General features: G+C 36.6%; 2 protein-coding genes and 3 pseudogenes across 4 annotated transcripts; 2 read left to right on the forward strand and 3 right to left on the reverse strand.

The window, feature by feature from the left end:
- Positions 1–10,337: 10,337 nt before the first annotated feature.
- On the reverse strand, positions 10,338–11,751 carry LOC101282078 (heterogeneous nuclear ribonucleoprotein A1-like; annotated as a pseudogene).
- A 63-nt stretch (positions 11,752–11,814) lies between these two features.
- Positions 11,815–71,397, forward strand: NAALAD2 (N-acetylated alpha-linked acidic dipeptidase 2). 2 transcript variants are annotated; one of them, XM_004271883.3, is made up of 20 exons: positions 11,825–12,087; positions 12,769–12,880; positions 23,575–23,761; positions 24,868–24,969; positions 25,669–25,794; positions 27,892–28,078; positions 32,254–32,347; positions 33,487–33,585; positions 38,532–38,617; positions 38,892–39,011; positions 39,117–39,199; positions 41,416–41,479; positions 42,442–42,509; positions 45,524–45,615; positions 47,673–47,763; positions 49,331–49,595; positions 51,312–51,393; positions 52,596–52,688; positions 59,675–60,821; positions 70,073–71,397. In XM_004271883.3, exons 1-19 carry the CDS (start codon positions 12,006–12,008, stop codon positions 59,862–59,864), a joined length of 2,223 nt encoding a protein of 740 aa, XP_004271931.3. In that variant the 5' UTR covers positions 11,825–12,005; the 3' UTR covers positions 59,865–60,821; positions 70,073–71,397. The 2 variants fall into 2 exon arrangements, with proteins under 2 accessions (XP_033287808.1, XP_004271931.3); XM_033431917.2 differs by lacking the exon at positions 70,073–71,397 and having other exon boundaries at positions 11,815–12,083; positions 59,675–60,759.
- LOC117202153 (mitochondrial import receptor subunit TOM6 homolog) lies at positions 36,711–37,450 on the reverse strand (annotated as a pseudogene).
- Positions 59,512–102,809, reverse strand: CHORDC1 (cysteine and histidine rich domain containing 1). 2 transcript variants are annotated; one of them, XR_004484346.2, is made up of 13 exons: positions 102,485–102,809; positions 99,030–99,079; positions 96,177–96,233; positions 93,407–93,564; positions 91,303–91,406; positions 90,110–90,168; positions 85,791–85,861; positions 84,463–84,568; positions 82,650–82,769; positions 81,834–81,896; positions 81,399–81,545; positions 78,408–78,465; positions 59,512–59,782 (listed from the first exon to the last, which is right to left on the reverse strand). XR_004484346.2 is itself a non-coding variant. In XM_033431920.2 (12 exons), exons 1-11 carry the CDS (start codon positions 102,546–102,548, stop codon positions 81,399–81,401), a joined length of 999 nt encoding a protein of 332 aa, XP_033287811.1. In that variant the 5' UTR covers positions 102,549–102,809; the 3' UTR covers positions 59,512–59,782. The 2 variants fall into 2 exon arrangements, 1 of the variants encoding a protein (XP_033287811.1); XM_033431920.2 differs by lacking the exon at positions 78,408–78,465.
- Positions 102,810–116,544: 13,735 nt separating this feature from the next.
- Positions 116,545–118,528, forward strand: LOC101287557 (disks large homolog 3-like; annotated as a pseudogene).
- The last annotated feature ends 25,651 nt before the right edge of the window (positions 118,529–144,179 follow it).

Genomic DNA, 144,179 nt, shown 5'->3' on the forward strand with positions numbered 1-144,179 from the left:
AGAACGGATAAGTGACCTGGAAGATAAAATAGTGGAAATAACTAATGCAGAGCAGAATAAAGAAAAAAGAATGGAAAGAACTGAGGACAGTCTCAGAGACCTCTGGGACAACATTAAACGCACCAACATTCGAATTACAGGAGTTCCAGAAGAAGAAGAGAAAAAGAAAGGGACTGAGAAAATATTTGAAGAGATTATAGTTGAAAACTTCCCTAATATGGGAAAGGAAATAGTTAATCAAGTCCAGGAAGCACAGAGAGTCCCATACAGGATAAATCCAAGGAGAAATACGCCAAGACACATATTAATCAAACTGTCAAAAATTAAATACAAAGAAAACATATTAAAAGCAGCAAGGGAAAAACAACAAATAACACACAAGGGAATCCCCATAAGGTTAACAGCTGATCTTTCAGCAGAAACTCTGCAAGCCAGAAGGGAGTGGCAGGACATATTGAAAGTGTTGAAGGAGAAAAACCTGTAACCAAGATTACTCTACCCAGCAAGGATCTCATTCAGATTTGATGGAGAAATTAAAAGCTTTACAGACAAGCAAAAGCTGAGAGAGTTCAGCACCACCAAACCAGCACTACAACAACTGCTAAAGGAACTTCTCTAGGCAAGAAACACAAAAGAAGGAAAAGACCTACAATAACGAACCCCAAACAATTAAGAAAATGGGAATGGGAACACACATATCGATAATTACCTTAAATGTAAATGGACTAAATGCTCCCACCAAAAGACACAGATTGGCTGAATGGATACAAAAACAAGGCCCATATATTTGCTGTCTACAAGAGACCCACTTCAGACCTAGAGACACATACAGACTGAAAGTAAGGGGATGGAAAAAGGTATTTCATGCAAATGGAAACCAAAAGAAAGCTGGAGTAGCAATTCTCATATCAGACAAAATAGACTTTAAAGTAAAGATTATTAGAAGAGACAAAGAAGGACACTACATAATGATCAACAGATTGATCCAAGAAGAAGATATAACAATTGTAAATATTTATGTACCCAACATAGGAGCACCTCAATACATAAGGCAAATACTAACAGCCATAAAAGGGGAAATCGACAGTAACACATTCATAGTAGGGGACTTTAACACCCCACTTTCACCAATGGACAGATCATCCAAAATGAAAATAAATAAGGAAACACAAGCTTTAAATGATACATTAAACAAGATGGACTTAATTGATATTTATAGGACATTCCATCCAAAAACAACAGAATACACATTTTTCTCAAGTGCTCATGGAACATTCTCCAGGATAGATCATATCTTGGGTCACAAATCAAGCCTTGGTAAATTTAAGAAAATTGAAATCATATCAAGTATCTTTTCTGACCACAATGCTATGAGACTAGATATCAATTACAGGAAAAGATCTGTAAAATAATACAAATACATGGAGGCTAAACAATACACTACTTAATAACGAAGTGATCACTGAAGAAATCAAAGAGGAAATCAAAAAATACCTAGAAACAAATGACAATGGAGACACGACGACTCAAAATCTATGGGATGCAGCAAAAGCAGTTCTAAGAGGGAAGTTTATAGCAATACAATCCTACCTTAAGAAACAGGAAACATCTCGAATAAACAACCTAACCTTGCACCTAAAGCAATTAGAGAAAGAAAAACAAAAAAACCCCAAAGTTAGCAGAAGGAAAGAAATCATAAAGATCAGATCAGAAATAAATGAAAAAGAAATGAAGGAAACGATAGCAAAGATAAATAAAACTAAAAGCTGGTTCTTTGAAAGGATAAACAAAATTGATAAACCATTAGCCAGACTCATCAAGAAAAAAAGGGAGAAGACTGAAATCAATAGAATTAGAAATGAAAAAGGAGAAGTAACAACTGACACTGCAGAAATACAAAAGATCATGAGAGATTACTACAAGCAACTCTATGCCAATAAAATGGACAACCTGGAAGAAATGGACAAATTGTTAGAAAGGAACAACCTGCCAAGACTGAATCAGGAAGAAATAGAATATATGAACAGACCAATCACAAGCACTGAAATTGAAACTGTGATTAAAAATCTTCCAACAAGCAAAAGCCGAGGACCAGATGGCTTCACCGAATTCTATCAAACATTTAGAGAAGAGCTATCACCTATCCTTCTCAAACTCTTCCAAAATATAGCAGAGGGAGGAACACTCCCCAACTCATTCTACGAGGCCACCATCACCCTGATACCAAAACCAGACAAGGATGTCACAAAGAAAGAAAACTACAGGCCAATATCACTGATGAACATAGATGCAAAAATCCTCAACAAAATACTAGCAAACAGAATCCAACAGCACATTAAACGGATCATACACCATGATCAAGTGGGGTTTATTCCAGGAATGCAAGGATTCTTCAATATATGCAAATCAATCAACGTGATACACCATATTAACAAATTGAAGGAGAAAAACCATATGATCATCTCAATAGATGCAGAGAAAGCTTTTGACAAAATTCAACACCCATTTATGATAAAAACCCTGCAGAAAGTAGGCATAGAGGGAACTTTCCTCAACATAATAAAGGCCATATATGACAAACACACAGCCAACATCGTCCTCAATGGTGAAAAATTGAAAGCATTTCCACTAAGATCAGGAACAAGACAAGGTTGCCCACTCTCACCACTCTTATTCAACATAGTTTTGGAAGTTTTAGCCACAGCAATCAGAGAAGAAAAGGAAATAAAAGGAATCCAAATCAGAAAAGAAGAAGTAAAGCTGTCACTCTTTGCAGATGACATGATACTATACATAGAGAATCCTAAAGATGCTACCAGAAAACTACTAGAGCTAATCAATGAATTTGGTAAAGTAGCAGGATAAAAAATTAATGCACAGAAATCTCTGGCATTCCTATACACTATAGATGAAAAATCTGAAAGTGAAATCAAGAAAACACTCCCATTTACCACTGCAACAAAAAGAATAAAATATCAAGGAATAAACCTACCTAAGGAGACAAAAGACCTGTATGCAGAAAATTATAAGACACTGATGAAAGAAATTAAAGATGATACAAATAGATGGAGAGATATACCATGTTCTTGGATTGGAAGAATCAACATTGTGAAAATGACTCTACTACCCAAAGCAATCTACAGATTCAATGCAATCCTGATCAAACTACCACTGGCATTTTTCACAGAAATAGAACAAAAAATTTAACAATTTGTATGGAAACACAAAAGACCCCGAATAGCCAAAGCAATCTTGAGAATGAAAAACGGAGCTGGAGGAATCAGGCTTCCTGACTTCAGACTATACTACAAAGCTACAGTAATCAAGACAGTATGGTACTGGCACAAAAACAGAAATATAGATCAATGGAACAGGATAGAAAGCCCAGAGATAAACCCACGCACATATGGTCACCTTATCTTTGATAAAGGAGGCAGGAATGTACAGTGGAGAAAGGACAGCCTCTTCAATAAGTGGTGCTGGGAAAACTGGACAGGTACATGTAAAAGTATGAGATTAGATCACTCCCTAACACCATACACAAAAATAAGCTGAAAATGCATTAAAGACCTAAATGTAAGGCCAGAAACTATCAAACTCTTAGAGGAAAACAGGCAGGACACTCTATGACATAAATCACAGCAAGGTCCTTTTTGACCCACCTCCTAGAGAAATGGAAATAAAAACAAAAGTAAACAAATGGGACCTAATGAAACTTAAAAGCTTTTGCGCAGCAATGGAAACCATAAAGAAGACCAAAAGACAACCCTCAGAATGGGAGAAAATATTTGCAAATGAAGCAACTGACAAAGGATTAATCTCCAAAATTTATAAGCAGCTCATGCAGCTTAATAACAAAAAAACAAACAACCCAATCCAAAAATGGGCAGAAGACCTAAATTGACATTTCTCCAAAGAAGATATACAGAGTGCCAACAAACACATGAAAGAATGCTCAACATCCCTAATCATTAGAGAAATGCAACTCAAAACTACAATGAGATATCATCTCACACCAGTCAGAATGGCCATCATCTAAAAATCTAGAAACAATAAATGCTGGAGAGGGTGTGGAGAAAAGGGAACCCTCTTGCTCTGTTGGTGGGAATGTAAATTGATACAGCCACTGTGGAGAACAGTATGGAGGTTCCTTAAAAAACTACAAATAGAACTACCATATGACCTAGCAATCCCACTACTGGGCATATACCCTGAGAAAACCATAATTCAAAAAGAGTCATGTACCAAAATGTTCATTGCAGCTCTATTTACAATAGCCCAGAGATGGAAACAACCTAAGTGTCCATCATCGGATGAATGGATAAAGAAGATGTGGCACATATATACAATGGAATATTACTCAGCCATAAAAAGAAACGAAATTGAGCTATTTGTAATGAGGTGGATAGACCTAGAGTCTGTCATACAGAGTGAAGTAAGTTAGAAAGAGAGAGACAAATACCGTATGCTAACACATATATATGGAATTTAAGAAAAAAAAATGTCATGAAAAACCTAGGGGTGAAACAGGAATAAAGACACAGACTTACTAGAGAATGGACTTGAGGCTATGGGGAGGGGGAAGGGTAAACGGTGACAATGCGAGAGAGAGGCATGGACATATATACACTACCAAACGTAAGGTAGATAGCTAGTGGGAAGCAGCCGCATAGCACAGGGAGATCAGCTCTGTGCTTCGTGACCGCCTGGAGGGGTGGGATAGGGAGGGTGGGAGGGAGGGAGACGCAAGAGGGAAGAGATATGGGAACATATGTATATATATAACTGATTCATTTTGTTGTGAAGCTGAAACTAACATACCATTGTAAAGCAATTACACTCCAATAAAGATGTTAAAATGAAAAAAATAAAAAATAAATAAATAAAATAATATGAATTATATTGCTATTATTACGAGTTATACTGCCCTTGATCACTCTAGCTGGTCAAGAAGAGGTACCAGTCTCAGCTCACTGAAGGAAAAACATGAAATAATTTTAGCTTTTCCAACAACTGCCTCCAATTATAAAATTGTTGAAAACTGCTTTTTTGTTATTTTGTCTTGTTAGCAAGCCTTGGACAATACTGTAGAAGGCCAGGAATGCCCTTAGCCACTGGCCATTTACCAATGCCTTCATCTGTAGGCATATGGACGTACTACACTAGCACTTGGAGAGCACAGTACCACAGGCCTCCCTTGGGGATTGATTGCCTGCTTCTTTGTGATGCTGGTGATCTCTGCTGATGTGGTTGTTTCCTGGTCTCTATGCACTTGGTCTGCATGTGTTTCCTTAGTGTTGTCTTCCCTTGAAGGGAGGCAAGCTTCAAAAGCTAGATCGAGTAGGTTTAGCTGCCACTCTAAGGAGACTGAATTTTGTTTTTAAGTTTAATGAGAAAGATTTGAAGGATTTTAATAATAACATGATCTGATTGACTCCATAGAGTTTTCTTCCTAAAGTAACAACAGGAGCAACAGTGGAGGAAGAGCCCCGCTAGGGGTCTGTTGCAGAAGTCTAGATGAGAGATGACTGTGGCTAGGATTAGATGAATACTGGTGGAGCAGCTGGATTCATCATATATTTTGATTGCAGAGCCAATAGAACTTACTGGTGGATTAGATGCAAGATGTGAAAGAAAAGGAAGAGTGAAGGGCCAGAGGTGCACCAAAAATCTACAAGACAGCTGTTAAACCATTGCAGAAGGTGGGAGAATATCTTGGTGCTCAACTGGGGACGATGATGTGAATAAGAAGCAGATGATATAATCAGAGGGTAGTAACTTCAAAAGAGAACACCCAGTGATTTATGAAGTCAGAGCAAAGGTCCATCCTTCCTTTCTGACCCCATAAGTCCCTATGTGAATCATTCCTACTTCCCCATGAAGTGGATTTTTCTCTGGTTTTAGGACAAGGGGTATCATCAAGTAGAAACAGGTGTCAGGTAAGATGGAATAGAGAAAGTGCTGTCAGAAGGAAGATCAAAAATCTGGAGAGATTTATTCATAATCTAATGATAGGGAAGTACACAGGGACTGAGGATGTAAATGAGGATAGAGGATGAGAGTGTTGGAAGAAAAAGCATGAGTGGTCCCCTGATCCTAGCACTATTATGTACAAGCTATCATGGAAAATAGGCTGAAGTTACATGTTAATTATAAGGGATGAGAAATACTGGATAGGAAAACATGGTTTAAAGGCCAAATAAATATAACTTACCAGCGCCAAGGTACCACCTGGAATGTTAGCATCATGGTACACACACCCTGTATTGATAGGAGGACATGGGTGGCAGCCCTCTCTCTGTTTTACACTTTAACTTGGTGGATCTTTTCTAATTTCTACATTTACTGTTGAGTAGAGTAATTGTGACATCAGGAGGAAATCATCCAATCATGGTTTTCTGCTTTTCTTTTAGAATTTCTTCTCACTTACTTTTATTAGTCTTTTACACTTTTCACACTATACTCCTGTCTCACTTCTCACCTGCTTTATGTGTTATGGTTTATTGTACAATATACTAACATTCTCACATCTTAAGTTTGAAACTAATTTGGGGCAGTTTTTGGACCCAGGATTTTAGAAATACTCAATTGGAATGTATTTTTTGTCATGAATCTCAGCCATCATGACGTTAACTTTTCACTTTTTTGGGAAGAGAATGTTGCTATCTTGATGACCAGATCATCCTATCACCTTGTGACATCATTAATGGCATCATGTCTATATCTGTACAGTGAGCATCTAGGCGATCCCTCTTTTATGAAAGATAATGCAACATCTTCAGGGAAAATGTGAAATTTGACACTAGATATTATTTCTTCTCTATTAAATCTTAATTATTGGTATGTTTATTAAGAAACTTACATATACTGCTTTATTAGTACACAAGTCACACTTTGTTTTCTAACCTTGCTGTGACCCATTTGATAGAATTTGGACTTTGAAGTTACAAGATTGCCTCTTCTAGGATGTGAGAGGAGAAGGGAAAAAAGGATTATATAAGAACAATTTAACTTCATGAATGGAGAAGATAGTGAGATCCTGTCATGTTAGAGACTCTGAACACTGAGCAGATCAAATGTGTTAAATACTTTTACTGAGAGATTGATTTTCCAATACTAAAAGTTTCCTATACAGTTTTTAGCTTTGCAATAAAGACTGAAAGGGGTTGGCATAAATCAAACAATGTTGCTTTGTTAAGTGTGCTTTGTAAGATGCAAATATCTTCTAAGATGCTAATAATTAGAAACTGTGATAGCAGCATTCTTTTATATGCTTAATTAAGAAGATGAAATAATGACTCTGTGTCTATATTTCTACAAAGGTGAAAGGCTTGCTGAACCAGCTAACTGGACTATTTACAATGGATTGCCAAGATCAAGATTGCAGATGCCACCTATTAAGGCAGCGACAACCTTCACATTTAAGGTAATACTGCTCCTTCTTAGAACTTCTTACATTTAATTACCTATTCAATATTTGCCTTCTCATTGTTGTAGGCTTCCTAAAGGCAAGGACCATATCTTCAGAATTTTTCACAATGTCTGGAATGCCATAGCCTCATTGAATGAACGAATAATCTAATTTTAATTTGGGAATATTGATCAAGTTGGGAACTGTGCTAATTAATACACTGATCTCTTCTATTAGTCAACATATAATTAGCTATAAAAATTGAGATAGGAGTAGGAAAAAACAAATTTCACAAATAACTTAGTCATTTTTTTTTTAACATGTATAGATGGGAGAGACCCAGAAGAATTGAGTAATTCCCCCAAATGGCCAAAACCCTCACCTTAAATACCATCTTTAGCGAAAGACAAAAGGGGGAAGTAGTTTGGGACTTCAAAGGGGAGGAAAGTAATTCACATGGAGATAGAAAGCAGATGTGTAGTAAAAAAAAAAAAGTTTGCTGAGCCAGGCAGAGACAATGGGACACAGAGAGGAATTTTAACAGATTTTTCCAGGTTCCTTCCAGTGTACCACACTTATTCATCCTATAGTTATCTACTTGATATCTCCCTTCCTGCAACAGGTCCTCTTAACTACATTCTTTTAGGCAGTTAGGAGGAAGATCAAAGTTTATTCCTGAGTCTTTGGGGCCTTGATTGTTTTCATCTAGAAATAGTACCCATGCCAAAGAGACGTTTTGAGGTGGCAAATTTTGCTCTACTACAGTCCTGCCTTTGAAACTTCTTTTAAGAGATTTCACAGTCCAGAAGTTGGGTTGATAGATTGCTTTATCTCACTGAGCCAGTTTCTTAGTTCTGACAATAGGTCAGATCAGTTACTCATTTCAGGAGGCAGTGATGCAAGTGGGCTCGCAAAGTTAGCCCTATAGGGTGTAAGCAATCAGGTATTTAATAAGATGCGTTTCTACGGAGACAAAAGAAAAACAAATGTTAATGGTTGGAGCAAATTTTAAACCCAGTGTCTGAGTCCTGAGAGTTGCCAGTGGAGAAGATTTCTAGATCTTAAGGTTGAAGCATGTTTTGTAGTTTGAAATGTCTCTGATGATGTCATCAGGTGTTCAGGTAAACTTTCTGAGTGGCTTACAAAGTGACAGGCACAGAGATTGTCTAAACATGGGCTATTGTGGTGATCTCTCTTAAGTTTATATCAAGTTGTCAGCTTTAGTTCTAAATGATTCCAAGTCAAAAGGGGGAGAAAAATTGGAAACATTAGTGTGAACAGTTGTTGCCAAATATTTGAGGAGACTAGAAGAATTCAGAACCCAGTCCAGTTTTTAGGTGGAAGAACAAAACTTCAAAGATGATTGATAGGGCTTCCCTGGTGGCGCAGTGGTTGAGAGTCCGCCTGCCGATGCAGGGGACACGGGTTCGTGCCCCGGTCCGGGAAGATCCCACATGCCGCAGAGTGGCTGGGCCTGTGAGCCATGGCTGCTGAGCCTGCGCATCCAGAGCCTGTGCTCCGCAACGGGAGAGGCCACAACAGTGAGAGGCCCGCGTACCGCAAAAAAAAAAAAAAAAAAAAGATGATTGATAGAACACAAATCTAATATTCATAACTGTGTATTAGAGTTTTTGCTGAAACGCAATTTTTTCTCTTTAAAATCACTCTCATTTCTACCAACGAAAGCCAAATTAAAACTAATTTGTTTGCAAAATAAGTTTAGTTTCATTAAAATTGGCCGATTATTTACTTAAGTCTAGCAAGAATAGCAACTGAGCACATAGGCTCTTTTTTTCGCCACACAGCACAGCATGCAGGATCTTATTTCCCCAACCAGGGATCAAACCTGTGCCCCCTGCAGTGGAAGCATGGAATCTTAACCACTGGACCACCAGGGAAGTCTCAGACTGAATTTTTAATAGCTCTCAAGGCCAGCAAGCCAGGCCAAGTATTTGCCATCACACTTGCATGTAATACTTATAGATTTGGGTGAATTTCTCTCTTCTTGAGGTTCCCAAAATATCCTGAGGTTCTTGCATCTGCCAGGAAGCGACCATTCTTACTCACCTGGTAAGGCTGCTAGGAACACTGTAAGTAAGCAAGGTACCAGGCTGGTTTTCTAAGGGGCTTTATAGCTTCATAAAGTCAATCTTAGTTCCTTAAAGCTGTCTGGTCATTTCTGATTCAATGCATATTCTCAAATATTGCCTTCCAGTCAAAGCCTTGTTAATGTAAACAGTGTTTCCAATTGTGCCCTGTTACAAGGAGAGCAGATTATTAATGACTTTATGTAAATACAAAGGTATTATACAAAAGTATGATTTACCAAATTGCCGTGTGTCATTACACAAGAGGAAAGGTTTCCTCATATCTGAAAATGAAAGATTAAAAAACCAGTAATATTTCAAACAAAAAGTCATAAAAATTATAATAACATTCATCAGTTCATTCAGTCATTAATGTAATTGATTCTTGTTGATCTTGATCTGCTGTTAGCAGTTTTAGGAAGCCATCAGTTTTTCAATTAGAGTTCTGTAATTTGTTACCCAGTTCAGTAGTATGATCTGACAGTTATCAGAAACCTATATTTCTTCTACAAAATTTCTGAAGGAAAAACCATCAAATACATTTATCAACAATTGCAGTGCAAGAAAAAGAAATTAGACCCTTCTGGCAACTTTTTAGGAGCAAAGAAAAGTGCCTTATCTAAGATTATCAGGGCCTCAGACAATGCAGTGAAGATTGGGGGTATAACGGTTATTGAAAAAAGTTCGTGTGCCTGATACACAGTGAGGCCAAATAAACCGAAATTACAATTAGTCACAAATACAGTCCTCAAGTTTTTTTGCCCATACACATGAGCATTGTCTAAAACGTGTCTTCTTTGTAGCAGGTAGGCCCTGCCACCACTGTGCTTGGCTGAGCTCACAAATCTGTTGTAACCTGTAGCTTCCCTGTCACTTCTCTGGCTCCCCTCTCCTGCTAAGCTTTGTTTCCTGGCAGTAATCAAAACCTTCGGCCACTGCCATAGCTACTGCTGCTGCTGGAACCACCAAAGCCACCTTGGTTTCGGGGTTTGGCAAAGTATTGACCTCCACCACCACAGGGGCCAGAACTTCTGCCTCCAAAGTTTCCTCCTTTCATGGGTCCAAAATTTGAAGATTGATTGTTGTGACTGCCAAAATCATTGTAGCTTCCACCACCTCCAAAATTGCTTCCATCATTACCAAATCCGTTATAGCCATCCCCACTGCCACCATATCCACCACCACCACGGCTGCCACCAAAGCCACCTCGACCACTGAAGTTTCCTCCATGACCAAAGCTGTCATTCCCACCAAAACCCCCTCCACGACCACCACCAAAGTTTCCAGAACCACTTCGACCTCTTTGGCTGGATGAGGCACTAGCCATCTTTTGCTTAGATAGGGCTTTCCTTACTTCACAGTTGTGGCCATTCACAGTGTCTGAATGACAGTCTTGTCTACAGAGTCATGGTCATCAAAGGTTACGAAAGCAAAGCCTCTCTTTTTGCCACTGCCTCGATCAGTCATGATTTCAGTCACTTCAATTTTCCCATACTGTTCAACATAATCTCTTAGGTGATGTTCTTCAGTGTCTTCTTTAATGCCACCAACAGAAATCTTTTTCACAGTTAAGTGAGCACCAGGTCTTTGAGAATCTTCTCTTGAGACGGCCCTCTTTGGTTCCACAACTCTTCCATCCACCTTGTGTGGCCTTGCATTCATGGCCGCATCCACCTCCTCCACAGTGGCATATGTGACAAACCCGAAGCCCCTGGAGCGCTTGGTGTTTTGATCCCTCATTACCACACAATCTGTGAGCGCTCCCCGCTGCTCGCAATGGCTCCTCAGACTCTCATCGGTTGTTTCAAAGCTCAAACCTCCGCTGAAGAGCTTCCAAAGCTGTTCGGGCTCTTTGGGTGACTCTGACTTAGACATGACGGCAGTGGAGGTGGGGGGAGACGTCAACGATGCTTACTCGGAGGCGTCCACGAGCAGAAAGGAGTAATCTACCGAACGTATCTCCCGTCAGTTTTGAGGTTGTATGTGGTTAAGAAACTAATGTGTTATCACAGAGCAGCCAGGACCAGAAATGCTGCCCAAGTGTGACCAGTTATAAATTAGTCAGAATCTGGCAGCAGGGCAATAAACAGGGAAGAAAAAGCTGCAGTCAAATGCATCTGGCAGCTCCTGGAATGAGGCTGGTAAGTAGAGTTCTTCAAGGAACAAGCAGGGACATTTTCAGTAGTCTCCCCGAACGCAGACTTTGTCCAGGATCAACAGAATGGGCGTTGCCTGCCAGCAAAAAGAATGTGTCCTCCTCCTGCAGGGCTTCCTCTCTCCCCTCGAGGCCCCCTGGAGATCGCAGGAGCCAGGAGTTTGGGGCCAGTTTCCATTCGCCTCTGGACCCACCAGGAGAGCAGAGGCAGGGCTTTGAGGAAGGTCAGCGGAGGCCACGGTCTGCCGCAACCTGGGCGTTCCCCGCGTTCCCGGGCGCGCTCTCTCTGTTCGCCCTCATTCCCGAGGCTCGCTCCGGTAGCCGGCACCTCCTGCTCAGTCCCGAGGAAGCCATGGCCAAGTCCAGGGGTCGTCTACACCTCTGGGTGTGCTTGGCTGCAGCGCTGGCATCTTTCCTGGGTGGATTTATGGTGGGTAAGTGTACCGACCCCTTCCCCGGATCCCTCCAGCCTCCCCGGAGGAAAGCGGTAGAGCCTGGGGCTGAAGAGCTGGGCTGCGCGCTGGGCGCCGGGCCGGCTGAGCTCCTTGAATTTCAGCCCAACCGGAAACTGAGTGGAATGCATTTCGGCCTTCCTAATAAAGTGTGCCAGAAATTCAAATTCATTAAATGCTCGCTGAGTTCAGGGTACTGTTAAGGGCTGTTAAGACAATTTAGAGTTGTCACTATCCGCAGGGGTCAAAAAGATGATTTCATTTCCAAGACCATTAATGAGTCAAAACTTTCAACTGCCCTTCTGTCATCATTTATTACATAAATATTTGTCGAATGCTCCCTGTGTGTCAGGCACTGTGCTATGAACTTAACCCCTATGGGAGAACAAGAAAGGTAAAGACCCGTGCCTTGATGCATAACTCATGGGAAAATGAAAAGAATAGCCCTCACCTAAAACTCGTTTAACCAACTCAAAGTTACACATCAGAATTTGAAGGTTTTCTGCATTTGGTATGAATTTTTTTGTAAAGCTCACCATGATCTGTTTCTTAGGTAAGGGCTTTTTTTTTTTCCTTCTTCCCCTTTGGCTTCTAGTTCTTATAAAAGTCAAAAGCAATTTCTTGTGTATGTAGTATGCTTATGTGTATGTATTCTCCTCCCAGGCTGGCTTAGTAAGCCTCTCAAAGAAACAGCCACTTCAGGGGACACTCACCAAAATCTAAGGTGGAAACTGGTGTCTGAGATGAAAGCTGAAAATATTAAATCATTTCTTCGGTAAGTTTGTTTCATATACTTGATCTTAAAAATAGTGTTTAAAATATTGCAGAGTGAGAACTGTATGCAAACTGATTTTATTCATGTGGGCAACCTTTGTGTGAAATTATATGATATCACATTAATGTGATACCACATCATGGTAGTTTAAATGTTCCTTTATTCCACTCTTGGAGTCAAATCTACTTGAATGTTGAAGGAGCCTTTCTTCCCCAACTTCATCTGCAGAAAAAGTATCTGGTTACTTTATTAAGAGATGTTTCAGCTTCATGTACTTTGGACTGCATGTACTTTGGACTGCAGCTCAATGTTATTCTTTGTTCTCCGTGCCTGGGTTTAATCAGGAATTTTATTTAAATGTCATATTCTGCCAGGAAGAGGAAGATGGTTGTAAACTCTGATTTAGAGGAAAGGAGATTAAAGTTTCAGATTCTGTCCACTACAAATTAAACCTTTATCCCGTGTTGCAAATTTAAGTAACACAAATAGGACAAAGTGAAAGCAAAAGGATCAGTGCAAACCCACCAGTCTCTTGGCAAGAGGAAGAGTGACATTCATCCAGGGGAGTGATTATGAATTCCTTGAAGGCAGTTATGACATTTATTTCTATATTCCGACTCTTTCAAAGGAGTATCACTAAAAAAAATTTATTGAATCATAATTTACGTAAAATAAACTGCATCCATATAACGCCTATGATTTGAGAGTATTGACAGATGCACAATATACTCAGCAAACCACCTCCTCAATTAAGATACAGAAAATTTACATCATGCCTTTGCAGTTTATTCCTCCCTTCAACTCCCTTCCTTTGGACTCCTTTATATTTTCTAGAACTTTATATAAATAGAATCATACAGTATGTGCTGTTTTGTGTCTTTCACTCAGCATAATGAATGATTTTGGAATTCATCCAGGTTGTTGCATGTATCTGTAGTTTATTGCTTTTTATTGCTGAGTAGTATTCTATTGAATGGAGAGACTCCAACATGTAGTTGATGGATCTGGGGTTGTTTTTAGTTTTTCATTATTGTGCACAAAGTTGCTATGAGCATATGTTTACATATGATTTCATTTCTTTTTGAATGGCTGTGTTGGATGATAAGCACGTGTTTAACTTTTTGAGAAAATGGCAAACAGGTTTCAAAAGTGGTTGTACCATTTTACATTCCTAACTAGTATTGTCAGTTGTTTTCATTTTAACCATTTTAGTGGGTGTGTACTAGTATCTCATTGTGGTTTTAATTTGCGTTTTCTTTTTTTTTTTAACACCTTTATTAGAGTATAATTGCTTTACAATGGTGTGTTAGTTTCTGCTGTATAACAAAGTGAATCAGCTATACATATACATATATCCCCATATCTCCTCCCTCTTGCGTCTCCCTCCCAACATCCCTATCCCACCCCTCTTCTCATGCACTTATTGGACATTTGTATATCTTGTTTTATAGGGTCTCTGTTCACTTTTTAAAAATTTTTAAATTGTTTTGATTTATTATTGAGTATAGGAGTTCTTTCTTTATACATTCTTTTGTCAGACATTTTTGTGAATATTTTCTTCTGTTCTATGGTTGGCTTTTTTTCTTTTCCTAGTGGAGTTTTTGAAGGGCAGAGATATTTAATTTCGATAAACTCCAGTTGAACAATTTTTGTCTTATGTTTCATACTCTGTGTCCTATCTAGGCCTATGAGAAGTTGTGAAGATTTTCTTATATTATTTTTTTTTAGACGTTTTGTAATTTTAGTTTGCACATTTAGGTCAATGATCCACTTCAAGTTAATTTTTGTGTGTGGTATGATGTAAGAGTTGATGATTTTTTAAATACAATTATTTAATTATTCCTGCAAGATTTGTTTAAAAACTTTTCTTTCCCTGTTGAATTGCCTTGGTACTTGGTCCAAAATCACTTGACCATAAATCCATGGCCTGCTTTTTTGATTTTATATTTTCTTCTATTGATCTATTAATCTATATATCTCAGTACCACACTATCTGGTTTAGTCTAGCTTAATAGTAAGTCTGAAAATCAGGTAGAGTTAATCCTACAAATTTTTCTTTTTAAAAATTGCTTTGACTGTTTTAAGTCATTTGCATATCCAAATAAATTTTAGAATCAACTTCTCAATTCCTACCAAAAAAAAAAGCCTGCTGGAACTTTGATTAAAATTGCATTGAATCTGTAGATAAATTTGGAAGAGTCAGTCTCTTCATTCATCATAGGGATGTACTACAGTTTAACTTTTCACCCACTGAGGGACATTTGTTTTGCTTCCACTTGTTGGCTATTATGAATAAAGCTGCCATTAACATCCATGTACAGCTTTTATGTAATCATAGGTTTTCATTTTTCTGGGATAAGTACCCCCGAGTGAAAATTGCTTGTTTGTAGGAAAAGTACACTTTTAGTTGTTGAAGAATCTGCCAAACTATAGTATGGCTATATCATTTTATATTTTTCATTGGAATTATTACTCTTTTTAATTTTACCCATTCTGACAGGTACATAGAGATACCTTATTATGGTTTTAATTTGCATTCCCTAGTACCTAATGATATTGAACATCTTTTCCTGTGCTTATTCACCATCTGTATACCATCTGCAGTGAAATGTCTGTTCATGCCTTTGACCTATTCACTATTTGGATACTTTTTTTTTTCTACTGAGCTTTGAGGTTTCTTTATATTTTCTATATACAAGTTTTTTGTTGGCTTTGTGGTGTACAGATATTTTTCCTAGTCTGTTATTTGTCTTTTCACACCTTAACTGGGTTGTTTGCACATCAGAAGTGTTTAATTTTAATAAGGTCTAATTTATCAATTTTTCATTCTATAGATCACGCTCTTGGGTTCATGTCTAAGAACTTTTTGTCTAGCCCTAGATCCCTTTTCTCCTCTTTTTACCCCCAAATTTTATAGTTTACATTTTACAATATATTTTGTGATTCATTTTAGAGTTAATTTTTGTATAAGGTGTAATGCTTGGTTGAGGGTCATTCTTTTTTTACCTGTAGATGTCCAGTTGCTCTAGCCCCATTTGTTGAAAGGCTATCCATTGCTTTTGCTCCTTTGTCAGTAATCATTTGGGCATATCTGTGTGAGTCTCTTTGAGTTCTCTGATGCTCTGCTGATCTATGTGTCTACTCCCTGCCAGTACCATGTTGTCTTGATTACTGAAGTTATGTAGTAAGCCTTAACAATGCATAGGATGATTCATCCCACTTTATTTTTCTATATCATTTGCCTATTCATATAAAATATAGAATAAATATATCTATATCTAGAAAAATCCTTGATGAGATTTTGATAAGAATTGCTTTAATCTTACAGAGCAATTTAGGGGCACTTCGCAGTTTTACTGTGTCTCGACTTTCCATCCATGATAATGGTAAGTCTCTACAATTATTTAGGTCTTCCTTTAACAACATTTTGCAATTTCCAGGATGCAGATCTTGTATATGTATTGTTACCTTTATATTGAAGTATTTCATTTTCTTTGCAGCAGATGTAAAATCATATTGTGTTTAATTTCAGTTTTCACATTTTTGTTGCTAGTATATAGAAATACTGTTGATTTTGCATTCTGTGGCTTGTCTAAACTCATGTGTTAGTTCTAGGAGTTTTTGTAGATTCATTAGGATTTACTTTCTATGTAGAAAATCAGGCCGTCTTCAAATAGGGACCATTTTATTTCTCTGTTTTCAAACTGTATGCCATATATATATATATATATATATATATATATATATATATATAGTCCTTATTGTGCTGATTGTAGTTCCAGTACTGCACTGAATAAAAGTGATGAGAGCAAACATTCTTTCCCTATGTCTGATCTTAGTGGGAAAGCATTCAGAGTTTCCCCATTAAGTGTGATGTTATATGTAGATTTTTTGTAGATATTCTTTACTGACTTAAGGAAATGTCCCTCTATTCCAAGATTGCTAAGAGGTTTGTTGTTTTTTTTAAAATCATGAATGGATATTAAATATTGTGTCAACTGGAAAAGAGAAAAAAGCACAACATGAGAGAGCTGTGAGTTCACTGTTATTTGGGGACTTACAGAAGACTATACCCAGGAGACATTCTCTCAGATAGCTCTGCAGAACTTCTCCCAAGAGGTGGAGGTGGGGATGGGTGGAGGTCCAGGTCCATATATATATGATTTTAGTGAAGGGGGTGCATGCAGTCAAGCGCACATCTTGGTACGCGGTTGCTACTAGTAACAAGAAGGTTGCTGCTAGTCACAAGGAGCAGATACCTCCGTTAATAATTTTAGTGCTTTTCTATGTATGAGAAGATACAAGAAATTGGGTAAATAAAATTTTCTCCTGAAAATATCTAACTATCTGAAGGCCTGTTCTGCCAGTTTTTCCCAGAGCATAGGGTATCTCATTCCTTATCTCCACCCTGAATTCCTTTCAGAGTGTGTTGGAGATCAGCAAATGCAGTGGCTGAGCTAATCCTTGTAGAGCCAGATGCCCAGTGACACACTTTAGCTGGAAGTTGTAAAATGGTTTTGCTCCCAAAATCTTGGCTCCCTGTACATCAATGCTGAGATGAGATACAGAGGCAGAGTTTTGGAGGAAAAAGAAAGGGTGGCTTTATTATTTGCCAGGCCAAGAGGGGAACACAGCAGTCTAGCACCTCAGGAACTGTGTCCCTCTCCCTGGGGAATAGGGAGAGGTCTTATAGTCAGGGCTCCTGGTCAGTGGTATGTGATAAGGATCAAGGCAGTAACAGTCCTGCATTCTTCTTTCTTCTGCAGAGTTTCAAAAGGGTGGGGTTGCTGACAAGATTAGGGTGTGTGCAGGGCCTCAGGTGGTTTCCTGGCTGCTCCTCCTTTGATTTGCAACTGTTGGAAGGTCGTGGAGGCTGGAGTCTTGCCTACAAGAAATGGTGGACAAAAAGGCCTCCGTGCCTGGAAGCCCGTAGGGCCCCGCTCAGTTTCAGTTTTTCTGCAACAATTTATATGATCATATAGCTTTTCTTGTTTTCTGCTTTAGCGGATTACTATGGTGATTCCTTTATTTCTTCACTGACTTTTTGGGGGGATCAAATTCTGTCAAGAATAGTGTTACAGTCTCCTCCAGGAATGTGAAATTGTCTATTTCCCCCATTAATTCTGTTAATTTTTGCATTATGTATTATGAAACTCATTTATTAGGCATATACACATTAATATTATGTCTTCAAGACAGAACTAACCTTTTATCTTTGTGAAATGTTCTTTATCTTTGGTAATAATCTCTATATTTAAGCATATTTTATTTGGTGTAAATTAAGCCACATTTGCATGATATTGTATTCTTCCATCCAGTTACTTTTAAAATGTACCTTCTATAGAGAGCATGTGATCGCCACTTGCTATTTTATTAATTTTGGAATCTGTGCCTTTTAATTTGAACATTTAGTCTGGTAACATATAATGTAACTTGATATGGTTAAACTTAGGCCAACCCCTTTACTGTTCTCTGTTTGCTCCCTTTATTTCTGTTCCTTTACTTCTCATTTTCTGCTTTTTTTTTTTTTTTTTTTGGTAGTGGGGAGAGTATGTGAAATTTTATTTCATTTCAATTTATCTTTTGGCTATACCTCTTTGCACTGATTCTTTTTTCTTTTCTAGTAGTTACTCTAGAGATTACATTATACTTGTCTAACATTTCACTATATTTTTAAAGTTACTACTATACAATTTAACATGAAATGCAGAAAACTCACATTTCTATATGTCCATTTACCATCTTTCTATCATCCTTTATATGATAGTTGTTGAAATTATCATATACACATACAATGTAAACCTAACAAAACAATGTTATAATTTTTTTCTTTGAACAGTTATACCTATTGAAAGGCAATTAAGAGTTAAATATCTGAGAAATGTAAAATATTATTTTTTATTGTTTCCAGTATCTTTATTTGTTTCTGAAAATTTAGGTTATCCTGTAGTATATCTATTTAGTCTGAGTAACTTTCTTAAGCATTTCCTGTAATGTCGGGTCTGGTGTTGACAAATTCTCTTAGTTTTCCTTTGTCTGTAAAACATTTATTTCATCTTAATTCTTGAAGAAAATTTTTCTTGGATATAGAATTCTGAGATCACCTTGTTTTTTCTCCTTTCAGAGCTTTAAATATTTTTTTTTTACTGTCATCTGGCTGGTAGTGGCATCCGGTGAGCAGGCCACGGTTATTTAAGTTATAGAACATATATCATTTTTGTCTTTAATTTTCAGCAGTTTAATATGTGCCTAGGCATAGTTTTCTTCAAATGTATTCTATTTAAGTCTCTCTGAGCTTTTTTTTTTTTTGCGGTACGCGGGTCCCTCACTGTTGTGGTCTCTCCCGTTGCGGAGCACAGGCTCCGGACGCGCAGGCTCAGTGGCCATGGCTCACGGGTCCAGCCGCTCCGCGGCATGTGGGATCTTCCTGGACCGGGGCACGAACCCGCGTCCCCTGCATCTGCAGGTGGACTCTCAATCACTGTGCCACCACGGAAGCCCCTCTCTGAGCTTTTATTCTTTTATTTTTGGCCACACCACATGGCATGCAGGATCTTAGTTCCCCAACCAGGGATTGAACCCATGCCCCCTGCAGTGGAGGCATGGAGTCTTAACCACTGGACCACAAGGGAAATCCTCTCTGAGCTTTTTGACTTTGTAAACTTTTGTCTTTCACTACTTTAGGAACGCTACTTTTTGTTCTTTCTTTCTTTTTTTTTTTTGAAATATTTATTTATTTTTTTGTTTCTTTGTTTATATATTTGGCTGCTCTGTGTCTCAGTTGCGGCATGCAGGATCTTTTATTTGCAGCATGCGGACTTCTTAGTTGCACACACGAACTCCCAGTTGCTGCATGCATGTGAGATCTAGTTTCCCAACCAGGGATCGAACCTGGGCCCCCCCCACTGGGAGTGTGGAGTCCTACCCACTGGACTACCAGGGAAGTCCCCTGTTCATTATTTCTTGAAAATTTTCTGCAGCATTCTTTCTCTTCTCTCCTTTTGAGACTCCAGTTAAACCCTAGAATCAAATGAACAAGATGAAGTTCACATGGTGTAGTATTTCCTCCCCATCTGTCCTGTGATTTGAGGTGATCACAAAGTTCGATCTTACTTTTGATGGATGAACTGAAGTAAGCTGAAGTAGAGGAATGAAAACAGCTATACTCTTTCTTAGAAATTTGAGCTGATTTATGACTGAGGCACACAGGTATCAGGAAAGCTTAATCAAAATGTCTGTTCTGAGGTGCTTGTTTGGAGATATAGGAAAAGAATCTATAGGCGGTAGGGTGGATGTCATTTGAAGAAAGACTCATTCTATATTTCTCATGCAATACATGAAAATAGCCAATTGTCTCATCAAGTAAGACAGAATGCTTATATTTAAAAATGTGGGGAATTCCCTGGTGGTCCAGTGGTTAGGACTCAGTGCTTTCACTGCCGTGGCCCGGGTTCAATCCCTGGTCAGGGAACTAAGAGCCTGCAAGCTGCTCAGAGTGGCCAAAAAAATAAATAAAATAAAACAAAATAAAAATGTGTAAAAGACCAGGTAAAATGTAAACACTGTTGAACTGCAGCATATCATAAAGTGTCCAGAAGAAATTACCTAGAAAATTATCAATACATGAGGTGCCAGAAGCAAAACTTGGTGATGCTCTTGACCAAACATTAAAATTTATGTCTTTATTTTCTCTCTCCTTTGCTTTAATGTATAATATAGCATAAGGTGATAAGTTATGTATGAATAGTTTGCATGATGTCATCTTGTTAGAGTTGGCTTTTCTTTTCTTTACATCCAACTGAAGACAGAAGTTGCATACCAAGAATGATGACAAGAATCGAGGTAGAGTGAAATGCGTTGAATTAGGAACCCAAGACTTTAGTGAGTGAAGAGGAAGTGATCCACATTTTTGACAGCACCTAGAAGGCATAGTAGGTGGTGACTTTTGGTATGAGTTTTAAAAGAGTTGTTATTTTTGAGAGAAGATAAAGGAAAAATATTTGAAAGAGCCCATGGAGAGTAAGCAGGACTCCTCCTCAATGATCATCTGGGCCTGAGGTATGTGGAAGCATGAGCAGGGTCCCCTGAAGAAACCAGTTAAGGCAAAGAAGTCAAGTAAACATTCAGGAACGGGCAGAGGAAATAGAATTGATTGATTATAGAATAGAGATTTATGACCAGTGAAAGAGTCTCCCAGGGAAAGGAAGGTTTCAAGATTGGTTTAAAGGGATTAATGTAGTGGGAAAAAGTTGATTTTCTCCCCAGCCACTTCCTTTTTGACAGAGCCTCAACTGCTCACGTTCGCACTCCTTAAGGGGGACCTGTGTTCAGTGAGGGTTACCTTCCATCCAGCCCAAGAATCTGGTCTATAATCCAATCATTATAACTTCCTTCTGACAAGGGTTAGTTGGAGAAGGGGTATATGACCCTATTATCCCTGATGAAATGGGAGAAAAGTTTAGCTGAGATCCTCTACAAAAATTTTCCTTTGTTGAAAGAAACACAAAAGAGGAAATAGCTTTTCTTGTTTGTACTTGCTTCTCCTGAATGTTGCAGCATGAATATATGATGCCTGGAGCTGCAGTGTCCCACTTGGGACCATAAAGAGAAATTCAGTAAAGTTATTCCCTGTTGCTTTTTGTTTTTTGCACTTCTGTCTTTCATTTCAGTGGGTTGCCTAAAAGATGGGAGGCAAAACTTCATGGTTAATCCTCCATCTTAAATGAAGGAAATATACTTATTTTTTTGCTAATTGTAAGAATATTATTTGCTCACTATAGAAAATAAAACAATAATGAATTATATGAAGTAGAATTTTATTTTTAAAATAAATTTATTTATTTATTTGTTTTTATTTTTGGCTGTGTTGGGTCTTCGTTGCTGAGCGTGGGCTTTCTCTAGTTGTGGCGAGCGGGGGCTACTCTCTTCGTTGCGGTGTGCGGTCTTCTCATTGTTGTGGCTTCTCTTGTTGCAGAGCACGGGCTCTAGGCCCGCGGGCTTCAGTAGTTGTGGCATGTGGGCTCAGTAGTTGTGGCACGTGGGCTCAGTAGTTGTGGCTTGTGGGCTGTAGAGCACCGGATCAGTAGTTGTGGCACACGGGCTTAGTTGCTCCGTGGCATGTGGGATCTTCCTGGGCCAGGGATCAAACCCATGTCCCCTGCATTGGCAGGTGGATTCTTAACCACTGCACCACCAGGGAAGCCCTGAAGTAGAATTTTAAATATCCCTAGCCTCAGTGGTTTTACTATGCATGTAAAATAACTTCTGTCTACAAACACATTAATACTTTTTTACAAATATTGTACAATATTAAATATCAGTAACTTGCAGCTTTGACTTAATGATATAGAAGTGGAAAGCTTCACAGAGGAGAATATGCTTGAAGAGTCCTAATGGATGATTAATAGCTTACAGGTGGGGAAGGTGAATGACTAGCAGTGGTGATACAGGGAGATTCATGTAAATAGGATGATATTTATGTCTGAGAGAAGATCTTGTGCAAAGGCTAACAATGGTGGTCATTTTAGGAGACCAATTAACATATTAAATGATATAGAGTGAAGAAGTGATAAAGGTGAGTGGTGGGAAATGAAGCTGGAAAGGTGAAACAGTGGATTATTTGAAAAAGGGCGCAAATGCCATGCCTAGTGTGAACTTTATAATGTAGAAGATAGAAGGGTTTTAAAAGCAGTTGATCAAAATGATCAGATGAATGATTTAAAAATAACACAATTTCTCAAGGTCAGACAACTGCAACTTTCAGATGCCAGCCCTGGCATTTAATACTTAGGAAATTATGGACAAGGTATTTAACTACTCTCTGTTTCCTTATTTGCAAAACGGGGACAATGGCAGAAGGGTGGTGAGGATTGAATGAGAAAGCCCAGGTGAAATACCTGTTCCAGTTCCTGGCATATAGTAAGTTTTCAATAAGTACTGTTTTTTCTTTACTGTCTGTCTTTTTTGGTTGTACTATGGTTGATTAAAAAAACAATCTATGAAAGTATCATTACCCTACTTATGGAGGGAGAGGGTTTGGGAAACTTTTAAAATATTATTTACCTCAAGCCAAGTGAATTTCATTCAGAACTATGTCTGTGAAGTCATTTAACTGTTCCAAATCATTTAGACTCAGAACCTAGAGAACATTGCTCAAATTCAGTTCAACAAACCTGTATTGTGTAATTCCTGGGTAACAGGCCAGTGTTGAGCATTAGGGAATATACAAATAAAAATGCATGGACTCTAGCTTCAATGAGATAAATAGACAACTGCATACAATAGCATGAAAACAGCAGTAGAAGTGTATGTTAACAAGACTGCCCAACTGGTCTCTGGCAAACATTATGATCTGTTTTTCAGAATGTCCTCATTTCCTGTTAAGCAGCAAGAAGTTAGCACCACTGATGTAGACGCATGCCATCCTTCCAGCATGTTTTCTCATACCTGAACCTCTGCTGATTGAATGTGTTCACCATGGGATGTGTTCTTTTCTGTGGGAACATAGTGTGAAAACTGCAGTTACACACAAATATTTAAAAACTGGCATATCTAGAAAGCTCTAGCTGGGTTTTTTATATCCCTGTTATAGAAATGATAACTTAATGCCTAAAATATGAGTTATGCATCTAGAATAGTTCTTAGGTACATTTTCTGAATATAGTCTTTAACTCCTCCTTTTATTTTCATTTTAGTTCTTTTACAGAGCTACCTCATCTGGCAGGAACAGAACAAAATTTGCTGCTGGCCAAGAAAATCCAAACCCAGTGGAAGAAATCTGGACTTGATTCAGCCAAGTTGGTTCATTATGATGTTCTCCTGTCTTACCCTAATGAGACAAATGCCAACTACATATCAATCACGGATGAACATGGAAATGAGGTGATTGTTTTACAATATTGTGTGACTTTCAGGTGTATAGCAAAGTGATTTAGTTTTTTTTTAATATATATATATTTTTAGATTATTTTCCATTATAGGTTATTATAAGATATTGAATATTGTTCCCTGTGTTATACAGTAAATCTTTGTTGCTTATCTACTTTATATATAGTGTGTATCTGTTAATCCCATACTCCTATTTTATCCCTCCCCCTCTTCCCTCTTTGGTAATCATAAGTTTATTTTCTATGTCTGTGAGTCTTTCTCTTTTGTATATAGATTCACTTATATTATTTTTTAGATTCCACATATAGGTGATATCATATATTTGTCTTCCTCTTTCTGACTTACTTCACTTAGCATGATAATCTCTAGGTCTACCCATGTTGCTGCAAATGGCAATTTCATTCTTTTTTTATGGCTGAGTAATATTCCATTGTATATATAAACCACATCTTATTAAAACAACCATCTGTTGATGGGCACTTGGGTTGTTTCCATGTCTTGGCTATTGTAAATAGTGAACATTTGGGTGTATATACCTTTTTGAATTAGATTTTTTGTCTTTTTTGGATATATGCCCAGGAGTAGGATTGCTGAATCATATGGTAGCTTTATTTTTAGTTTTTTAAGGAACCTCCATACTGTTCTCCATAGTGGCTGTACCAACTTACATTCCCACTAACAGTGTAGGGGGGTTCCCTTTTCTCCACACCTTTTCCAGCATTTGTTTTTTTAAAATTTCTTTGAAGTATAGTTGATTTACAATGCTATGCCAATCTCTGCTTTACAGCAAAGTGACTCAGTTATACACATAAAGACATTCTTTTTTTTATATTCTTTTCCATTATGGTTTTTTCAAGCATATGTTTTTTGTAGACTTCTTGATGATAGCCATTCTTACCACTGTGAGGTGATACCTCATCGTGGTTTCCATTTACATTTCTCTGATGGTTAGCAATGTTGAGCATCTTTTCCTGTGTCTGTTTGACATCTGTATGTCTTCTTTGGAGAAGTGTCTATTTAGGTCTTTTGCCCACAAAATGCATTATTCCTTAATAGCAATCTGAAATAATTCTAACTTCATGTGTTTCAATTCTTGCTAGATTTTCAATACATCATACCACGAGCCACCACCAGATGGATATGAGGATGTTAAAAATATTGTACCACCCTATAATGCCTTTTCACCGCAGGGCACACCAGAGGTAAAATAAAAGACATTTTTTATTCAACTGTTTAAATCTTTTTTAAAGAAACCTATGTAGAGGACTAAAACCACGATTAGGTGGATCATACACGCTAATTCATACTTTGAGGTTTGATGCTATATACAGCCTTCCTAAAAATAATTTTTAAAAAAGAAAAAGAAAAAACTAAAGAAAATAAATACATGAAAATTGGACCCTGATAAGCAGATGCCGCTCTTTGAAATAATTAAGAAACTGCTGAACATGTCTTTAATTCAGTAATGACAGTAGATGGTTTTCAAGCTTTTTTCCTTTGTTCATAGTCTGACTTTGTTATAGATTTATAGATCTGAATTTATAAATCATACCACAGAAATTCTTAAATTAATACCATGGTTGGAAATCAAACACAGTTAGGATTTTAAAAATTACTTTTATTTATCCTATTTCCCATGGCTCAGGATATGCTAATAATTTCCTCAAGACAGAGCACACTGTCTAAAATGTTTTACATATTGTCTTTTTTTTTTTTAAACTTTCAGGATACTGAAATATTTTTAAAGACTTCTACAGAATTAGCATGGATCTGTTTATTAAGCCCAAGGCAGGAAAGATAACTTTTGATGATGCAGTATTACGGAGCAAACTTATTCTTTGGTTTTCTTTTTAATTATAGCAGTATTATGTATTTTTTGTTTTATTTTTGTTTTCCTACAGGGGGAGCTTGTATATGTGAACTACGCTCGTACTGAAGACTTTTTCAAACTAGAAAGAGAGATGAATATCAACTGCACTGGAAAAATTGTTATTGCAAGATATGGGAAAATCTTCAGAGGAAATAAAGTATTGTGTTATTTGCTTTTCTAGAGGGAAAAAGACAGGATATAACCTGTGAATATAAATGATCAGCTTGCATTATGGTTTCCAAAATTGCTATATATATATACACACACACACATATATATATATATGTAAATTTGCTATTTTCGTGGTTGCACAGAAAATCCTGGTTTATTTTTGAGGTTTTTTTCTTTGTTTTTTTGCTACCTCACATATCTAGAAAGGGAAATTATTCTTAATAGTTTTATTACCAAAGCAATGTTATTTTTTATTTAATTGAAGAAATTCTGTATAACCTAAAAAATGAAAATCTCCCATGTATTACTCAATTTCATTGCCCAGACATAATCAATCTTAACAGGTCTTTCCAGGCCTATGAAATATGAATATATTATATGAATATAAGTATTCTCCATATACTCATATTGCATAAATTTTTTTTTACAAAGAGGGCATTAGATACTATATATTGTATAACTTTATTTTTTCTCTCAATAATAACTCAAGGGTATTCTTCCATGTCAACACACTGAGAGTTGTATAATAAAGTGGTTAAGAGTAAGCTAGATCTATACAACCTGGGTTCTGATCTGGTCTGGGCGCCCTATTCTCTAGATCTTTTCCTGTGAGCAAGTTAGTTAACCTCTCTGTGCCAGTGTTTCCTCATATATGAAATAGGAATGCTAATAATAACACTAATCTCTTAGAATCCACACTAGGATTAATCGACTTTAGGTTTGACAGCGCTTAGGATGGTTACCGGTACTTAGTAATTTCTCGGTAACTGCTTATCAAGTAAATACCTCATTACTTTAGATGGCTATGTAGTATTTCACAGAATTGATAAGCAGTTTATTTAACCATTGCTCTGTTGACAGATCCTTGGCTTGTCTTAAATTTGTTACTATTAAAATAATTATATTGTTGGCATCTTTGTCCATATGTACTTGAACATTCGTGTGAAGATTTTTGTAATGTAGATTCATTCCTAGAAGTTGAATGACTAAATCATAATGCACAGTTGACTCTTGAACAACACAGATTTGAACTGCATGGGTCCACATATACGTGGATATTTTTCAATAATAAGTAGTACAATACTACATGGTTGGATGTTAGTTAAACCCGCGGATGCAGAGGAATGGCGGATACAGAGGACCAACTATAAGTTATTCTTGGATTAACCCTGCATTGTTCAAGGGTCAATTGTATATTATTTCAAAAGTTTGATGGGCATCATTGAGTTGTGCCAGATTTTACTCTTTCTAATATTATAAAAGAGTGCTTTCTGAATACTGGAAAGTGTTTAAGTTGACTGATAGTTATCTATCATTCGCTATAATACTTCTGGTAATAAAGAATTCAGTATCTTACAGGAGAGATTTTCCTATTTGTGGTCAGTTTGAATTGTTAGAAAAAATGTTTACAAAACACTATGGGCAATGTTTCACACACTATGTTCTGTGTAGAATTTTATGTTTTATGTTATGTTATTTATTTTTTAACCACACGGCGTGGCGTGTGGTATCTTAGCTCCCCAACCAGGGATTGACCCCGGGCCCTCTGCGGTGAGACTGCAGAGTGTTAACAGTGGACCGCCAGGGACTTCACCTGTGTAGAATTTTAAATTAGTTTAGTTCCACAAATATTTACATCATGCTTACTCTATGATGTACTAAATGTTGGAGGGTAGATAGTTAAAAATGAGTAAGACAGGGTCCCATTCTCAAAAACAGCCTCAATGTAGTAGGGGAGAAAGATGTTTAAAACGTATTTTATAATGCTTTAATCCATCTTGTAATATAATTATATACAAAATATAGAAGACGTACCAAGAAGGGAGACATTAATTTTGCAGTTTTAGTGATAATAGGAATGCTTCACAGAAAAGGCAATAACTTGTTTGGAGTTATGTTGAATAATGAGAGTTGTTAAGTCTACCAAGACAGAAATTGTATTCAAGGCAAAGAGAACTGAATGTGTAACAGTGTGATGATAAAAGTGTGTAAATTTCCTTATGTCATTAAATTGATTTGTTCTTAGATTTGTAAATCAGTCATTTTCCATTTCTACATTATGGATTGCACATTGCTCCTGTAGGTTAAAAATGCCATGTTAGCAAGAGCCAAAGGAATCATCTTGTACTCAGATCCAGCTGACTACTCTGCCCCTGGGGTACAGCCATACCCAAAAGGATGGAACCTTCCTGGAACTGCAGCCCAGAGAGGGAATGTGTTAAATTTGAATGGTGCTGGTGACCCGCTCACTCCAGGCTATCCAGCTAAAGGTAATAGATAAGCCTGTTATGGTCCACTCATTTTTGCAAAAATATTACTTGCCCTTATAGAAGGCATAAAAGCAAGCAAGCATCTATAGAATAACATTAAAACTGTGTGCAATTATATCTTGGATTGCTATTGCTAGGAATTCAAAAGCATTTCCCTTTTATTTCAGTTTTAAATTTTCATGAAGTGAGGACATGGAGAGGGGAAGGGGTCAGTTCAATTCTCTCTCTACCTTTCGTAGAGGTTCAGAAACACAGATTCTTATGTCCAAAGTAATATTACTCTTACCAAACCAGAACTTAGGGTTTCTGAATTGTCTAACGATTTTATTCTTCTGTAGATCATGTATTTCTATTTTTAAAAATACCAATGGGTTTTTTGTGTTATTTAATATGTGAAATGTGAAAAGTTTTGACATCTGCATAACCATATCCACAATCAAGATAATGAACATATCCATTACCCAAAAAAGTTTCCTCTCATCTTTTTGTACAGCCTTCCTCTCAACCCTACCCCCTCCCTGCCAATCCCTAGGAAATCATTGATTTTCTTTCTGTCAGTATAGTTATTTTGAGATTCATTTATGTTGATGTCTGTGTCAGTATTTCATTTCTTTTTTTTTTTTGATGAATGGTATTCCATTGAATGGATACTCTACAGTTTGTTTATTCATTTACTTTTTGTTGGAAATTTGGATTGCTTTAAGTTTTGGAGATATTACACATAAAGCTATGAACAGTTGTATGCAAGTCTTCATATGTACATATGTTTTTATTTCTCTTGAGTAAATACATAGAAATGGCACGGCTGGATAATATGATAGATGATTTTCAAATTGTTTTCCAAATTGGTTGTACCATTTTATATTGCAGCAGCAGTGTATGAGTGTTCCAGCTGCTACACCGTCGTCAACACTTAGTATGGTCAATCTTGTTAACTTTACGTTCTAATAGATATGTACATCCTCCAAGTTACAATTCTTTTTCAAAGTTTTGGTAGCTATTCTAGGTCCTTCCCATGTGAATTTTAGAACCAACTTATCAATTTCTACCAAAACGTCTCCTGGGAGGTTGATTTGAGATTGAATTAAACCTATAGATCAGTTTGAGCAGAATTGACATTTTAAAAATATTGAATCTTCTGATCCATGAATATGGCACAACTCTCCATTTACTTAGGTATTCTTTACTTTCTCTCAGCATGTTTGTAGTTTCACTGTACAGACCATGCATGTCTATTTTCGCATTTACCCATAAAAATTTCCAAGTTTTATGCTGTTTTAAATTACATTTTAAATTTCAATTTCCAGTTGGTCATTGCTAGTAACTAGAAATGTTATTTTATTTTTAATTTAATAAATAAATAAATAAATTTATTTATTTATCGCTGTGTTGGGTCTTCGTTTCTGTGCGAGGGCTTTCTCTAGTTGTGGCAAGCGGGGGCCACTCTTCATGGCGGTGCGTGGGCCTCTCACTACCACGGCCTCTCTTGTTGCGGAGCACAGGCTCCAGACGCGCAGGCTCAGTAGTTGTGGCTCACGGGGCTAGTTGCTCCGTGGCATGTGGGATCCTCCCAGACCAGGGCTCGAACCCGTGTCCCCTGCATTGGCAGGCAGATTCTCAACCACTGTGCCACCAGGGAAGCCCTATTTTATTTTTAGCAGAAATATATTGATCTTGTATTATGAAAACTTGTTAAACTAATTCATCCTACTAGGTTTTTGTGGATTCTATCAGAGTTTTTGCATAGATGATCATGTCATCAGCAAATAAAGACAGTTTTATTTCTTTGTTTCTAATCTGGGTGCCTTTTATTTTCTTTTCTTATCGTAGCGTCTGGTACCTCTACAACATTGCTGAAAAAAGTTGTTAGAGCAGATATCCTTGCCATGTTCCTGCCCCAAAGACTGTCCTAGTCTTTCTCTGTTAAGTATAATAGTAGCTGTATATTTTTTATAGATTCTTTTTATCAGATTGAGGAAGTTCACTTCTAAAGTGCTACGAGTTTTATCTTAGCACATTTATCTCATTTCACTAGCAGTATGTATTGGATTTTGTCAAATGCTTTTTAAAATTTTTTAATTTTTGGCTGCGTTGGGTCTTCGGTGCTATGCGTGGACTTTCTCTAGTTGTGGCGAGCTGGGGTTACTCTTCCTCGTGGTGTGCGGGCTTCTCATTGCAGTGGCTTCTCTTGTTGCAGAGCATGGGCTGTAGGCATGCAGGCTTCAGTAGTTGTGGCTCGCAGGCTCTAGAGCACAAGATCAGTAGTTGTGGCACACGGACTTAGTTGCTCCACGGCATGTGGGATCTTCCCGGGCCAGGGCTTGAACCCACGTCCCCTGCATTGGCAGGTGGGTTCTCAACCACTGTGCCACCAGGGAAGCCCCTTGTCAAATGCTTTTACTGCATCTATTGAAGTGATCTTAAGTTGTTCATATTTATGTTTTTTTCAATTATACAGATTGATTTTTTTTTTTTTTTTTTTTGGCCATGCTGCACAGCTTGCAGGATGTTCCGCAACCAGGTATTGAACCTGGGCCATGGCAGTGAAAGCCCAGAATCCTAATCACTAAGCTACCAGGGGACTCCCCAGATTGATTTTTGAATGTTAAACCACAACATCCTGGGACAGACTCTACTTGGTCACAATGTATTATTCTTTTCATAATGTTGGTATATTATTGGATTTTTGCTAAAATTTTATTAAGAATCTGTCTTTAGTAATAAGGGATATTGTTTATCCCTTACTGCTATCAATTTATTTTCTTGTAATATCTCTGTCTCATCTTGGTAACAGTAACGTTGGCTTCATGGAATGAGTTAAGAACTATTTCATCTTCTTCATTTTTCTGCAAGTGTTTATATAGAATGGGTTTGATTTTTGTCTGTGAATGTTTGTAGAATCCTTCAGTGAATCCATATGGGCCTGGTGTTTTTTTCGCAGGAATGTTTTTAACTACAAATTCAATTTCTTTAATAGATATATGGCTGTTTAGGTTATCTATTTGTTCTTGAGTGAGATTTGGTAGTTTGTGTTGTTTAAGAATTTTGTCCATTTCATCTAAGTTGTCAAATTTATGGATTTAGAGTTGTTCATAATACATTCTCTCTCTTTCTCTTTTTCTCTCTTTTTCTGCAGGTACTGGAGTGCTATTCTTGTCTTTATTCCTGATATTAGCAATTTATATCTTTTTTCTTCTTTTCCTGATTTGTCTTGCTAGAAATTTATCAATTTTATTAATCCTCTCAGAGAACCAGCTTTGGATTTCATTGATAATCTCCATCATTTTTCTGTTTCCTATTTCTTAGATTTCTGCTCTGATGTTTAGTATATCCTTTCTCCTGCTTATTTTTGCTTTATTTGCTCTTCTTTTTTACTTTCTTAAGTGGAATCTGATGTCACTTGTTTGAAACCTCCCTTTTTTCTTCTTCTTTTTAAAAAATATTTATTTATTTATTTATTTGGCTGCTCTGGGTCTTAGTTGCGGCATGCAGGATCTTCGTTGTGGCATATGGGATCTAGTTCCCTGACAGGGATCAAACCTGGGCCCACTGCATTGGGAGCTCGGAGTCTTAACTACTGAACTACCAGGGAAGTCCTAAAACCTCCCTTTTTTCTAAGATAGTGGTAATAATGCTCTAGAGAACTCTATTTTGGCTGAAAGCCAAAGTCCCAATTAGGTTTTAAGCCTGACAATACTTTTCATCTTCCTTTAAGGAGAATATTGTTACTGTTTGAGTAAGAACCTTATCACTTATTCACAATATCTCATAAATTCCCTTTAATTTTTTTTTTTACAATTCTTTCTAGTTTCAGAATCTGGGATGCATTTTCCAGGTATCTGGTTAACTGAAGCTTCTTTAAGAAGGATTTGAGATATCCTTGAGGAAATAAAATATTCTTGTAAAATTCAAGAGAATTGCGTGAAATGTCAAAGCAAGTGGGGAGTCTGTAATCCCTATAACTGATTTTATATTAAAGTGTAAATGATTTAATTTCTTACTTTCAAATTAAATAGACCATATTAGATAAAACAATAATTGACTTTTGGGGAACTTTAAATTTTGAATATCATTTCAAACATATAGCTAATTTGCAATAGTAATAAAAGAAATTCCTTTATACCCCTTGCTCAGATTCTTCAATCGTTTTTCTCTTATGCAATTGATTTTTGCAGAGTACACTTTCAGACTTGATGTTGAAGAAGGAGTGGGAATCCCTCAAATCCCTGTACATCCCATTGGATATAATGATGCAGAAATATTATTACGGTATAATTTTCTAGTTGGATTTGAGAATAAGATATTTTACACTCGTATGCCCATTTTCTCCTCTAAAACGAATATGTTTTGTATCAGAATGGCTCCTGAAATTGGAAAAACAGACCACATCTTCTTTTTTTTCCATAAGAGAAGAGCAGTCAGTTTAATGACTAAGAATTAATAAGAATACATTACTTTGTTTGCAACAAATGAAAGTCTCAAAAGCAAAACTATGTCCAAAGATAAAAATACTGATTTGAGATTTTTCAAGCAGTTAGATTTTCTTAGATCTTCATTCGATATTTGTATGTGACCTGTATTTTAAAAATGTGGTAATGTCTACCACTTACCAGATGTGTGAACTTATACCAGTTACTCAGTCTTTTTCTGACTCAGTTTCCTTCTCTGTAAAATGAAGACAGAAATAGTTTCTCCCTGACAGAGTTATTATGAGAAGTAGATGAGATCATGTATATAAAGTATCTATAATATGATATTCAATTAATGTTTGTTATTATTGTATTGTATAACTGTGTTGCTTTTCAAATCACCTAACTTCTATTTTTGTTTAATGTATGTACCAATACAATTTGGTAATTGCTTTGTGAGTGGCTACTATATAATCAGCAGCTTTTCTAGAAATTTCTTCTCTTTAACACAGTCATGAATTTCACATGTTCAGGATTTCTTGGACCTAATGCTTCCCTATGTAAATAAAGTCAAAAGTAGAAAGGCTGATGCTTCCCATTTCCCCTCACTATCTTGGTTGGTTTTTTTCTCCTTAGCTCTTTTTGTTTTCTTGCCCATGCTGTGGGGCTTGCAGGATCTTAGTTCCCCGACCTGGGACTGAACCCAGGCCCAGGCAGTGAAAGTGCCGAGTCCTAACCACTGGACCGCCAGGGAATTCCTCTCCTTGGCTCTTATCAGTAATATATTAAACATTTTCCTCGTTTATCTCAGTTATGGCTCTCTCACTAGAATGTAAGCTCCACAAGGCAAGGAAATTTTACAGTACCTGGCACTTAGTAAATCCTCAGTATATACTTGTTAAATGAATGAGTGAAATATCTCATCACCACACTTTATGATGTCTTCTAAGAAATGGTGATGCTCAGCATTTATCTGTCATTTTTGTGTTCTCCTGACAGCTATTTGGGAGGAACTGCTCCACCAGATGAGAGCTGGAAGGGAAGTCTTAAGGTGAATTATAATATCGGGCCTGGCTTCATAGGACATGATTCTTTCAGGTAATTTTATGTTACTTTAGTATCCTAGAAAAGGTTTATATGTTTAATGGAAAAATGTCAAGATAAATATTCTGCCAGGTATATTTTGCTTATCTTCTTTTTCTCATTTTTTCATAATGAATAATTATTTTATATTGCTTAAGAATTACTTATGGAATGATGTATTACATTCTTCTTCCAACAGTGATATCACAGCATTTGTTTTGTAAATCTCAAAAATTACATTTGAGTTATAGGTTTAACATTTTAACTTCCCTCTTCACCTAACCTTTTTAAGTTTTTCAGATAACTGTCAAAATGCTATGCATGTGAAGCACTAGGTTAACTTGAGGGAAGGAGTAAAAGAGAAGAGAGAAAGGAGCCAACCTTTGTTGATCACTTCCTGTGTGGGTGGGTTAGATGAGTTAAAATGGGTAAGCAAGTAACTACTGTAAGGCTCAATACACTTAGCATTTTGGGTATTATTGTTATTAACCCATGAGAGCACTTCGAGGAGTGATCACAGAATATGTGTTCATTGAGCTTAATTCTACAGAAAAAATAAGTTTTCCACTGTATCAAGATAGGCAGGAAATGCCAGAGGCAGAGAACAGCTTATACAGAGTTGCAGAACATCATGACATGATCAGAACTTTACGTACTTTGATTTGCTTGAAATGTAGAGAGGAAGGGAAACTTAACACTGATAAATCAGAGAAAATATAGCTGTTTTTATTAAGCTAAAATGATTAAATCAGTCTTGTTTGCTAACAATTTACTTTAACAATGTGAAATTGTATTCTTAGAATGTTTTTTAATTTCTGAACTTTTAAAGTATTAGAAGTTCAATTTTATTTTATGGGGATTTTAGAAATATTTTTATATAAGTGCTTATTTATCTCTATCTCTCAATTAGAATGGAGTTCTTTCAATATAAAAGACTTTATTGTCTAATTATTAATACTGTCTAGAGGCACACAATGAAAGATATAGGCCTTTCTGATTTATAAACAGAAACATACAGACAGAGAAATCAATAAACATATAGCTTCAGTCACAGTTCAAGAGTAAACTCAGAAAGAGAACATTTACTTGGTCAAGATATCAAAAAACTGTTCACCTTCACCATGGGCACAAAATCCTATTTGATTTTAACTCAAAATGGGCAGATACACAAATTTTTTTAAAAAATTGCTAAAAACAGGACTATGTATGTAATTTCTCACCCAAAAGAGATGTTGATAATCTGTGGATCCATTTACAGAGATTGCCAAATGACAAGGCATGAAACCTTAAATTCTTAAACATTGCTACCACAAATAGGGAATAATTTACCTACTGTAAGCAAACTAGAAACATAAACAAAACACAGAATCAGTAGAAAAAAATTAAGTTAGAGATACAGAGTTTCAGCAAAGTTAAAATTCTACTGCTGCTTGGGATTTACATCTGAGAGCCAAAAGAAGACATGTCTGGTTTTAAGCTGCCCATTCTTGGTTCTTCAAGCAGAGTCCATGTACGTCTCAGTGGGACTTCAAAAACGATAAAGGATTTTTTTTTAAGTAAAACCATAATTCTCATACAAATATAAACTGAACATGTGTAAAAATTTTATTTAATGCATTAATTAATAAGGAGACCAGAAAGGAGTTAAAACTGGTTCGAAGGAGAATTCAAAGATGGTACAAAAAACGAGCTCCTTAGGAATGCTGAAATGAGTGCGCTTAATAGCTGAAAAACTGATTTCTTCCACATTGGGGGAAGTAAGTCAATTGAACGTTCACTAGAGAAATTGTGCATTTCAGTGGGCATGAATTATTTGTATTACTACATTACTACAAGTTAAGTTCTGTCACTACAGAGTTGTAAAATAGTCTAGTCAAAGATAATGATAGGCAGAGGTAACTCTGATGGTTGAGCTAAGGTTGTTCTCAGTTTTTCCATACAGGAGTATATTCATTCAATTCACAATTATTTACTGAGCATTTACTATACCCCTGGTACCATTCTGGGTACTGGGGATTCAGCAGTGAACAAAACAGGCAAAAATCCCTGCCCTGTGGAGCCTACATTCTGAAGTTTAGTTTATTTGGAACATGATGAGTTTGAGGTGATAACAGGACAAACAAATACAGTTGACCCTCAAACAACACAGGGGTTAGGGGCACCAGCCCCCCGCCTGTCAAAAATCTGCGTATTACTTTACAGTTAGCCCTCCATATCTGAGGTTTCACATCTGTGTATTCAAACAGCTGCGGATCATGTAGTATTGTAGTGCATATTTAGTGAAAAAAATCCACGTGTAAGGGCACTTATGCAGTTAAAACCCATGCTGTTCAAGGGTCAACTGTAGATAATTCTTTTTTTTTCCTTTGTGCATAATCTCTATTTCAAATATTTGTTAAAATACCATTAGATTAGATCAAGAACAAAGACAAGAGCAAAGACCATACTCTTCAGAAACTTAGGAACTATGTACAGAACTTTAAGGAATAGAGGACAACACTTTAGCTGAAACCTGCCTGCTGACCAGAGAAGGGTGTTCTGAATAGACTCAGCAAAGAAAAGGAAATCAGGCTGTTACCAAGTCTAAGCTCTATCGCTCGCTGTACGACCAGCCAATAATTGAGAGATGAGCTGCTGGGGCAAGGAATAACTACTTTATTCGGGAAGCCAACAGACTGAGAAGATGACGTGCCCCAAAGAACCATTTTACCTGAGTTAGAATTCAGGCTCCTTTCATACTAAAAGGGGAGGGAGTAAAGTCAAACATTTCCTGGTTCCTGTCAGCCTGCAGAGGGGATGTGTTAATTTCTTCCTCCCTGCAGTCATTCACTGGTGGGCCTGGTCAGGTTGTTTCCTGTGAGCTTAAAAAAAGATATTTTAACTTAATGTTCATTACCTGGGAAGCAGGGTTCCCAGAGATGGACCATTATGCATAATTTAAGCTTATAGGCTACATCCCTTAATGAATAACTTGTAATAGAGTACAAGAAGTTCTTCTCTATTACAAGGCAGGGAAGGAAATTTGCCCATCTGAATCAAACTTCAGTTGCCATCAGGGCAAGTCGTGTAATGGTCACAGATGGGAGGCACTGTGTTTGGAAGGTTCAGATACAGCACAGGGGTTCTGTGTGTTTTTATGGCTACACCCCTGGCTGAGATGCCTTTAGGTCATTGTCACTCAAATTCCTGTCCAGCCAAACTCCCACAGCAAAGAGTCCCAAACTGAGGATCAAATTCCTCTGGAAGTCATTCCTATTGGTGGTGAAGCAGTAGACGCCCCAAAGTCAATCTCCCAAATTGTCCAGAATTTCAGAATTTCGGGAACTTTATTTGCTGAGCCCACATCGTTCACACCAACCCCACTGGAAGCCATAGCAGCACCTCTCTAGATAATTCTTTTAGGTACTTCTGGAGTCAATGATACTAAAAACCAGAAAGATATAAGGATTAAAGATGTAGATGAGCTTCTTTGAGAATCTGAGCAGATAGCCAGTTTATTTTCATGTTTAGATTAAAATAGATTTTTTTCCTCATTCTTCATTGTTACAGTATTCTTTACTTAATTTTCTTCATTTAATGACATACATCAATGAAACTGGCTTTCTTACTAATAGATCTTAGGCTCATATACTTAGAAACATGCTAAAGAGTATTTTTGCTATTAATTTTTATCATTCTAGTAAAAATAAATCTTTTACTTAATGTCTTAAAATGCAAAACAATACCCATTGATTAGTTTTCCCCCAAAGGCACTTTTAGTTGAATACTGCACATGAATTACATATGCATTCAGAAGCACAGTGTACTTTTAGGGGGAGAAAAACCAGAATGTGCACTTAACAATATACAGGATTTGACTTGTTTGTTCTTCCATTCAAAAATGAAGTACCGGGCTTCCCTGGTGGCGCAGTGGTTGAAAGTCCGCCTGCTGATTCAGGGGACAAGGGTTCGTGCCCCAGTTCGGGAAGATCCCACATGCCGCGGAATGGCTGGGCCCGTGAGCCATGGCCGCTGAGCCTGCGCATCGGGAGCCTGTGCTCCGCAACGGGAGAGGCCACAACAGTGAGAGGCCCGCGTACCGAAAAAAAGAAGTACTAAGTAGGTTCCCTGCCCACCTTCTGTAAGCCCACCATAGATTAAAAACTTTTGTTCCTTTGTGAAAAAGAGGCTCAACATTTTCCCATATCATTTTTGATTTATAAAACGTGAATGGCATTTTTTTCTGACTTTCTGAGCTTGATTGTTCTTTCCCGTGAATTCTAATTTGGTTAATTATAATTGATGAATGAATATTTAAAAGGCAGGCCCAAATCAGAATCAACAGTGATGACCTGGAAAGGTTTCATCGTATAGTTGTCTTGTACATTTTAGCAGGTGCTTCTCAAATTGCCATTTAACAATAGAATTTATCATGTTTCTTATAGGCAGCATTCAGTCAGCCCTTTAACAATGTACTGATAGACTATTTCAATAATCTTGGAAAATGTTACCGAATAGCAGGAATTAATATATATGTAAAACACATTAAAAATAAGCTTCTTTGACCTTTAATAGATAATGGGCTGTCTCCCTTATTTTTTGTAATTGTATAGGGTGTATTTAAAAATTTTAGAATGAATACCCAAGACATGTTTAATAATAGAATATTTTGAACTTTAAATAAATATCAACAGTAGAGCTATGAGGGAGGAAAAATATAAAATATTGATATTTGGTTTTTAAAATTTGGCTTTAAGGAGCATGCTTAAGTACACAGGAGTGACCTGTCATGATGTCTGCAACTTCCTTGCAAGTGATTCAACAATATTACAATTATTGAATTTATGTGGTGGGTATTTGGGAATTTATTGTCCTATTATACAGTTTTCTGTACTTCTGAGATTTCTCATAATAAAACAATGGAAGAAAGCTGTTAGACATAATGTTCTATGTGAGGTAATTTGTTCCCTTTGAAATTCTAGGAAGGTTAGAATGCGTGTTCATAACATCAATAAAATCACAAGGATTTACAATGTAATCGGAACTATCAGAGGATCTGTGGAACCTGGTGAGTTGGTGGATTATTTTAGACATTTTGTTCTTACAAAGATTACAAGAGTAAGAGAAGATAAATTTTAGTCAACAATTGATTTTTTTCTGGCTGATGTGAAACAACTAAATTTGGAATAAAAAAGTATAATTCTAAAAGAAGACTACCTTATGTTGTTGAGTATTTTCTATGGGGAAACTCAAGTGAGAGGAAGTTTAATTTAAAAACATAAATTACTACTCTTTATAATGTATTCAAAGTTGTAGTTCTTCTGAACACATTTTTTTCCCAGACAGGTATGTTATTCTGGGAGGTCATCGGGACTCCTGGGTATTTGGAGGTATTGACCCAACCAGTGGGGCTTCTGTTTTGCAAGAAGTTGTTCAGAGTTTTGGCAAACTGATGAGTAGAGGTAAGTAATGTTTCTTTGGTAGGTGATGACAAAAAGTGACTTCGCTGAATTTTCCTTTGTTTTTAGGCAGGTGTACCTAACTATGTATGTTAACAATGATTACAGGCTGGAGACCAAGAAGAACTATCATTTTTGCCAGCTGGGATGCAGAAGAATTTGGACTTCTGGGTTCCACAGAATGGGCTGAGGTAAATAAGACAGAGAAGTTCTTATTTTCTTGGTCAACAGGGAACAAATATATGTATCTCTGGATAATCGCAGATAGGTTCCATTACCTAATATGGTTTTAATTTGGATAAATACCCAAGAGAATTTAGGAATTAGAGTTTGCTTTTACTACCATATCAGATTGGCAAAACAGAATATCCTCTTAATTATTGGGCTACAAACAAATTTATTTATTATTGTCAAAATATTTTAGTTTCGATTTGTATTTGTTTTGTAAAAAATCTGTTAAGTTCCAAAAGTAGTTAAAACTAGCAGGCTGTTTCTGACAAATGAATTAACTTATGTAAAAACTGATACAGATACTTGGAGTTAATTTTCAAGCTTCTGAAGTTTCCTTGGAGTTCTTCCATCTAAGAGAACATAAGATGTTCTGTTAAGGTGACTATACTTTGATTGTAATTTCACATTTACAGATTCCATGTATAACTGTAACCATAGGTATATTTTACCATTCACAAGAGTTCCTGATTGTTGAGTATAATATGATAATTTTGTAAACTGAGTTACAATTTCAAGGGTTTATTTTTCCTTCAGTTATGATTAATTTTTATTTGTCACTGGGTCTTAATGCTTAGCCTTTAAGTGTCTCTCCTAGGCCCCCTCTTTTATCTTCTTCCCTTAGCCTCTCTGTTGAGTATCTCTAAGTTCTTAAATGTGCAAGGTAAGCTTGTGCATTTTTATAAAGGCAAGTGCGCCATAAAGTACTTTCCCTCCACCATCCTCTATTTATCTTTTATAAGTCCAGATATTATAGAATTGTTTTAAAGTATGTCTTATAATTCTTGCCATTGTGTCTAGTTTTTAAATGCTTTCCTTCTGACTCCTTTCCTCTTACTTTACTTTAAAATAATAATATGAAATAAATAAATATGGGAGTAAAATCACACACATACAGTCACTTGTATCACTTTTGCTTTATTCCATTTATATTCCGAGGTTTTACTATTATGTTGGTATTATGAATATGTATTTTGGAATAGACTGTTAATTTAGATGCATCAAATTTCATTAAGGTCATTTACTTTTAGAAATATGTAATTTCTTATGAATACATGTATATATAAATACATGTCTCTGTTCCTATAATTTCAGCAGCTTAAAATAAATCCAAGATATAATATGCCTTGCATTAATTTAAATACATGTGGGTTAAAAGACAGTTTCAATACTGTTTCCAGTTTTCTACCAGATTCTTGATCACATTCACATTCGGATTCTTAACCACTGAGCCACCAGGGAAGTCCCACCTTCCTTAAATATAGTTAAGGAATCTTCTTTATTTCTACTCTAAATCTGTTATAATGGGAACGCTTACTCTAGCTACAGCACAGTCAGCTGTGATCTGGCCTGTGTGGGCAACTGTAGAGGCAAGAATCCTCATTTGTGTGATAATCACTCACAGCTTTAAATGATTTTATTGTAACATGTTCTTATAAGGTACAAAGCTAGAGAGAGAGAGAAGTAAAGGGGTCTCTCAGCATATTCTCATCTGAGGGTGATGACATTAGTTTTTCTCTGATTTATTTTTCTTGGATGTGTGTGTGTGTGTGTGTGTGTGTGTGTGAATCAGAGAAAGAGAGAGAGAGAGAACATCTTTTTTTATTGTCCATCCTTCTTTCTCTCTTGTTTTTTTCTCAATTCTCCTGCTTTTTTGTTCTTTTTCTTCATATCTTTTAAAAAAATATTTAGATAAATGGAAATTTCCAACTACTCACTTTTAAAATGATAAATTTCCATGGGTGTCCAATTTCAGTGGATCTCACACTCTAATGTAGGTAAGGATTGCCAGGGATACCTTTTAAAAATTATAGATTTCCAGGCCTTACTTTGAGCAATTCTTATTCAGTAGATGTGGGGTGGGGCTGAGATTCCTTGAGGTTTACCCTTCATATTCTGCTGCAGGGGATCAAGGAACCACATTTTCAAAATGCTGTTGCCTCAGGGCTCACTGCTATTGCTATAAACAGTAGCTACAGCATCATAATATTTTTCTTACTTGTTTTAACTGAGTTAATGTTGTCAACCAATCAGATAATTTCTTAGAAATTATTGTCAAAGGCATAGGTATTTGATTTATAAAGGCATTTGCAGACCACTCTTATACTAAATTATTTTTTTTACATTCTCACAATTCTAAATGCTGTGAGTTAAGTAACAACTTTTGCTTCAACTATAGGAGAATGTAAAATCACTTCAGGAGAGAAGCGTTGCTTATATCAACTCAGATTCATCTATAGAAGGTAAATTTTATTTTGGGTTGTTATTAAATAGTATACCATCATTTAAGTCTGTAAATTCAGCTTGGAAACTTTCTAAGATTATCCTCTCCTATGAGACACCTCTATAATACCTCCATTTTCCATTTTTACCAGAGAGAAAATCATTATGATTCAAATGAATCAATATGATTCATAACTAAGCTATTGATCCTAATTTCTTTAGTATATTTACCATTTGCCTCTCTTGGATTACTAGTTAAAATTCTAGTACTTAATTACATTCTTCATGTGCAGATAGTAAAAGGATTGGTCTACAGAATATTTCATACAGAAATACTTCCTGTATGTACTGGAGCAAATTTGAAGTGAGTACAAACTACAGACTTCCTTTTGACCCTGACATGTGACATTTGTATCTATAGGCTTTCACTGTATTATTACTTCTAGATAAATGTCAAAGCACACTTACTAGCTACTGACATGCTGTAGTCTAATGACTTGATATATACTATTGAATTGAATGAATGAGGGAATTCCCTGGCGGTCCAGTGGTTAGGACTCAGCGCTTTCACTGACGTGGGCCTGGGTTGTATCCCTGGTCGGGGAACTAGGATTCTGCAAACCGAGTGGCACAGCCAGGGAAAGAAGAAAAAAAGGCAAAATTGAATGAATGAAGAAAGAATACTGTGGCCTTATCACTTCCTTTGCTAAAGTCTCCCTAAGTGATACTGCCTTACTGAAGGATGAGAGCTGCTGCCTTAGCAGCAAAATCCAACTATGCCCTCCAATGTCCTAAGTGTTTACCGCAGCCACTCTCACCCCTGAAGAATTATTTCCACACTATTTTTAATTCTCTGGGAGTGATGCCTTCAATTTAAAGTAATTATATCTTGTTTATAATTAGAAAATAAAGTTAGAATTAAATAGATTGGAGTTTCATTTGGAAGTATTAATATACTCTGCGTGTCTTATTTATTTTTCAGGCAATTATACTCTCAGAGTTGACTGTACACCCCTTCTTTACCAATTGGTGTATAAACTGACAAAAGAGGTATATAAGTAGTTCTGTCTTAATGTTTTCTGATGAATAGTAAGTGAATAACTTGTTTTCTAAATTAGTGATACTTATTTTTAAACTGGCGACACATAGCTGATTTGTATTGATATAATAACTAAGCAGAACAAAATCTTTAATATAATATTTACTTATGTGACATAACTATGAAAATAGTAGTGCTAGTTTCTGTCCTAATAATAGTTCTTAATAATTGTATACATTTGTTATAAAGTATGGGGTCTGTCATTTCGTCTGGCATAGGCATTTTTATATAACAGAAAGAACGCTGAGCTGGAATGGAAAAGCCTTGATTTCAAAGATTGCCTTGGCTACTAATTCATTCGTTCATTCAACAAGTGTTTATTACGTGGTTACTATGTATCAGGCCCTATAAAATGAATTCTAGCAGCAGCAATGATAAAAGGAAAAGATTACTGAATCCAAATACTCTGTGATCTAGAGAGGGTACAGACCTATAAATGAGGAACTATATATATTTCACTGAAGTATTGGATACTATATACAATGGAGAACAATTGTGGAACAGAGAAGCTAAAATCCTGGGGCAGCTGGGGAAGTGGGAAAACATTAGAGGATGTTTCCTGAAGAATTAATGGTTGGGCTGTAATATGGAGGGATGTGAAGGTAAGGGAGATGCTTTCTCAGCAGAGGATGCAGTACCTAAAAAAAGATGTGGAGGTATGAAAGAACGTATTTCTTGACCTGTAGGTAACTTAGTGTGACCTAAGCATAAGGTGTTGGTGAAAGGCTGGTACAAAATGGGGCATGACAAATAGGGGTTCAGAAACTTGGTGATGGAGAAATTCAAGAATCTTTAACAAGGTTGTACATTATCATATTTATTCATTTAGAAAGATTACTCTGTATCAGTGTAGTGAATAGGTTAAGCTGCAGTAAATCTAAAAGCAAAATGGAAATAATTCCACATGCTTACTTACCACACAGGAGTTTTATAAATATTACTTATTGATACATAAAATACTCTGAAAACTCTAATGTACTCTAAATCTCTAAAAATTATGTAATCTGTTCATTAAATATCTGTGTACATCATTAAATAATTACCTGTTATAGGATTTAACTATAGACGTATTTCTTTCAAGTAGGTATCACGTAGATGACAATGTGAAGTAGGTATCAATTTTCTGTAGGTAGTATTTCCCAATCTTCCTTAATCTTGCCCTTTCCTTTTCACTGTTAGTGTCTTTAACATCTTATTCTCCCAAATGAGAGTCCTCTCATTATTCTTATCACAACTCTCTCACTGTATTGGGTAGCTTATGTCCTTGATCCTTTCATTGGAATGTCCCATAAAAACATCTCATCTGAAAGCAAGTTGTAAAGACAATCTTTATTGGGAGAACCCTCCTCAAGGTATGCATTCATGTTCTGTCCTACAGAGGTGGCTCCTGCCTTTGATGTGAGGGATAATAATAATTTCAGGGCCAATAAGCAGAAGTTTCATTCTATCCCCCCTTTGTACAAAGGCAGATGCTTATCTGTGGTCATACAAAAACCCAGTAGAAAAAGGAGACTTTTATCCTCCTAAACTGTTTACTACAATTTTATCAACCCCTAGTGTGTGTTGGCACGGTCAAACCATGCTGGGGAGTGTGGTGGAGAGGGCTGAGCTTAGAGAGAAGGGAACCTACCTGCCTGATAGAAGCAGGAAATGGACAAGGTGTTGAAATAATGGGGGAAAACCAGCAATTATGACAGTGCATATAGCTGAAACAGAAAATTCTGATCTTAGCTGTACAGGCCATAGGGACACAGTTCTGGCTGGTGCTAGACCTGGATGGTATGATTCCGGAAAATGAAGAGGATTTTGCAGGGAATTCAGTTCAAGCAGTTTGTAGGAATTGGAGCAGGATCTCAGCTGTTGCAAATTGGCAGAAGCAGAGTATAGAGTAGAACCCAGTCATTTGGCTGGAAATGAGCAGAACATCCCTGAAGCTCCCACAAGCTGGTGGGAAGGGGGTGTCTCTGTGGAGTGCTGAGACTGTTTCTAAGCTGAGGACCTCGTATGCTATGATGAGGGAATAACCAACTCTGTGCAAAGGCCTGAGAAGATATCAGAGAAGATATTGTTTGGATTAAGATGGGTACCAGTATCCCCATTTCCACATGTGGGAAACTAGGGTTTAAAGAAAGGAAGCAATACACCAAAAGTTATAATGCTTTCAGCATTTCATAAGTAGGGTCTGTCTTTGGTCCGTTTTTGAACAAAGCAGAGCTGTAAACCAACAAACAAAATGCAGCCAATATGTATGATGATTTTTCTTCTACCACATGCTTCTGCTTTTCTTAGAGTGGAGAAAGAAAAGGAAAGTATACGTTTGTAAGTATATGTTTAATGAGGGTAATAAAAATGTTTATGTATATACATAAGTTCTTAAAATTCCCAGCTAGAGACCTGAGGTTATGTAGTTTTTAAAAAACCCATCAAATTCCAACATTGTTTAAACACAGACTTTCTAAAATAACAGTTCCTCCTCACCCCACCTGCCCTACAAAACCAGGACTCATATTGACAATTTCAAGCTCAGCTTCTTAATGTCTGTCTCCTGCCCTAAGGCCTCACTGTAGGTCATCTTGGACAAAAGCAATTTTACTAAATTAAATATTATATATATAAAGTTTTCTCCCAGTGACTTCCCACTGAAAGAAATCTAAGCTGCCCAACATTGAACTGATGACACTTGTTAAAAATCTGAAATGCTATTGAAAAGTTTACCAGCATAAGCAAGAAATTTTTTCCTAAGGACATGGCAAAATTACAAGTAAGTGGGAATTATAAATGAACAAGAATTTGGGCTGGATTTTTTTCTTGCAATTTGCAAAAACATATTTTTCTGTAAAGAATATGATACACAAATGTTCACATAGATAAACGTAGAAGTCGATATTAACTAACATGTGGTTTTATATTGGAGTAAATTTAGTTATTCTACCTCTTACTCCCAATATTTGATTTATCTTTCCAGATCTCCAGCCCGGATGATGGTTTTGAGAGTAAATCTCTTTATGAAAGCTGGTTAGAAAAGGACCCTTCATCTGAAAATAAAACTTTGCCTAGGTAAATTACTTGTATGTACGTTTTCTACCACACGATCAGTTGAGTTCCCCTTTGCCCCTTGTTTCTCCAGACAGGCAATTCTCAGATGTCTCAACAATTTGAGAGTATTTTTGCAAATTTTTAGTAAAAAATTATTAGCCATTATTTTGCATTCTTGCATAAAATTACATTAAGATATGTATTAAATACATTAATAAATACAATTCAAATGAAGTAAAAAAATGAATGATGGATTATTTCTTTCTAAATTTATTAAGATGCATTATCAGTAACTACCAAGTTATGTCTTTACCTTTAATTAGTTTAGATTTTATGTAAGAATTAACTTTTATTTCTCATGTATACAATAGCAGCTTTCTTGTATTTATTTTATATTTATATTTGTTTTCTACTCCTATACTATTTCTAAAACCAGCTGGTGGTAGCAATTTATAGCTTCATTCCATATTGCAAATAAGTCTTGTGAAAGTTTAAATGTATCTCCACTACGTTTTTTTCTTATTACAGGAATTTTTAAAAATATATTTATTTATTTTATTTTGGGCTGCGTTGGGTCTTAGTTGCAGCACGTGGGATCTTTCGTTGTGGTGCGCAGGCTTCTCTCTCTAGTTGTGGCGTGCAAGCTCCAGAGTGGGTGGGCTCTGTAGTTGCGGCATGCGAGCTCTCTAGTTGTGGCTCACATGCTCAGTAGTTGTGGCGCATGGACTGAATTGCTCTGCAGCATGTGGGATCTTAGTACCCTGACCAGGGATGCAACCCACATCCCCTGCATTGGAAGGCGGATTCTTTTTTTTTTTTTTTTTTTTGCGGTACGTGGGCCTCTCACTGTTGTGGCCTCTCGCATTGCGGAGCACAGGCTCCAGACACGCAGGCTCAGCGGCCATGGCTCACGGGCCTAGCCGCTCCGCGGCATGTGGTATCTTCCCGGACCAGGGCACGAACCCGTGTCCTCTGCATCGGCAGGCAGACTCTCAACCACTGTGCCACCAGGGAAGCCCCTCCACTATGTTTTAAATGCTTATTCAAAAAAACACTAGAGTAGAAAAAAAGATTTAAAAAACGTCCCAAGGTCTCAATCTCAAAAACATGTCTAATAGTTTGGAAGTATATAGTTAGGTTCTTAATGCATATGTAATTTTATATTCTGTTTTACTGACTTATTTTTGAACGAAAATCTTCTATGACATTACATTTTTTTTTAAAGTTTTTATTTATTTATTTATTTTTGGTTGCATTGGGTCTTCATTGCTGCGTGCGGGCTTTCTCTAGTTGCAGCAAGTGGGGGCTACTCTTTGTTGCGGTGCGTGGGCTTCTCATTGCGGTGGCTTCTCTTGTTGCGGAGCATGGGCTCTAGGTGCACAGGCTTCAGTAGTTGTGGCACGAGGCCTCGGTAGTTGTGGCTTGAGGGCTCTAAAGCGCAGGCTCAGTAGTTGTGGCTCACGAGCTTAGTTGCTGCGCGGCATGTGGGATCTTCCCGGACCAGGGATCGAACCTGTGTCCCCTGCACTTGCAGGAGGAATCCCAACCACAGTACCACCAGGAAAATCCCATCATTACATTTTATATGTATATATTTATATATTATTTATATATATATATGTATGTAATGGCTTCTTAATTATATGCAAAGCAATATATTATAATTAGATTTATTTCTGAAATAAACTAAGGCACTTTTAGAGTCTTCATGATCTTAAATGTAGACTTTCTCATGGCAGTTTTCTTACTATAGTCCTCTGAGGGCAGAGACCGTATCTTACTTGTTTTTCCCTCAAAACAAATACCATAAACGCTGAAGATACGGAAGATATCCTAGTTACCAGGCTGCCGTATTTAGTGTCACTGCCCGACTCTGGTTTCAATCAGCTCAGATTTATAGGTCTACACACATATGAATAGGTGTGGTGGTTTACCTTTTCTTAAGTTTTATAAACGTGCCATACAACTCCTTGCAGTTCTTGGGGCAGGATTCATGGTGCCATCTATTTAATTTTATATTATTTATTTATGCATTGATTTCTTCGTGTGTGTGTATGTGTATCATATTTTACATTTAGAATCAACAAGCTGGGATCTGGAAGTGATTTTGAAGCTTATTTTCAGAGACTTGGAATTGCTTCAGGAAGAGTCCGGTACACTAAGAATAGGGTAAGCCATTTTATTATTTTGGATACAGAGCACTTCATCCACATTCTCTTTGTTAGGAATTCTGTCATTTAGTTGTTGGGTACCAGGCACTGAGTGGACATGTGGCCTGGGAAGAATTGCAGGGATAGAGATAGCCTGTAGGTCCCTTTGTAGATGGACTAGGAAATCATTTGTGTTATTTTGTGAATGTTCACTGCCAGGGTTATTAAGTGAAGTGGTAGTTGATAGAGTAATGCCAGGTACTTAGCTGGTTATCACTACCGAGAGGTTTGCATCCTTTTCCTGATGTGGGCTTTGTTGGAAAATCTAATTCTTCTTTTCTGATCTGCATTGCCTGCATTGTACCACTGCCACTCAAACACATTGATGATATATGAGTACACGGGTTTTGAACCTATACCGTGTTTGTTTGTCTGTTATAAATTATGTCATAAACCAAACTGAAGATTACATCAGTAAACTCAAATTTGTCACAGATTTTAATAATTTTCTAATCATAATTGCAGTATGCCAACATCTTGCTTGTCTAGAATACATATCCCTTGCAAATTTGACTATCCAGTATACAACTAACAGAGAAGTAAGCAAAAACAGCTTCAGAATAACCCATAATAAATACATAAATCTGTATACTAATACTCATTACACTTCATACATAAAAGATGCGCTTTACCTCTGTCAAAGCTCCTTCACTTTTATACTGTCATCATTCTGAACAAAGTTTTCTAGTTTCTAAGACAATGCAGATTTAAAGCAGAATATCAGATAGAGGGAGAGAGACTGATACAGGGATGCCTTTTAGTGATATTAAAAGCAATAAGAATGATAGTTTTATGGCAAAGTAGCATATAGGTAAAAACTAAAGTTAGGAAAGGCAGACCTAAGAAGTAAAAAATATTTATGTGGAGTACCACCCTGTAACAATTTATGTTTATAATGGTAACCCTTAATTTTGTAACAAAGGTTAAATGGCATGTGGTTATATACTGTTTGGGAAGGGAGGGAAGGGGCTGAAATGTTGACCTTTAAACAACAGGGGTGCCAACCCTCCCAGCAGTTGAAAACCCACACATAGCTTTACATTCAGGATCGTGTAGTTCTGTAGTACATATTTATTGAAAAAAATTAATGTATAAGTTGAACCCCTGTAGTTCAAACCTGTTAAAGTGTCAGCTGAATAATCCTTCAGCTATAACAATACTTAGCTGCTCAGAACCTTTCATTCTCAATCAGTTGATAGATAATTTTAAACTGTGCTGGTATGCAATTTGAGCATGTACTCCTTAATTTAACTGTCCGCAAAGCAATAGGGAAAAGTTTCAGGAAGCAGTGTTTTGAACAAAGATTATATGAATTATAAAATGAATAATGGTAAAATTTTAAATTGGTGAAAATTTGGTAGTGGGGTTTTAGTTAATTAGACTTAATTTTTTCACTCATTGTGATAAAACTCAGGGTGCCGTATGGTTATGTTTTTTAATACAATCATTTTATGATTCCATAAAATATTATAATGTGAATATTTAATGTTTGTATATACTTGGTCCCCCCCACCTTTTTTTTTCAGAAAACAGATAATTACAGCAGCTATCCAATGTACCATACAATTTATGAGACATTTGAATTGGTAGAGAATTTTTATGACCCCACATTTAAAAAACAGCTTGCTGTAGCTCAGTTACGAGGAGCACTGGTTTATGAGCTTGCAGACTCTAAAATCATTCCTTTCAACATTCAAGACTATGCAAAATCTTTGGAAAACTATGCAACAGGTATCTACAGCTTATCCAAGAAATATGACCAACAATTAAGAGACCATCAAGTATCATTTGGTAAGAAATGGCTGGACAGATATTTTATAATCAACAAGTTAGAGTTTTAAGATATCACCTCCTATTGTCATCCATGCATACCATTTCATCCTAGAATTTATCCCTGCCTCATTTCTTAATCCTGACTTATAGAAAAAAAACTTTAAACACCTATTAAAGAATGTGATTTAGTTTGATATTTGTAGGATGAATCCATTTTGCTAAGTGCTACAAACATTGGGTTGGTAAATATTTTCCCCATATTGCTGCCTTTAAAAATGTTTTGTTATAAGAACAATACTATTAAAATGTAACAATATTACACAAAGATTGGAAAGTAGAGAAAGCCACCACTTCTACTACATATATGTAGTATTATGTTATTATCACTATTACTGCAGCATTTCCCTATTAATGTTTTTCTACATGGAGGATTTTTTACATGGTTTTCAGCATTCTTTCCTTTTATATCTGGCCATTTTGTGGTTGCTGTTCCACATCATGTATCTCCTGCAAAGCAGAAGTGAAATGTGGTGTAGTGTAGTGTAGCAGCATTAAGCATTGGGTCTGGAAGCAGTTTCCTGGTTCAAATCCTGGCTCTAATATTTAGGCATTGTGTGACCTCGAGAAAGTTACTTACCCCTCTATGTGTCAGTTTTATTATGAGTGAAATAGTAAAGTAAAATGTTTCCAAGATTGCTGTGGAGACTTCATTTGGTTGGTGTGTGGAAACAATGGCGACTGTCACTTAGTGCTCATCATGTTAGCTATTATTACTGTTTTATTGCAACCATTTTCTTTTATTATTCTGGGAGTACATATTCTTAGTATATATCAAAGTTAGCAAATATGTACTGAGTGTCTACTGTGTACCAAGTGCTGTGTTATTTCCTGGGAGATATAAAGAAGATTAAGAAATAGTCATTGTCTTCATAGAGCTTAAATTCTCATGGGGAAGGAGAAGACAAAATGCAGGGGAAAATCTATTAAAGGGGTGCACAGAGGGTACTATAGGGGTGCTGAGAATGAGTAGCGGGAGGTCAGTAAAGCGAGAGAGAGGCATGGACATATATACACTACCAAACGTAAGGTAGATAGCTAGTGGGAAGCAGCCGCATAGCACAGGGAGACCAGCTCCGTGCTTTGTGACCACCTGGAGGGGTGGGATAGGGAGGGTGGGAGGGAGGGAGACACAAGAGGGAAGAGATATGGGAACATATGTTTATGTATGACTGATTCACTTTGTTATAAAGCAGAAACTAACACACCATTGTAAAGCAATTATACCCCAATAAAGATGTTAAAAAAAAAAAAAGTAACCTTCAGAAAGTTACGACGAGCAGCAGGCACTAAGATCTAGAAACTGAAGCAAAGAAAATTTAGAAAATTGTGCTTAGATCTATATGAATTTCCTAATAAGTAAGTATTGAATGAATAAATAAATGAATGCTGGGTTTCTGATAAATTGAGTTAAAAGGATTTTTTATGTCTTAAACTCCTGAAATTTGTTATTTCCTTAAGAACCAATTTTGCCATTTTCAATTTGATACATTATTTCTTTGTTACAATATTTTCTAATAATTTCCATGGATCTGAAAGAAGACTCAGTAGAAAAATAGTTTCAACATCTATTTAGTCACAGCAATCTGGAATGGGGGGGTTGGAAAATGAACCTTTGAAATATGAAGCACTCATGCTTACTAATCTCCCTTCTACTTTTCTATTTTTTAAAAAAAGATTCCTTATTTTCTGCTGTGAAAAACTTCTCAAAGTCTGCTTCCGATTTTCATAGAAGACTTTCACAAGTTGATCTGAATAAGTAAGTTTCAAATGTAAAGCTCCCTACTGTTTTGAAAAGCAGTCTGGTTACTGGAATGAACTGGGTACACTTACAGAAGCATTCAACTCTGAATCATTGCTACTCAAATCATGGTGTGCCAGCCAGTAGCATCAACATCACCTGGGAGCTTGTTAGAAAGGCAGAATATCAGACCCCATCCAAGACCTGCTTTATTAGAATTCTGCACTTTAACAAGACTCTCCAGGTAGTTTGTATTCACATTAAAGTTTGAGGGGCATAGCTGTTGAATGATAGACTAAAAACTCATCCCATGGCAAGGGCCAGGGAGACATGTCTTCAGAAGTTTGCATGATAAGAATTCTGACTATTTCTGGTAAGTCATAATTCTATGGGTTTAAGTGCATTTGTAGCATATTTTACTACAGTCACAATATTCCTGTGAATGGTGTAGAAGTTCTTTCTTTACTAATACTTTTTTTGCGTTTCATTTAACCTCGTGCCGTTGTTAGGTTGAAAAATAATTTGAAAGTTATACTCAAAGCATTATTTAACAAGCATAATTTGTTCCACCTTACAGTCCATGTCACATTTCTTAATTTTTTTCAGATTTATCAGAATAAGCTTTCCCACCTCCCATCCGGGCAGAAAGCTGTATCAGTCATTGTGAGGGGCCTCTCTCCCTGGGGCTGTCCCTAGGGGACAGCCTAGGGAACTTTTGCAGCACCCCAAAAGAGAGTTGGCAGATTCCAAGTGTGGAAGGGACTCCCTGCCCACTAGGAGCAGCTGTCTCCCTCCTTGCAGACTCCTGCAACTTCCCTTCATTCTGTCTTGTTTAGCCTTTACTCTGCTCCTTTCTTCCACAGTAGAATTAACTGGTTTATCAAGAACAACTTGGTAGTCCACCCTGTCTACCTTTGCAGGAGGCCTGGCTCTCCTCCTACAAAGAATTTAAAATGTCTTTCACTTCTTTCTGGTCTGTGATCTTGAAAAACAAAACAAACCATTTCCCAATCAGTCTCTCTGCTTATTATAAATAATAGAAAAATGCCCCTGCTGTTACATGTAGCTTACCATATGAGCCTTACTGTGTGTTTTATATGCATTTTCTTTAAAAAATCTATGAGTTTAGAAGGTTATTTCCTCATGCCTTATCCTTATTTAATATTTTAAAATGTGGTTGCATGGTAAGGGTTTTAATTATCTATTTCTTATTCTCAAAGCCCCACTGCAGTGAGAATTATGAATGACCAACTGATGTTCCTGGAAAGGGCATTCATCGATCCCCTTGGTTTACCAGGGAGGCCATTCTATAGGTAAGGAGGCAACAGCTGTTCCACTAAAGGACACCAAATATGTCACTGTGACCAAAACCAGCACACCCAAGGTGTGCTTCAAACTCCTGCTATCAGACAAGTGGAAAGTGGATATGTATACTGAAGGAAATATGGGGGAGATTATGCATAACAGTATAATTTGTACTATCAGAAAAGTTAATTTCATATCGTGTATTGCTTTGCTGCAGATGTAAACGGCAGATGATAGTTGAAAAAGAACTCTTGTAACAAAATCGAAGAGACACAGAATCTTAAAGGGGATCTGAGAGCTCATGTAGTTCAATTTTCTACATGAATCTTTTCTGTAGGATCTCAGAAAAGTAGTTATCCAGCCACTGTTTGAATCTTCCAGTGAATGGAAGCTTACTACCACATGAGGAAGTTCGTTCTGTTTTAGGAAAGTTCTACTTAATAGAAAGTTTTCTTCATAAAGATATATTTCCCTGTAATTTTCTCCCTCTGACCCTGTTCTGCTCTCCAAAGTCAAAAAGAATTAGTCTAGATCTATTTCCATATAACATTTCAGGTTTTTGAAGATGGATGCCATAGTTTCCCCTAAAGAAATATCGTTTTTTTTTTTAATCTCTATCTCAGGTTTTCTTTCAGTATCTTGGCTGCTTTTGGATAGCCTCCAGTTTTTTTGAGGTACATTTTAAGCCGTGGTTTCTTGGTAAAAATTAGAAAGGTCCTAGCATTTGGAGTCAGAAAATCTGTGTTCTAGTTCACTTGCACATGTGTGATTTAGAGCAAGTCATATCTAGGGTTTGCTCATCTGAATTAGGATGGTGACAATTGCTATTTTACAAGGCTGTTTATCATCAAATGACATATACAAAAGATATTTCTATGTTACCTTTCTTATAAATATTAGTAATAATTTAACTGATTACAAGCCCAGGCATTTAGAGCCCAGCTCTGCCAAATACTAAGTGTGACCTGGGCAAATTTACTTCTCTAAGACTCAGGTTCCTCAGCTGTAGATGGAGATTACAGTGCTTTTACCCCATAGGTCTGTAGATTGAAGGCATGCAGAAGATTCAGCTCAGAGGGGGTATACTCAGTAAATGGCTGCTATTTTTATAATAGTTTACATAATGTAAGGATAAATGTTTATCAGTACAAATGAAATAGCAGCCATCAGTTATTTACATAAATCAAAGGTTGAAAGCTAATCTACACGTTAATCCTCTCTTGCCTATCATTAGTCCATTTTTATATAATTATTTTTTTATTTTTTAAAGTTTTTTTTTTTTAATTATTTTTTTGGATGCATTGGGTCTTAGTTGCGGCACGCAGGATCTTTTGTTGCAGTGCACAGGCTCTTCGTTGCAGTGCGTCGGCTTCTCTCTACTTGTGGCGCGTGGGCTCCAGAGCTCACGGGCTCAGTAGTTGAGGTGTGGGCTTAGTTGCCCCGTGGCATGTGGGATCTTAGTTCCCCGACCAGGGATCGAACCAGCGTCCCCTGCATTGGAAGATGGATTCTTAACCACTGGACCACCAGGGAAGTCCTTATTTTTTAATTTATATGATTTATAAGCAAACATCTCTTTTTCAAATTCAGGCTCGATACAATTATATAGAATAAAAAGGGACAGTGCTAACACACGGACATTTCTATTATTTCCTTCAGGGAAAATCAGTGATGAGTTTGATGTTAAATTTTGAATGCAGTTATGTACACATGTATAGTTATTTATTATTTATTCATTTCTGTTTACATAAATGGGACCATATATCACTTTGCAACTGCTTTTGGTAAAAGTTTATCTCAGAGATCTATGTCAATATATACAACTATTTTTTACTTATTTATTCCTTTGGCTGTGTCAGGTCTTCGTTGCTGCAAGCGGGCTTTTCTCTAGTTGCAGCGAGCGGGGGCTACTCTTTGTTGTGGTGCGCGGATTTGTTGTGGAGCACAGGCTCTAGGCGTGCCGGCTTCAGTAGCTGTGGCTCACGGGCTCAGTAGTTGTGGCTCACGGGCTCTAGAGCGTGGGCTCAGTACTTGTGGCACATGGGCTTAGTTGCTCCAAAGCATGTGGGATCTTCCCAGACCAGGGCACAAACCCGTGTCCCCTGCATTGGCAGGCGGATTCTTAACCACTGCGCCACCAGAGAAGCCCAATATATATAATTTTAGCTCTTCTCATCTGCTGCATAGTGTTCCACTGTATGGCTTTCATGTGTAATTTTTTTAGTCTTATTGAGTTTTTAATTAGATTTTGCCCCCCAATTATTTAGTATTATGAAAAGTACTGCTATAAAATGTCCCTGAGCCCTACTTGAACATTTGTTTTAATATCTCTATAATCAGTACCTGAGATTTCAGGGTCAAAGGGTAAACACACTTTTTGGAACTATTAATTGAACATGAAGACTATATTCTAAAGCCAGGGAGAGGTGGTTCAAGATGACAATGTAGGAAGATACTGAACTCACCTCTCCCAGACATACCAAATCTACAGCTACAGATGGGACAGTTGTCCTCTGAAAAAGACCTGACGATTAGCCGAGCAACTCCTTCAAATCAGGCAAAGGAGAAAAAGGCCACGTGGATGTGGGTAGGTGAGGCTGAGGCCCAATCTTGCCACCAAGCCCACTCCTGGGGCAGCAGCCCACAGCAAAGGGTTTGTACCCAAATCAGCCACCTCAACTTTTAGGCCCTGTGCCTGAGGTAAGCCTCCCAAACATCTGGCTTTGAGAACCAACAAAGCTGCTGCATCCCGAAGACCAAAGGGATGTACAGAACTGAGAAACTGCTCAGGCTGAAAGGACTCGCTGGAACTCATCTGCACAGGGCCCAGCACAGGAGCAGTCCTTAAAAGCACCCAGATTTTATGTGAAAGAGATTCATTTGCTGATCTTAAAGCACCGGCTGGAGGGGCAGGGGCCTGGTGGGATACTCTCCGAGATGGGGGCCGGTGGGTGCTGATTTCCACTCTTCCTCTGCCTTGCTAAAGCTCGTGGGCACTGTAGGATCTTTCTTTCCCTCCTCTTCCCTGAAGGTGATGATCATTACGCATTCCCTCTGCTGATCTCCAGAGCACCAGTATGTCTGGAGCGGAGCTTTTATTTGCAGCTGGTACTCTGCCTTTTGCATCTGGTGTCCTGGTTTTTGTAGCTGTCGCCAGGAGACACTCCTTGATTGCTTGGCGCAGGGTAGCGGGTGGGAGGGCTTGCATTCCTGCATCCCATGAGGCTGTAACAACTGGAGAGACAGTTCTTGGCAGACTACCATCCCCAAGGTACGAGCAGACTGAAAACACCCCCAGTCTTTCTGAGAAAGAGGCTCATTTGCTTGTCCAGGAGCTTTGGCCTGAGGAGAGGGCTTTCGTTCCGGCGCACTTCTAAAAGCCCACGGAGTGCTCTCTCGAGGAATGGAGGCTGGTGGAAGCACTCTTTGCGCTCTCCCTCTGCCTCACTCCAGCTTGACCTTCTCTCTCAGAAGGGAGCGTATACCCTTTTCTGGCACCCTGATTTTTGAAGCTGCTGCCGGGGATACCTCTACATTGCCTGGCTCTGGTGACCAGAGGGGATTATGCTTGCGGGTGTCATAGGAATAGATATTAAACAGCTACCACTCTCAGGCACAGCAAGAGAGGGGCAGCAGAACCAAGGGCTGTCTTCCAGGGAAAGAAGCCTATAAGCTTATAATCACAGGTGCAGGCCGAGAGGCAGGATTCTGATTAAACACATTACCCATCTAAGGGCTGACTGTAAACTGTACCAGAGACCTAGGAGGGCAGGTGCTGTCTTCATGCTCTCCCTTTGCCACGCTCCAGAGAACGAGCGTCTCTCAGGGGAACTCTTACACGTTTGATGCCTCAGCTTTTGCGGCTGCTGCCCAGGGGATACCCCTTCATCCCCTGCCTCTGGCGGCCAGGTGGTATTGTTTTCCTGGGTCCCACAGGGTTACAACGATCTGAGAGTCAGTGCGTGGGAGGCTGCCACCTTCAGGTCACTGCACAGATAGCAGGCGGAAACACCTTTCCATAGAAGAGGCCTATTTGCCTGTCCTGGAGCTTCAGCCTGAGGGGCAGCCTTCACGCTTGGCACACATCTAGAGGCCTGTGGAGCTCCTCTCAGAGAACACGGGCCGGGGAACGCCGTCTACGTTCTCCCTCTGCTCTGCTACAGCTTGCTAGTATATACCAGAAAGGAGCTTACGCACTTGTCTGGAGCCCCGAGTTTTGACTGCTACCCAGGGGACACCTTCCTATGACCTGGCTCTAGTGGCCACCAGACCTACTCTTGTGTTCCACAGGATGGTATATATTTGCATACTTTAAAAGCTGCCGCCTGAGGGCCTGGCTTCCAGTCATCCTGAATCCAAGTGCTGACTGAGATATTCCCCTTTGGTACACTGACAGGTCTTGGCACACACTCAGCTATTGGGAGCTATTAAAAGTAGGTGGCTTGGAGAATCCCAGAGGTTTGAGAGACAACCAAGAGCTAGGGAAAGGTTGAACAGTAAGGTTTATCACATGAGGCTACTCCATCAAGACTGTTGGTTTCTACGCATTAGATGAAACAGCCACCTCTTCCAGAGAGTCAAGCAAAATGAGGAAACACGGGAATATATTACAAACAAAGAAAAAAAGACAAAACCCCAGGAGAAAAACAGTTAAACAAATATAAGTAATCTACCTGATAAAGTGTTCAAAGTAGTGGTCATCAAAGAGGCTACTGAATGTGAGAGAAGAATGGATGAACACAGCGAAAACTTTGAGAAACTTGTAGAAAATATAAGAGAGTACCAAATAGAAGTCATGGTGTTAAAGAAAGAATACAATAACTGAACTGAAAAATACACTAGAGTGGTTCACTAGCAGACTAAAAGAAGCAGAAGAATCAGTGACCTGGAACACAGGTAGTGGAACTCACACAAACAGAGCAACAAAAAGCAAAAAGGATTTTTAAAAGTGATGACAGCTTAAGGGACCTCTGGGACAACATCAAGTGAAACAACATTTATGTTATAGAGGTCCCAAAAGAAAAGAGAAGGGGGCTGAAAACTTCCCCAACATGGGGAGACACCCAGATCCTGGAAGCTGAGACAATTCCAAATAAGATGAATCAAAAGATACCCATCTAAGACAAATTATAATTAAAATGGCAAGGAAGGTAGAAATAAGGAGAGAATCTTAAAAGCAGCAAGAGAAAAACAACTTATGAACAAGAGAATCCTCTTGAGACCATTAGCAGATATTCCAGGAGAAATTTTTCAGGCCAGAAGGGAGTGGCATGATGTATTCAAAGTGCTGAAAGAAGGAAATTCCCAACCAAAGTGAATAAAAACCATATAATCATCTCAATAGAGAAAAAACATTTGGCGAAATTCAACATCCACTTATAATAAAAAGTTTCAACGGGACTTCCCTGGTGGTCCAGTGGTTAAGACTCCGTGCTCCTACTGCAGGGGGCATGGGTTCGATCCCTGGTCGGGGAACTAAGATCCCACATGCCGCAGAGCGAATTAAAAAAAAAAAGTCTCAACAAACTGGATACAGAGGCAGTGTATCTCAACATAACATAGGCCATATATGACAGACCCAGAGCTGCCATCATGCTCAATGGTGAAAAACCCAAAACATGACAAGTATGCCTACTCTCACCACTTTTATTCAACATAGAACTGGAAGTCCTAGCCACAGCAATTAGGACAAGTAAATCAAAGACAACCAAACCAGGAAGAAGTAAAACTGTCACTATTGCGGATGACATGGTACTGTTTGTAGAAAAACCTAATGATTCCACAAAAAAACTATTAGAATAAATGAATTCAGTAAAGCTGTAGGACACATAAGCAATATACAGGGACCTATGGCATTTCTACACACTAATGATCACAAAGAAATTAGGAAAACACCCCATTTACAATTTCATCAGGTTTACTTGATTGCTATATCAATAATACTGTACTACACTCTCCCTTTACAATTCTCCAGAAGACGGCATGTATAGTAAGGAATACCTATGACCTGTATCTCTAATCTCAGCTTATATATGTCAGAATATTAATGTTTATAAACAGTTTAGCACATATACCTGTTTTAATAAGAAAGATCCATTTGAGGCCATACTAAAATTTAAAAGCCAAGAGCAATAAATCCTGATGTACTTTGGGAAATCTAAATGATTACATTATAAATTTCTCTTTGATCATTAATACAGTGACTTTACATAGAGTTCCATATTGTGTCCTACAGTAGATTTACAGCTTGAAGCAGCTATAGGATTTGACTATTGGGCCTAATTCCTGATAAGAGTGTTTAATAAAATATGTACATTTGTGGAAGGCAGAATTCCACACACTGGGGAGAGAAGTAACTTGATCTCTTGAGCTACTTATGAGGTGAAGTAGGAAATCAACTGCAAACTTTCCTTCTAGATCAAAAAAGTGTGTCTTTGTGGGCAACCCATATATAGCCATTTTACCTTTGTGGAATGGGCTTTATTATCCTTGCCACTTGTGATATTTTTGTAATACAAGCTTCTTTAATTATTGCTTTTTAATGTCTGAAGAGTACTGGGAACAACTGTCATTCTTGTTGAATCTCTAAAAAAGGCAATACAGCGGTATTTTTTTAATCTCTTATTAAACATATCCATAAATTATCCATGCTTCATGGATGTCACTTGTGGATGTCTAGGCAGTTAGACAACTAATGCCCATAACTTACAGGAAAGAATCTACTTACTTCCAGCTGCATGGGATGGCAACATATGATTCACGAGATGCGTCTTATCAACTCCTTTCTTTGCTTAAAATTATACCATTAACTAAGTATCTCAAACCAATTACATATGTTTTTATTTTGGAGTAACAAAAGTAAATGCCAGGAGGAGACACAGAATACTTAGTAAGATACGGTCTAACAAAGCAGAATGAATAAAGAAAAAGCATATAAAATGTAATATATGTACATGCTTCAGTTCAACCTGTCCTCTTTGTTTTTTTCTACTAGGCATATCATCTTTGCTCCAAGCAGCCACAACAAATATGCTGGTGAATCATTTCCTGGCATCTTTGATTCTATATTTGATATTGAAAATAAAGCAGATCCTCGTTCAGCCTGGAAAGAAGTAAAGAAACACATTTCAATTGCAGCCTTTACAATTCAAGCAGCAGCAGGGACTCTGAAAGAGTTGTTATAGTAAGGTCTCAGCCAACTAGCTGCCATTAAAAGTCTGAGGATAAAATCCGTCTTTCTTTCTGATAACACATGAAGCCAGAGCATGCTAAAATCTTGCTTTTCATGTCATATTTTGACTTTAGACTTCCACCTTGTTCATCTGCAAAGAGATTTTTGGCCCTTTGAAAATTCATAACTTCATCATCAAAGTACTAATCCAATAAAACAAACCAAAAAACCTCTAGTCATATGGAGAAAGAGATAAAGTAAGTGAAAGTTCCCTAAAATAAAATATGGCAAGGAACTTGAACTCTTCAGACATTGGTGGCCAGAAAGTGAAACAGTACAACCACTTCGGAAAACAGTCTGGCACCTTCTTATAAAGTTAAATATATACTTATATTATAGCTCTAAAATTCTACTTCTAGGTATTTACTAAGGAAGAGCAAAAACATGATCACCAAAAGACTGTTGCATGTTCATCGCAGCTTAATGTGCAAATAATGCCAATGCCCATCAATAAATGAATGGATACATTGTGGTATATTCACAATGGAATACTACTCAGCAATAAAAACGAAATAACTGCCGATACATGTAATATTATTGGCAGACATTATTGAGGGAAAGAAGCCAGACACAAAAGAATGCCTAGTATGAGATTCAATTTATATGAAGAAGCAAAACTAATCTATGGTATTAGGAATTACATCAGTGATTGCTTGGGTCAAGTAAGGGGCAGGCAGGGAGGAAATCTGCTACAAAGAGCAAAGTTTCTGGGATGATGGGAGTCTTCTGTATCATGATCTGGATGATGGTTACACAGGAATATACAGTTGTCAAACTTCATCAAACAGTAAACTTAAAATGTGTAACAATGATACCTTATAAATAAATTTGATTACCAAGAAAAAAAATGTCTGGCAAGGATACTGGAATAGCACACCTTCTCTTGTGAAACCATCATGGAGTACAAATGGTAAGGAAAAGTGAGTAACAGCTATACTTTTGATAACTTCAACTCTACTGCAAAATATATATCTGATAGGTGAAAATAGTTGACCCTTGAATAACATGGGGGTTAGGGGTGCTGACCCTCTGTGCAGTTGAAAATCCATGTGTAACTTGACACTTGGCCTCTCCATATCCTTGTTTCTGCATGCATGGATTCAGCCAACCATGGATCATGTAGTGCTGTAGTACGTATTTAGTGGAAAAAAATCTGCGGATAAATGGACCTATGCAGTTGAAAGCTGTGTTGTTCACAGGTCTACTGTAGTTGCCACAAATCTTCACACTCTGACTCCTACTGAACAGAAGTATATCAGCATGTGCAAACTTTCATGCAGAGCCTAATGCTTCAGAATTGTGGGTAATCTGAGATGAAAGCTTCAGAAATCTTGGTCGTTTAATTACTTTGCCAAAAAGAGTTGAGAATCAAAATTAAATGAGCCCTCATAGGCAGGCACACTAACTACAAGAAGAAGCTTTAAAGGGCAATAAAAGACACTACTCATGAAGCATAAATAAATTTATAAAGCATATTAAATTAGACTTCTGTGACAAGTTTGTTTTAGCCAATCTATGAATTTAATTTTCTACCATACTATATTACCTTAACATAAGACTTTATTTTAGGATAGAGGAGTAACTGTATTTTAACTTTTGACTTAAAGCATTGTCTTGTAGAGACAATATTGGGTTTTCTACTGTCCCAACTGAGTAAATCACTACATAATTTTGGGCATCAGTTTCTTCAAGAGTAAGGATTGTTAAGGTTCCATCTAACTATTGTATCATTTCTAAAGGGGACAAAATACAAAAATTTATAAATCTCTTGTATGTTTTTCCTACTGGCAGCTTTCCAGAAGAAAGATATTTATTGCTAAAAAAGCATGTATGGTTAGAAATATGGGTTTAGAGAAAAATAGTAACCTTTTCAACTTATTGTTTACTTTAATTGGTAAGTTATTTTGTTTTTATCATCTTTAATCAACAATTCACCATTTGAACAGAACAATGATTATGTGGTATGCACTGTAATAAACTCAGGATATTAGATAGAGAATATGTACTACCACATGTTCAACACACAGAACGTGTTTGAACTACTGTTTTAGTCTTTTTCCTGTAGGATTATTTTATGTCTAAGATGTTTATGCTTGGTAACCACATAGCAAAAATCTAGAGTAGTCATGAAACATGAAAAAAAGGGAGACTGAGCAAATCACCGTGGAAAATCACCACTTTACAAAGGTAGACAGAAACAGAGGGAAAAGCAAAGAAAGGAGATACAAAACAACCAGAAGACAAACAATAAGCTGGCAGTAGTAAGTCCTTACATATCAGTAATCACTCTAAATAGAAATAAATTCAGTTCACTAATCAAAGGCACAGAGTGGCTGGATGGATTAAAGAGACCTAACTATATAATTTCAGCTCTAGAGATGCACATAAGCTCAGGGTGAAGATGTGAGTGGATGAGGATATTCCGTGCAACTGGAAACCAAAAGAAAGCAGGTATAGCCAGACAAAACAGACTTAATGCCAAAAATGATAAGAGACCAAAGGTCATTATATAATGATAAAAAGGTCAATATATCCAGAAGATACAACAATCATAAATATATATATACACCCAACATTGGCACACTGAAATATATTAAGCAAATTCTAATAGATCAAAAGGGAGAGATAGACAATAATGCAATAATAGTAGAGGCTTTCAATATCCCACTGCCAGCAATGACCACTGATCATCCAGACATCAAATCAATAAGAAATGCTGGAATTTAACCATACTGTATAACAAAGGACCTTAACAGACATATCCAAAAGTGGCAGAACACACATACTTCTCAAGTGCACACAGAACATTATCTAGTATAAATCATGATATGAGAAGAAATGAAAACAACACATCTCAACAAATAAGAATACTGAAATCACACCAACTATCTTTTCAGATAACAATCTATGAAACTAGAAATCAACAATAAGAGGAAAGCTGGAAAATCTACAAATATGTGGAAAGTAAACAAGACACTCCTAAACAAAGAGTCAGAGGGGAAAAAAAAGGAAATTAAAAAATTATCTCAAAACAAATGAAAATGGAAATACAACCTATCAAATCTTATGGGATGAAGGAAAAGCAGTTCCGAGAGGAAAGTTTATAGCAATAAATTCATATATTGAGAAATTCAGAAACATCTCAAAAAAAAATCCCCCTAACTTTTACACCTCAAGGAACTAGAAAGAGAAAGCAGGAGGACCAAAGTGGAAATACATGAATAGAGACCAGGGAGGAAAAAAACAGAATTAACAAAATTAAAGCTGGCTCTTCAAAAGATAAACAAAATTGACAAACCTTTAACCAGACTAAGAAAAAAAGAGAGAAGACTCAAAATTAGAAATGAAAAAGAAGACACTACAGAGATGCAAATACTACAGAAATACAGAAGGCATATGAGACTATTATGAACAATTATATGCCAACGAGATAACCTAGAAGAAATGCATAAACTTCTATAAACACAAACTACCAAGACTGAATCAGGACAAACAGAAATTCTGAACAGACCATTAATGAGCAAAGAAATTGAATCAGTAATCAAAAACCACACAACACAGAAAACCTCAGGACCAGATGGCTTCATTGGCAAATTCTACCAAACATTCAAAAGAGAATTAACAACGGTCCTTCTCAAACTCTTGCAAAAACCTGAGGAGGAAATACTTCCAAAGTCATTTTACGAGGCCAGCATTACCCTGATGCTGAAGCCAGATAAGGACACTTTAACAATAGGCTAATATCCCTGATGAATGTAGCTGCAAATTTTTCAATAAAATCTTAGCAAACTGAATTTAAGAACATACAAAAAGGGTTATACATCATGACCAAATGGGATTTATCCCTTTGATGCAAAGATGGTTCAACATGTAAATCAATAAATGTAATATATTAATGAAAGATAAAAATTACGTGATCATCTCAGTTGATGCAGAAAAGCATTTGGTAAAATACAACATCCTTTCATGATTAAAAAACGCTAGGCAGGGGCTTCCCTGGTGGCGCAGTGGTTGAGAGTCCGCCTGCCGATGCAGGGGACATGGGTTCGTGCCCCGGTCTGGGAAGATCCCACATGCCGCGGAGCGGCTAGGCCTGTGAGCCATGGCCGCTGAGCCTGCACGTCTGGAGCCTGTGCTCCGCAACGGGAGAGGCCACAACAGTGAGAGGCCCGTGTACCGCAAAAAAAAAAAAAAAAAAAACCCGCTAGGCAGACTGGGTATAGAGGAACATACCATAACATAATAAAGGCCATATGTAACAAACCTGCAGTTAACATGATACTCAATGGATAAAAATTGAAAGCTATTCCTCTAAGATCAGGAACAAGACAAGGATGCCCACTTTCACAATTCTTATTAAATATAGTACTGAAGGACTAAATTGCTCAATATAGAGCAATTGGGCAAGACAAACAAAAGGCATCCAAACAGAGAATGAAGAACTAAGTGTTGATATTTGCAGATGCTACAATTTCATATATAGATCCCAAAGACTCAACCAAAAAAAAAACAACAAAAAAACCAAAAACTGTTGGAACTAATTAATGATTTCAGTAAAATTGCAGGATACAAAAATCAATATACAGAAATCAATTACATTTCTACATGCTAAGAATGAAACATTTGAAAAGGAAATAAAGAAAACTATCCCAATCATGATAGCATCAAAAACAATAAAATACTTAGGCATAAGTTTAACCAAGGAAGTGAAAGATTATTGCTGAAAGAAACTGAAAACAAAAGTAATAAATGGAAAGACAGCCTGTGTTTATGGATCGGAATAAGTAATATTGTCAAAATGTCCATACTATCCAAAGCCATCTATAGATTCAACAAAATTCCCATCAAAACACCAATGGCATTCTTCACCGTAGAAAACAATCCTCAAATCTGTATGGACCCACAAAGGACCCCAAATAGCAAAAGCAACTCTGAGGAAAAAGAACCAAGCTGGTGGTATCATACTCCCTGATTTCAAACTATATTACAAAGCTATAGTACTAAAAATGTATTATAATAAACAATATAACCATATGCCTAAAGGAGGTAGGAAAAGAAAAACAAAACCCCAAAGTTAGTAGAAGGAAATAAATCATAAATATCAGAATAGAAATAAGTAAAATAGAAACTAAAAATAGAAAAGATCAATAAAGCTAAGAGCTGGTTTTTAGAAAAGATAAGCAAAACTGATAAACCTTTAGCCAGGCTCATCAAGAAAGAAAAGAGAGGGCCAAATCAATAAAATCAGACATGAAAGGTATAAGAGACACCAAGGAAATACAAAGGAATCATAAGAGACTACAATGAACAGCTATACGCCCATAAAATGGACAATCTAGAAGAAAATGGAAGATTCCTAGAAATGTATGATCTTCCATGATTAAACCAGGGAGAAACAGAAAATATGAACAGACCAATTACCAGCAATGAAAGTGGAACAGTAATAAAAACTATCAGAAAACAAAAGTCGAAACCAGAAGGCTTCACAGGTGAATGCTACCAAACATTTAGAGAAGAGTTAACACCTATTCTTCTCAAACTATACTAAAAACTGCAGAGGAACATTTGTGAACTCATTCTACAAGGCCAGCATCATCCTGATAACAAAAACAGACACCACAATAAAATTACAGGCCAATATCACTGATAAACATAGATGCAAAAATCCTCAACAAATATAATCAAACCAAATCCAACAATACATTAAAAGGATCATGCACCATGATCAAGTGGGATTTATCCCAGGGATGCAGGGATTTTTCAATATCTGCAAATCAATCAATGTAATATACATTAACAAACTGAAGGGCAAAAGCCATATCAATAGATGCAGAAAAAGCTTTACAAAATTAAGCATCCATTTAAGATAAAAACTCTCCAGAAATGGACATAAAGGGAACAAACCTCAACATAATAAAGGCCATATATGACAAGCCCACAGGTAACATCATACTTAATGATGAAAATCTGAAAGCATTTCCTCTAAGATCAGAAATAAGACAAGGATGCCCACTCTCACCACTTTTATTCAACAGAGTTTTGGAAGTCCTCCCCACAGCAGCCAGAGAAGGAAAAGAAATAAAAGGAATCCAAACTGGAAAAGAAGTAGTAAAACTGTCACTGTTTGCAGATGACATGATGCTCTACGTAGAAAATCCTAAAGATGCTACCAGGAAACGACTAGAGCTCATCAATGAATTTAGTAAAATTGAAGGATATAAAATTAATATACAGAAATCTGTTGCATTTCTATACACTAACAACAAAAGATCAGAAAAAGAATTTAAGGGTACAATCCCATTTACTATCATATCAAAAAGAAAATACCTAGAGATCTACTTAAGGAGGCAAAACACCTATACTTTGAAAACTGTAAGACACTGATGAAAAATATTGAAGATGACACAAACAGATGGAAAGATATACCATTTCATGGATTGGAAGAATCCATATTGTTAAAATGACCATAATACTGAAGGCAATTGACAGATTCAATGTAATCCCTATCAAAATACCATGGGCATTTTTCACAGAACTAGAAAAGAAAATTTTAAAGTTTCTATGCACACACAAACGATCTTGAAAAGCCAAAATAATCTGGTGAAAGAACAGAGCTGGAGGAATCACACTCCCTGGCTTCAGACTATACTACAAAGCTACAGTAATCAAAATAATATGGTACTGGCATAAAAACAGATACATCGATCAATGGAACAGGATGGAAAGCCTAGAAATAAACCCATGTACTTATGGTCAATTAATCTGTGACAAAGGAGGCAAGAATATACAATGGAGAAAAGACAGTCTCGATAAGTGGTGCTGGGAAAACTGGACAGCTACATGTAAAAGAATAAAATTAGAACATTAACACCACATATAAAGATAAACTGAAAATGGATTAAAGGCCTACATATAAGACAGGAAATCATAAAACTCCTAGAGGAAAACATAGGCAGAACCCTCTCTGATACAAATCATAGCAGTATTATTTTGGATCTGTCTCCTAAAGCAAAGGAAATAAAAGCAAAAGTGAACAGATGGGACCTAATTAAACTTAAAAGCTTTTGCACAGTAAAGGAAGCCATCAAAGAAAATGAAAAGCAACCTAGTGAATGAGAGAAAATATTTGAAAATGATATGATCCAAAACATATACACAACTCATACAACTCAACATCAAAAAAACAACCTGATTAAAAACTGGGCAGAAGACCTGAATAGACATTTTTCCAAAGCAGATATACAGATGGGCAACAGGCACATGAAAAGACGCTCAATATCAATTGTCAGAGAAATGCAAATTAAAACCACAGTAAGATATCACCTCAGACCTATCAGAATCACTATCATCAAAAAGAATACAAATAACAAGTGTTCATGAAGATGTGGAGAAAAGGGAACTCTGTACACTGTTGAGGGAATGTAAATTTGTACAACCATTTTGGAGAAAGTATGGGGGAGTTCCTTAAAAAGTAAAAACAGAACCATCATATGATCCAGCAATACCACTCTTGGGCATATATCCAGGGAAAACCATAATTTGAAAAGATACACACACCTCAATATTCATAGCATTATTTACCATTGCCAAGATATGGAAGCAACCTAAGTGTCCATCAACAGATGAATGGAGGAAGATGATGTGATACACACACACACACACACACACACACACACACACACACACAGACACACACACACACACACACACAATGGAATACTACTCAGCCATAAAAAGAAAATTCTGCCATCTGCAATAACATGGATGGTCTTGGAGGGTATTATACTAAGTGAAATAAGTCAGAGAAAGACAAATACTGTATAATATCACTTATATGTGGAAACTAAAAAATACAACAACTTAATGAATATAACAAAAAAAGAAACAGACTCACAGATACAGAAAATAAACTAGTGTTTATCAGTGCAGAGAGGGAAGGGGGAGCAATACAGAGGCAGGTGATTTAAAAAAAGGGTTTTTATGGGATTATATGAAATCATGTGTGAAACTTTTGAAAACTGTAAAGTTCTATAGAATTTAAAGCATGTTCCTTTCAATTAAAAAACAAACAAATAAATAAAATGAACTAGTGAACATAACTAAAAAGAAACAGTCACACAGGTATACAGAACAAACTAGTAGTTACCAGTGAGGAGGGGGAAGGGGCAAAATAGGGGTAGGAGATTAAGAACTAAAAACTACTCTGTATAAAAGATATAACCTACAATGATATATTGTCCAACACAGGGACTACAGCCAATATTTTATAACTATAAATGGAATATAACCTTTAAAAATTGTGCATCAGTATGTCGTACTCCTGAAACATATTGTACATGAACTATACTTCAATTTTTAAAAAAAGTATTATACTGGCACAAAAATAGACACATAGACCAGTGGAGCACATTAGAGGGCCTAGAATTAAACCTCTGCTTATATGGTCAAGTAATATTGGATAAGGGAGTCAAGGGCACCCAATGGGGAAAGGAATAGTCTCTTCAACAAATTGTGTTGGGAAAACTGGATAAACACATGCAGAGCAATGAGAATGGACCGTTATCTTACACCACTCAAAAAAATTAACTTGAAGTATATTAAAGATTTAAACATAAGACCTGATACTTTAAAATTCTTAGAAGAAAACATAGGGAAGAAACTCCTCAACACTGGTGGTAGCAATGATTTCTTTGGATATAAAAACACAAGCAAAAATCAACAAATGGGACTACATCAAATTTAAAAGCTTTTGCACAGCAGAAGAAACAACAAAATGAAAAGGCAACCTACAGAATGGGAGAAACTTTTTGCAAATCACATATATGGTAAGGGGTTAATATCCGAAATATAGAGAAGTCAGAAACAAAAACGCAAATAATTTGATTAAAAAATGGGCAGAAGACCTAAAAGACATTTTTCCAAAGACAACAGGTACATGAAAAGATGCTCAATATCGCTAATCATCAGGGAAATGCAAGTTAAAACCACAGTGAGTCATCATCTCATACCTGTTAAAATGGTTATCATCAGAAAGAAAAGAGATAAGAAGTGCCGGTGAGAACGTGGAGAAAAGGGAACCCTTGGTACACTATCAGTAGGAACATAAACTGGCACAGCACAGCCACTATCGAAAACAGTGTGGAGGTTCCTCAAAAAATTAAAGATAGAACTACCACATGATCCAGTAATTCCACTTCTGGGTTATTTTTCAGAACAAAATGAAACCACTAACTCAAAAAAATATGTGTACCCCAATATTCATTGCCGCATTATAATAGCCAAGATGTGGGAAAAAACTTAGTGTCTGTCAATGGCTGAATAAAGAGAATATGGTACATATATAATGGAATATATATAATGGAATATAATATAATGGAATATTATTCAGCCACGAAGAAAGGAGGGTATCCTGCCATTTGTGAAAACATGGATGGCCTCAGCACATTTTGCTAAGTGAGATTAAGTCAGACAGAAAACAAGTATTGTATGATATTGCTTATATTTGGAATTTTAAAAAGTCAAACTTGCAGAAACAGAATAAGATGGTGGTTAGCAGGGGCTAAGGGGTGGGGGACAAGACTAATGTTGTTTAGGGTACAAATTTACAATAAGTAGTAAAAAAGCTCTAGAGATATAATGCACAGTACAGGGAGTACAGACAATAGTATTGTGTTACAGTCATCAAGCTTGTTAAGAGAACTTATTCCAACTACCAAAAAAAGGATAACTAGGTAAGGTGATAGAGGTGCTAATTATCACCACAATGGCAATCATGTTACAATATATAAATGTATCCAATTAACGTTTTACACTTTAAATTTACACATTACATATCAGATATACTAAAATAAAACAAAAAAAAACACTCTAGAAGAGATTGAGTCCTGTACACCCAGAACAGCACCTCAAGTCTCATTAAGCATCAAACTTACACAAACATAGAGAACATACAATAAACTCCCATTTATCCATCTCCCAGCTCAAAGAATCATCCCCCCAAAAAGAAAAAAAAAATAAACCTTTTTTCCCCTAAGCATATCCTATTTCTTGGTCCACATCCTGAGTAAGAGATTATTTCTCATAAGGATACTTGTGAAATAGCAAAGAAATATTTTGCTAGTGACAAATGTTTTATTACTTTTTTTTTTTTTGGCTCTGCAGCACAGCTTGGGGGATCTTAGTTCCCTCGACCAGGACCAGAGGTTGAACCCAGGCCATGGCAGTGAAACCACTGAGTCCTAACCACTGGACCGTGAGAATTCCCTGTTGCTGACTTTTAAAATCAAATTTAAATAAGCCATAAATTTCTATTATAATGCAATAATTTGATCATTTAAAAAATCTAAACATGTTGCTTATATTGAGTAATATAAAAGTAAACTAATAAAAAGCATATGAAATGTAATATAGGCATATACATTAAGAAATTCTAAAAATTGGAAATTCTAAAATTGGAAAGAATGCCAATATTTGTGACAAAGATACTGCAACATTTTATCATAGTAAAAAAGTAAACTAAATATTCATCAATGGGAAACTGCTTAACTTATGGTATAATAGTCATAAAGCTGATAAACTGATAAACATTTTTCATTTTTGGTAAGTTGTCTGTGAGTTATTGTTGAGTTGGAAAAAAAATATGTTGATAAAACTGAATGTACAGATATCACACAAGTATCAGCAGTACTTATTACACTGGGGTGGTGGACTTTTAATCTTTGTACTTTTCTGTATTGCTTTAATTTCTTACATTGGAATATATTCCTCTTATAATAAAAACTACAGTAAGGCTGTTTTAACTTTGAAGAGAAAAAAAGTTCTGGGATGCAATAAAGTTCAAAAATAGAAACCTCTTTTTCTATCTTTGTAATTTACTAGTTTTTCTGTTCTGAGGATACAAACAACACTTATTTACAGATGCATACATGGGCTATTTTAATATTTTTCATATTAGCTCAGAATTTCAAAACTATCAATTGACCTTCCAACTTTCAAGTTTATATATGGAGATGAGATACAAGAAAATAATTCTCCTCCAATCCTGACTTCTGAAGTACAGAAATGAGTTTAGTAAAACAGTAACGTGAGAAATAACTACCACACTGTAATGGATTTTAGTCTTTGTATTGTCATTGCTTTTTAACTTTAGTCATTTGCTCTTTGTTTCCTCTCTTTTTAGTAAGTCTGTGTTCATCCACTTCTTTCAATCCCAAGTGTGATTATTCTGAATTCACGCCAACAATATCTTTCACTTAAATGATGTAAAAACTTCCTTTCAAATCACCCAACTTCCTTTCCCCTGTTGTATCACAATCATAGTAACTTCAGCCAGAATGATCTTCCTAAATGTGATCATGCTACACTCTATTTACATATTTTCAATAGGGACTTCCACACTCCCAGGAATGATATAGTAGGTACTGGCAGGCAATCACTCCAGTTCCAGCTACTAAAAAAAAAAAATGTATTAAAGGCACAATATTTTTAGATATATCAAAAAATTGTGGAAGCAATGAAAACTAAATGTACTAAAGTCTCCAAATACTGCTGAGAGCAACAACTGTTTACTTCCTTGGGGACATTTGCCAATTCTAGGCATGGGCTAAAGGTCAGATTCGTCCTATACTAAGGCACTTTAAGGGGAATATCAGCAGAGTTTCTGATGGCTGTATGAACTACCACGACGTACTGGAATCTAGAGGAACCGAAAACCAAGGCTGAGGTGTTTGCTTAGGGGCGAGGGCAAGCTAGAAAGCTTTGGGGCTAAGCAGACTAACAAGAGTTTTCTTAAGAGGCCACTGTCATCTCTCAACTCCAGTTCTTTTCACATCCTTGTCTTTCTCCATCCCCCCCTCCTATTTGGTTAACTCCTACCCATTTTTTTTTCAGGACTCTAGTGTCTACCCCTCCAAAAATCCATGTATAAAATCTACCAAACATGCTCTCACAGCAACTCTTTACAGGTTGATCTTCAGCATAGTTTTTATTTGATGACCTTTTGCTTTCCTTGCTGGAATCTTTGGAAGCAGAGGCCAGTGTGTTTGGTAATTATCCCCAGCACATACGAAGTAGCTAAAAATGTTTTCTTGAATGAAATGAAATAATTAAGCAAAGGGATGGCTATAATAATTGAAGATGCTCACAAACTTTTATATCTTACCAAAAACATTAATAAAATCTGTAAATTTCATACCTACCAACTCAGAACAATTCCTTTGGGAGGAAAAAATATTAAGAAACCTAACCTCAACTAGCCTCAAGATTATCTGGCAAAGCATAATAATATATAAAAAGATCACCCATGTAGGCTACAGATCTCTCTTTGGAAGAAGTGTCCTATAATTTATAACATAATAATTTTACATGTGGTTCTTGATTCATTAAAACACTCTAGAGCTCAGGTTTAAGTGTCTTTCCCTGTACTTTGATGGGGACATCTTCCCTAACTTTTCACAAATGAAAACTTCAATCATGTAAAATTAGGTTACGAGTGAATTGTTTGTCCAATGCACTAATACTTAATTTTAACGCATTGCTTCTTTCACCCCATTACAGTGACATGTTATCTGCCTATGTACATTGTCTTCCAATCATCAACATCTAAGAATACAGATGTAGAAAACTGTTCCAGATTCCAAATGATAGTAAGTCCAAGGTTATTTATATGCACAAGCCTTTAGAACTAACTGCCTGCAAAGGACAAATTCATTGCCGTGGGCCTTTTACAGTCCTGCAGAAGCCATCCCTAATTCTTGTCAATAGCCCATCAGCCCTATAGAGGTCCTTATCAAGAAAGTCAATGGCTCAATTAACTACTGCAAAAGTTAAAAGCACATTATCTTTTCATGATAATTCACTCACTTGATACTAAGGAAGAAAAGACTAAACACTAATAAAGAAATAGCAGTTCCAATTTTAGGTTTTGCATGGTGACTCAGATGTCTTCAGTGTCATGGTGGAGAGTTTAAACAGGACTTTGAAGTTGAAGGCCCTCATTTTAAAATCCAATTTTGCCATCTGCTACCTACTGTGACCTGAGGCAAGTTATGGAGCTTCCTTTGCCTCTGTTTCTCTATCCATAAAATATGGATAATAATATATAATCATGGGGGTATTCTGAAGATAAAATGAAAAGCTATCAAGAGCACTTAGCAAAGTGCTTAGCACACTTGAATTGCCAACCTATTGAATAAAAAATTAGTCATCATTATGTCTACAGTTCTGAATTACTTGTAACCAGTACTTCCTAAATTCCTAAGCCTAAATCACAAACAGAATTTATGAAGTATTTTAATCTGATCAATTATAAAGTCCTATTACTATACACCTACTTAAATGGGACAAGAATTCCACCTAACTAAATATCTCTCAATTCTGATTTTCATCATCCTGACATTGGCTTTCTGCTTCCTTAAACTGGTTCCCCTCCTTTGTGTCCAACTCAGCCTTTTTATGATGATAATTTAAGTAGCATTATGGGCAAGGGAGGGTGGGGCTGGCAGGAATCATTAAGGTAACAAAAACAGTCCAACTTGGTTTCAGGCCAGTCTGGGATCAGTCTGTTATCGGAATCCAGCTTTCATAATTCAGAAGCCTTTTAAAGTTTTACAAACAATTGTAATTATAAGGAAGCCATCAATTCTAATAAGCCTAATGCATCATTTAAAATTTGTGGATTTTATTTCCAACAAATAATCTTTACATTTTCCTCCACCATAAGAATATATTATGCCTAGCACTAAAATTGTTTAATGATCATACTGACAGAATCAAGGGTCTGTGGTGAATTTATGTTGTTTTTCATCCACCCAGCCTTCCTTCCGCATTCTTCTGGTAAAGAACTTTCCTTTCATCTAGGGGACCCATTACAGGTGGTTTAGGTGGCACACTCTGCATATTCAGGATGGAAGCCTCAACACTCCTTGTTCAGGCTTACTTATCTCAATGTCTGCGTACTCCTGCATGATACAAAGGACAGGAATTGTCACTGCTTTTGGATTAAAGCAAGATGCTCTCAAAAGTTCAGAACAGTATCAACTTTGTATTCTCAAAGTTAGCTAAATGGTATATTTACATTACCGCCTATTTACTTATGACTTCCAAATTCTGAGAGCCAGACATGGGCTCACTGTAAGCGTCAGAACTTACCAATAGCTTGGACTACTTTACCTGGGCATTACAGATTCCTTGGACTCAAGAGTCCTCCGTAAAAAAATCACTTTTTCCAAAATTCCCTATCTTGTTTAGGGGCTCCTTCTGTTTCAAAATCTAGGAGTTATCCTTGAAATTTCACCCTCTAATCCCTAATTGCTTTGAATTCAAGATAAATCTCTTAATTTATCCTCTTCTCTTCCTACTGCTTCTGGTATATTTCACGCCCTCGTCCTAAAGGGTCTTCCTCTTTAAAACACTTCTAATTGCACCTTTCATTATAATGATTATTTTATTTATTTTTGGCTGTGCCGTGTGGCCTGGGGATCCTACTTCCCTGATCAGCGATCAAAATTGGGCCCTGTGCAGTGGAAGCGTGCAGTTCTAACCACTGGACTGCCAGGGAATTCCCTACAATGATCTTTCTAAAATAAAATACAAGCCTTATCACAAATACATGAAAAAACCTCAAAGAAAGAAGTGAGGGGGAAAAGGTGCTCAGCTAACTCTGAGACTGTAGGAGTCTCGAAATGTAAGACTACAGGCAAAAAACTACCTAAGCACTACTCCAGTTAATAAATCCGTTTCCTATAGGAGATTAGGTTAAAAATTCTGATACTGCTGTACATGTATACTGAAACTGAACAAGTAAATGGATAGTGGATGACAGAAGCCAGGTTTTTATTGTAGGAGTGCGAAGTTACACATAAGCTAGGGGAGGAGGCTGCAGTGATCTGTGTGGTAACGGAGTAGTGGTGGAGAACTAAGTATGAACTCAAGTTCACCTTACTATAGATAGTTACCTACAGAAATATTTATAGATATGTGTATAGACAGGTTAGCATACACACATATATTTCCTTGCTATCAGCTTGAGTGTACCTAGACACAAAGATAAGTCAGCAATGAGTACACCTAATATCCAGATATTGGTTTCTAATACCATTTTCCAATAAAAAGAACCTAGAATCTTTGGAGAATGACTGACTGGAGCATGCTGGAGTGCCAGAAGGTAAGAAAGTGCTAAAGAACACCACCAAAACAAAACCAAAAGTAAACCCACAATGACAGGCCAAGGATATGACAAAGGGACACACAGCCAACTGAAAGGCTACAATAACCAAAGCTGGGACAATCTGAGAAACAAAGTAACATTGGATTATAATTCAAAGTATAAAAACGAGTCTACATAATCAGGAGAAGAAACAAATCTTCCACACACAAAAATTCTAAATAATTTACATAGATACTCCACCCTTCAGAGGTGGAACATAGCTCCCCACCCCTTTTTAAGTGTGGGCTGCACACAGAAGGAACTAAACGATAGAAGACCAGACAAAGAGTAACTTTACAGTTAAAAATTGACAAACACTACCTTAGCCAGGAGATCAAAATGGTAATAAGCCATGTTGACAGCACTTACCCTTGACAGTACTTATGGAAATGGCACTTTACCCCTGTGCTTTTCTTTCTCAAAACACATCGATTTAATCCTAAGAAAAACACCAGACAAATCCCAATTGGGAGACATTCTACAAAACACCTGACCAGTACTTCTCAAAATCGTTAAGGGTTTTGAAGAGAGTCTGAGAAACTGCCAAAATCAAGAAGAGACCAAGGACAGACACATGATGACTAAATGAAATGTGGTACCTGGATGGGATCCTGGAACAGAAAAAAGACATTAGGTAAAGTACTAAGGAAATCTGAATAAAGTACGGACTTTGTTAATAATAATGTATCAATATGAGTTCATTAGTTGTAACAAATGTACCATACTAATGCAATATATTAAAAATAGGGGAAAATGGGGGTGGAATATATGGGAACTCTGTACTATCTTCACAACTTTTCTTTAAATCCAAAACTGTTCTGAAACAAAAAGTTAACTTAAAAGAAATTAAGTTGATGAAAAAAAGAATGCAAGCCTAATTAGATTTCCACGCTGCTAGTGTTTCCCAAACTTATCGTACAACAGAATAAAATGGAAATTCTTCCACAAACTTTTGGGTATCACTCCACAGTTTCTGATTTAGTAGGTCTGACAGGTTGGGGACCAAGAATTTGCATTTTTAACAGATTTCAAGATGCTGACACCTCTGGTCTTGAAGTGGTATTTTGATAACCAATGGCCTGGTCTACAAGATGAAAACCAACAATTCAAATGATCCTTTGCTATTTATCCCCATGTTTACAATCTTATCTGTCCTTCCTCTGCATATCTTATGCTCCAAACACAGATTGCTTTAACCAACTCTCATGTTAATGGGGAAAACAAAGATAAGTTTGATGCTGTTTCATTACACATTTTATCCAACACACATAACAATTCCTATCTACAAGCTATATACAAAATACATCACTATCAAAATGGCAATGGAAACGTTTTTGAACTGAGGATTCTGACATTTCTTTGGAAGCTGTTTAGAGAAACTAGAGACCGTAAGAGTTGTCAAAACATAAACGATAAGTTTTTTTTTTTTTTTTTTTTTTGCGTTACGCAGGCCTCTCACTGTTGTGGCCTCTCCCGCTGCGGAGCACAGCCTGCGGACGAGCAGGCTCAGTGGCCATGGCTCACGAGCCCAGCCGCTCTGCGGCATGTGGGATCTTCCCGGGCCAAGGCACGAACCCGTGTCCCCTGCATCGGCAGGCAGACTCTCAACCACTGCGCCACCAGGGAAGCCCAAACGATAAGTTTTTAATCCAGCTATTATTATAACCAAAACCGTACAGACAAAAGGACTACATACTTTATTTTATAAATTTATTTTCTAACAAAACATATGAAAGTAAAATTTGTTCCTAGTAACTAAACACAGTGTTACTAGTTTTCCATGCTATGTGCCAGTTTTATGGAACCCACTAATTCAACTGACAGACATAAGCAGCATAAAATAGTAGTTAAGAGCACAGAACAGAAAGCCAGGTGCCTGAGTTTGAAATCTCTCCTTTACAACTCACTAGTTTTGCCACTGGGCAAGTTACTTGTGCCATAAATCAGTTTCCTTGACTGTAACAAGAGAACCTACCTCATAGGTTTGTCATGAGGATTAAGTTCATATTCATAAAACTCCTTAGAACAGTGACAGGCCCATAACAAGTGCTACGTCTTTATATTTACATGAGCCAACCAACTTATCAAGTACTGTACTAGAAAATGGGGACAAAATTGTTGGCCAAAACACAGTCAAGGTTGTATGTGGTCTATAAGAGTATACAAACATTAACAAATTAATCATATAAATAATAAATATGGAACTATAAACTGAAATGAGGAATATGAAGAAAAGGATCATAGTGTTTTCAAAAACATTAATATACTCAGCTAGTCTCATTTTTGGAGGAGGGGAAAGTACTACAGGTTCAGGGAGACTACCCTCTCCCAGGCTTAATCAGTAATCTTACTTCTATTAGCAGTCTTAAAAAAGATAATTTAAGAACTGAATCACTTGAACACTGTATCTGCTTAGTCAAAAAAGATTAACAAATAAAATTATTTTGACACATAATCTTTAAGCAACATAAAAATGTTTAAGGCTGGAAGTTTTATTTCACTTCAGTAGACATTAAACGTGGCCTACTCAATTGGAAAACTAAGAAAAGGCATTAATTAGCATTTAATAAAAATATGCTCTTTAGAAAAACTGTTTTTCAAGGAATTCTTCACAACTAAGAAGTATATAAAAACTTAAAATCAAACAACTATACAAAAAAAACCCACAAGAAAACCTTTGCAAATCCAGTATTTTAGAGATAACGCCAAATGTTTAAAGCAGCAGGTATCTATCTACACGTAAATAAAATAAGCAAGGCATGCAACAACTCCAGATAAGTTTAAGTTGTACTCGGGAAGTAAGGAAGCAATCAGGTAAAAAACCAACTTCCCACCTACCCAACAAACAAAAGAAATGAAGGAAAACACCTATTAACAAAACTTAAAAACAAGCTGGACTTAGCTTGCATTCCAGAATTGAGGCTACAGAATTATAACATAGGCAAAAATAAATATCAAATATGTATGCCAGGTCAAAATAATCTGCAATGAAACAAACCAAAAGCCCATTAACATTCTAGTACCCGACCATTAAAAAAATAATAAAAGGTTACAGACCTCATAAGTGAGCTTCTAAGCTTCCCTCCCCTCCCCCCGACCCCCCAACCCCGAACCCTTGCAGTGGAAGCACGGAACCCTAACCATTAGACCACCAGGCAATTCCCACTTTTAAGCTTTTAAGTGAATTTACTTAATATGGGTATATGTATGACATGCATTTTTGGGCTGGGCAATGACTGATTTTTTTTTTTTTTTAAAGCAAGGGGTGGTAAAGCAATAGCCAAAAGTCACCTTAAAATATTTCCAAGAACTCTTTAAGGTTCTCTTCACCCTTAGTTGGTTGAGCTGTCTAAAGAAAACCAAACACAACAAGTTTCACTTAATAAGAATTAAAATCTCTGGCATAAAATATAAATTTTAATAAAATAGATCATTGCAGTACTTTGCCAGTATATGGTTACAGCAAGAAGTTACAACATTGACCTATAGATGTCTATGATAGGTTGATTTCAATTTTTTTATATATATATATATATATATATATATATTTTTTTTTTTTTTTGTGGTACGCGGGCCTCTCATTGTTGTGGCCTCTCCCGCTGCAGAACACAGGCTCCGGACGCGCAGGCTCAGCGGCCATGGCTGAGCCCAGCCGCTCCGCGGCATGTGGGATCTTCCCGGACCGGGGCACGAACCCGTGTCCCCTGCATCGGCAGGTGGACTCTCAACCACTGTGCCACCAGGGAAGCCCTCAATTTATATTTTTAATGGCTCATAATTACTGGCTTTAATTACTACCAAAATATTAGGATAGGTCTCAAGAACTACTCTTTAAATCGTGTTCTACTAAAAACAAATGGTCAAAATTAATGTTCAGCTTTAGTTAACAGCATTGTACCAAGGCTAATTCTTAGTTTTGTAAATGTTCTACAGGTATGTAAGATTTTAACGTATAGGGAAGATTAATGTAAGTATATAAAAAATTGTACTTTTTTTGCAACTCTTCTGTAAATCTAAAATTATCTCAAAAATAAGAGGCTAAAAAGTAATAAAAGTTCAAATTCTTAGCACTTTTCTCCTTTATACTAGTAAACGTGCCAGGCAAGAAAAATGGTATTTTATGTTTCCCATGTTGAGTCAGCTGTCAGATTAGTTGACTGCTTTGCTATAGTAATTACTATGAATGCTAAGAAAGATGAAGCATTTCTAGAGAAACAACTTAATAAAGTTAATAAGCATTTTTTTGAGAGATGATATATATATATATACACACACACATATATATAAAAAGGTCAGTGCTTTGTAACTAACTCTTAGGTGAATAATACGCTTGCTTTAAATAGTTCACGGGCACATAACATATAAAGATACTGCTCAGGGGAAAAAACCTCAAGAAGGAATCATCGAAAACGGGTCTACCTAGGGCTTCCCTGGTGGCACAGTGGTTGAGAGTCCACCTGCCGATGCAAGGGACACGGGTCCGTGCGCCCGTCCGGGAAGATCCCACATGCCACGGAGCGGCTAGGCCCATGAGCCATGGTCACTGAGCCTGCGCGTCCGGAGCCTGTGCTCTGCAACGGGAGAGGCCACAGCAGTGAGAGGCCCGCGTACCCCCACACACACAAAAAAAGGGTCTACTAATCATTACCTCAAATCGAATCAATTATCAATTATCAATCCTTTCCCCTAACAATATACAAGGTTTCATGTCTCCAAATGAACACACGTTCCAAAATTATGAAAGATAACTTTAAAAAATTTAAATACAACCCCAAGTACTAGAAACATATACTCTATTTGAGTCCAATCTTCACTGCAAAAATTTCTTGCCATGGTATTTTAGTGTCATGAAAAGCTGGCTGCCAATTTTTCTGTCTTTATACATAACGCAGCTAAACCGTTTAAGAATTATATAACTACATCTAATAATTACCTGTTAAGGGTAGTAGACTGAGATATGCTACTAACTAAAATTGCACTTATGCAAACTTTTCTGTATAAGAAGTCCATTAATACCAAGAAAAGAAAAACACTCAAGGAGCTTAAGAAAATAATCATTTTAATCTATATAAACATAATTCACACCCAAACGTATTAAGTTCTGCCAGAGTTTCGGCTTTCATAACACGTCTTAATATCAGTTTTCTTTGTGAGCTCTGCACTGCCTCAAAAAGTAACTATCCTTTAATGACTTCAATTAGCATAAACAATCTAATTCTGTGATACCTATATTTAATCAAATACAATATATAATCATATTGTATCACCTAGAATTGTCAAGCTGTTCATGAAAGCCTTAAAAAAAAAAACCTCCAAAAGAATAAGCTATTTTGTTTATTTAACATGTAGTAACTGTCATAAAGCAAAGCTTAAATATTTACTTTTCTGATATCCTGATGTATTTCCATAAGCCTTTTAGTCAACAACTTTACAAACACTTTTCCATCAGGGAGGCCAGATCTTTGTAACTAATAAAAGATTCTAAGAGGGTGTAGGCTATAAATTAGGTACAATTCAGTCATAACACCATACAAAGACCTTATAAATAGTCAGGAAAAAGATGTTTAACATTATTGCTTAGTCTCATAAAATGGTTAATTTTAACCAAATTGATACCTTTATACTCTTATTTATAATGTTTCCTATACTCTTAAATCATACTGCTTAGCCAGTTATATAGGTACTGATGCAATTTTTAATCCAATTAGTTGTAAATGAATTGAAATTTGTTAATCAATACATATATTCCCCGTTACTACTTACTACACTACCTCAAGTTAATCCCCCCACAAAACATAATTGATGAGTGGAAAAAGCAATGCAGAGCTTCATCTCTTTCTTAAAGATTTTCAAGTATCATAGGAACACAAACTCATGAATAAACTAATTAAAAATTTGACATTCCATCTTGCTTTACTAATTACAGGATAAAAGAAAGAAATGTAAAAACAAATGCTTCTTTACATTTCTCTGATTAACATAATATACTACGAAATGCTGTAACTGTTGTGAGCTATTTTCTAGCTGCTTCAAGTATAAGACACAACTACAGTTCTATTAGTGAGGAGAAATGAATAATCAGTCTTAGGTAACTCAAAAGGGATATGGGAGGCACAAAAAGATAAACTGACTTTGGCTTGGACCTACTGTAGACCCTGAAATGCCAGATTCATTATCAACAACAACAACAACAACAAGAAAACAAGAGTACAGCAGCAAGCCACCACTTCACCACATATTAAGGATTCTGAAATAGTCAATAACTTTCTTTTCCTTCTCAACTCATTCTGTTGTATCTTCTTTTTGTTTTTCCTGGTTTTTGGCTGCAGGCAGTTCAAGGCTTGCCCATTGCATAGGTTCAGCTTTTCTCATGGTAATTTCAATCTTTGTTGCAGTCATAGTTACATAACTTCGCTTTACATCAATCACCTGCAACATATCAAAGAGAATTACAGTACACCTGGGTGCTTTTATTAGTTTTAGAGGCAAGTAGGTTGAAACAATAAACAAGATTTCATGTCTATGCCTATGCCTATTGCTAAGAGTCAAACTTCCAAGCTTCTAAGGCCATTTCTATCCCTAGTTTAAACTTTTTGGTAAGAAATAATGGTAAGTTATATATACACTTTGCATCAATGCTTACTAAAGTACTGTCTTTTATTATACAATGGTATTTTAAGTATTAAGAAAAAATTCTGCTGGATTCATAATACTTACACCCCATAATTTCACATTTTGATGAAATTCCTTCTCTCCTTCAAATACAATGTGCACATTTAACTGAAAAAGAAAAAGTTGATTAATTGATCAAAACCAAAGTAAAGACTTATGATATAAAACACTGATTATAAAAATAAGAAGATACTGATAAAAATCATTTAAGCTATTTTAAGGAATTACCAATATTGTACTTTTTTTAATTTGGAAAAACCATTAACCATTTTTAAACCATTAAAAAACCAATAGTGTACTTTTTTTATTTGAAAAAACCATTAATTATCAATACTATACTTTTTTAATTTGAAAAAACCAAGAAAAATTAACTTGGAGTTTCATATTGAGAATTAAGTTCCATTATTATTTGATATTCTAAGCTACTACAGTATCTCCATGCTTCAGAAATAACTACTATGCAGAAACCTTCACTTAAAGTAGTTTCTGTGAAAGTAATTTCAAACTAATTTTCAAATGGGGAAAATTAAAAGATCTTAAAAACAGCTCAAACAAGATCAATATTTTATAACACATTAACATTAATAATAATGTATAATTTTTACTCAAAGATATTTAGTGGGGCTTCCCTGGTGGCGCAGTGGTTGAGAGTCCGCCTGCCAACGCAGGGGACACGGGTTCGTGCCCCGGTCCGGGAAGATCCCACATGCCGCGGAGCAGCTGGGCCCATGAGCCATGGCCACTGAGCCTGCGCGTCCGGAGCCTGTGCTCCGCAGCGGGAGAGGCCACAGCAGTGAGAGGCCCGTGTACCGCAAAAAAAACAAAACAAAACAAAAAAAGAAAGATATTTAGCGTACTTACCAATGTACTATTTGCTACTACTTGACTAAGTTCCGGAAGTGAATTTTTAGCATATACTGAAATGGTGACTTCACCCCCAGTCTGATGCCAGTCATGTCTACATGGAACAACCTTTTTCCCCTGTAATGTAAGAGAAACTTTATGAATTTACAAAGTGCCACATAATTAACCTCTTAAAAAGAGTAATTTGACCCATCTAAATTGAGAACAAAAATACCACACAAAACTGAGCCCTTAATGCTTTTAAGCACAAACAACTTCTAAAGCTCCCATCAAGAAGTTAAACCAATAAAATAAAATACAAACAATCTTATAGTTTTATGATTTGAAAACACACTTTTGAAGACTGAAGTGAAAAACACATTTGCTTAGCAGGATAAACCAGACAACATCTTAACGTCATGCATAAGAACTTTCCATTTATTTTCTACAAACTGAAATTTGGGAAAAATAATTGATTAGTTATAACTATCTGTTGTTGTTATTGAATACTTTCCTCTCATAATAACATGCAAAAAAGGGTGAGAATTTGTGGAAGTAATCTTTTGATTACTATTATGAAAATATTATTACCTATGAGTGATACACTGCTATAACAATAACTATCTGAAAGACAAATTATGATTTGTTCTATAACTGAGGGTAATTTAATGCAGGAAACTGCGAGACACTACTGTTTTAAAAAGTAGTATTTATATATTCGTACAATTACACTAACTGAATTTAAATTACTTATATGACTTACATTTTTTTGCCCTTAGCCACCTGGCTTAGACACTCAATACTCGATAACTACATGCATTAAAAAATAACAAAAAATGTGTTTCATCAAGGATCATACTATGAAAACTTTTGTGCATAAAACATTTTATTTTTTCAAACCAAAACTTTCAAACTTTTGAACCTTGGAGAAAATACAGGGAGATTTCACTTTTTACTAATAAAACATTCCTAGAAGTTTTGTGGCAGATAAATTATTATAACTGTATAAATGTATTAATGGATACATTTATAATACCTAAACCCATGTGTTATTAAAAAGCAGAAACTATAAAATATGCAAATGTAGGCTAAATGAATTCCTAAAGTAATTTGAACATAAAGACACACATACTGAAAAGGTTCATTGTCTTGAGGTTATCAGTGCCAATACAGCACATAAAACTAATTTAAGATACATTAATAATAGCCAACAAACGTTTATTTAGCAAATAATTGCTTGCCTTCTTACAATTTAATGGGATTTTGGGGGATTATTTACACAGACACAAGTCTTTTTAAAATACTGTTAGGGAAGTAGGTACTGATGCTTTCTCTTCTCTTTTGATAAATTTCCTGGTAGCAAGCAGAGGCTTTCAAAACAATCCCAATAAAACAAGTGTGCAATCCTTCTCTTCGGCCACTAAGAGTATTTGTACATCTGTATATGGTTGAATGATGTTAAGTGGCCAAAAGAGAATCAGAAGTCTAAATGATTAATAACATCAAATGACCAGAAAAGTGATTTTTAAAAAACAAAAACTGGGAACAAGGTATGGAATTACAGAAAAACATGCTTCAGTTTAGGCTAGCTTAACTATTTCACAAAAACCTACATATTTGCATCAACATACATAATGGCTATTTTGATCAAAGAGCAGTGCTTTGAGAGAGCTTGACTCAGATTAACTTCAGTTTTTAGGCTCATCAAACTTTACTGTGTGACGGAGAGAAAAACTTGTTTTTTTAAATCTAAAGACAGAATGATCTCAAATCTCTTCAAAATGACTCAGATAAATACACTCCAATAAGCTGTTTTTAAAATGCTACTTACAGCATCCTTTTTAGTCCACGTGTGTTTCCCTGTTGTACAGCCCTCTTGGGCTAAGAATGTATTAAAATCAGAAGTTTTTCTTCTACAACAGCTCCAATATTTCATCCTGTAAATTATTATAGAAAAACTTCAGCAATAAAATCTCACAATCAAGTTCAGAAGTTTTAAGTGATAAGTGACTTAACCAAAAAAGAAGTAAGTGTGTAACTTTAGTATCTTACAAGTGTCTAAATTACTAAACAATTTAAAACTGCCAGAAGACTATGAGAACCTACTGTATAGCACAGGGAACTCTACTCAATGCTCTGTGGTGACCTAAACAGGAAGGAAATCCAAAAAAGAGAGGATATATGTATACGTACGGCTGATTCACTTTGCTGTACAGTAGAAACTGGCACAATATTATAAAGCAACTACACAAAAGTTAAAAACAAAAAACAAAAAACCAAAACAACACCCCCCGCCCTTCCCCCCCCCAAAAAACCTTAAAAAACTACCAGAAGACTAAAGTTAAAACCAGAATGCCATTTAGTATAGCAGTTTTGGAGTTCCTGAGTGAAGATGCTTAAAACCATCACAAAATCCAAAATCAGCTTTTCACTGATAGTTTACACTCCAGTTTCCTCATGAAGCTACCATGAAGTGGTATGACCAAAGATAGAATACGTTCGTATTTTAATAAACCAGCAAAGTGAGAACGTGCAAACAACCTAAAAATAACTGTTTACACAACCTATGATGGTCAAGCCCAAAGTAGGTGAAATCCACTATTATTTACTTGAGAAAAATCTAACACTGGAAGACAAAAATTACAGTAAAACTTTGGGTTTGAGTCCTGAAGAATATGGAAACAGAGTGGAAGATTTTAATACAGTACTGCGTTTCTATAAACTACAGCATAATATACTGAGAGGCTCTCAACTGAGAGCTGTGGGAAAGTATGGGTTTTCTCAGATGCCACAGTGTTGATGTCTTAGTGTCCCAGGGCCCAAAATTCCAAATGTCCTACAATGCACAGCACGGTCCTTCAAAGAAAAAAAAAAAAACCAAAAAACACCTGTTCAGCTCAAACAGAAAGTATCACACTGTAATAGAAGGGAATACAGAAAAAACATGAGGTTTGAATCACAACAGCCACTTCACTATAATTTTGTTTCAGTTTTCCCAGGTGTAAAAAGAAGACAAAACCCACATTTCTAGGTTATTGTAAAAATTATATGACAATGTAAGTAAAATACCTAATATTGCTGCATGGCATTTAATGTTTGAAGGCATATTAACATTTCTAACATCTACCATAAAGTTTTAATTAGCCTGGTATAAGTTACCCTTCATGGAAAATAGGTACTCCAGAATGATATACACAGACTTCTTCTAGACTCTGTGGACCCTGATATGTCTAAAAGAGAAAAAGAGACAAAAAATTAGTTTCACATCTCAGTGTTACATTTCACATGTATTTGCAAGTACTGGTGACCTCTATGAACTATGAAAATGCCCAAGAGATAACAATTACCTAGAACATTCATAAATTCACCTCAGGCCATTCCAATAAGGAATGAAAAATGATTCCTTTTTGGATATGCTTAAGTTTCAGTTCCCTGTGAAAAAGGCAAATATAAAAGTAGGCAAAAGGATGTATTCAGATACTTTCAGACTTTTGCATATGAGGACACACCCAAACACATTCAGGTATGTTCTATAAATTTACAGAACAATATTGAAACCAAGAGATTAGTACTCTCATCAGAAATACAGTTATAGGATGATTTATGTGCATAGTAAACTCTGTGTGAACATTATGAATTAAAATGGAAAATCTAATAAGCAATTCTGGAAGTCCCAGATGATGATTTCTTTTTCCTATGAAGCGTAAAATGAGCTGCAGACCTATATATATATCCAGGGTTTGTCTGGAAGATCCGGGCCCCATTGCTGCTGTAGATGAAGGCTCTACAGATGAATTCACAAAAAGTTATGTTAATAAAACATAGATGCAGCCAATAGTATATTTTCTGTCTATTTTGGTATTTACAGCAACCACCCTACAGTTAGAGAAAATAGAATTCTGTACATTTACTTTTTGTAAATTCAAATTACGGGGTGTGTGTACCTCCTGAAGATATTCCATAGGCACACAAAACTCAGTATGTTAGATTCTGAACTTACACCACTATTGCCCCCCAAACCTCCTACTCTTCTTCCCATCTTATTTGATGGCACCATATCCACTCAGTCTCTCAAAGCAAAAATTCTGTAAGTTCTCTTCAGTTTCTCTTTACCCTCTACCCACATGTAGTCTATCACAAAATCCTGTCAATCTGACTTAAAAATATCTATCAGTTTAATTTGCTAAACTTCCTCATGATCACTAGCAGATTTTAGGCAATGAAACTATGCTAAAAGATTCTAATTAATTTCTCTGCCTTCAATTTCTGGACTCTACTACCTAATTAAAACACGTATCACTCTCTTGTTTAAAGTCCTTTAATTACATCTACCTCACACCATATACAATAATCAGTTCCAGCTCGTTTGCACATTTAAATGTGCCTCTATATATGAGAAAATACTCATGGCCCTAAAATAAACAGATATCTTAAATAGGATATAGAAAGCCCTAGTCATAAAGGAAAAGATGAACAAGTTGAATTTCATTAAAATTGAAGAGACTCTGTTTATCAAAAGCCATTAAAGCCATTAAGACAGTGAAAAGGTATATAGCCTCTCGGACAAAGGACCTGTAGCTAAAACATATAAAGAATTCCTAAAATCATTAAGAAAATGTCAATTTAATAGAAAAACAGATAAAAAAGATTTTGGACATGTCACAAAACAGGATATCCAAATGGCCATAAACATACAAAAAGGCAGTCAACATCATTATCAGGAAAGTGCAAACTAAAACCACAATGGGTGGCTTCCCTGGTGGCGCAGTGGTTGAGAGTCCGCCTGCCGATGCAGGGGACATGGGTTCGTGCCCCAGTCCGGGAAGATCCCACATGCCGCGGAGCGGCTGGGTCCGTGAGCCATGGCCGCTGGGCCTGCGCGTCCAGAGCCTGTGCTCCGCAACGGGAGAGGCCGCAACAGTGAGAGGCCCGCGTACCACAAAAACAAAAAACAAAAAAACCACAATGGGAACATTCCACATCCACCAGAATGGATAAAATATAAAAGACTGATATTACAAAGTGTTACCAAGGTGTAGAACAAAAGGAACCAGCCTAATATATTGCTGGTAAGAGCGTAAATACAACCACTTTGTAAAACTATGTGCGAGTATGTTAAAGCTAAACACACACACACACACACACACACACACACACACACTCTGAATCAGCAACACCATTTCTAGTCATATACTTAAAAGAAATGTGTACATGTATCCTAAAAGTCATGCACAAAAATGTTCACAGTAACATTAATCAAAAAACTTTATAGGACAGTAGAAAGGATAAATTGATTGGTACATTCAAACAATGGCATGTTTTAAAGCAATGAAAATGAACAAATTACAGCTACATGAAACCAAGATAACCAACATTTTATTAAGCAAAGGAGGACAGACACGAGTACCTGTTCCATGATTCTATTTACAGTAAGTTCAGAAGTAGGCAAAACTAATCTATGTTGATAGAAAAAAGAGGTTACCTTTGGGAGAGGAAATAATGAATGAGAGGAAGCATAAGGAAGGCTCTGCTTTGTGAAAATCCCTTATGCTTATATAGAATTAACATATTTATATATATTTAATGTTATATTTCAATGAAAAAACTTAAAAAAAAATTTCTTCAATGGCCAGCATGACCTAAAGTAAGGTTTTGAGCAGTATAAAAGCCTTTCAGGATCTAGACCCTACTTATCTCTTTTAATCTCAACTTTACATCAGCAAATTTTGTACCACTGTTATTGACTATTTTTTGTTTTCTGTATATTACTGCTGTCACCTCTGCTTGGGATATCCTTTCCCTTTTTGTCCATTTATAGAACTGCCATTCACTTCTCAAAGTTCATCTAGGATACCTTTGCTCTGATCTTCCTCCATTACCCTACCACTTGCACGATATCTCCCTCACCCCAAGAATTAATCATTCTCTTTTATCTACTACTTCTACCTTATACACATGTGAATGCATTCATATTTCCATCTCTAAATGAGCAAGGTGACGTCATATTTAACATGAAGGAAGACTGCAAACCTGCCCCCAACCCTAACTCCATTTTCTCCTTCTCAGTTAATGGTGCACAAATCACCTAGATCAGGGGTCCCCAATCCCCAGGACTCGGACTGGTAGCAGCCTGCGGCCTGTTAGGAACCGGGCCGCACAGCAGGAAGTGAGCGGAGCTTCATGTGCCGCTCCCCATCGCTCATGTTACTGCTTGAACCATCCCCCCTGCCTCCACTCCGGTCCGTGGAAAAACTGTCTTCCACGAAACCAGTCCCGGGTGCCAAATAGGTTGGGAACCGCTGACCTAGATGCTTCACTTCCAGTTTATTAGCAAGTCCTGCTAATACTTCCAAATATCATCCATTCCACACGTGTTTGTCATGTGCCAGGCATTGTTCTAAGCACTCAAGACACAGCAAAGAGAAAACAAATAACATTCTTTCCTTTTAAACCTTAGTTCAAAAGGGGAAGGGAAGGGAAAGTTAGATGGGATAGAGCATAAGCAAAATAAATATGTAAAACAAATAGTGTGTAATAAGGTGGTAAGTGCTGTGGAGAAAAAAGGAGAGTATGGAATGTTGGAGGGTGTGTAATATTATATTGAGTAGGCAGAAAGAAGCCTCACTGAGATGTCTGAATACATCCTACATTTAACCACTTCTCAAAAACATATCCTAATGCCTGGTCTCCAGAGTAGCACCCTAGCTGGTTTTCCTTCCCGATTCCACTCCTGCCCCATTAAATTTGCCACTTATCAGCCAAAGACATCTTTTTCAAAGCCCCTCCTTAAACAGACAATGGCTTCCTATTACACTTAGAATAAAGCCCAAACCCCTCACTGTAGCTTATAAGGACGGACCTCCATAATCTTGCCTGCCTCTCATACTCCCTACTTTCGCACGCTTATCAAGCCCCCACTGACCTTTCTCATGATTTCTCGAGTAGCCAAGTTCTAATGCCTCTACACATACTACTCCCACATCTACTCCACGGTTTACATAACTCATCTGCTACATTCTTCAGAATTCTGATTTAGTGTCACCATATCAGAAAGGACTTCCCTGACAAGTGCACTTAAATACTTTTACTCTATCTCCTTGTCTGCTTAATTTTCTTCAAGTCTACCTAAATTCACAGCATTTAAAAACTTGTTATCCTTCCCCCAAAATAAGAATATCAGCTCCCTAAGAACAGAGATTTTGCTTTATTTAATACTATATTCCCAGCCCCTAAAACAATGTCTGGCACATAGTAAGTGTTCAGTAAATGCTGACTGAATTAGAACTATTTATTCCCATGATCTATTAGACACGGTGCTCCTTAGAGACAGTCTCTTATCCATGTTAATAGCCCTGCTCCATGGAATAGTGCCCAACACATAAAAGACACCCAAATGTTTGTCTAATTAAGTCAATTACTCTCTTTTCTCAAAGGTAAAAATTTACTTCCATGACACAAACAAATTTTACAGTATATACCTTTGAACACCCTCCATTTTTACATGAGGTTCCAATCTTAATTTCATCACTGTCTTCTTCTACAACAAAGAAAAAAACCAAAATAGAAACATTAAAATAGAAGTTTACTGTAGTGCTATTCTTAAAAAGTAAACTATTCCATAACACAAGTATTTAATAAAATAATCTAAATACAAAAAAACCTGATTTTTAAAATTTTAGATAACTAAGTTTTCTGTGTGACCTTTCATGTAATACACTTAAAAGCTAATAAGAAACCAACTACCATGAGTAAGTCTTGCCTATATCCCCAAACTGATATATGACATGACACATTTCTATCCTGCAATGCAAGACTATATCCAATAACTTAACCTTATGTAAAAGAGAAATCATGAAAGGGTTTTTTCCCCAGATACCAGGTGTAGGTCAGAGAATACTGAATATATTTTATATCACGCACAATGAAACATTTACAACTATCAAAAAATTTTAACTCACTGTTAAAAAGTAATGAGTAATAGAAGAAAAAATTTTTAATTAACAGGTTCTCATTTTTATTAAAGACAAAATGGAATAATCCACATATTCATTTTGTGGTTTTACCAGCATTCAGTAAACAAAAATCAAAAATAAGTTCTTTACTACAACGTACTCCTTTTTTTTTTTTAATTGGGGTATAATTGCTTTACAATATTGTGTTAGTTTCCGTTGTACAATGAAGAGAACCAGCTGTATGTATACATATATCCCCTCCCTCTTGGACCTCCCTCCCGCCCCCCTCAATCCTATCTATCTAGGTCACCACAGAGCACCAAGCTGAGCTCCCTACGCTATACAGCAGGTTCCCACTAGCTATCTGTTTTACACATGGCAGTGGACATATGTCAATCCCAATCTCCCAATTCATCCCCTATCTCCGTCTGAGTCTACACGTCCATTCCCTACGTCTGCGTCTCTATTCCCACCCTGCAAATAGGTTCATCTGTACCATTTTTCTAGATTCCAAATATACGCGTTAATATACGATATTTTTCTCTTTCTGACTTACTTCACTCTGTATGACAGTCTCTAGGTCCATCCATGTCTCTACAAATATGCTACAATGTACTACTTTTTCGCATTTACATACAGTAAACTACACTGCTCCTATCTCTTTTAGATAATTGGTTAATTGAACAGAAAAAATTACAAAATATAAAACAAAATCTTACCTTTCTTATTTTCTTCATTCCCCGATGATAGTTTAAGTTTATCAAGTGCTTGTTTTAGGGAGGCAGATATTTTTAATTCCAAATTTGTCATTGGTTCATCCGGGCTGGAGAATTTGGAAACTTTATTACCATTACTGATGTACCAAAATATTTCTTTGTACTAAAAATATACTTAAGGCTCTACTTACGATACGCCAAATGCCTTGTCAATCAAGGTTTTCTCTTTAAAAAGTATTTTACAATAACTGCTATTAATACAGCTACATTTCTAAGTCTTAGCAGAAAAAGTTCTGATATTAAATATCAAATAATCATGCTATTGTCAACACATTAAATTATTAATCAGTAGGGCTAATGGGAAGGAAGTAAAGAGTAAGAATACAAATTTGTTAAGATGAGCAACTCCAAGGAAGGGACTGCGAAGTACCTTTACATTCCATGCCTAAGCAAAACACTGAGCATGTAATAGGCAATAAACAGGTACTAAGTGAATCCATATCCCTACTGGTAGAGATAGTTCACTTTATGTGGACACTAGTATATGCATCTATAAATTCAGATACGGTTATATCACAAGGCAGTTTTAGCAGGGTTAAAAAAACAGTAACAACAATGTCCCCTAACATTTCACAATGGTTTAGTGTTATATGTACAATCTGGTTAAGGCACTCAATATGTGTTAAGAATACTAATAAATGTAACAATAAAACTGAAAATCCTAGATTATTTATTCTACATCCTTAATGAAAAACCTACTGATATAGGAGGCACTAACAAAGTACACAAAAACCTATATCCTCTGTCTCTACAATACTATCTAATGAATTTACGATAAAATATTTAATTTCTCTCACTTTCTCTTAAGTGAAATTAGTAGCCCATAATTTTAAAAAAAATTAACTCATCCTGTCAATTATAGTAGACTCCACTATAATATTTAATAATGAGCCACGCCAAAATTCTTGGCTTTTTCTGACATTTTTTTTCCCATTGGCAAATCAGCCTGTAAGGCATTTGATAAAATTTCTCATGGTATGAATAAGCTGGATATAGAATAAAATCATCCTAAGTAGTTTGGTTTAAAAGAGAAAATAAACATGAGAAAGTCTCTTTGGGTTCTTATCTTGGTCGGGTATAATTCAAGATGCTATAAATTTATTTACATAAGATCAATAAAGCAAAAGCTGGGAAAATCATGAGTCCACAGTGTGAATAAAAATATCAACAAAGGCCATGTTTGAGGCCAAAAACCATCTGTTTTTTTAAGTCCTGTATTTTGGTTCTAAAACAATTCAATACTCAAGTGCAATATGAAGACGACCTGGTGTACCCAACATGCATGTGTGGGATTGTAAAATAGTCTCTAGTGGATCAGGAGGTGAGTATGAAGTACCTGTGTAATTCTACTGCAAAATGACCAAAAGCTATTTTAAAAGTACTTTAACAAATATGCCATGTAAATTGAATACATTAAAAACTGATCAGTAATGAGACTAACAGTTTTTAGGCAAACTGTTAAAAGATGAGTGACTAGGCTTGTTCTAAGTGGCAAAATATGGACAAATGAAAGAAACAGAATTTGACTCAATACAAGGAAAAGTTAAATACTGAGTTAGTAACATTAAAATGAATTGCTTTAAAATAGAAGTAAATTCTTCTTCAATAGAATTATTTGAAAGGAAATTAAATATTTTTCTATCAAGAATGTTCTAGAAATTATTTAAGAAACAGTGGTAGATTGGAAAGGAAAGCCTCTAAGTTCTTTTTCAACTCAAACTGATTCCCTGACAAGGCCGATTCTTTTACAGAACTCCACTATGCCACCGTGAAAAGGATACACACCAAGGCACAAGAAAGATGTGTGGCTCCCCCGCCCTTAGCATAGCTGAGTACACAGTGAACAAATCTGTACTGCAGTTCTACCGTGTATATGCCCTCAAGGGAATAGAAATGAAAGGCATTATCTAAGAGAAAACCAAATGGTTCAAAGTGGGTGAACTACACAGTAGCTGCAAATGATATTACGCAAAATCAGAAGAGGAAATACCAGGAACAAATGCTATTATTCAAGTGCGACAAAAGTATACAACTGTATAAAGTATACCTTGGCCTTTTTATTGCTTCTATTGGTTTAGGGGCTTGAATGATATGCTCCTGAAATTTGGGTTTCAATTCAGATAGTTCTTTCTTCTCAGTAGTCTTGACTTCAGGTTTGACTGGCTCGGGTGGCTTCTCACTATTATGCCTTCCTTTCGTACAGCCCTGTTGGTGAGAGGTATTCATTCACTGAGAGTTAGCCTATCATCTACTTCACATGCCATGACAGAAATACTATTGTTCAATTCTTTATTAATAAATTCAAGGGCATGTTTTCTCCACTTTTAACACACTGACTTATTTTAAGAAACTAAAAATAGAACTCTAAACTTAATATATTTGTAAATGAGTTCTCACATGCGAATAATGCATTAAAAACAGGCCTTTAGGGCTTCCCTGGTGGCGCAGTGGTTGAGAGTCCGCCTGCCGATGCAGGGGACACGGGTTCGTGCCCCTGTCTGGGAAGATCCCACATGCCGCGGAGCAGCTGGGTCCGTGAGCCATGGCTACTGGGCCTGCGCGTCCGGAGCCTGTGCTCCGCAACGGAAGAGGCTACAGCAGTGAGAGGCCCGCGTACCGCCAAAAAACAACAACAACAAAAAAAAAACCCAGGCCTTTAAATTACACTTGATAAATATCTACTATACTTATTCTATAAAGGTGCAGCATAAACTTGTTTACAGAAAACAAATTCTGGAGATCTCACACAGAGAATTCTACAAGTTATTTATACAAAAGGGCCCCAATTTGAGTCTCAGTTCTCCTACTACCTACCTATATAACCTCGAGCAAGTTAGTTAATCTTTTTTTTTTTTTGAAACCACCAGTTAAAACTTTATTTCTTTCTAAATCACAAAGAATAAGGCATAAACATTTTACAGAGAAATTAAGTTTAAGTGTTTTACTTCTATTAACAAGGGTAGTTGATTTCAACAGATCTCAAATTCCAAAAGAGTTCATATATAGAGAGAGACATACATGGCTCCAAAAACTTTATGACTTTATTATTTTTAAAATTATTTTTAATTACTTATTTTTTAATTGGAGTATAGCTGCTTTACAATACTGTATTAGTTTACACTGTACAGCAAAGTAAGTCAGCTATACATAGACATATAATCCCTCTTTTTTGGATTTCCTTCTCATTTAGGTCACCACAGAGCACTGAATAGAGTTCCCTGTGATATACAGGTTCTCATTAGTTATCTATTTTATACATAGTATCAGTAGTGTATATATGTCAATCCCAATCTCCCAATTCATCCCATCCCCCCTCTTTCCCCCTTGGTAACCATTCGTTTGTTCTCTATGTCTGTGTGTCTATTTCTGCTTTGTAAATAAAATCATCTATACCAATTTTTTGAGATTCCACATATATGCGTTAATATATGATATTTGTTTTTCTTACTTCACTCTGTATGACAGTCTCTAAGTCTATCCATGTCTCTACAAATGACCCAATTTTGTTCCCTTTTATGGCTGAGTAATATTCCATTGTATATATGTACCACATCTTCTTTATCCATTCCTCTGTTGATGGACATTTAGGTTGCTTCCATGTCCTGGCTATTGTACATAGTGCTGCAAGGAACACTGGGGTACATGTGTCTTTTTGAATTATGGCTTTCTAAAGTCAGTTTCCTCATCAGTAAAATGGAGGCAATGGCATTCAGATCTTTTTTGAGAGGATTAAATAAAACAATAGAATACTTCCCATATCTGGCAGGTGGTAAACATTCAATAAATGCTAGCTACCTTTTCTATATTCCATTGAGTTATACATACATTTTAACATCCCTGAAATCATAAGGTAAATCGTACGTCATTTAATTAACAACTTTAGATTTCTTTCTTAAGGGTACACAAAATAACAGTGCATCTCTATGGTATCTTAGATATGATAAAAATTTACTGTTCCTAACTGAAAATGCTTTAGATTGTTGCGTTCCTTCTTTTTGACGGTCTTTTAAGACTACTAACATCAAACGACAAGAACCTACTGTATAGCACAGAGAACTATAATATCTTGTAATAACCTGTAATGGAAAAGAATCTGAAAAAGAATAGGTATATATATAACTGAGTCACTGCTGTACATCTGAAACTAACACAACATTGTAAATCAACCATACTTCAATAAAAATAAATAAATAAATAAATAAATAAATAAAATAAATAAAATAAAATAAATAAATAAAAAGCTAGAGGAAAAATAATAAGCTGTAAGAAAAAATTCTAGGCTGTAATTTTGATGTATATAAAGGAACAAAGTACACTAGAAATAAAATTTAAAAAAATGGCTGCTATCAAAAATAAACCTAGGGCTTCCCTGGTGGCGCAGTGGTTGGGGGGTCTGCCTGCCGATGCACGGGACGTGGGTTCGTGCCCCGGTCCGGGAGGATCCCACGTGGCGCGGAGCAGCTGGGCCCGTGAGCCGTGGCCGCTGAGCCTGCGCGTCCGGAGCCTGTGCTCCGCAACGGGAGAGGCCACAACAGTGAGAGGCCCGCGTACCGCAAAAAGAAACAAACAAACAAACAAACAAAAAACCCTAAACTGACAAGTGGTTAATTAATATCTTGAAACTTTAATCTCAAAAACAGATAAATTCCTTATTTTAAATGCCACAGAAGGGAGGTGAGTAAAAGAAAGGTACTATCTGTGAGTTAACAGGGACTAGTCAATAGATGTCCAAAATCAGACTCCTCAACTCTGGAGCTCCCCATAATATGTACTTTTTGGGAGATAATCTAGGGGAAAAGAAACCCATTAATACTTACTGCAATGCTTAAAAAATCAGAAAAATCAGTTGTTCTTCTCTTACAGCAAGACCAACCCTAAGAAACATAAGAGGGAAAAAAAAATGAAAACCCTATTTGTATGAGAACCACAACCCACTAAAACACTCTATTTGGATTTATCTCCTTGAATCCCGAAGTAACCTGTATACACAACATAGTTTTATAGTTTTTAAGTGTTATAAATAATTCACCTAATCAAGTGAAATGATCAGTTTTTGACTTAAAAAATGAATTAACCAATATTAAAAGTGATTTGTGCTGTGACCCATCATGAAAGGAAGCACCTTGAAATATGGAAACAGAAATTGCTCGTTTTCAAGAATAGTACTTGATTTTTAGAAGAAAAGCAATCTATAATTTCTAAAAACTATTTTAAAGGATCTAGGGAGTAAGTGAAGTGCTTTACTTTAAAAATCCATTAAGTTAGAGATAATAATTATAATAATTCAGTTTCTAAACAAACTCAGCATAGTTGTTCCTCAACAATAAGCATTCTATTTTCAGAAAAACATTAATTCATGTAGTAGCTTAAGCACTGTTAGATCTTTCAAGGTTAAATGATCTTTTCAGCTAGAAGCATACAAATATAGAAACTGTAATGCCGTATGAGATTTCTGAACGAAGTATCAAGCAGCTAAACAATAAATGGTTTTAAGTTATCACCTATAATTCCAATGTAGTACAAAGAATAAGGAAATAAAAATGCAGCAGTCTCAAAGCTTGGGATGTCTCAAATTTGGACTAAGAGTCAGCTTTGCACATATCCATCTGGGCCTCACTGTTTTTCTCAATGTATGCATGAAGAATTTGGTAGTGACTTTTTTCACAATATGCCCTTGAAGTTTTTTAAAAGGAAAATGTTAAATATTCTACAATTCATATTTTCCTTTATTCTGAAATTTAATTTTCTTTTACTCTGAACTGAAATATAGATCAAAAATTACTAATTATTACAAAATTAAATATAAGGTTTAACTAATATAGATAATATTGTCACCAGTAAAGTTATTCTATATGAAAAAAGCTTTACTGTCTCAATTCTATATGAAGAATTAGGTATTCTGGGAATATTGGGATACATACATGACATAGATTGTTCCCAACTGCCGATCTGAGATCTATGGTAGTCCTCAGTAAAATGTGAAAAGGTAATTAAAGTATGTAAGCATAAGGTTGCAAACTGTCTTTTCTTAAGGACTGGTCTTTTCCCTGAATATGCCTTTTCTAATTTAAATATTAAAATGTTTTTTTTTTCTGTTAATGCAATGTTTAACTTCTCACTTGATTAAATAGAAATCCTGAAGATCCTGTAGATTTTGCCTGAAATCTCACTTGATTAAATAGAAATCAATAGAAATCAAATCTCACTTGATTAAATAGAAATCCTGAAGAAATCCTGTAGATTTTGCCTGAAATCTACAGGGCTGTGGAATTCAGTAGGCTTGGAAAATCTAAGTCTTCATATGTTTATAGAGACAATAATAAACAGTAGAATTGGAGTAGAGAAACAAAAACACTTCAAAGTAAAATCAGTAAGTTTAATTAATCAGAGTAATTAACAGTTGGGTAGTAAAAAGAGGAGCAATGGACTAAATGACTAGAAAGTTAGTGATATCATTACTAGCAGCAGCAAACTTGAAAGGCAGGCTATTTTTGGAATAAGGGGTCACTTCAGAACTCGTCTGTGCTTGCCAATGACACAGATAAATGAAAATATGTTGTATAAGTCACTGGCATAGAGGTGACAAGAATAAATTAAGGACAAGAATGAATGAGCTGAATGAGAGAAAACAGGAAGCCAAATCTGAGAAGTGAAGTATGCCCATGGTTAGGAGACAGGAGGAAAACATCACAGGAAAACAAAGTAAAACAAGAAAAGCAAACACAGAATAAATGGCAATTTAGGAAAGATAAAATCCCCTCACCCCCAGCAAAAATAAGTATTCCCACAGAGCCACAGTTTCCATCCCCATAAAAGCTTGTAAAGAGGCTAAAAAGATGTAAGGAAGAGTCAGATCATAATTTGCCCTACTGAACGTTTGTTCTGTTTTTCTCACTCAGAACTAACCATATTAACATAAACTTGCTATCTGCTTGTACCATTGTTTATATGTAGCTAACAGTTAAAAACCAGTAAGGTCCAACTACTCCCTGAAAGGTAAAATTAGAAATTCAAAGGGCATCGATAATATATAAACACATAGGACTGTTTATGTTCCTAAGAATACCTAAAACCATGGCAGCCACACTGCAACAGTTTCTTTTGAGATATACAAGGGAAAATGTACCACATTATCATCAATTTTAAAAGATCAATAAACCCAACACAAAAAAACCTGATCAAACAATATTCTATTATTTCTCTAAATCTACAGAACATCAAGGAAAACAGGTGGCATCTCTTTTCTGTACAGTATTACTCTAAACTTTCATGTCTGTCCCAAGAGTGGCACTGTTTAGTATTTATAATAATGTTCCCTAAAATTCAGAGCTGTTCTTATTAAACAGCACCTGCCTGATATATTGAAAGATTAAGAAGTGTTATGGCTTCTACAATTGCTTTCATTTCCCCTCAAAGTGAAGAAATGAGGGGCACTGAAAGTGAGAACTGGGATAAAAGTAACAATTTTATAACTGGAAAAGCTCTTAAGATCACCATCTACTGTCCTCTTTGCCTTTAGTGGAGCACTTGCTCAAAGCACCCCAAAATGGTCATTAAGAAAGCAGAGAGTCACAAGCTGAGGAAAAAAAAATGAGAAATTCAAGATTTAGTATTATACCTCTGAGTTTACTATACAAATGTGAAAAGACTGTAATGTATCAAGTTCCTACCTTTAATGCATCATGAAAGACTGGAACGCCTGGGTGGTATGTGCAAGCGTCTGGTCAAAAACAAAAGAAAAAAAAAACACTTTATAATGAAGAAAAATCATCATTTCCTTCAGTGTTAACATATAACCCTTTTTCCATATGCAGGTAATACTTTTCTTTTCCTTAAAAATTCAGTAATGCTCGAATTTGATGCATGACACACAGTGCTTAATATAACATTGTATTAAAATAGTAAAGGTTAAAATTCTCATTTGCGTAAGAAAGCTATAAATAAAAACACAAATAGTTCAAGTATAACAAATTATATTTTGTATTCCTCTAATCTTCATTGTAAAATTTTTTAGTACCCGAACTTCAAGCTCTAAATTTTGACCATCATATTCGGTTTTTACAAAAATACTATCAAATTTAAATGTTCTTATGTGCATCGATCCATAAAGGTTGCCCAAGGGATTACCTAAAAAGATATTTTGGAAGAAAAGGTTCAAATTTTAAAAAACTGATACAATATCTAATTGCTAATTTAATTTTCCTACACAGGTGTCAATTCCTAGATATAAACCTCATTAAAAAGAAGTTTAAATTCTACAATCTATTTTCAGGCTTGTCATTGATTGTTAGTCTATTATTTCCCTACCCCTTCCCCATTATAACACCAAGTTTTACTTAACTCTTATGAAAATGGACTTATTATAGTCTGCAATATATAGAATTACATTTAAAAAAACAAAACAACAGATAATAGACACACATTCCCTAGCTAGATAGCACCATGAGCTCAGAAAAAGCAGGTCAGCTCCACACCTGTGCAATTTTCTTATAAGGCTACTTTGCTCAGACTTTCACGTCTGTTTAGCTCTCAATTGTCTACAACCTCTGACTCCTGGTGTCGCAAAATGATTAATTTCTGGTACTTTTCTCCCTATCGCTGTATTAAGTCAGTATGTTTTCCTTCGTTACTACCTAGAGACCATTCTAGCTAATGAAGCAATTAAAGTGTCAGGTATTTTCATGGTACAGTAAGTAAGCCCAGTTTAGGAAGATGCTATTAATTAAGGGTAGTAGTGGGGCTGAGGGCTGAAAAAGGAGATTCAAAGTAAAAATGAATATGCAGAGGAATATGAAGTTGAGAGGGGAATCAGAGTAGAGAACAGGTAGAATATTTTCAAATATCAAATTTACATACAGTCAGAGGCATAAAACACATGTCTGACACAGTAAGAGGCATGATCATAATAATGGACAGTTCTGGCAGAATGGCAGCAGGAGTGAGTCAGGTCTTAACCATACAACTAGTATAAACAAAATTTGAAAATCACTGCTAAATAACAAGCAGATGGACATTTTCATCTTTAGTGTTTCTTTTCTTTTTAAATCAGCTTTGCCAGTTTTGCCCAAAGTAATATTATGGGCAAGAAGCTACAACACAGTAGCGATTAAGAGCCAAGGGCTTTTAACACTGAGTCCGACACTGGCTCAAATTCTGCCTCTGCCTCTTGCAGCTGTTTCAGTTTCCTCACACGTGTGGATTGAATAAAATATTGTTTGTGAAGAGGTGTTTCTTCCAGAATAGCTGTTTTTAACATACGCAAGTTACCACGTCTCTTTAAAACACTCATTTAACTTTTGTTTCAAATGAAAATGTCCTATCATCTTAGAAAGGAGTCTTCTTATTTTAGGCAATACACAAGGTCAAACCTCTCCCATCCTATAAAACTTTCTCCTAATCAAGTCCACAGTTTTCTATTAGCTCTTGTCCTTACTCCCTAGCCCCATTTTCCATCAACCAATTACTTGGAGTATTTATTCTAAGTCTCTAATATAACCCCAATTTTGCTAAAGCGGATAAACTTTAAGCAACCTTAATGGAACTCTGCTGAATTTAATACGGTTGACGCTCAATGCTTGAGACTGTCTACTCCTCTGATTTTTCTGGCTTCCCCCATCTCTTTCCTGGGCACTGTACCATTTCACACACACAAAGCTGACTTCCAAAAAATTGGCTGTACCTCCCCTTAAAATTAGGCTGGTACATAACACCCTATAAATAAACATACTGTCCCATTCAACAAAGCATCAGTCTTCCCTTCAATATTAAAGTAAAATGTGTACAGACACTAAAGCAATTTACTTTTTACGCAGGCTACCAACAGTTAAGGGCTTTGAAACCCCTCATTCCTCGATGTTTTCAGCCACTTAAGTCTCACAATTTTCTACCTGAACTTCATATTAATATCATAAAAACGATTAAACTTATCTTTTTCCTCAGAATCCTACCAAAGATCTTATCATTTTAAATTATGTCCCCAATTCACCTGTGCACCAAGATAAACACTGAGACATCTCAAGAGGTGAAAAAGATTTTTTAAGTATCTATTTTAATCTTGTACACAATGAAGAACCATGTTGCTACCATGCTGAACTGTGCTTCTCTATTAAATGCGTATAACACTACACACTTCACAGAGTTGCTGTCAAGGTTAAATGAAATAACATAATAAAGTGATAGACCAATGTCTGGCATATAGAAAACATACAATAAATGCTAGTCGAATTGAGAAAGTGTTACAATGCTTACAACTTCCAAGGATTCAACTCACTTCTTTATCCCATTCACCTATCAAAATTCAAATCCACTGGTCAGGTTCTATTCTTCACCTAGTCTAATCACTAACTTTCACCTTACATCCTTAACTCTACACCTGGGTGCCATAGAGGACATTCAATCACTGTATCCTATAGACCGCATGGTACTAAATGGAAAGACCACTGCAAAAATACCCAACAAACATGGCTACAAACTAAAGGATGAGGAATGTATCTCCCATTTGGGCGGATGTATCAAAACTTAACAGCGTAAAAATACAAAATAATTTTCTTAACCAAGAACGTTTTAAAGAGTAAGGTTAAAACAAGTGAGTGGATCGAATGAATAAATCGACAGCAGGCTTTCAGACAAATACACTTCTATACTAATAGAAAGAGGCCGAACTTAAACGCTAGGATAACCCGCCCGGGTTAACGCTAGGATAAGGCCTTCCAGGCAATGTCGGTCTGCCTCTGACACACGGACCCAGCAAATCAACCGCAAAGCGAGCCCAGAGCTGGTTAACTTTTGATTCCTTTAAGAGACGCTGTGGGGGGGGGGGGGGCGAGGATAAACATGCTCTGAATTCCAGGCCAATTAGAGAGTGAGCGGACGACTTAGGCAAACACTTGCGCCCGAGGGGCAGTGGGTCCGTGGGTCCGGAAGCTGCAGCGGGAGGGGTTCAGACGTCGTTGCCTGGGCGCCCCCAGAGCGGTCCCGCGCCCTTGGGCGGTCAGGCGGGAGGGGAGGCCCGGGGCGGGGGGCAGCGCGGTGCCGGCTTGCGCGGAGACCCGGGATGCCCTCCGGCCCAAGGGCGTCCACGGGAGGAGGTGGAAGGGAGGGAGGGCCGGCGGCGCGCTTTTCTTACCATCGGAATTGGTCTCGGGATCGAAGCGCTGGCCGCAGCCTCGGTTGTAGCACAGCAGGGCCATTTTCTCTTCCCACCGCTCCGGGTCAGGGTCAAACGCCCAGAACCGCCAGACACTGCCTTTACAACTCCCCTGTCGCAACCACCCGTCTGCAGACTGGGGCGGCTGCCGGCTTCCGGAAACGGCCAGTTCCGCTTCACGAACCTTCGCGAATTTTCCGGTCGCGCAGGCGCACAGGCAATGGGAAGAGGCGGAGGAAGCGCGGCGGCCGGCCGCAGGCGGGGGCTCCTTTAGGTGGGACTACGATGGGTAGGGGGCCGGGGTCGGAGATGCAGCCAAGATATTTGCCGGAGAGAAACCTTAAAGGCTGGAAATGTAGGCATCCAGGGCACTGATGCGCTCTCTCCGGATCTCCTCACTCATTGGCTGCAGGTATCTCGCACAGCGAACGGACCGCCCCGCCCTCTCGGCCCCCGTAGCCAGTCATCCTGCTTCCTTTCGAGACTGAAATTACCCGTAAGAGCCTGGTCGATGTGTTTGCTCCTTAGCTGCCTGAGAGTGATTGTAGAGTCGTTCAGTATTTCCGAATCCTCTTCCTGGAACGTGGTTGCTTAATAAATGATGAGGGGGATGGTGGACGAATCTCCCTCTGTGCCTCCACTGGCCTGATCTCAGAAGCATTGAAGAAGTGTAGGCATCGGGAGCAGTTTCGGTAACGAAGTAATTGAGGTCAAATCACATTGAAAATACAAAGCACTTGAAAATTAGAATATCAAGGAGAAATGTTGCTCAATTACAGCGCTAAAGTGGTCACTATTGCTCTAAGACGCTGGGGTAATTGTTATTGTTTCGTGTTAGCTTCCATTTAATCATTTTGCGATGCTGAATTCTCCAATCCTGGATCATCTGGTAAGATTCTATCAAGAGCATCTTAAAAAGTGTAGTGATACATTAATGGGTACACGCAAACAACCCTAGTTCCAACTTGTATGTTTACCAGACTTGGTGTGTTTGAAATAAAAGCAAATGCTTCTTGATAACAGGTATACTGAACAAAATGGGAATATCAGTATTTGTCAAGTAGAAGTAAAAAGCTATACAATATTTCTAACGATCCCAAGTCTGTTCATGAGAAATGAGTTCAGTCCTCCCACCCCAATGAAGAAGACTTTTCATTTTCCATATTCGTTCCTCCATACCTAGAAGTATTAAATTTCTATGTAGTCATTCTAACATAGATATGTACAATGTTGTATTCTCCTTTATTTTACCTAAGGAGTATTTTTCTGTTTTGTTTCATAATCATATTATGAATGATGAGGTAGATTTCTGATGAATAAATTCACTATAACCATTCTTCATTTAATCTCACCAACTTCATTATACAATAAGCTTCAGTGATAAACTTATTGTATGCTGTTTTTCTTATTTTAGATTTTTGAGAAGTAGCAGTAAGGTGTATGAACTGAAAAAACAAAACAAAACACAACCCTACAATATAAGAGCTGTGAATTGAGTTTTATTCCGAGTATTATAGAGGACTTACGCCCAGAGCAGCTCTGAGGAACTGCTCTGAAGAAGTAGGGGGAGGAGCCAGTGTGTGTGTGTATGTCTGTGTGTGTGTATGATTTTGGATAGGGAATACATGCAGTCAAGCACACATCTCAATAAAAGGTTATCGCTAGCCAGGAGGAACAAGTATCTCAGTTAATGATTTTAGTGCCTTTTTTTTTTTTTCATGTAAGGGAAGATGCAAGATTTTGGTTTCATTAAAATTCTTCCTGAGATATCTAACTATCTAGAGGACCTATTTTGCCAAAGCACAGAGTGCCTCATCCTGTTCTTCCTCTTTAATTCCTTTCAGGGTGTACTGCTGGTCAGTGACTACAGTGGCTAATGACTTGATCCTTGTAGAAGTGAATGGTGTGTGACATTCTTTGTTTTGCAAGGGCTTAAGCCTTTTAAAATAATTTTGGGACTTTAAAGGTATATACTGTCAATTGTTTCCAAAAAAGGTGGTATTAATTTGCTTTTTCACCAGCCATGGATGTGAGGAGGAGCGATGAAGAGGTTTAAAAAGTTGGTTGTGGCCAAATCCACTTTCTGAGTAGCCTAGCATTATCATAACATTGCACTGTTTATCAGTAAGCTAACTCATTTAAATGGCTTTAATGTTTATTGTCAGTTTTTTTCAACTATAGCATTTTACAATCAGAAAATAATAAATGCTTATAATAGATAATTTGAAAATATAGAAATGTATGAAAAATAAATCAACAATAATTCTACTTCTCAGCAATAAGTATTGAGATCACTAAAATAACTGATAAAATTATTTCCAGTGGTTTCCCCCTCCCCCCAGGCAAGTATTGGTATGAATGTTAAAAAAAAAAAAACAGAACTGGAGTCATAGTGTCTACAGAAGTTTAAATTATTCTTAGTAAGAAAAGAAAGTATAGAGACAGTGCATTCCACTTCACCCCCAACACTTCATGTCCATTCCCACACTCCAGTGCTGACTACCAGGAACTGTTCAAGAAACTTTGTGGTGGTAACACGCATAATTTATATAGCCTTTAAATCCAGCTCCCACCTCCCTACCCCCCAACACACACGAACTATTACATAGTATCTTGAGATTTTTCCCATGCTATGAAAGCAGTGCTGTAGAATAGCTGAAAGTGGGAAGTGGACCTTTGGAGTCAGACTGGGATTCAAATCTTAGCTCTGCAATATAGTGCCTAAAAGACTTTAATCATTTCAGGAAATCTGTCTAGACTTCAATTTTCTCTTCTGTCAAATGTAAATCATCATAATTCTTTAGAGATCATGTAAATGTTGTTAGTGTTAAAAGCATGGAAATCAATCAAAGTGTGGAAATCACTTGTAAAGCTCTTTAGTGCATTGCCTTGTGCATGGTAGGTGCTCAATAAATGAAAACTATTTTTACTTTGAAATGTTCTACAGAAATAGCATGACCAAATGGTATTCAATCCTACTGCCACAAATACCAATATTTTCTTAGATGACATAGGCATTCTTTGTTGTTGCACATAGATGTGGCTTCCAATATTTTTCTTTTGTAAATAATAATATGATTAACATCCTTATATACAAATATTTGTATCTCCTTTTTTCTCAGCTTAGATCCTTGAAAGTGGAATTTCTATGTAAAATAATATGAACAAATTTAAGATGAAATATACACCTATGCTACTTTCCAGATAGATTATACAAATTTACACTCCCAACAGCAATAGATGAAAGTCCTAGGTTCAGAGCATCCTTCCAGCCTTAAATACTGTAACTTCTAATAATTTTGCTTTCTTTTGTTTTGTGAATTCACTCCTCATATCCTTTGCTCATTTATCTTTTGGAGAACTAAAGATTTTTATTTTGGTTTTGAATAGATTTTTATAATTTTAAAATATTAAAATAGACATTTTTGAAATATTTATTTCATAGTTGACCTTTCTTATTTATCATTTTTTGATAGTAGAGCAATATTTAATTTTTATGCAATCAAATTTATGCATATTTTCCTTTGTGTTTTTTTTTTCCCAGTGCTTTTATACTTAGGACCGTTGAATCAACTACTCCCGTAATACTGTGTATGCACACACATGTATACCTACTCTGGTTTATTTCTGGGCTTTCTATTCAATTCTATTAAATTATTATCTGCTCTGTTTCACTTATTATTTCACCTGTTTTCCTTAATTTTATTTGTTCTTTTTTCTTTTTTTAAGGTTAAAAGCCTTAATTTCTTTTTTTCCCCTTGTTCACAGATGAAATAATTTAAGGCTATAAATTTGCCCTTGCATACTTTAGCTCCATTTCATAAATTATGTAGTCTTATCATTCTGCTATTTTACTGAATAGCCTAAAGTTGTGGTTATGTATATATTTTCATATCACATATCACAAGAATCTGAGGACTAGATATTTAAGTATTTGAAATTTGCAGTGGTAACATAGCTTTTAAATATTATAACATACACATTTTATACAAAAGATTAGATGGTAACAATATGAATACCAATTTTGTTGGAGCACAACATCATGGCACAAACTGTTCTTATCAGATTAAGAAATTTATGAAGCAGAAATGTACTTGGGCTTAGTTATGGTGCACGTACAATTTTATTTACTTATGCTGTGATGGTGTAAGAATTACATTAGAAATCTGATCGTCAAAATTTGCAAATATTTTTTACATGGAATAACAACTGAATTCGTTTTTGTGGTGAAGCCTATGTTGAATCAAAAAGAAAGAAAGAAAAAAAAGACCTAATCATAGCAGTACCTGTTTTTCTTTTTGCTTCCCTGCATCAATCACATTTTTAGAAATGTCCTGAATTTATTTCACTACTTTGTAAACCAGTATCAATGCCCTACAATAGTGTTGCATATTTTGTAAGTGATTCTTCCAAATTTGGTTAGTTTTTTTCAAAATAAGCTGAACATCTTTAACGGAAACAGTTTATAAATTTGGATTACCAGAAACCCTTCAGCTTTTGAAGTCCTTTGAAAATTGCAATTTAAAAAAACAAAGATTACAAACAAGAATACATTGAAATTTATCCCTACAAAACAAAGGAGGAAATAAAATATAAATAATCAGAGAAACTAGAAATGATAATTTTGTATATTAAAAAACATAGGTTTATGTTTATACTCTTCAGCATGTGTGAGCTTTGTGAAGAATACAACTTTTCATAGAGTTACCCATATTTGAATTTCCATATAGACTGCAATCCTGATGGAAATAATTTATTAAATTCTCATATCAAATTTGGAAAGTACTTTTTCTTATAATAAATTCTTACTTATTTGTTTTTACTTTTTAAATTCCCACCTAAGAGGGTGTCCTTATTAGTTTCAACAGCATCATAAAATGAGAGGTGAGAATTGTACATGTTTCGTGCCCCACCTCACATTCTCTTGGCCCATCATTTTACTCTACTCATTGTGGATATAACCTAATGTCTCATTTCAAATGAATCACATACTTTTCATTCTCTATTCCCAGATTTCTCTGGTGCTAGTATGTATTATAAAATGTCCAAGAGAATCCAGTCAGCCCTTCTGATGCTTACCAAACCTGAAAGTGGTAGGAATAAACATGTAATGGTGCAGCCCTGACCAAGTGTTGGATGGGGACTAGTGGGTAAGTGCACCTGAGTCTGTGTCTCAAGTGGACAAATCTGAAATGTATCCTATGAGGCTTCTTAGAGGGATTGAGGCCAACTATTTACTGCAATAATCATACTGCTCAATAAGATACCCTAGGATTCAATTTTCTTTCTCTCCTTCTCTTTGCAGTTTCCCACTCCTCCTCTTTGAGGTGACTTCCTAAAATAGACTGTCTATTAATAAGCTTTTGTCTCCAGCTCTGCTTTTGGAGAGGACCCATACTGAAACAAATTGAAATATGTTGAAATGTGTGCATTCTCACTGAATACCTTTTTTTAAAAAAATTAAACCTTCAAAAAATGAAATTCATCATATCTCAGAATTTTATGGACTACATGCTCTATTAATAGAAAAAGAAAAGATAATTTTACAGGCTGTAAGTTTGAAGATGTTGTCAATTAGGAAGAATGATTTCCTTGTGCAATAATTGCTGGCATTTCCATCAAATTACAGTTTTACATTACATCATCTAAAATGCAAGCCTTTCCAAACAATTTCAATTTTCATTAAACTTTGACAACTTAGATGATGCATGTGAGCGCTAAATGACTTATTTTGCTTAGATTTGAATAAACTAATCAAAATTGTAAAATTTGTTGCTAAGTCATTTATTTGTAGCCCACTTTTATGTCATCTTATAAATACAGAAATAATCACGAAGACTTACAGTTTCTAAGTTCAAAAATTTTATATGCATGGTCCTAATATTGGAGTATTCTAGACTACATTTTTTTCCAAGAAGAAATCCCAGTTTAGAGATAGTTTCTTTTATATCTTCCTTGCTTCAAAATTAGAAACTTTTATGCAGTTTGTTATAGTATATAACAAAGATGTTTTCAAAGAACATCAAGACAAACAAATCCACTTTATATATCTAACTAAAATGTAAAATCCATGAAAGCAGAGCTTTTTGTCTATTTATTCACTACCATATCCTGAATGCTTAGAACAATGACGGACACAAGATATGCACTCAGTATATATATATATATATTTTCTTTTTTTTGAATTTAATTTATTTTTTTATACAGCAGGTCCTTATTAGGCATCAATTTTATACACATCAGTGTATACATGTCAATCCCAATCGCCCAATCCAGCACACCCCCATCCCCACCTCCCCCACCGCTTTCCCCCCTTGGTGTCCATACGTTTGTTCTCTACATCTGTGTCTCAATTTCTGCCCTGCAAACCAGTTCATCTGTCCCATTTTTCTAGGTTCCACATGTATGCGTTAATATACGATATTTGTTTTTCTCTTTCTGACTTACTTCACTCTCTATGACAGTCTCTAGATTCATCCATGTCTCTAAAAATGACCCAACTTTGTTCCTTTTTATGGCTGGCACTCAGTATATATTTATTAAATAAATTGAATGAATGAACTGATATGTACTCAGTAGAAAGGAGCTAAAAGGTGGTAAATTCATAATTAATTTGTAGCTGATGTTTTTCTTTAGTTTGTAGAATTTGGAGCAAAATTGAACAAATTTAAATATAGAAATTAATTTAGAGGTATTTATATTACAATTAACAAAACAAAATTAGACTCCAGAAAATATATAAATTAAAAAGTCCATGTAAATTGAAAAGTCAGTTTGCATGAAGGCAGAAGAAGGAATACTTTTAAATGTTAAGGGTTAAGCTGAAATTTATTATTTTTTAAAAGATAAAGTAACTTTTTAAAAAACCAAGTTGAAATTTATTATTATTTTTAAAGACTATGGATAATTACAGGTTCAGTAAGTATTGCAAAGCTTAAACATTGTTATAAAGTATAAATTTTTTCCACAAGATGGCAGCAAAGATTTATTTTAGAATAATTAGACAACCTCTGCCATCATACAAAATGATGTACATCTTTAAAAGCTATAATGTATAAGGAATGTGGGGCATATTTTCTCTTATTCCTTGGAGGTACCACTTCATCAGGAAGGTTTTCTCATTGGTGGCTAGAGTTTCTGTGATTCCTTATACTTGCCTCCTTTCTTTTAAATGCTCCACCTCCATTTCACTTTTCATATACTTCCAGATTAACCTTAAATTACAAATCTGAACATGTCACTCATTAACTAAAAAAAAAAAAAATCAATAATTCCCTAAACCATACAAAATAAAGAATAATTCTTTTAGTTTATTCACTCAATCAACTCAGTAGCTATATTCTATTTACAAAGCACTATGATAGGCCCTAGGAGAATAAACAAGATAATACATGGAGCTTTCCAGTTTGGGAATTACAAATATGTAAAGATATAGGAGATTGGTTCAAGATGGTGGAGTAGAAGGATGTGCGATCACTCACTCTTGCGAAAGCACCAAAATCACAACTAACTGCTGAACAATCATCAACAGGAAGACACTGGAACTCACCAAAAAAGATACTCCACATCCAAAGACAAAGGAGAAGCCAAAATGAGATGGTAGGAGGGGCTCAATCACAATAAAGTCAAATCCCATAACTGCTGGGTGGGTGACTCACAAACTGGAGAACACTTGCACCACAGAAGTCCACCCACTAGAGTGAAGGTTCTGAGCCCCACGTGAGGCTTCCCAACCTGGGGATCTGGCAACAGGAGGAGGAATTCCCAGATTATCAGACTTTGAAGCCTAGCATGATTTGATTGCAGGACTTCAATAGGACTGGGGGAAACAGAGACTCCACTCTTGGAGGGCACACACAAAGTAGTGTGTGCATCGGGACCCAGTGGAAGGAACAGTGACCCCATAGGACACTGAACCAGACCTATCTGCTAGTGTTGGAGGGTCTCCTGCAGAGGCAGGGGGTGGCTGTGTCTCACCATGAGGACAAGCACACTGGCAGCAGAAGTTCTGAGAAGGACTCCTTGGCGTGAGCCCTCCCAGAGTCTGCCATTAGCTCCACCAAAGAGCCAGGTAGGCTCCAGTGTTGGGTCACCTCAGGCCAAACAACCAACAGGGATGGACTTAGCCCCACACATCAGCAGACAAGCAGATTAAAGTTTTACTAAGCTCTGCCCACCAGAGCAACACCCAGCTCTACCCACCACCAGTCCCTCCCATCAGGAAACTTGCACAAGCCTCTTGGATAGCCTCATCCACCAGAGGGCAGAAAGCAGAAGCAAGAATAACTACAGTCCTGGAGGCTGTGGAACCAAAACCACATTCACAGAAAGATAGACAAGATGAAAGGCAGAGGACTATGTATCAGATGAAGGAACAAGATAAATCCCCAGAAAAACAACTAAATGAAGTGGAGATAGGCAACATTCCAGAAAAAGAATTCAGAATAATGCTAGTGAAGATGATACGGAACATTGGAAAAAGAATGGAGGCAAAGATTCAGAAGATGCAAGAACTGTTTAACAGAGACCTAAAAGAATTAAAGAACAAACACCTAGAAGAATTAAAAAACAAACAAACAGAGATGAACAATACAATAACTGAAATGAAAACTATACTAGAAGTAATCAGAAGCAGAATAACTGAGGCAGAAGAACAGATAAGTGACCTGGAAGACAGAATGGTGGAATTCACTGCCACAGAACTGAATAAAGAAAAAAGAATGAAAAGAAATGAAGACAGCATAAGATACCTCTTAGGCAACATTGAACGCAACAACATTTGCATTATAAGGGTCCCAGAAGAAGAAGAGAGAGAGAAAGGACCCGAGAAAATATTTGAAGAGATTATAGTCAAAAACTTCCCTAAAATGGGAAAGGAAATAGCCACCCAAGTCCAAGAAGTGCAGAGAGTCCCAGACAGGATAAACCCAAGGAGAAACACGTCACGACACATAGTAATCAAATTGACAAAAATTAAAAACAAAGAAAAATTATTGAAAGCAACAAGGGAAAAATGACAAATAGCATACAAGGGAACTCCCATAACGTTAACAGCTGACTTCTCAGCAGAAACTCTACAAGCCAGAAGGGAGTGGCATGATATATTTAAAGTGATGACAGGGAAGAAGCTACAATCAAGATTACTCTTCCCGACAAGGATATCATTCAGATTCAACAGAGAAATCAAAAGTTTTACAGACAAGCAAAAGCTAAGAGATTTCAGCACCACCAAACCAACTGTACAACAAATGCTAAAGGAACTTCTCTTAAGTGGGAAACACAAGAGAAGAAAAGGACCTGCAAAAACAAACCCATAGCAATTAAGAAAATGGTAATAGGAACGTACATATTGATAATTACCTTAAACGTGAATGGATTAAATGCTCCAACCAAAAGACACAGGCTCACTGAATGGATACAAAAACAGGACCCATATATATGCTGTCTACAAAAGGCCCACTTCAGACCCAAGGATACGTACAGGCTGAAACTGAGGGGATGGAAAAGATATTCCATGCAAATGGAAATCAAAAGAAAGCTGGAGTAGCAATACTCATATCAGATAAAATAGACTTTAAAATAAAGAATGTTACAAGAGACAAGGAAGGACACTACATAATGATCAAGGGATCAATCCAAGAAGATATAACAATTATAAATATATATGTACCCAACATAGGAGCACCTCAATACATAAGGCAACTGCTAACAGCTATAAAAGAGGAAATCGACAGTAATACAATAATAGTGGGGGACTTTAACACCTCACTTACACCAATGGACAGATCATCAAAACAGAAAATTATTAAGGAAACACAAGCTATAAATGGCACAATAGACCAGATAGATTTAATTGATATTTTTAGGACATTCCATCGAAAAACAGCAGATTACACTTTCTTCTCAAGTGCACATGGAACATTCTCCAGGATCGATCACATCTTGGGACACAAATCAAGCCTCAGTAAATTTAAGAAAATTGAAATCATAGCAAGCATCTTTTCTGACCACAACACTATGAGATTAGAAATCAATTACAGTGAAGAAAAGGTAAAAAACACAAACACATGGAGGCTAAACAATACGTTACTAAATAACCAAGAGATCACTGAAGAAATCAAAGAGGAAATCAAAAATACCTAGAGACAAATGACAGTGAAAACATGATAACCCAAAACCTATGGGATGCAGCGAAAGCAGTTCTACGAGGGAAGTTTATAGCAGTAAAAGCCTACCTCAAGAAAAAAGAAAAATCTCAATCTAACCTTAAACTAAAGGAACTAGAGAAAGAAGAACAAACAAAACCCAAAGTTAGTAGAACGAAAGAAATCATAAAGATCAGAGCACAAATAAATGAAATAGAAACAAAGAAAACAATAGCAAAAATCAATAAAACTAAAGCTGGTTCTTTGAGAAGATAAACAAAATTGATAAACCATTAGCCAGAGTCATCAAGAAAAAGAGGGAGAGAACTCAAATCAATGAAATTAGAAATGAAAAAGGAGAAGTTACAACAGACACCACAGAAATACAAAGCATCCTAAGAGATTACTACAAGCAACTCTATGCCAATTAAATGGACAACCTGGGATAAATGGACAAATTCTTAGAAAGCTATATCCTTCCAAACCTGAAGCAGGAGGAAATACACAATATGACCAGACCAGTCACAAGTAATGAATTGAAACTGTGATTAAAAATCTTCCAGCAAACAAAAGTCCAGGACCAGATGGCTTCACTGGTGAATTCTATCAAACATTTAGAGAAGAGCTAACATCCGACCTTCTCAAACTCTTCCAAAAATTTGCAGAGGAAGGAACACTCCCAAACTCATTCTATGAGGCTACCATCATCCTGATACCAAAACCAGACAAAGATAGTACAAAAAAAATTACAGACCAATATCACTGATGAATATAGATGCAAAAAATCCTCAACAAAATATTAGCAAACAGAATAAACACATTAAAAGGATCATACACCATGATCAAGTGGGATTTATCCCAGGGATGCAAGGATTCTTTAATATACACAAATCAATCAATGTGATACACCATATTAACAAATTGAAGAAGAAAAAGCATATGATCATTTCAATAGATGCAGAAAAAGCTTTTGACAAAATTCAACACCAATTTATGATAAAAACTCTCCAGAAAGTGAGCATAGAGGGAACCTACCTCAACTTAATAAAGTCCATATACGACAAACACACAGCAAAAATCATTCTCAATGGTGAAAAACTGAAAGCATTTCCTCTAAGATCAGGAGCAAGACAAGGATGTCTACTCTCACCACTATTATTCAACATAGTTTTGGAAGTCCTAGCCACCTCAATCAGAGAAGAAAAAGAAATAAAAGGAATACAAATTGAAAAGAAGAAGTAAAACTGTCATTGTTTGCAGATGACATGATACTATACATAGAGAATCCTAAAGATGCCACCAGAAAACTACTAGAGCTAATCAATGAATTTGGTAAAGTTTCAGGATACAAAATTAATGCACAGAAATCTCTTGCATTCCTATACACTAATGATGAAAAATCTGAACAGGAAATTAAGGAAACACTCCCATTTACCACTGCAACAAGAAGAATAAAATATCTAGGAATAAACCTACCTAGGGAGACAAAAGACCTGTATGCTGAAAACTATAAGACACTCATGAAAGTAATTAAAAATGATACAAACAGATGGAGAGATATACCATGTTCTTGGATTGGAAGAATTAACATTCTAAAAATGACTATAAAGCAATTTACAGATTCAATGCAATCCGTATCAAATTATTAATGGCATTTTTTACAGAATTAGAACAAAAAATCTTAAAATTTGTATGGAGACACAAAAACCCTGAATAGCCAAAGCAGTCTTAAGGGAAAAAAACGGAGCTGCAGGAATCAGACTCCCTGACTTCAGACTATACTACAAGGCTACCTTAATCAAGACAGTATGGTACTGGCACAAAAACGGAAGTATAGATAAGTGGAACAGGATAGAAAGCCCGGAGATAACCCCACGCACCTATGGTCACCTTATTTTTGATAAAGGAGGCAAGAATATACAATGGAGAAAAGACAGCCTCTTCAATAAGTGGTGCTGGGAAAACTGGACAGCTACATGTAAAAGAATGAAATTAGAATACTCCCTAACACCATACACAAAAATAAACTCGAAATGGATTAGAGACCTAAATGTAAGTCTGGACAGTATAAAACGCTTAGGGGAAAACATAGGAAGAACACTCTTTGATATAAATCACACCAAGATCTTTTTTGATCCACCTCCTAGAGTAATAGAAATAAAAACAAAAATAAACAAATTGAACCTGATGAAAGTTAAAAGCTTTTGCACAGCAAGGGAAACTACAAACAAGATGAAAAAACAACCCTCAGAATGGGAGAAAATATTTGCTAACGAATCAACGGACAAAGGATTAATCTCCAAAGTATATAAACAGCTCATGCAGCTCGATATTAAAAAAACCAAACAATCCAATCCAAAAATGGGCAGAAGACCTAAGTAGACATTTCTCCAAAGAAGACATACAGATGGCCAAGAAGCACATGAAAAGCTGCTCAACATCAGTAATTATTAGAGAAATGCAAATAAAACTACAATGAGGTATCACCTCACACCAGTTAGAATGGGCATCATCAGAAAATCTACAAACAACAAATGCTGGAGAAGGTGTAGAGAAAAGAGAACCCTCTTGCACTGTTTGTGGGAATGTAAATTGATACAGCCACTATGGAGAAAAGCATGGAGTTTCCTTAAAAAACTAAAAATAGAATTACCATATGACCCAGCAATCCCACTACTGGGCATATACCCAGAGAAAACCATAATTCAAAAAGACACATGCACCCTAATGTTCATTGCAGCACTATTTACAATAACCAGGTCATGGAAGCAACCTAAATGCCCATCAAGAGATGAATGGATAAAGAAGATGTGGTACATATACACAATGGAATATTACTCAGCCATAAAAAAAGAATGAAATTGGGTCATTTGTAGAGATGTGGATGGATCTAGAGACTGTCATACAGAGTGAAGTAAGTCAGAAAGAGAAAAACAAATATCGTATATTAATGCATAGATGTGGAACTAGAAAAATGGTACAGATGAAACAGTTTGTAGGGCAGAAATATTGACACAGATGTAGAGAACAAATATATGGACACCATGGGGGGAAAATGGTGGGCATGGGGGTAGGGCTCGTGTGATGAATTGGGTGATTGGGATTGACATGTATACACTAATATGTATAAAATGGATAACTAATAAAAACCTGCTGTATAAAAAAGTAAGTAAAGTAAAATTTAAAAAAAGAGAATAAAATAAAGATATAGCTGCAGCAAAGTACTCACCTAGAGAAAAGTATGATTTGGGTACTGTTGAGGCACAGAAGAAAGATGGGGGAGTGAGTTGAGTGTGACTATGGTCATCCTGATCTGTAATTCAGGGGAAAAAATTGGGGCTTGAGGGAATAATTAATATACAAGTATAATTAAACAGCACATAAATATTATTGGTGAATTTTTAATTGTCTCTCCAATTTTAAAATGTATACATGATAATTGCAAAAGCATTAAAAAACTATAGAAATGATTAATGTGAAATTCACCCAGAATATCTCCATTGCCTACTAACATTTTGATATATATATATATATATATATATTTAGACCTAGCTTACACAGACACAACTCGTACTTGCATACTCTTAAATATTTATATATACAAATATATCATAAATGGGTCATAATACATATTCTGTTTTTGTAACTGCAATTCACTTAATGGTAAGTCACGAAGGAGGACCTGGAGGGGACAGCAAATGAGACTAAAAAAAAGTGGTCAGGAAGCAGTATAAGAATGGGGAGAGAGGCAGAGGGTGGCGGGCTCCTCTCCTTCCTCCTCCCCCCGCCCTGCCTCGTGTGCTTAGGCAACTCCTCCTCCTCCCTCCCCCTCCTCCTATCCCCCTCCCCCTCCTCCTCCCCTCCCCCGACATGCCCCACTTTAGGTCCGTGGTCTTCCGCGAGAGACAGAGGGGCCGGCCTGAGCTGACACTTTCTCAGCACTAGACCTGGACTCCCACCTGGCACCAGAATACAGTCGCTTTGAATCGAAGATACATGACTTGCAAGAGCAAATGATGAACAGCAGCATGAGCTCTGGGTCTGGGTTGGTCCCTGCAAATGAGTGAGAAGAGGTCCTTGTATGTCAGGGCCTTGTTTGATTATGACCAGACTTGGGACCGCTGCCTGCCAAGCCAAGGCTTCAGCTTCTCCTTTGGTGACAGTCTACTGTCATTAACGCCTCTGATGATGAGTGGTGGCAGGTGAAACTGGTGACCCCACACGGAGAAAGTGAGCAAATCAGTGTGATCCCCAGTAAGAAGAGGGTGGAAAAGAAAGAAAGGGCTCTACTGAAAAACGTGAAGTTTCATGCCAGGAGGGGGATGATTGTGTCTAGCAGGTCCATCAGCCACTATGGAGAACAGTGTGGAGGTTCTTTAAAAAACTAAAAATAGAACTGCCATAGACCCAGAAATCCCACTACTGGGCATATACCCTGAGAAAACCATAATTCAAATAGAGTCATGTACCACAATGTTCATTGCAACACTATTTACAATAGCCAGGGCATGGAAGCAACCTAAGTGTCCGTTGACAGATGAATGGATAAAGAAGATGTGGCACATATATACAATGGAGTATTAGCCATAAAAAGAAACGAAATTGAGTTATTTATAGTGAGGTGGATAGACCTAGAGACTGTCTTACAGAGTGAAGTAAGTCAGAAAGAGAAAAACAAATACCATATGCTAACAAATATGTATGGAATCTAAAAAGAAAAAAATTGGTTCTGAAGAACCTAGGGGCAGGACAGGAATAAAGACGCAGATGTAGAAAATGGACTTGAGGACACAGTGAGGGGGAAGGGTAAGCTGGGACGAAGTGAGGGAGTGGCATGGACATATATACACTACCAAATGTAAAATAAATAGCTAGTGGGAAGCAGCCACATAGCACAGGGAGGTCAGCTCGGTGCTTTGTGACCACCTAGAGGGGTGGGATGGGGAGGGTGGGAGGAAGACACAAGAGGAAGGGGATATGGGGATATATGTATATGTATAGCTGATTCACTTTGTTATACAGCAGAAACTAACATACCATTGTAAAGCAATTATACTCCAATAAAGATGTCAAAAAAAAAAAAAAAACGAAACATAAAAAGAGTTTCCACCTCTCTCAAAGGTTTTCATTTTACAAGAGCAAAGAAAACATGGTATAGGAGAGCAGCATACAGTAATAGGGAGTGACGTCCAACACCAGTGACAGTGAAAGCAGTTCCAAAGGACAGGAGGATGCTATTTTGTCATATGAGCCAGTGACACAGCAAGAAATTCACTATGCAAGGCCTGTCATCATCCTGGGCCCAATGAAGGACAGAGTCAACGATGACCTGATTTCGGAGTTCCCACATAAATTTGGATTTTGTGTACAACATACTACCTGGCCTTAGTGTGATGATGAAGTGGATCGGCAAGACTACCAGTTTGTGGTCTCCCGAGAACAGATGGAGAAGGATATTCAGGACAAGTTCATTGAGGCAGGCCAATTCAATGATCATCTCTATGGGACCAGCATCTAGTCAGTGAAGGGAGTTGGGGAGAGGGGCAAGCACTGCATCTTAGATGTTTCTGGCAATGCTATCAAGAGGCTGCAGCAGTCACAACTTTATCCCATTGCCATTTTCATCAAGCCCAAGTCCATTGAAGTGCTTATGGAAATGAACTGAAGGCAGAGGTATGAACAAGCAAATAAGACCTATGACAAAGCCATGGAACTGGAGCAGGAGTTTGAAGAATACTTCACAGCCATTGTACAGGGTGACTCACTGGAAGAGATTTAAAACAAAATCAAAGAAATCATTGAGGACCAGTCTGGGCACTACATTTGGGTCCCTCCCCTGAAAAACTCTGAAGAATCCCCTCCAACCATTCTATTGTGAACAGAAGAAATCAACTCCCCCTCCCCTCCTCCCTCTTCATTCCTGTCTCCATGGGGAGAACAAACGACTACTGTTCTTGTCCCCTTTTCTAGATATATCCAAAAAATTGAGTTTTCTAGTCCTGTTCTGTTTTTTTTTAAATTTTTGTTTTGTTTTAGTTTATTTTGGGGGATGATGCCATCTTACTCATCATGTGACTGTGCCCATTCCTGCATGGACCTTTCCCAAGCACTAGCACAAGTGCAAATCCATCAGAGTCATTGTTTGCATAAAACCAAGCTGAAGCGAAGAGAAGAGAGGAGGACTGATGAAAAGACAGACTGGACTGCTGTGCGGCTTATGAAGTGAGCCCCATGCACCCTGCGAGGAGAGGCTCCCAGGCTTTGCTACGATCTGTACACTGCCTTGAGGCTTGGGATGGCGTGGTCATGGCTATAGAAAGTATCATATATATATATAAAATTTATAGAAATATATAGAAATTATATATATTATATACTCATATAGTTTATTATATATTCACACACATTTGGACTAGAAAATCTATGGAGATATCATCAATGGTACTGTGTTATTAGAGAAATGCTTTAATTTTCATATTCCAATCAGATGGCATCTTATATCTCAACTGGTTGGGGAGGGAGTGAAAGTGGTAGTTAAGTGCTGTACGGAGGGCACCTGCATTGGTCATTCTTTTGAGACCTGGGCTTTTCTTTAGGAGGGGTCAGCTGGAGGATGGTGAGAAAGGGCTTTTGCCCGGGGGCCAGAGGCTTGGAGCTGTGACCCTAGAGCCAATGCTGCCCTTGGGGCACAGTCAGGCCCGCAAGTGGAGAGTGAGAGAATGGCTAACGGTGCTCCCACGGTATTAAATTGCCGACTGTTTTATGCCACCTGATGTGTCTGCATGAAAGGTTTCCTTTTTGTTCATTTTTAAGCTGCTCTTAAACCAAAACCATGTTGTGCTACTGTGTCAGCCTCTTTATTCTTCCAAATTCTACTTTTACTATTTAAGTGAATGTGTAGAATCCAATTTGACCATGTTCTAAAGGCTCAAGATGTTCTGGAGGAGCCGGGCCTCGTGATAGATTAGGCAACCCGGGCTTGGCCATCCTGTCAGCGGAAAGGGAAGTGGGGGCAGGTGAGAACCGACAGGAGCTGGGCCTCCTATTGTAATGTGTCCCTTCACTCACCTGCCAGGGACATGCTGGGCTCAGCTGAGGCCCTGTCATGGGGCCCACTGGCAGGGACGGAGAGTCACTTGCCTTCCAGCTCTGCGCAGAGACAGTGGGATGGCCCTGAGCTTGGCCAGCCGCGTAATGAAAAGTTTGATTTGGGTTTTTTTCGCAGCTGCTTCATATGCCCTACCTACCCCAATCCCTCACCAACAGCCGGTAGCATACTATTTCTTCAAGAAGAAAGTAGACTTTAATGCTGTCAATTTGAGCTGTAAAGCTGAGATTCACTTACTGTTGAGATGTGAAAACTTATTGCTTTTTCCCAGAGTCAGATGGCGGTGATTGTGGTCAAGAAGGTTTTTCTCTGACCACAAATGCAGGCGGCAGGTGTGGCCCGGGCCCCGCCCCACCATGCTCCTTTGAAGCCACCAGGCCTCCCTCAGCTCCACGCTGGAGGCACGACCCAGGGGAGAAGAGTGTGGACATGCTTGGCCCCAGGGTTGAGCCTGTTGTTTCCTAGCCCACTGTGTTACAACTGGTGCAAAGGATACATGTTGAAGATGCTTTGAGTGCTACCAGCCAGATTTAGGAAGTCTGTTAACAGTTCTCCTACCAGCATGATGAGGCTAACTGTAAAGTGTGGAGCCCAGAATGTGAGTAAAGAAAGGGCAGCAGCGGGCTTCCCTGGTGGCGCAGTGGTTGAGAGTCCGCCTGCCGATGCAGGGGACACGGGTTCGTGCCCCGGTCCGGGAAGATCCCACATGCCGCGGAGCGGCTGGGCCCGTGAGCCATGGCCACTGAGCCTGCGCGTCCGGAGCCTGTGCTCCGCAACGGGAGAGGCCACAACAGTGAGAGGCCCGCGTACAGCAAAAAAAAAAAAAAAAAAAAAAAAAAAAAAAAAGGCAGCAGCTTTACCCGCGCAGTACACTGGATTGGAGGCAAGAGGGGTAAAATGGTGTCCGATTATGACTCTGGTGAGGAGGGGGTGAGCTGGGAGTGTTGTTGATTTCTCTGATGTTAAATAACGTAGTTTGAATGATGTTCAACCCTCTACCCCTCCCAGGGAAGGAAAGCAGAGATTCAAAGCAAGCATGACACTAGTTGGTTTACCAGTGTTCCTTCCAAGGAGGCACATATATATATATATATATATATATATATATATATATATATATATATATATATATATATTTAAATAAATGATAGTTGAAATTAAAAAAAAGGAATGGGGAGAATAGTGCCATGTATCACAAGAACTGAACAATTTTTAGGAATAGAATAGTTTAGTGTCAAATTCTGCAGAGTGATTAACTGAGAAGACAACTCAGACAAATCGATTGGATTTGGCAATTAGTATCCTGGATGGTGACCTCTGCTAGAACAGTGTTAGCCTACCTGCTGTGGGACAGGAGACATGAGATGCAAAGAAGGGGTGAACTATTCCTGTGAGAAGATTCCTTTCAAAATCAGGATGGTAGCTCCAAAGAAAGTCTGAATATAGGAAGAATATTTATGGATTGCTTTGTTTATTTTAAATGGAGGAGATTAGAGCATGAATATAATTTGTGAAGAAACAAGCTGGTAGACAAATAGAGGGCTAAAATATAAGAAAAATAGGGAATAGCTAATAAAACAAGATTCTGGAAGTGGTCAGATGTGATCAATAACTAGATGAAGCATTTGTTCATACATGGAGAGAGTATTACATTTTTTTCTTTTGGAGTCTGAAAGAAATGATGTAAAAATCAGTGTAAGTATAGTTAAGTTTTTAGGTATAGGGTGGAGAGTTTGCATTCAAGGATCCTCACACCATGGTCTCTATCCTTCATTAATACATTTCGCCTGACTTATACATGAGTCAAACTGGATTACTTCCTCTTGCCCTGATATATCCTGTGATTTCTGTAATGCTTTGTTTTCTTTAATTCATTCTCTCTTTTCTAATATCTCCTTGTTTAAAACTTATACATTTTGGGCTTCCCTGGTGACGCAGTGGTTGAGAATCTGCCTGCCAATGCAGGGGACACGGGTTTGAGCCCTGGTCTGGGAAGATCCCACATGCCTTGGAGCAACTAGGCCCGTGAGCCACAACTACTGAGACTGCGCATCTGGAGCTTGTGCTCCGCAACAAGAGAGGCTGCGACAGTGAGAGACCCGCGCACTGCGATGAAGAGTGGCCCCCGCTCGCCACAACTAGAGAAAGCCCTTGCATGGAAACGAAGACCCAACACAGCCAAAAATAAATAAATAAAAAAAACAAAAAAAACAAAAAACTGATACATTTTTAAAGTTCCAAACAAATTATACCTCCTACGTGAAGCTATACTCACCATATGATCCAGTTCAAGTGTGAGTTCTCATATCTGAAAGTTACAGGTTAAATAGTCAATGATACCTCCCAAAACAGAACCAGTATAGAATACTGGAGGGGAACAAGACGTGTGTGTGTGTGTGTGTGTGTGTGTGTGTGTGTGTGTGTGTGTGTGTGTGGTGATTAAGGAAAAATCTTACAGCATATGATCTTTCATGGTCTGAAAACATATGAGAATCTTGTAGGTAGTGGAAGGGGTCCTTTGTTTTCATCTGGCTCAGTAGTTTTAGAAAATATATTTAATTCTCTTAAAATTTAATTCAATTTGCTGCGTTTTGAAAACACAAACTTCACTCTCTTTTATTCAATGTAAAATGTGTATTAGATTTGATTTGCTGAAAAGTAAGGAAATGTTTATTTTTGTTTTGTTTCTGTTTGTTTCCCAAAGGTAATTCTAAAATTTTGTTAAATTGCTTATATAAGCTGTTTTTATCAATATATAAGAAAAATAAAATTAAGGAATATAATAAAAAGTAGTTGGATATCAATATAGTAATCAAAAACAAGTAATGAGAAGAGCCTAAATTTGGAGTAAGAAGACCTGACATTGAATCCAAATATATAGCTTGAGCATATTGCCTCACTTCTCTGGTTCACATGCTTTCTAACCTAAAAATAGGTTGTTAGGAGGATCAATTGAAAAAAAATTTTGAAAATATGTTGCGAACCATAAAGTCTTGTAAATATATTAGTACACTTTTTAGAAGCATTCATGTAAAAGTATGTCCAATTTTTATTTAAGAAGCTTTACTGTATTTACAGTATACAATTCTCTATAAGTTTTACAGATTTTGAAATCCATATTCACAGCAATTTGCTTCTTATAACTAAGCACATGTTGCCAAGTAAAAGTCCCTCAGCAAATTTTTATTAAATGAATTAATAGTGAATAATTGATCTATCCCAAGTCTTATCAAAATAATTTATTTTTATTTTTAAAAATCAGAAGGTCTTTATTATGTTTTAAATATAGATACAGAATATTTTGATCTGTTTTCAGCAAATAGGTATTTAACTTTAGATTTTGATTCTAAGATCATTTTGCTTTTCATTCACAAAAGTAAAATATTTTAATCAGAGTTACAATAAAAATTGATTTTTTTTTGGTGAAAATATTTGGGGGAAAATAAAAATATATTTGGCTGGATGGATGTCATTATGTCAGTATAATCTGTTGACCAATTTTCTTTCACAGCTAGCCATTCACAATTTTGCCATTTCATTTTTAATTTACTGAAGTTATTTTTATTAATAATTTTTTAAAATAAAATTTTAAACTAGGGCTTCCCTGGTGGTGCAGTGGTTGAGAGTCCGCCTGCAGATGCAGGGGACACGGGTTCGTGCCCCGGTCTGGGAAGATCCCACATGCCGTGGAGCGACTAGGCCCGTGAGCCATGGCCACTGAGCCTGCGCGTCCGGAGCCTGTGCTCCGCAACGGGAGAGGCCACAACAGTGAGAGGCCCGCGTACCGCAAAAAAAAAAAAAAAAAAAAAAAAAAAAAAAAAAAAATTTTAAACTAAGAGTTGATCCATTTATTAGTTTTTGTCTGCATAAAATGTTATCATTTATAACTCATACTATTGGGAATTTTATTTGGTCACCATTATTTCTACCAAATCCAATGTGCTTGCATTAAATTTTATATATCATAATGTTATACTTGAGTTTTATTTATTTATACATTTATTTGTCTTATTCGTATCAGTCATATTCACCAAAATTTCAAAGACTGAAAGGGTACATTTATTTCTTGGCTAATCTTAGGACAATATATAGAACAATTGCCTTCAGATAATTTAAGATTAAGCTAATGTCCAGGGCTGGGGATAGGCCAATTATTCATAATTTTTCAATCATTCTGTGTCCTACCAATGTTTCTTTTTTTAAAAAGTACATTTATTTATTTATTTTTGGCTGCGTTGGGTCTTCGTTGTTGGGTCTTCGTTGCTGCGCAGGCTTTCTCTATTTGCAGCGAGTGGGTGCTACTCTTCGTTGAGGTACACAGGCTTCTTATTGCTGTGGCTTCTCTTGTTGTGGAGCACGAGCTCTAGGCACACGGACTTCAGTAGTTGTGGCACGCGGGCTCAGTAGTTGTGGCTCGAGGGCTCTAGAGCACAGGCTCAGTAGTTGTGGTGCACAGGCTTAGTTGCTCCGCAGCACGTGGGATCTTCCCAGACCACGGCTCAAACCCACGTCCCCTGCATTGGCAGGCAAGTTCTTAACCACTGCGCCACCAGGGAAGTCCCACTACCAATGTTTCTAATTCAATGTTTTACTAATTTATAACATACATTTTCTTTCCTTAAAGTCTTCAAAGTGAGTCAGCTTAATAGATATCATTTAATAGACATTTAAAAATTATATATTTGATCAATTATCTATGGTTCTGAATAATATATGCTTATGCTTTTCTCCATTTCTTTGAATAGCTGAATTAATATAAATTATTTTATGGGAAATATTAATGAAAAAATACTCAGTTGGTCATGAGATAAATGAGTCAGGAATTCATAAAAATCAAAGCAGATTGTGTTTAGAGGACTGAAGGAAAATAAGATCATATTGTAATACAAGAACAGAAAGTTTAAATAGAGTTTCAGGAAAAGTGTTCTAATACTAAAGTCATGCTATGAAATATCTTCCCATGGGAAGTGTGAATACTTCAGTTATTCAAAACCAGTCTGGAAACAGCATTAAAAAATATACCCTAGGGAGTAATTTTATACAGTGGTTGAGCCAACTAGGAGCCTAATAGGCCTTTACCATATCTACTTGGTATGACAAGTAAAATAGCAACTTTTATATAGTACCTGCCATTTGAAAGGAGAAATTAAAAAATAATGTGACCAGCACAGGTAACACAATTCTTTTAATAAAATGCACATTTTACTAACCTATAAAATAATAGGAGTAATGATGATTTTCAAATAATTTTGAAAATAAAAAATGTTATGAAGTATTGTCAGGTTCTATTACATATTTTATTGACACATATTACTTCTCTGGAAAAAGAATTCTATAAGCTGGAAAGTGGGAAAGAAAGGGAACTAATATAGTGAGAAGGAAAAAATAAATAAGAAGGAAAGCAGAAAACATCTGCTAGGCACCCTAAATGGCATCAGGCTGTAATGGGGCCAGCTCAAGGATATTATTCATACTAAGATAAAAAAGAAATCCAGATGTTTCTCTGCCAAATGTGTTAAAGTTAACATTCTCTATTTTTGTGAACAGTGACCTTCTACTTGTAGCATTATCATTTTCAAGATCTCATGTAAAAAATATTTCATTGGTTAAACTTGAATATCTGTTTCATAATATTTCAGTTCATTTTTCATCATTTAAAATAAGTATGTCTGAAAGACAATGATGTAAACTACAACTCCAGAAACTAAGAGTACAGTTGACCGTTGAACAACATGGGTTTGAACTTCACAGGTCCACTTAGCCGATTTTTCAATAGTCAACACTACAGTACTATACAATCTGAGGTTGGTTGAATCCACCAATAGGGAACTGTAGTTAAGGAGGGACCATGGATACAGAGGGCCAACTATAAGTTATACTTGGATTTTTGACTTCACAGAGGGTGGGGACTCCTAACACCCCCCACCACATTGTTCAATGGTCAGTAGTAATTCAATCAGCATATATTTTTGTAATATTTACAGTATACCATATTTATTTTAACAAATCAGGGGTCTTTAAAAATAGCAAAAGCCAACTAAATAATGTCTAAATACGTGCTTGTTTTTGCTTCAGTTGAATCATCTAAATATGATTTCTTAATTTTTAGTAATAGCTGAGAACATGGGATTATTCTGTTCTTTTACATTCATTACTACTTATGACAACAAGAACAATTCAGTGCTTACTCTGTTCCAGGCTCTTTACATTAAATAATCCTCACAAAGACCAAGATGAATACTTTATTACCCCAAGTTTCCACATTAGGAAAATGAGGCATACAGGAGTTAACTTGCTTTCCTAAGTTATCACAGCGGGTAGGTCCCAAAGACTTATTTCAAACTCAGGCATTCTGAATCCAGAGCTCATATTCTGAGGCTCTGTCTAAAGCATTTAGAATAAGCTTCTATAGTATCTGGGAGTCATGTAGTTAACACAACAAAGTTCTAATATATTTTGTAGCACTTGTGTAATTAATTCGAAGACACTTTCAGTTGGAAACTGGCTATTACTATCTTCTCAGTAAGTGTTCTCTTGTAGTCAAAATTAAGTCTTACTTTCATTCCTACGTGCCTAGTATCGATACGATGTCATTATATAGTTCTGTGGATACCTAATGCATATTTGTCGAATAAGTTATATATTAAAATTTCACAGAGAAAGTTGCTCAAAAAAGGGGGAGGAGCAATATTTGAAGTTACTTTTATTCTATGGAGCAAGCTTTAAGAAAATTTAATTAAAATTTTATTTTGTGATAATTGAAGATTCACATGAAGTGGTAAAAAAATAATACTGACAGCTCCCATGTACCATTTACCTGGTTTGTCCTCATGATGATATCTTGTAAAACTATAGTAAAAATACCATGATGAGGAAATTGACATTGATACAATCCATTCTTATTCAGATTTTTCCAGTTTTGCACGTACAGATGGTCCCTGACTTACAATGGTTTGACTTACAATTTTTCGACTTTACAATGGTGCAAAAGGGATATGCATTCAGTAGAAACTGTACTTTGAATTAAAAAAAAATTATTGGAGTATAGTTGATTTATGATGTTGTGTTAGTTTCTGCTGTACAGCAAAGTGGATCAGTTATACATATACATATACCCACTCTTTTTTAGATTCTTTTCCCATATAGATAATTACAGAGTATTGAGTAGAGTTCCCTGTGTTATACAGTAGGTCCTTATTAGTCATTTATTTTATATATAGTAGTGTACATATGTCAATCTTCCAATTTATCCCTCACCCCCTTTCTCCCTGGTAACCATAAGTTTGTTTTCTACATCTGTGACTCTATTTCTGTTTTGTAAATAAGTTCATTTGTATCGGACTTCCTGATGGCACATTGGTTAAGAATCAGCCTGCCAATTCAGGGGACACAGGTTCTATCCCTGGTCTGGGAAAATCCCACATGCCACAGAGCAACTAAGCCTGCGTGCCACAGCTACTGAGCCTGCACTCTAGAGCTGCGAGCCACAACTACTGAGCCCGCGTGCCACAACTATTGAAGCCTGCACACCTAGAGCCCGTACTCTGCAACAAGAGAAGCCACCACAATGAGAAGCCCATGAACTGCAACGAAGAGTAGCCCCTGCTTGCTGCAACTAGAGAAAGCCCCCACGCATCAACAAAGACCCAGTGCAGCCAAAAATAAATAAATAAGTAAATTTATTTTAAAAAGTTCATTTGTATCACTTTTTAAGATTCCACATATAAGCGATATCATATGATATTTGTCTTTCTCTGACTTACTTCACTTAGTATGATAATCTCTTTTGATCTTTTCCTAGGCTAGCAATACGTGGTAAGATACTCTAGTGATGCTGGGCAGCAGTAGGGAACCACAGCTTCTAATCAGCCATGCGATCACCAGGGCAAACAACTGATACACTCACAACAATTCTGTACCCATACAGCCATTCTGTTTTCTACTTTCAGGACAGTATTCAATAAATTACATGAGATGTTCAATCCTTTATTATAAAATAGGCTTTGTGTTAGAAGATTTTGCCCAACTGCCGGCTAATGTAAATGTTCTGAGCGTGTTTGAGGTAGACTAGGCTAAGCTATGATGTTCAGTAGGTTAGGTATATTAAATGCAGTTTTGAATTTTGATATTTTCAGCTTATGTTGGGTTTATCAGAACATAACCCCATCGTAAGGAAGGAAGATCTGTACTCATTTGTGTGTGTGTATGTGTGTGTGTATTCAGATGTAAGCAATTTTGTCACATGTAATTGTTCATGGAACTACTATCAGTCAAGATACAAAACAGTTCCATCAGTACAAGGGTATCTATTGCCGATTGTACTCTTTTAAAACCACTCCAGCTCCTCCTCCTCTTCCTTAATCCCTAACAACCATGAATTTGGTCTCCATCTCTATACTTTTGCCATTTCTAGAATGTTATATGAGTGGAATTTTATAGTATAAAACTTTAGTTGTTTTTTTTTCTTTTTTTTCACTAGGTAAAATTCCCTGGAGATTTATCCAAGTTGTTGTATATATATCAATCCTGCCTTTTTATCCCTAAGTAGTATTCCTTGGTGTGTACGAGCCATAGTTTGTTTAATCTTTCTCCCACTGAAGGACATTTTAAGCTGTTTCCAGTTTTTATCCATTACAAATGAAGCTACTATGAATTTTTGGCTACAGGTTTTTGCATTAGCATAAGTACTCATTTCTCTGGGATAAATGCACAAGCATGCAGTTGCTGGGTCATATGGTAGTTGCATGTTTAGCCTTATAAGAAACCCACAAACTGTTCCACAGTGGCTATACTATTTTACATCTCCACCAGGAACGTATGAATGATCCAGTTTCTCTGCATGCTTGCAAGCATTTGCTATTGCCACCATTTTAAATTTTAGCCATTCTGGTAGGTGTGTAGTAATATCTCATAGTAGTTTTAAGTTTCATTGCTCTAATGGCAAGCCATATTGAACATCTTTTCCCATGTCATCAATTTATCCTTTTTAGTGGTATATAGAAGGCAAATTTTATTTACTATTTACATATCCTCTTTTGTGAAACGTCTGTTTGTCTTTTGACTGTTTTCTAATTGGATTGTTCTTTACTGGTGAGTTTTGAGAGTTTTTTCGTATAATCCAGATACTTATTTTTGGTTCTTTATGTATTCTGGGTACTAGTCCTTGTGTAAGGTGTGCAAATATTTTCTCCTAGATCATAATTCATCTTTTAAATTTCTTAACAGAGTCTTTTGTAGAAAAAAAGTTTTAAATTTTGATCAGGTCCAATTTATCAATTTTTCTTTTATGGATCATGCATTTGGCATCAAGTATAAGAATTCTTCCTATAGCTAGAGATCTTGAAGATTTTTTTTATGTTTTTTTCCTAAAAGTTTGACAGATTTATGTTTTACATTTAAGTTTGTGATTAAACTTATTTTATTTTTTAAGAAATTGACTTTTGCTATTTTATTTTATTTATTTATTAAAAAAAGTTTTTTGGCTGCGTCAGGTCTTCATTGCTGTGTGTGGGCTTTCTCTAGTTGTGGTGAGTGGAGGCTACTCTTTGTTGAGGTGCACAGACTTCTCATTGCAGTGGCTTCTTGTTGCAGAGCATGGGCTCTAGGCACGCGGGCTTCAGTTGTTGTAGCATATGGGCTCAGTAGTTGTGGCACACAGGCTGTAGGGCATGTGGGCTTCAGTAGTTGTGGTGCGTGGGCTCAGCAGTTGTGGCACATGGACTTAGTTGCTCCACGGCATGTGGGATCTTCCCAGACCAGGGATCGAACCCATGCCCCCTGCATTGGCAGGGAGATTCTTCACCACTGCGCCACCAGGGAAGTCCCTGTGATTAATTTAAAAATTTTTATATAACATTTAAGGTCTAGGTTGAAGTTTGTTTTGTTTTTTGGCCCATGCATGTCCAGTTGCTCCAAGACCATTTCTTGAAAAGATTATCTTTCTTCCATTGAATTGTTTTTTTCAACTTTGTTAAAAAATCTGTTGGACATAATTTGTGTAGGTCTATTTTTTAATTCTCCATTCTGTTCCATGGAGCTATGTGAAGATTTTTAAAAAATATTTATTCATTTTGTTTATTTATTTTGGCTGTGCTGGGTCTTAGTTGCAGCACATGGGATCTTTAGTTGCAGCATGCAAGATCTTTAGTTGTGGCTTGCAGGATCTTTTAGTTGCGGCATGCGGCTCTTAGTTGTGACATGCGGGATCTAGTTCCCTGACCAGGAGTCGAACCCAGGCCCCCTGCATTGGGAGCATGAAGTCTTAACTACTGGACCACCAGGGAAGTCCCGTGAAGATATTTTAAGATATATTTAATACTAAGAAAAAGTGAAAATTCTAGAGTTGTAGTTAGCAAATATTTTCTGTAAAGATTCAGATAGTAAATATTTTTGCCTTTGTAGTCTCTGTCAGCTCTGTTGTTGTCAGGCAAAAGCAGTCATAAATAATACATAAATGAATGGGGGTGGCCGTGTTCCAATTAAACTTCACTTACAAAAATATGCAGCAGGTTGGATTTGGCCCATAGACTATGGTTTTTGAGGGATGTTGCTTTTGCCAATTCTTCTTCTAAAGAAGAGAGTAATAACTGAGGTAAAAATCTCATTGTCCAGAAACTATTGGATATTTATAAAATACTGCTAAATTCCTTCTAGCCACTACCATGTTTCCCATGCTAATGGCCTTGTTATCATCTTAATCAATATTTCTCATATGAGTAATGTAAGGAACCATTTTAAAGGGAAAGCACTCTTGTATATTGCTAATGGTCATTTAAGTTACTCTTTACTGTGATATTACTGAAATATGTAAAAACACAGAAATAAGTATAATTTTCTTATGTACTTGTATAAGAAAGACTATGAAGCAAATAAACTAACATTAAGAAAATTAATTTGGTGTAATGAATGAATGCCTTGTTCAAAATAAATAATTTTCTGAGGTTGAAAATGGTACTGACTCTCTTAAACAAGGACTACTTTTAGTTTGAAATGACTATGAGATCACTCAATTCTCCATAACTTTTGTCTGTGGAATTACTTTGAATACCTTGTTTAGTCAATACACTGATATTGTTGGCCTTCACTTGGCACACCTCACTAGTTACATGTAAATGGTCACATTCTTATTAGACTCTGACAATTAAAAGCTCTTCCTTGTACTATTTTTATAAACACCAACTGGGTACTGAATTTATGAAGCCATTCTTATGTTTAAGATGGTTTTCACAAGATCCAGAGTATACTTACGTTAAATATCATATCATATAAATTAAATCATAAAGCTAAAAAATCTTACAGACAATAAGCCCTGTAAAGACATAAAACATCATAAAAATCATTTGGGAAATGCTGATCTTGAATCTTTCTATTTAAAGCTGGCAGCACGGTCTTTCATGAAAATAATATCTGTCTAAACATATCTATAGGCTTTTGAAGAAATGGGTATATGTAATTTACCTACAGGTATTTGCTTTGGTATAATTAAGTTATTCTGAAGGATTCACATGGAATCCTTGTCATCAGATTCTGAATTCTAATTAGTACTATAATGTTCTTCTGAGATATAATATAATGCATTTTTGTGTTATTATTTAACAGGTATTCACTGAATATCTACTGTGCTAGTACCAGAAATGAAAATAAAATTAATGCTTCGTCCCTGCCCTAGAGGAGTTTATTAACCAGTTTAGAAAACAAGACATTCACATTAAGTTTGTAACATCAGTAGCTAACATTTATCAAAAGCTTACTATTTTCCAGGTTCTATTCTAGGGTCTTTACATGTGTTAAATGATTTACTCATACATATAACCTTATAAGGTAGGTTCTGTTTACCTACCTTAAGTAACTAAAGGACAACTAAAGTAACTAAAGGATAGAGAGTTAAAGTAACTTGTTCAAGATCCCACAGCTAATAATTGGTGAAGGTACCATTCAAACCAGGCAATCTGATTCAATAGCCTGTGACTTTAATTCTTACTCAGTATTGTTTCCTCCAAAAGGAAATTAGTATCATCTGATTGGTTGATCAGAGCCAAGCTTTGAGTCAATTGGTTCTACAGGTTGCATTTTACCATCTTACACCCCTTTGCCAATGCAGTCAGTACATTAACACAACCATTTTTGGAAATTATATATAATTGGGGAAATTATTTGGTCATTATTATGGCCAAATTTGATTACACTTTTAGGAAAAAGCTCCACTACCTAAATATTTTCAATTTTCTTTTGGGAGGCTCCTTCAGAATGACTGACCCTTTTTTGAACTGCCCTGGGTTGGACTGGTAAAGGCATTGCATTTAATGCAAAGATTTTATTTCCTGTCTGGCCATGTTGAAGCATAAAAAGAATCAGGAAAACAATGTATTACAATCAAATAAACCTACAAGAGTTGGAAATTATTTGGCTTATATTGATATATTTTAAAGACTGTTTCTATATTCAAGTCAATTTTGACTGTTGACAATTTTAACATTCATGAATTAGTCCAATCGGTGTTAAGAGTAGTTTTTGTTTATGATTTTCTTTTGTTTTGTAACTTCAAAAATAATATTAACAAAACAAAAAAACAACCTTCAGAATGGGAGAAAATATTTGCACAGGAAGCAACCGACAAGGGATTAATCTCCAAAATATACAAACAGCTCATGTTGCTCAATATCAAAAAAAACAAATAGTCAAAAAATGGGCAGAAAATCTAAATAGACATTTCTCCAAAGAAGACATACGGATGGCCAAAAAGCACTTGAAAAGATGCTCAACATCGTTAATTATTAGAGAAATGCAAATCAAAACTACAATGAGGTATCACCTCACTCCAGTCAGAATGGCCATCATCGTAAAATCTACAAACAATAAACGCTGTAGAGGGTGTGGAGAAAAGGGAACCCTCCTACACTGGTGGCGGAAATGTAAATTGGTACAGCCACTATGGAGAACAGTATAGAGTTTCCTTAAAAAACGAAAAATAGAACTACCATATGACCTAGCAATCCCACTCCTGGGCATATACCCAGAGAAAGCCATAATTTGAAAAGGTACATGCACCCCAATGTTCATTGCAGCACTATTTACAATAGGACATGGAAGCAACTTAAATGTCCATCAACAGAGGAATGGATAAAGAAGATGTGGTACATATACGCAATGGGATATTACTCAGCCACAAAAAAGAACAAAATAATGCCATTTGCAATGACCTGGATGCACCTAGAGATTGTCATACTGAGTGAAGTAAGTCAGACACAGAAAAATATCATACGATATCGATTATATGTGGAATCTAAAAAAAAGCATACAAATGAACTTATTCAGAAAACAGAAGTAGAGTCACAGATGTAGAAAACAAAGTTATGGTTACTGGGGGGAAAGGGGTGAGGGATAAACTGGAAGACTGAGATTGACATATATACACTACTATATATAAAATAGATAACTAATAAGAACCTTCTGTATAGCACAGGAACTCTACTCAATACTCTGTAATGGCCTATATGGGAAAAGATCTAAGAAAAAAAAAAAAGAGTGGATATATGTGTATGTATAACTGATTCACTTTGCTGTACACCTGAAACTAACACAACATTGTAAATCAACTATACTCCAATAAAAATTTTAAAAAATATTAATAGAACTTAAATTTGATGAAATGTTTTTCACTAAGTGCATTTTTACTATTGAGTAAAAAATTGTAAATATAAAACTTAGTTAACCCCTTTTTAGTGATGACCTGATAATTTGGGCTTTTTCTTCCTCTAATTCTGAGCCATTTAATTAACAACATATCACTATAATTTTATAATTGCTTGTCCCCATAACTACTAAACCATAGAAACCAAATGCTTAGAGAGTGATAACTTAGTTACTCTAATAAAAGTTTTATAGTCTTATTTGTTGTGCCTATTTAATTGTTAATATAACAGTGAAGGTATACAAATATGATTTGTTTGGTTATGATTCTCAGAGAAGAAATGACATAGGTTTGATCCTTTAAAGGAGTTACTTATTTAGTCATTTTAAAACCAAAAAGAAAGGTAGCCTGGGGGCAGAAGGAATAATCAGAGTGATTTAGAGGAGAAATAGAATGAATTTCAATAAAATGTGAATATTTATAACTGATATCTATATGTTTACAGCCTGAAGCTATATATCAAAGTTTTAATTACAATATGCATAAGTTAATGCATGTGAAATGAAATTATTTTGTTACACAGCTTAAGCAACAAGTGTTCAAAATGTTTATTGATTCTTTGCAATTTTAGGAATTTAATCAGCAGATTTTAGTGAAGGACATTTTTATTTGATTCAGAAATACGTTGTCTCCACATTTTAACATTTTGAAATTGAGGTACCTTGTATAATCCAAGGTTCATTTGCAGCCTCAATGCCAAAACTTGGTAAAGAAATAAGTTGCCATGTGGTCCACCCTGCCTGTGAACTTAACTCTGTAGGTGTAGGTGCTTATTTATCTAATTGTGTACTCAGCTAGGTTATTTGCAAATTGGTATCCAAACAAGATTGAATTTTAAATTAATTTGGAACCATAATTGTAGCCCAAAATTCGTAAAAATTATTATATTGGGATGCAACATTGAAATGGAAAGTACTGGGTTCAAAAGAGCATAACACAGATCTGTAAGATGAAAACATTACAAATTGGGCAAATATTTCTTGCTAGAGCATTATCTGCATGTTTTTAAAGTATCAACCAAGTAATTTACAGTACCTAATGGGAGAGAAAATATACAAGAAGATAAAGCTAAGTTTTATTTTGTCATTGAGACATTTAAAAAAGGATTTCTGGTTACCCTCCAGGCAATGCAATTAAAGATAGGAGAAATTGCCAAATCTCTTGGAACAGATCACAGAATTTTCAAAGCTAGGAAAGGTTGGTGTGATGATTCATACATCATGCAAATCTATTCCTCAGATACTGAGCATGTAACATTCAAAGGCTTCCAGCTGACTTCCAAGAGAAGCTGTTAACTTGCAGGGATACATAAGTCCTTTAGGGAGAAAAGGAAACCTTGAATTTAACTAAATCGGAAATGCAGAGAAAATCTTGATATTCCTTTATATGTCAGAAATTATACAGTGAATCCTAAATGTGATAAAGCAGTCAGGTTCATGGGCATAGAATATAAAAAGCAATGTTTCTGAGTTCTGTAACTGCATATGCCTGGAACTGATTCAGGAGAAGGTTTGGATTCTGAATTATTATGAATATTCCTATATTCCCTAGGAATAGGAAGACTTATTTCACAACTAATGTCCAAAGACCTCTAGCCTATAAATACGACATCTCTCTTGCTTCCTAAATCAAGGTGGTAATTCCAACAATAAAAGGGAGAACTAGAGCAAAAGCTAAAGAGTGAGAAGGAGGTGCTAAGAGAGAAGAGTAAAATGAATAGAGGGCTCCCAGTACCTGAGAGTGATAGAGGAGCCAGCGAAAAGAGGCTGAAAGGAGGTAGACAGAGAGAAGGGAGGAAAACAAATGGGATGTAGTGTCATGAAAGCAAAGCAAAATTAATGTTTCAAGGAGGGGGTAATCAGTTGTTAAATGCTGCTGAGATGCTGAGTAGTGTGAAGGCAGAAACGTGTCCACTGAATTTAGTTATACAGTAAGTCCCCTACATATGAACAAGTTCCATTCTGAGAGCACGTTCGTTAAGTCCAATTTGTTCATAAGTCCAACAAAGTTAGCCTAGGTACCCAATTAACACAATCCATTATATCGTACTGTATTGTGATAGGTTTATAATACTTTTCATACAAATAACATATAAAAACAAACACAAAAAATAAAGAAAACACTTTTAATTTTATAGTACAGTACCTTGAAAAGTACAGTACAACAACTGGCATACAGCTGCTGGCATCAAGTGAACAGGCAAGGAGAGTTACTGACTGGAGGAGGGAGAGGAGGTAGGAGATGGTAGAGCTGAAGGACCGTCGGCAATAGGAGATGGAGGCCAAGCTGCAATTTCAGTCATGCCTGATGGTGATGGCACAGGTTCTGGTTCCTTGCTGGATTCAATTCTATCTTCCCTCTTGAAGAAACGATCCAGTGATGTCTGGGTAGTAGCTCTTTTTTCCTTGTCATAGATGACGTGGTAGCCCTGGATTGCATTCTGAACAGCTGCTGCAACCTTCATGTACTGTTCTACGTTTGGGTCCTGTGCCTCAAAAACTAACAGTCGCTCCTCAAATAAAGAAAATTCCCTTGCCATTTCCTGCATCGTGAATCTCTTGGGTTCTTAGGGTACTTCTTTTTCCTCTTGTCTCTCTTCGTCCTTTCTCTGGGTCTCCAATTCCATCAGGTCTTCATTAGTAAGCTCCTCGTATTGCACAGCAACAGTACTGTACAGTAAAGTATACAAAAGCACAACCACTTGTAGAGGCTGCACGCACGTGACAATGTACTCCAGACACGTGAACTAACTTACGTGATCGGACATGAGAATGCACGTTTGCATCTTTGAAAGGTTGCAACTTGAATGTTCATATGTAGGGGACTCACTGTAGAGAGCTAACTGAAACTTAAGGAAAGTGGTTTTCATGCGGTAGTGTGGTAGAAGACAGATTAAATTGGTCTGAGGAGTTAATGGGACAAAAAAGTGCAGACTAAAATAACTTTTCTATTAAGTCTAAATGTGCGAAGTATATGAGCTGAAAGAGCATCGGAGGTAAAATTTGGTTTTTTTAACTTTTAGATGAAAGAATTTAAAGACAAATTTGTAGAGGAATAGAGTAATTCATTGTGGTTCAAACTGCAGGTTATGACTCACTATTGTGTTGTAGCATTAACTTAGTGAGTGGTGACCAGCATTAATTAAAAAAAAAAAGAAAAAAGATAATATCAGTGTATCATGCAAGTAAGGTGATCTTACCTTGTAAAATTGTGTTTTTTTGGTACAAATTGTCAACTGCAAAGCACAGTGAGATATATTTTATACATTTATACATGATACTTATATACAGTGCATATGTTACATGTGATAAGTACATATATTATATATGTATAATGTGAATGTATTGGGTTGCAATGTAATACATATATTCCTTGTTGTGGGTCTTAGTAAAAAGAAAAAAAAATACTCTGAAAGTGAAAGCATTAAATGTTAGCATAGATTCTGAAGAATGTGGGGGAAACTGGGACTCAGATTACATGTAGAAGAATTGGCCTTCAAGAAGAGGAGAGACATGCACCTTTTTGTATCAGGAAGGCAGGAGGAGAAGGTTGGTACACATGCAGGTTAATGACAGATTTGGCAGTAGAATATTGAAGGAATTCCTGTCTGATGGCTCGAATCATTTTAGTTAAGTACAATGCAATCATCTGCTGAGAGTGAAGTGTATGGACAGGGTATCACAGCTTGTAAAGAATAAAGGACATATGAAATATTTGTTATAGAAATTAGATCAAGATGATTAGAGAATTCTATTAAGATTGTGTATAGGTGAAGTTGTTGACTGAATTTATCAATCCATTTATGTACTGTCAATCCATTTATGAGTGCTTAGCTATCTGAGTATAGACATAGACACAGGTAACAAAGATTGCTGGATTCAGGGTTGGAGTTTTTCTCGTTGGAGGCTTTAAAAGGACAAATGGACAAGGGAGGTTAGTGCATTGGCACCAAAATGATTGAAGTAAAATATTGTAGAATCAAACAAAGGTATAAGGAGTTTGATATTTGGAAGGAGTGGAGAGGTCAGTGGAGCTGAAGGCTCAGAGGCTGAAGAACAGTGAGAGTTGGGGCTCTGAGCAGGCAAATGGAAATTTTCAGAAGAAAGTGAAATGTTTGTAATTTTGAAAGTGGAAATTTTTTCAGTGTTAAATTATAAGGGATTGGTGGAGATGATCTGAACTATACCATTAATGATAAGAAAGTTAGGGAACCATTAAAATATGATGTTGGATAGATTGTCCGTATGGACACTGAATTTCCTGAGATGATGGTAAGAATAGAGAAGGAAAGGAATACCCTGAGCAGGGTACCAAAATCTTTAGTGAATGAGATGAACTGGACAGGAGGTTGGTAGATAAAAACAACAAAGAACAGGAGTTTTTAAAGGTGGCTGAAAGAGCTTCTGTAGAACAACAATGACAACTCAAGCCCCACTTCTAACACATGAGAAGAAGATGTTGCCTAAGAGTCCCAGCTCTGGATTCAGACTGCCTGGATTCCACTGCTGGCTCCATCTCTCTATACTTCTGTGACCTTGATTAATGTTACTTAATCTCTCTATGCCTCAGTTTCACATCTCTAAAATATGAATAAAATACTTACTTTATTGGATTGCTATAATAATTAAATGAAATAAGGTTATGAAATTTATTCATGAAATAAATCCATGTACAGTATAGGTGTAGTGCTGTAAATAGGAAGTGCACAATAAATGCTTGCAATTATTATGGCTATTATTTTCTAGAATGTTAAACAATTTCTACTTGGGAGAGCTGCAGAAGTTTTCTCAGTAGTCATCCATTTTCAGTTAAAGTAATGTTTGGGGAAGCTGGTAGGATTGTAGGGACTTGCTGGTTCCATGGGGAGTGTTCCAGAAAGCCCAATGTGATTGTTTTGGAGGAAAAATAAGTGTGAGTAGGGTGGCACGTGAGGAAACAGACATACTGAGGAAACAGACAGATGAGAATAGAGCTAAGGATAGCTTAAAGATCTATCTGGCTTCACAGATACAATGTGAAGTCACAGTCACTGCCACAGTGGCACACCATTCACATAGACTCTACATAGAAGCTGTGGTAGAAAGCAGGGATATGAGGCATTTAGTGAATTTAGTACCAACAGTCCTTTGAGGAAGGAAAGATATTTTGGCCTTACAGAATTCACGCACTTGTGGTCTGGAAGGGAGGTCTTGTAAATGTGGGGTGGGGTGAGATATTTTCTTTCCTCCTGGAGTCATCATCTACAATGAGAACAACTGTGACTTGGAACTATGGTTAAATGAGCACAAGCCACACGGTCTCTCACGGAAAGGGGGCATGTACTTTGGCCATAATTTCCATACCTATTCAGTTGGTATAGCTACCCATCACCCTAATCACTATTGTTTATCTATTTCCATAGAGGTTATTACCATTATCTTAAACTGCTACTTGTTTACTTTTATGTTAGCTTATTTACTTGAATTTGAAGTAACAAAAAGCAATGATTCTATCTCTCTTGTTTACCATAACATCTACCGTACCTAGACAGCCACCATTATTTCTTAAACGGAGAAGATCCTACATTCCTTTCAATCCAGGTGACTTATATAATTCTGAGGATGATATACCTCAGTCTAATATATGAAGTTACTTTGCCTTATAAAATTTCATATTGCTGTTAAGTGCCTACTATTTGGTGTAATTTCCCATTTTGAATTTGTCTTTCTTATGATACAAAAAGTGACATCATGATGAGTGATTAAGCACCAACTCATGGTTATGTTGTACAATAGTATAAATAATTATATTCTGTCTAAATCTAGAACTATTTTCTGTGAAACTTCATACATTTTGTTCTTTTTATTAAGTCCTCTGCAAGGAAGAACATTTGGCTCATCCAAATATTCTTTACTTGAAAAGTGCTATACTTGAAAAGAGGTGGAGGAAGTATGACAACTTACTGATGCTTTCCTCACTAAATTGGTCTCTGCTCTGTAACAGCCTTCCTTATTTTCCCCTCATGGCCCTCATAATGAATTAAAATTAGTTTCAGGACTGGAAAGATCCAGTAGCTTCATGAAGAGTTCAGAATCTATAGCATTTATTTTTTTTCTGAGAGTAAATTGTCAACTGGAAACCTTTCCTCAGTGCAAGTGAATAGACATTTTGAAAAACACAATTTTCTGAATAATGATAAAGTGGTACCTTCATATAGATATTTGCTTTGACAGCCCTAAGGGGTTGCAGGTGTTTTTTGATAGCAAAGATCATATTTAGCATTTTGAAATTAAGCATCTGCTAAGATTCTTCTTTATGATTCACATTTTGCAATAGGATTATAATGAATATTAACAATTCCTATATTTTGTCTTATACTCTGCTCCATTTCAGTCTACTTTGTTGAGGTTACTTAAGACTTGATCTGGGCCCTGTTAAGTTCTCTGTCTGCACTCACCCCATTACCTGTTCTAATTTCAATATACATATATATATAGATATATGTATACATATACATACACCATTCATACCTCTCTCCTAAGATTCAATATCCAATTGTCTTCCTGACATATCCAGTCAAAACGGCCTAAGTTTTCTCCAATTTAATTAGTACAAGAATGAATTTATTGATTTCCTCATTCACCAAATCCAATTTAAGTCTTTTTCTTTCACTGTTTGACATCACCATCCATTCATACTGTCTCATAAGGCAAAGTCTGAAGTATTTTTCTTCATTATTTCCATCTATTCCATTAGGAAGACCAGTCAAATCTACTTCATAGATATTTTACAGTGTGCCCTCTTCTCTCTTTCTCCTTCCACCCATCTATATCAAGTCACCATTATCTCTTTCTAGATTACAGTTGACTCTTGACAACTTGGAGGTTAGGGCCTCCAATCCTCTGCACATTAGAAAATCCAAGTGTAACTTTCCAGTCAGCCCTTTGTATCCACTTGTTGCATCTGAGATTCAGCGAACCACAGATTTTGTAGTACTGTAGTTAGTACATATTTATTGCAAAAAAAATCCACATAAAAATATACCTGCGCAGTTCAAACCCAGTTGTTCAAGGGTCAACTCTACTTCAAGTGTCTCCTAACTGCATTGACTTCAGTTTTAATCAAGCTTTCCTTCCCAGAGAAAGATCACTTTTCTTTTCCAATTATTTGCTCTAGTAAAATAGAACTACCATACGACCCAGCAATCCCACTACTGGGCATATACCCTGAGAAAAGCATAATTCAAAAAGAGTCATGTACCACAATGTTCATTGCAGCACTATTTACAATAGCCAGGACATGGAAGCAACCTAAGTGTCCATTGACAGATGAATGGATAAAGAAGATGTGGCACATATATACAATGGAATATTACTCAGCCATAAAAAGAAATGAAATTGAGTTATTTGTAGTGAGGTGGATGGACCTATAGTCTATCATACAGAATGAAGTAAGTCAGAAAGAGGAAAACAAATACTGTATGCTTTATATGGAATCTAAAAAAAAAAAAGCAAATGGTTCTGAAGAACCTAGGGGCAGGACAGGAATAAAGACACAGGTGTAGAGAATGGACTTGAGGACGTGGGGAGGGGGTAGGGTAAGCTGGGACGAAGTGAGAGAGTGGCATGGACATATACACACTACCAAATGTAAAATAGATAGCTAGTGGGAAGCAGCCATACAGCACAGGGAGATCAGTTCAGTGCTTTGTGACCACCTAGAAGGGTGGGATAGGGAGGATGGGAGGGAGACACAAGAGGGAGGAGATATGGGGATATATGTATATGTATAGCTGATTCACTTGTTATACAGCAGAAACTAACACAACATTGTAAAGCAATTATACTCCAATAAAGATGTTAAAAAAAGTTACCAATAAGTAAATTAAAAAAAAATATCCATGGTAGGGCTCTCATGAGCGTGGCCCATATCATAAGGGCATCTCAGATCCAAGTACTGTATCAGAGGGAAACATTGCTCTTGTTTGTCACTAGTAGCTTTTTGGAATTCTGGTTCAAGTAGGGTAAAACCTACCCAATCCACAGGAACAGAGAGAAGGGAAAGATCATTCCCTAAAGGAACATCATGTCACTATTTCTAAGAGATGAGAAAGTGGATGTTGGGAAAACAGTATATGTCCACCACTTCCACTGTTGTCCTCCAATAATACATTCTCCACATATCAGTAGGCTTATTTTTAAAACTTGAGTTCCATTATTTCACTACTGTTTAAAACTCATTCATGGTTCTTACTGCATTTAGAATACATTTCCAGCACCTTTTAATGGCTATAAGACCATATGTTACCGGGAACCTTTTCACTATTCAGTCGCATCCCATGCCACTTTCTCCCTCACCCACTTACACTCTTAGATGAAAGTTCTTTTTAAGGCAAAGTTATTTTCCCACCTTAGGGAAGTTGCGCTTGCTGTACTCTCTTCCTGGAGATATCTTGTGCTTATTCTTGCTATCCTATTACTTCTTATCCTTCATGTCACAGTTCAAATGTCACTTCTCTAGAGAGGCTCTCTCTGCCTACTCACTCCCACGCTCTTAATTTTCTATTATAGAGTCTATTTCTTTCTTTCTTATGCTTCTCACAAGCTCTAAACATTAGTTGCTATTGCATATCTTCCTAAATGAAATATAAGCTCCGTGAGGAGAGGAGCTATATTACTTTTTAAAAACATAAACTTATTTATTTATTTTTGGCTGCGTTGGGTCTTCGTTGCTGAATGTGGGCTTTCCCTAATTGCGGCGAGTGGGGGCTACTCCTCGTTGCGGTGAGCGTGCTTCGTATTGCGGTGGCTTCTTTTTGTTGCATGGGTTCTAGGTGCATGGGCTTCAGTAGTTGTGGCACGTGAGCTCAGTAGTTATGGCTCATGGGCTCAGTAGTTGTGTCTCGTGGGCTATAGAGCTCAGGCTCAGTAGTTGTGGCACACAGGCTTAGTTGCTCTGCAGCATGTGGGAGCTTCCTGGACCAGAGCTTGAACCCATGTCCCCTGCACTGGCAGGCAGATTCTTAACAACTGTGCCACGAGGGAAGTCCTTATATTACTTTTTTTTCAAACTCAGAACTTACCACAATCTCTCTGGGTCAATATAGTCTGAATCACTAAATCCCTAAGGGCTATTTATGTCATTGTTCATGTTTTATATTTAGTTACACATACTTGGGTACCTGCAATGTTGCATAATATTTGTAATATCTAGTTGCTTTACTATTAGTGTTTACAATGCTTATTCTATATCAGTATTAACAAAGTTCCTTAGTCAGTTACTCAAAATAATTATTTTCTTGTCTTTAAAATACACCCTTTAAAATATATATTACTCATCTCTCCCTCCCTGCACTACTACATTATATTACATTCCTTCCCTGCAACCATATAGATCTAATTTTATCCATTTTAAAATCAATACATCCTCCAGTTGTTGTGTCATGTAAGCTTTATTTTTCTGGTTTCTTTACATTTTCAATACCTTTCATGGTCTGAATAGGTCATGTTTAGAGTCTAGACTATAATTCATGAAAATGTAAGATAAAGTGATAGGATATTTTTAAAATACCAAATATAGAAGGCACAGAATACAAATGTTTCCATTTGTACTTTGGAAAAGTACAAAGAAAGAAGGGCATAAACTAGCAGTATTCAGTGTATAGACATCTGTAAATATGTCAGGAAGAAGAGGCTAGTGATATTTTTAACTGGAACAAACAGCACAATAGTAGTCATATAAGACTCTGTCCATTTCTTTTGTAAGACATAAGACTTTATCACTTACTTTTGGAGTATAGAGAATATAATTTTTGTTACGTGGTAATATAATTATTAATGAAAATTAAAAAATAAAATCCTTTTAAATGAGGATTAAGGAATATACCTGGCATTAAACACTTTTAATGATAAATCAGAGTATAAATTACTTTTTGGAAGTGGGTGTATGTATCAATTTATAGTTTTTTGACTTAAAATTTAACGTGAAACTATTACTGTAATGTAAAATATAGAGCTGTTATTAACATCTGTATGATCTATATTTCTCAGTTGGAAGCCAGATTGTTGTCAGGGGCTATGCAACAGACATGTGGAAACAAGTTCAGTGGCACAATCCTGTGGAAGAATCAATAACCAGTATTTTCAACAAGGTACCAAGAACTCTTGAAGGGATGCAGTCAAGCACAGGAATTAAGAGAACAGACAGGCATTGTGGGAAAAAAAAAGGTATTCAAGTTCACTGACAATAAAAATAGCTTTTGTATGGTAGATTTTGTCCAGGCAATGCTCCGGACGCGCAGGCTCAGCAGCCATGGCTCACGGGCCCAGCCGCTCCGCGGCACGTGGGATCTTCCAGGACCGGGGCACGAACCTGTGTCCCCTGCATCGGCAGGTGGACTCTCAACCACTGCACCACCAGGAAAGCCCTGTCCAGGCAATTTTTAAAATACCTTTCCACTCCTTCCAAAAACAGTTGGATATTTGTTAGGAGGCAAATCACCTGTCTGTGGTCATTATACTGGATCCTTACAGTTCATAGAACTGTGCTTAGGATGTTTCAGATCTTATCAGCAGCTTAATACTACAGGCCTTCATCTGATGATTGTAAGGGATCTCAAAGATAAAATAATATAATCTTTTAAAGTTACCAGGCTTTATTTTTTAGAGCAGTTTTAGGTCTATAGAAAAACTGAGCAGAAATTATAGAGAGCTCTCATATAGCTCCTCTCCTCCTGCACAGTTTCCCCTATTA

The sequence above is a fragment of the Orcinus orca genome, chromosome 8 (genome assembly GCF_937001465.1).
Source record: "Orcinus orca chromosome 8, mOrcOrc1.1, whole genome shotgun sequence".
NCBI classification, from domain to species: domain Eukaryota; kingdom Metazoa; phylum Chordata; class Mammalia; order Artiodactyla; family Delphinidae; genus Orcinus; species Orcinus orca.

Excerpts from the sequence above, each read along its gene's own strand:
- NAALAD2 (XM_004271883.3), top strand. The coding sequence starts at position 12,006 with ATGGCCAAGTCCAGGGGTCGTCTACACCTCTGGGTGTGCTTGGCTGCA. Across the intron at positions 12,881-23,574 it reads AATATTAAATCATTTCTTCG|TTCTTTTACAGAGCTACCTC; the intron begins GTAAGTTTGTTT and ends TTTTCATTTTAG. Across the intron at positions 24,970-25,668 it reads CACCGCAGGGCACACCAGAG|GGGGAGCTTGTATATGTGAA; the intron begins GTAAAATAAAAG and ends GTTTTCCTACAG.
- CHORDC1 (XM_033431920.2), bottom strand. The coding sequence starts at position 102,548 with ATGGCCCTGCTGTGCTACAACCGAGGCTGCGGCCAGCGCTTCGATCCC. Across the intron at positions 82,770-84,462 it reads CGTGGACTAAAAAGGATGCT|GGGAAAAAGGTTGTTCCATG; the intron begins GTAAGTAGCATT and ends CTTACATTACAG. Across the intron at positions 81,546-81,833 it reads AAAATGTGAAATTATGGGGT|GTGATTGATGTAAAGCGAAG; the intron begins GTAAGTATTATG and ends GATATGTTGCAG.